This window comes from Helianthus annuus, chromosome 5, assembly GCF_002127325.2.
Source record: "Helianthus annuus cultivar XRQ/B chromosome 5, HanXRQr2.0-SUNRISE, whole genome shotgun sequence".
NCBI lineage: Eukaryota > Viridiplantae > Streptophyta > Magnoliopsida > Asterales > Asteraceae > Helianthus > Helianthus annuus.
The window spans coordinates 125,226,656-125,370,834 of NC_035437.2; the positions used below are offsets into that span (position 1 = coordinate 125,226,656).

Genomic DNA, 144,179 nt, shown 5'->3' on the forward strand with positions numbered 1-144,179 from the left:
AAACTAACCAAATATTTAGAGATAGTCAAAGAATTGGCACTCTCTTTTGTTTCTTTCAGCTTAACACAGGTACCAAGGGAGGATAACACGAAAGCTGATGCATTGGCCAACTTAGGATCATCCTTGAAAATTCCAGAAGACATAAGTATCCCTATCATCCACATCCTGGCTCCTGCTATTGAAAATCAAGTGGCCATGGAAATAGAAGAGGATACTGCAGTAATCCCTAGTGAAGAGGCTCAATCTTATGCAGGATCATGGGTCTCACCAATCATGAAATACTTGCAACACGGAGAGATTCCAATGGGAGAAAATCCTAGAGCTTTCAGGATCAAGGTATCTCAATTTACAATCTTAAATAATGTGCTATATAAACGATCCCTTGCAGGACCATATTTAAGATGTATTGAGGATCCTGAAATTGAAGAAGTATTGAGAGACTTCCATGAAGGAGATTGTGGAAACCACACTGGGGGCAGGGCATTATTCTCAAGGATCCTTAGAACAGGATACTACTGGCCAACCATGAAAAGGGATGCTGTAGAATATGCTAGGAAATGTGATCCTTGTCAAAGACACAACAATATCCTTCATCAACCAGCTGAATTGCTACACCCCATACCATCCTCTTGGCCATTCATGAGATGGGGGATGGATATAGTTGGCAAGCTCCCTAAAGCACCTGGTGGAAAAGTATTTATGCTTGCCATGACTGACTACTTCTCTAAATGGATAGAAGCTGAAGCTTTTGCTCAAGTCAGAGAAAAAGAAGTTATATCCTTTATCAAAAGAAACATTATAACTAGATTTGGCATTCCCTCTGAAATTGTATGTGATAATGGTTCCCAATTCATTGGAAGCAGAACTACTAACTTTTGTGACAGTTGGGGAATCAAGATGATAACATCAACACCAGTTCATCCACAAGCCAATGGCCAAGCAGAATCATCCAACAAGATCATCATCAACAATCTGAAGAAGAAGCTGGGATCCAAGAAAGGAAAATGGGCAGAGGAGTTACCTTATGTGCTATGGGCTGATAGAACAACTCCCAAGAATGCCACTGGTCAAACACCCTTTTCTTTAGTATTTGGGGCAGAAGCAGTGATCCCAACAGAAATGGTGATCCCAACTGCTAGAACAAGTGCACGTGATCCTGAAGAAAATACTACAATCCTGGCTCAGGATTTGGATACTATTGAGGAAATCAGGGATCTGGCTAGGATAAGGATGGCAAGCTACCAACAAAGAATGGCTGGTGCTTACAACAAAAATGTTAGGATAAGGAAGTTCCAAGTCGGAGATATGGTGTTGAGAAAAACATTCCAAAACACTATCAATCCTGCTGATGGGAAGTTAGTGATCCTCATCATATGAGACAAGTCTGATAGTGATCCTTCCAGGATCCTCTACCCTACCATGAGTGGCCCATTCCTTGGGCAGATCCTTCCCATCTGGGATAGTATCCCTTCTAACAAAGAAAAAGCGACGCTTCCAGTTTGTGTCATTCTTAGTAACCTTGAAGACAGGGTGATCCTCCCCAGCTTTCCGTTTCAGCAAGTATCGATGAGAACCAAATGTGGTGAGATCATAAAGCTCAGCCAACTCCGCCATCCCTAGGTCAATCCCTTCCTGCTCGATGATCCTCTCGAAGCTATAAAGAACTCTCCAGATCATCGGCATAGCTTGGATGAAAGAGATGCCGGTTAAAGAGAAGAATGATTGGGTAAAGGCTGGAAAAGGATACGAATATCCTATGGTGAACGGAGTTGCAGGGAAAGCCACCCAGGTGTCGGAGATAAAATCACTTAAAGCGGTAGAAGAAAAAGATTTAAAAACGGTATCCGCCGGAAAACAGTGACGGATCCTATCAATGAGAGCATCGGTATAACAGCATCTCTCGGTAGGAGAATCCTTGATGATCCCTTGGCTTTTCAACGGACTACTCTTTTTGGGATCCTTATGAGGAGAATTTCGGAGCAACATATTTGCGGCGAAATAAAAACAGAGCAAGAACAGAAAAAACAGAGCAGAAAAAGGAAGAAAGAAAGGAAGAGAATACCTGATCGATCTTCGGTAGCGATTATAAGGGGAAGATATCTCGAATTTAAATGCAGAGTGATCCTAACCCTATCTCCTATTTATAATCATGATTTGCAGGGATTGTCACATCTATGACGTAAGGGTTGCAACGGCTAGTTCGATATTAACGGCTAGTTATCCGAGTCATTCGTTGCAGATAAGATCAAAGCAAAATATAACTCATTTATTTACAATAAACTCCTTATATTTTGGGGGCAATTGTTAGGGCTGGATTTTTATCATACGTGATCCTTATACGTGATCCTAACCAGTGATCCTTGTTTCTTTGGCAGACAGTGATCCTCAGCAGGACTTCAGGATCAGGATCATGGACCATTGAAAGGATCCTCATGCTAACAGTTACCTTCGTGTAATACAACATTATTTTGCAGGAACATCTAGCAGGATACGCTCTTAGCATCATAATCAAGGGACGCGTCTTCACAATTATAGCACGAGCTTAATCAAAGATAGACGTTGCAAAGGATATGGAAACTTAGCTTGATTTAAGGGCGGCAATTTTGGCTAGATTGTCTTTTATTTCTAAAGGGGTAATGAGCTGATTATTAGTCTTTTTACCTAAAATAGGTCACCTACACTTGTATATATAACACTCTTCCTCATTCGGAAGAACACACAACACAACTCTCACACGCTTAGACACTCGAAACTATAGTGATCCTTGTACTCAGCTCATTATCATCCGAAGTTGTAACTATATTTTTCTTATATTGAAGTTGGTGATCGGTAGTTGCCATCACCCGAGGTTTTTTATGCCGGAGATCATACATTGATCAAGGGCTTTTTCCTCGTATAAATCATTGTGTCTTTGCATATTTCTCATAGAAGTGATCCTTTACTTTTATAATTAACCAAGCATCATACCCCGTTTACATAAAGTTTGGTTACATTATCCTTGTGTGATTTTTGACCAAAACAATAGGATATTTGATCATGGATCATATCCTAAATGTTTTCAATCTGACTTATTCAAAGTTGCTTATTTAATAAGTGTACATCAAGACAATTAAAAAATTAAAGGAACTTAAAGGATAACAACACAGGATAAGCGACAAAAGGTTAAGATTTTATTTATTAACAAAAAGACTAACCCTTCAAAGGTTGTCAAAATTACCTACCCCAAGCATCTACCAGCAATACGTGGCCTGTCCGCTGGGGTAGGTAAAGGGTGTCCATGATAATAGGTTTGAAGTTGTGCAGGAAAGTAAAGGCGGCATGATCACAATGGTTTCATCCCCCAAACAGAGGATCCCTCCACCAGTTGCAATCCTGCCTATTGTCTGAAGGATCCTAGATCCTTAAACCTAAAACTATTGTTCACAAGTACAGACCATCATTGTTCAACAAAACAACCACTAAACAAAAAAATTGGGCTCCGACTATGTCTAGAAGTTTCCTTCATCGCCCAATCCTGCAGCTTAGACCTTCGCTGCATCTTCACCACCAGCTCCACTTGCCTCACCACCCTGATCCTTGCCACTGCCTCCAGCCTCAAGTGCCAGGATCTCCTCAGCCTCTTCATCGTCCTCCAGTTCAGCCAGCCTTGCCTTCCAGCCCTCCACATCCCAGGTGCTCTTGTCAAAAGCAGGAAAACAGAGCAAGTAAAAAGAGAAGATGAAGAGTAGAATACCTGTTTGATCTTCTAAATGCGGTTATAAAGGGAGAAGTTCTTGATTTTAAATGCAAACTCCTATCTCTATCTCTATTTATAATCATGATTTGTGCAGGGTTGTCACTTCCGTGACGTCAGGATTGCAACGGATAGTTCGATTACAACGGCTATATATCCGTTAGTTAGTTACGGATAAGATCAGCAAAATATAACTCGTCAATGTTACATAATTACTCCTTATATTTTGGGGGCAATTGTTAGGGCAGGATTTTTAATGACCTGTGATCCTTACATGATATCCTAATAGTGATCCTTACTTCTGTGGCAGATAGTGATCCTCAGAAGAGCTACAGGATCAGGATCATGGATCATCCTAAGTGTAGGTCCAGGTTTCGGGATCCAATCCGTGATTTTCATGATAATGTTCAAAGATGGAAGAGATAAGAGAGATGATAAGAAACAAACTTTGTATTAATCCGGTAGTAAACATTACAAGTCGGCCCGGTTACATGACAACCGAACTAATACCAAAGAAGTATACATCCGGGGAGAAACCAAGTGGTGATTTCTCCCGGTGAGGTCTCAGACCTCCATTCTCTCTCTAGCACACACTTGTGCTCTCACTCTTGTGTTGCAAATGACAAAGTGTTGGTATTTATACCAAAACACAGGCTGCAGGTCGAAGGATCAGACTGACTGGTCGAAACATCATCCTTCGATCAGACAGTCTTCGAAAGATACACACATACCTCGAATGATATCCTTCGAGGTCCATCCTTCGATGGGTATCTTTCGAGCTCATCGAAGGATATTCATAATCCTTCGATGCCTTATCCTTCGACACCAATAACAACACAGCAACTTTGTCTAGCAACACACACACACAGTCAAACCAACAACCCTCTCGTTTGACCACTTCAAACGAGCGGGTCTATACACGTTCGTTTGACCGTTTCACTAACTATTACAATTTCAGCATAAAATAAAACTAATCTATTCGACAAGCATCGGACACAAAATCTGCATCAACAAATTCCCCCTTGTCCGTTGCTGTCGAATGCTGAAAATGCAATTGCAATCATCGATCTTCAGTCAAGTAATCATCTTCTGTGTAAACAAATTCCCCCTTGACCGATGATCCAGGTAAGTAGTATCCTGATGCTCATTGTATAAGATTTCCCCCTCAAAGTACGCGTATCCGTGTTGAGTGTTGTGCAATTTCCTCAAAAGGATCAATTGACCGATCTTCCGCTGATCTTCCAATACTCCAACCGGCATATGATAAAGGTTCCATTCTTAAACAACTGCATCAAGTCTTGATCTTCAAGTGTCTGTGCAAAACATTCCACGCTGAACCGTTTAAATCACCAGAAGATCATAAACTCTACCACCTGAGATTGCGTTTAGAGATTTACCGAAGAAATTCAACATTTGAAAATTTTTATCCCCCCGTTTCTTTGGTAAAATCTCTAAACCTTAACAGATTCTTTCCACTTCAAAGAAACTGTCGTCAAATATTCACCAATTCCCTCCACCAAGCGGAACTGTTGTGTTTGGCCCATAATAGTCACGTTACCATTTTTGCCATTGCATTGGTAACCGTGACTACCCCACAATTTTTCAAACATCAAGTTTTCATCATCTCTTGTGTTCATCATGCTGCATCACCCCGCGTGTTCCCAAAGCCCGTACGAATTTTGATGTTGAAACTTTGAAGCCCGGTTTGAATAATCCTTGCGAACACCCGACCCGACTCCAAGTGAATTAAATGATTAACCCCAACACACTGTCTGAGCTCATAAAATTCCACAACATCTGGATCCTTCGAAACATCTGCATCAAACGAAAGATAAACACCAAGACAGCTTCGAAAGATGATCTTTCGTAAGTCTTTCGAGCGCATGTCACATATCTTTCGAGCATCTTTCGAGCACATGTCACAGATCTTTCGAGCATCTTTCGAAGTTGGACATGGCTGATCCTTCGTACACTTCAGAGTTGATCCTTCGAAGTCTTTTTGATCCTTCGAAGAACTGATGATCTTTCGAGCACTCCTGTTCATCTTTCGAATCTCCTTGTTCGAAGGATGATCTTTCGAGATCGAAAGATATCTTTCGATGGTTCTGACACAAGGACAGAAAGTATGACAGGTTGGTGAAAAGTTGATGTGGTAGGTGACCAACTTTCGCAAATTTCGAAGCATGAAAATTTGAAATTTGAATTTTGTTTCATCCTTCGAAAAACTGTTCAATCTTTCGATGGACAAACAGCATCTTTCGAAATTTGAAGCTGTCAAGAACATCAAGAACACGGAGGACTGTTCATCTGCAGATCTGACGAAAACACTTTGTATACAGTTTTTGATGATGGAAACTTGAAGATTTAGGAGAAAAACATAAAACCCAACACCTGGTTTAGCACAGATCTGGATATCCGGGTCCAGATCTGGGTTTTTCTCATTTTCACCTTTTTACATCTTGAACAAAAACCCACAAAAATCACAGATCTAGAGCACATGTGACTTAGTAAACGGTTAGTTTTACTAAATCGGGCACCATGGCTCTGATACCAATTGTAGGTCCAGGTTTCGGGATCCAATCCGTGATTTTCATGATAATGTTCAAAGATGGAAGAGATAAGAGAGATGATAAGAAACAAACTTTGTATTAATCCGGTAGTAAACATTACAAGTCGGCCCGGTTACATGACAACCGAACTAATACCAAAGAAGTATACATCCGGGGAGAAACCAAGTGGTGATTTCTCCCGGTGAGGTCTCAGACCTCCATTCTCTCTCTAGCACACACTTGTGCTCTCACTCTTGTGTTGCAAATGACAAAGTGTTGGTATTTATACCAAAACACAGGCTGCAGGTCGAAGGATCAGACTGACTGGTCGAAACATCATCCTTCGATCAGACAGTCTTCGAAAGATACACACATACCTCGAATGATATCCTTCGAGGTCCATCCTTCGATGGGTATCTTTCGAGCTCATCGAAGGATATTCATAATCCTTCGATGCCTTATCCTTCGACACCAATAACAACACAGCAACTTTGTCTAGCAACACACACACACAGTCAAACCAACAACCCTCTCGTTTGACCACTTCAAACGAGCGGGTCTATACACGTTCGTTTGACCGTTTCACTAACTATTACAATTTCAGCATAAAATAAAACTAATCTATTCGACAAGCATCGGACACAAAATCTGCATCAACACTAAGGATCCTTATACTAACGATTGTTCTCTTTGAATTTCGTATTGTTTTGCAGGAGTTACAAGTTGGACCTGGTCTTGGCAACGTTACTAGGGAATATTCCACGCTTATTTCGCACACGTTTGACCGAAAATAGACGTTGTGGAGAACGTGGGAGCTTGGCACGAATTGCGGATAGTTTGTTAGGCTAGTTAACTTCTATTTTTAAAAGGGGTAACGAGCTAGTAGTTAGAACACTTGGCTAATTTCAGCTACACGCACTCGTACAACTGCACTCTTGAGCATTCGGCAAAACACTTCACATTTTTCACACATTCTTGCACATTACACCATAGTGATCCTTGTACCTAGCTCGTTACTATCCGAAGTTGTAAACATTGGTTGGTTAATTTGAACTTGGTGATCGGTAGTTTCCATCACCCGAGGTTTTTTATGCCGGAGATCATTCATTGATCAAGGGCTTTTTCCTCGTATAAATCTTTGTGTCACTTATGCAATTTACATTTAAGTGATCCTTATCATTGTTCATCATTTCAAGCTTCATCCCCATAACTAAGAGTTTGGTTGCATTATCCTCGTTAGATTTTTTACCAAAACAGTTACTATGGAATATTAGTGATCCTCATCATATGAGACAAGTCTGATAGTGATCCTTCCAGGATCCTCTACCCTACCATGAGTGGCCCATTCCTTGGGCAGATCCTTCCCATCTGGGATAGTATCCCTTCTAACAAAGAAAAAGCGACGCTTCCAGTTTGTGTCATTCTTAGTAACCTTGAAGACAGGGTGATCCTCCCCAGCTTTCCGTTTCAGCAAGTATCGATGAGAACCAAATGTGGTGAGATCATAAAGCTCAGCCAACTCCGCCATCCCTAGGTCAATCCCTTCCTGCTCGATGATCCTCTCGAAGCTATAAAGAACTCTCCAGATCATCGGCATAGCTTGGATGAAAGAGATGCCGGTTAAAGAGAAGAATGATTGGGTAAAGGCTGGAAAAGGATACGAATATCCTATGGTGAACGGAGTTGCAGGGAAAGCCACCCAGGTGTCGGAGATAAAATCACTTAAAGCGGTAGAAGAAAAAGATTTAAAAACGGTATCCGCCGGAAAACAGTGACGGATCCTATCAATGAGAGCATCGGTATAACAGCATCTCTCGGTAGGAGAATCCTTGATGATCCCTTGGCTTTTCAACGGACTACTCTTTTTGGGATCCTTATGAGGAGAATTTCGGAGGATATAAGTATCCCCATTATCCATATCTTGGCTCCTGCCATCGAGGATCATGTGGCCATGGAAATAGGGGAGGATTCTGCAATTATCCCTAGTGAGGATACTCAATCTTATTCAGGATCAGGATAATGGATCTTACCAATCATGAGATACTTACAACACGGAGAGATTCCTACGGGAGAAAATCCTAGGGCTTTCAAAATTAAGGTATCTCAATTCACAATCTTAAATAATATGTTGTATAAGCGATCTCTTGCAGGACCATATTTAAGATGCATTGAGGATCCTGAAGTCCAAGAAGTTTTAAAAGACTTCCATGAAGGAGATTGTGGAAACCACACTGGGGGCAGGGCATTGTTCTCAAGGATCCTAAGGACAGGATACTACTGGCCAACTATGAAAAGGGATGCTGTGGAATATGCTAAGAAGTGTGATCCTTGTCAGAGACTCAGCAATATCCTTCATCAGCCGGCTGAATTTCTATATCCTATATCCTCCTCTTGGCCATTTATGAGATGGGGCATGGACATAGTTGGTAAGCTCCCTAAGGCACCTGGTGGAAAAGTGTTCATGCTAGCCATGACGGATTACTTCTCCAAGTGGATAGAAGCTGAAGCTTTTGCCCAAGTCAGAGAAAAGGAAGATATATCCTTCATTAAAAGAAATATTATAACTAGATTTGGTATTCCTTCTGACGTTATATGTGATAATGGTTCCCAATTTATTGGGGGCAGAACTACTAACTTTTGTGACAGCTGGGGGATTAAGATGATAACATCAACACCAGTCCACCCACAAGCTAATGGTCAGGCAGAATCATCCAACAAGATCATCATCAACAATTTGAAGAAGAAGCTTGGATCCAAGAAAGGGAAATGGGCAGAAGAACTACCTTATGTGCTTTGGGCTGATAGGACAACCCCTAAGAATGCTACTGGTCAAACGCCATTCTCTTTGGTTTTTGGGGCAGAATCAGTGATCCCAACAGAAATGGTGGTTCCAACTGCTAGAACAAGTAGCCGTGATCCTGAGGAAAATGATAAGATCTTGGCTCAAGACCTGGATACTATTGAGGAAATCAGGGATCTGGCTAGGATAAGGATGGCCAGTTATCAACAAAGAATGGCTGGTGCTTACAACAAAAATGTCAGGATTAGGAAATTTCAGATTGGTGATATGGTATTAAGGAAAGCATTTCAGAATACCACCAATCCTGCTGATGGAAAATTGGCACCAAAATGGGAAGGCCCTTATTTGATTGAAGCTGAAGCAGGAAAGGGGGCATATAGATTGCTGACCATGGAAGGTGATTTGTTACCAAGAGCTTGGAATGCTGTCCATTTGAAGAAATATTTCATGTGAGCAGGATCCTCATGGCACAGATGATCCTTACATTAGGGGTATCCTAGAATGATCCTTAAAGCATCAATGATCCTTACTCTGGTAACGTCCTAATCTTGAACTATTTCATTTTCTTATTTTCTCATATAAGGATAAGGATCATGTGTCCTTTATCCTTATCTTACATGATTCTGAGTTTTGGAAGTTCAGGTATCCTTAGCAAAGCGTTTATTATCTACAGAAGCAATCCAGTTTCTTGGGTTTAACCCCAGTTATTTGGGCTTGACCCCAGTTCCGCCTGTAGCGCATGATGATCCTGGTATAGTTCAAGGCAGTGGGACCAGTACTCGCTTTAGGGGCTGATAATTCCATTGTACTGGCTACACCTAGGATCCTACGTATAATGGTAGACGTACCATACATCCGTTCCTAAGGTTTCTAACGTTTTCACGTTAGCTAAGGTTTTGGCATTGTCATGTCACTAAGTTTGGATAGTCGCCAGTTAGGGCCATACTCCAGTTTACAAACGATCCTTGGGCTTGTCCCCAGTTATCCTTGGGCTTGTCCCCAGTTATCCTTGGGCTTGTCCCCAGTTGCTAACTCTTGTCTTATGTTGGCTTAGTCCCAAGTTATGCTCTATTTCAGGTCCTTGAAGTTAAACAACTAGGGATCCTTGATCCTTAATTATATCTAAGGTTTATCTTGTAATTGTCCTGATTATGATACTAAGGGTTAGATCCTAACTTGGATCCTCAGGTATGATCCTTAACTATTTTTAATTCTATTCGTTGTTTATTTGAATAACCCTTGAAATTTGACAACTAAACTTATGATCCTTAAAACATATACTACTTTTTGGGATTTTTCAACTATAGGATATTTGATCATGGATCATATCCTAAATGTTTTCAATCTGACTTATTCAAAATTGCTTATTTAATAAGTGTACATCAAAACAATTGAGAATTAAAGGAACCAAAAGGATAATAACACAAGATAAGCGACAAAAGATTAAGATTTTATTAACAAAAAGACTAACCCTTCAAAGGTTGTCAAAATTACCTACCCCGAGCATCTACCAGCAATACGTGGCCCGTCCGCTGGGGTAGGTAAAGGGTGTCCATGATAATAGGTTCAAAGTAGTGCAGGAATATAAAGGCGGCAGGATCACAATGGCTTCATCCCCCAAACAGAGGATCCCTCCACCATTTGCAATCCTACCTATTGTCTGAAGGATCCTAGATCCTTAAACCTAAAACTATTGTTCGAAATACAAACCATTAAATTGTTCAACAAACTACCATCAAACAAAAAAAATTGGGCTCCGGCTATGTCTAGAAGTTTCCATCATCGCCCAATCATGCAGCCTAGACCTTCACTGCATCACCACCTCCGGCTCCACTTGCTTCACCACCTTGATCCTTGCCACTGCCTCCAGCCTCAATTGTCAGGATCTCTTCAACCTCCTCTTCATCATCCAGTTCAGCCAGCCTTACCTTCCAGCCCTCCACATCCCAGGTGCTCCTGTCAAAGTCAGGATCCTGAGCTTCCAAGGCCATTTGCAGCTTGGTTTTGTACATTGCTATGGCGGCGGAGACCTTGGCATCTTCGGTGATCTCATGCTTCTCATAGTCGACATTAATCAGCACCTTGGCCGTCTCGTGTTTAGCATCCTGGAGTTCCTTCTGAAGATCGGCAATTTTGAGATCCTTCAGCAATGCAACCTGCTGGAGATCGGCAATCTTCCTATCTTGATCCTCAACATAGCTAACGTAGTCCTCGATCTCGACAAATTTCTGCAAAGGGGATAAAGGATAAGGTCAGAACCAAGTGATCCTCATATCAGCAGGATATATCAGCAGGATATAGGGGCGGAGACAGTGATCCTTACCTCACTGAAGTAGTCAAGGAATTGTTGGCGGATCAAGGGAGACCTTGCAGGTCCTCAGCTTCAGAGGCTTTTCTCTTCTTGCCTCCCTTTCCTTTGAGGGGTGCCTTGGGGACCGAAGCTGTCGGGCTGGTAGGAGCTTTTCTCCTGGAGGATCTGACGGTGGTGAGATCAGTGACACTGAACTTTGAAGTAGACTTGGTGGATTTTCCAGCGCCTACACAACCAAAACAAGATAAGTATCTTTACCTTACTTATATTTTTCTGATTATTTGAATTTTTAAACAAAGATACTTGTTTTGGTCAAAAATTACACAAGGATAATGCAACCAAACTCTCTGTTAACGGGGAATGATGCTTGTAATGATGGATAAAGAAAAGGATCACTTAAATGTAAATTGCACAAGTGACACAAAGATTTATACGAGGAAAAAGCCCTTGATCAATGAATGATCTCCGGCATAAAAAACCTCGGGTGATGGAAACTACCGATCACCAAACTCCAATATAATAAACAATGTTTACAACTTCGGATGGTAACGAGCTAGGTACAAGGATCACTATGGTGTAGTATGCTAGAGTGTGTAAGAAATGTGTTGTGTCCTCCGAATGCTTGAGAGTGCCCTTTATATAAGTGTGTGTGGTTGAATTTAGGTAAGTCACCTAACTACTAGCTCGTTACCCCTTTAGAAACAGAAGTAAATTTAGCCTAACTAATTGCCCGTAATTTGTGCTAAGTTTCCATATTCTCCACAACGTCTATTTCTGGTTATGCATGTGCGAAATTAGCGTGAAAGATTCCTTAATAATGTTGCCAAGACCAGGTCCAACTCGTAATTCCTGCAAAACAACATTAAATTCAAAGAGAACAATCGTTAGTATGAGGATCCTTAGGATGATCCATTATCCTGATCCTGAAGTTCTTCTGAGGATCACTATCTGCCACAGAAACAAGGATCATTATTAGGATATTAGGTAAGGATCACAGGTCATTAAAATCCTGCCCTAACAATTGCCCCCAAAATATAAGGAGTAATTATATGATATAAACGAGTTATATTTTGCTGATCTTATCTGTAACTAACTCAACGGATATATAGCCGTTGTGAACGAACTATCCGTTGCAATCCTGACGTCACGGAGGTGACAGCCCTGCACAAATCATGATTATAAATAGAGATAGGGATAGGATCGTTTGCATTTAAAATCAAGAACTTCTCCCTTTATAACCGCAACCAGAGGATTGAACAGGTATTCCCCTTCATCTTTTCTCTTGCTTGCTCTGTTTTTCTTCTTGTATCTATTTCGTTCAAAATGTTGCTCCGGAATTCTCCTGCCAAGGATCTTCAGAAGGAAAGCCCCTTCAAGGGCCAAGGGATCATCACAGACTCTGCTAAAGAACGCTGCATCTTCACTAATCCCCAAATTGACAGGATTCGGTGCTGTTTTCCTGCAAATACTGTGTTCAAAGCCTATGATCCTTCTGCCCTGAGCGATCATACCTCCGATTCATGGGTTGCCTTTCCTGTGACCCCGTTTGCCATAGGTTACACGTATCCCTTTCCAGCCTTCACCCAGGCCTTCTTCTCTTTGACCAGCATATCCTATATCCAGGCTATGCCGATGATCTGGATGGTTTTGTATACCCTTGAGAGGATCATCGAGCAAGAGGGGATAGACTTAGGTATGGCCGAGTTAGGTGAGCTGTACGATCTGACCACCTTTGGTTCCCATCGTTATCTGTTCAAACGTAGACCTGGGGAGGAGCATCCGATCTTCAAGGCTACCAAGAATGACACCAACTGGAAGCGGCGGTTCTTTTTTGTAAGGAGAGATACCATCCCTGATGGGGAGGATTTGCCCAAGAAGTGGGCTACCCATTGTAGGATAGAGGATCCTGGGAAGGATCACCATAGAACTTATCCTTTAGTATAAGGATCACTGATGTTCTGTTGTTTTCTTGTTGTGCAGCTATCTCCGTTTCACATCTTGAGTTGACTCCTGCTGCAAAAGAGAGACTCTTGGCCTTTAAGAAGCTTGATCCTGAAATAAGAACTTTCAAGATCACCACCCAGGATTCTCACGAAGTATCCTCTGCTTCTGTCACAATGTCAAGTAAGTATCCTTATTTAAGGAGTATTTATATAATGAGAGTTAAATAAAATTAAGATACTTATCTTGTTTTGGTTGTGCAGGCGCTGGAAAATCCACCAAATCTTCCTCAAAGTTCGGCATCACTGATCTTACTAACGTCAAATCCTCTAAGAAGAAGACTCCTGCTGCTAGCCCAACTGCTTCGGCCCCTAAAGCACCTATCAGGGGAAAGGGAGGCAAGAAGAGAAAGGCCTCTGAAGCTGAGGATTTGCAAGGTCTGCCCCTGCTCCGCCAACAGTGTCTGGATTACATCAATGAGGTAAGGATCACTGTCCCTGCTTGTGTATCCTGCTAGTCTAAGGATCATTTGGCTTCTGACATCATTCCTTGTCTTCCTTGTAGAAATTTGCTGAGATAGAGACATATGTTGGCCATGTTGAGGATCAGGATCGCCAGATTGCTGACCTTCAACAGGTTGGGGTGTTGAAGGATCTCAAGATAGCCGATCTTCAGAAGGAGCTCCAGGCCACCAAGAATGATGCTGCCAAGATGCTGATCAACTTTGACTATGAGAAGCACGAGATCACCCATGATGCCAAGGTCTCTGCCGCAATAGCTATGTACAAGATCCAGCTGCAAATGGCCATGGAAGCTCAGAATCCTGCTTTTGACAAGAGCACCTGGGATGTCGAAGGCTGGAAGGCTAGGCTGGCTGAACTGGAGGATGATGAAGAGGATGAGGAGATCCTGATGCTTGAGGGTGGAGGCACTGGCAAGGACCAAGGTGGTGAGGCAAGCAGAGCTGGTGGTGATGGTGCAGCGAAGGATTGAGCTGCAGGATTGGGCGATGATGGAAATTTCGAGACTTAGCCGGAGCCCAATTTTTTTGTTTAGTGGTTGTTTGTTTGGACAATAGTTTTTTTTTAGGGTAAGGATCCATGATCCTTTGAACAATAGGTAGGATAATAGGTGGTGGAGGGATCCTCTGTTTGGGGGATGAAGCCACTTGTTATCCTGCCGACCTTTATTTCCTGCACTGCTATGACCGCATGAACAATGGACACCCTTTGCCAACCCATGTGGACGGGCCACGTTTTGCTGGTAGAAACGTGGGTTGGCAATTTTGACAACTTTAAAGGGTTAAATATTTTGTGAATGAATAAAACTTTTAACTTTTGACTTATCATGTGATGTTATCCTTGTATATCCTTTAAACTTTCAATTGTTTTGATTTATACTTGTCTGAGTAAGGAAAGTTAAGCAAATTATGTTTAAGGAATTTAGGATATGATCCAGGATCAAATATCCTATAGTCGAAAACTTCCAAAAAGTAGTTTATTTTAAGGATCATCGGTTCAGTTGTCAAAGTATAAGGGTTATTCAAATGAATAATGAATAAAATCAAAAATAGTTAAGGATCATACCTGAGAATCCAAGTTAGGATCCTTACCTTTAATACTGTAACCAGGGTAAACATAAGAAAAACCTTAGTAGATAACAAGGATTGAGGATCCTTAATTGTTTAACTTCGAAAACCTGAAAATAGAATATAACTTGGAACTGAGCCAATATAAAAGACAAGTTAGTAACTGGGGACAAGCCCAACAATTCAAAGGATAACTGGGGACAAGCCCAAAGGATAACTGGGGACAAGCCCAAGGATAACTGGGGACAAGCCCAAGGATCATAGGTGAACTGGAGTATGGCCCTTACTGGCGACTATCCAAACTTAGTGACATGATAATGCCAAAACCTTAGCTAACGTGAAAACGCTAGAAACCTTAGGAACGGATGTATGGTACGTCTACCATTATACGTAGGATCCTAGGTATAGCCAGTACGATGGAATTATCAGCCCCTAAAGCGAGTACTGGTCCCAAAGACTTGAACTATACCAGGATCATCGTGCGCTACAGGCGAAACTGGGGACAAGCCCAAGGATAACTGGGGACAAGCCCAAGGATAACTGGGGACAAGCCCAAGGATCTGAATTGCTTCTGAAGATTGTCGACAATATGCTAAGGATACCTGGACTATCAAAACTCGAAATCTTATGAGAGAAGGATTAAGGATACATGATCCTTATCCTTAAATAAGAAAATAAGAAAATAAAATAGTTCAAGATTAGGATATTACCAGAGTAAGGATCATTGACACCTCAAGGATCCTTCAAGGATACCTCTAATGTAAGGATCATATGTGTTAGGAGGATCCTGCTCACATGAAATATTTCTTCAAGTGGACAGCATTCCAGGCTCTTGGTAACAAATTACCTTCCATGGTTAGCAATCTATATGCCCCCTTTCTTGCTTCGGCTTCAATCAAATAAGGGCCTTCCCATTTTGGTGCCAATTTCCCATCAGCAGGATTGGTGGTATTCTGGAATGCTTTTCTCAATACCATATCCCCAACTTGGAATTTTCTTATCCTGACATTTTTGTTGTAAGCACCAGCCATTCTTTGTTGGTAGCTAGCCATCCTTATCCTAGCCAGATCCCTGATTTCCTCAATAGTATCCAAGTCTTGAGCCAGGTTTTCATCATTCTCCTCAGGATCACGGGTACTTGTTCTAGCAGTTGGAACCACCATTTCTGTTGGGATCACTGATTCTGCCCCAAATACCAAAGAGAATGGTGTTTGACCAGTAGCATTCTTGGGGGTTGTCCTATCAGCCCAAAGCACATAAGGTAATTCTTCTGCCCATTTCCCCTTCTTGGATCCAAGTTTCTTCTTCAGATTGTTGATGATGATCTTGTTGGATGATTCTGCTTGACCATTAGCTTGTGGGTGGACTGGTGTTGATGTTATCATCTTAATCCCCCAGCTGTCACAAAAGTTAGTAGTTCTGCTCCCAATAAATTGGGAACCATTATCACATATAATTTCAGAAGGAATGCCAAATCTAGTTATAATATTTCTTTTAATAAAGGATATAACTTCCTTTTCTCTGACTTGGGCAAAGGCTTCAGCCTCTATCCATTTGGAGAAGTAATCAGTCATAGCCAGCATGAACACTTTTCCACCAGGTGCCTTAGGGAGCTTGCCAACTATATCCATCCCCCAGCTCATAAATGGCCAAGAGGAGGGTATAGGATGTAGAAATTCAGCCGGTTGGTGAAGGATATTGTTGTGTCTTTGACAAGGATCACACTTCTTAGCATACTCCACAGCATCCCTTTTCATAGTCGGCCAGTAGTATCCTGTCCATAGGATCCTTGAGAACAATGCCCTGCCCCAGTGTGGTTTCCACAATCTCCTTCATGGAAGTCTTTTAAAACTTCTTGAACTTCAGGATCCTCGATACATCTTAAATATGGTCCTGCAAGAGATCGCTTATACAGCATATTATTTAAGATTGTGAATTGAGATACCTTAATTCTGAAAGCCCTAGGGTTTTCTCCCATAGGAATCTCTCCGTGTTGTAAGTATCTCATGATTGGTGAGATCCATGATCCTGAACAAGATTGAGTATCCTCACTAGGGATCATTGCAGAATCCTCTTCTATTTCCATGGCCACCTGATTTTCAATAGCAGGAGCCAGGATATGGATGATGGGGATACTTATATCCTCTGGGATTTTCAAAGATGATCCTGGATTAGCCAATGCATCAGCTTCTGTATTTTCTTCCCTTGGTACCTGTGTCAAACTAAAGAAAACAAAGGAGAGTGCCAATTCTTTGACTATCTCTAAATATCTGGTTAGTTTTTCACCTTTAACAGCATAGGATCCATTAAAGTGATTAGTGATTAACAATGAATCCACGTATACCTCAAGATACCTGATCCCCATATGCTTAGCAATTTGCAAACCAGCAATCAAGGCTTCATATTCAGCCTCATTGTTAGTGGCTTGGAACTCACAAGCTATGGAGTGGGGTATTATGTCCCCCTGTGGCGATTTTAGTAGTATACCAAGCCCCGTGCCTTTAACAACAATAACATGGGTTTCAAAATAATGTCTTAACTTAGTAGATGCCATAATTAACGCAAGAATAAGCTTTTCAAGGTGTGAATACCTGGATTCAGCATCAAGTAAACTCTTACTTACATAATAGACAGGATATTGTGTACCTTCATGATCCTTAACAAGGACTGCACTTACTGCTTTCGAGGATACCGCAAGATATAAGGATAACACGTCTCCTTTTTCTGGTTTCATCAACGCTGGAGCTGAGGATAGGTATTCTTTGAGGGCTTGTAAAGCACTCTCATGCTTTTCAGTCCACTCGAATTTCTTGTTCTTTCGTAGGATATCATAGAATTCTTTACACTTCTCTGAGGATTTGGATATAAATCTGTTTAAAACTGTTATCCTGCCTGTTAGCCTTTGCACATCCTTAGCGTTGGCAGGAGATTTAATATTTACTAACGCTTTGATTTGTTCCGGGCTTGCTTCAATGCCCCTTTTGGTTACCATATATCCTAAGAATTTACCTGCTTTAACACCAAAGTGACATTTTGAAGGATTAAGCTTCATGTTATATTTGTCAAGGATATCAAATGCTTCCTCCAAGTCTCTTAGGTGATCCTCAGCTTTTATGGATTTCACCACCATATCATCTATGTATACTTCCATAGTCTGTCCAATCTGATCTTTGAACATCATGTCACCAGTCTTTGATATGTTGCACCTGCATTCCTTAATCCAAACGGCATAGCAATATAACAATATAAACCGGTTGGGGTCATAAAAGCCGTATCCTCCTGGTCAGATGGTTCCATCTGAATTTTTTGGAATCCAGATGAAGCATCCATAAAGGTTAACAGTTCATGACCCGCCGTTGCATCTACCATGGAGTCAATGTGGGGTAATGGGAAAGGATCCTTGGGACATGCCTTATTTAAATCAGTGAAATCGACACATACCCTCCACTTTCCATTTTTCTTTTGAACAACAACCACATTGGCCAGCCATCTTGGATATTTTACTTCTCTAATCATACCTGCTCGTAGCAATCTCTCTACCTCTTCCTGGATAATGGCATTTCTTTCTGGTGCAAACTTCCTCCTTTTTTGATGGATTGGTTTGAATGACCTGTCAATGCCAAGTTTATGAGTGATAATATCCTTAGATATACCTGTCATATCCTCATGTTTCCATGCAAAGGTAGATTTTCTTCTTTTGAGGAAGGATATGAGGTCTTCTTTCATCTTGCCAAGGATCCCTGATCCGATATAGATTTTGGATTCAGGATCATCAGGATCCATGAGGATTTCGTCCACATCATGTTCTCTTGCCTCCAAGACATCCCTTGGAGGATACTTTAATTGCTATTGCTCCCTTGATTTCGAGGCTGGTTTCATTGATGAGGTGTAACAATCCTTAGCCTCCTGCTGATCACTATCGATCTTGATTATTCCCCAAGGGCTAGGGAGCTTCACACATTGATGGTAGGTGGATGGGACTGCCTTCATATCGTGTATCCAAGGCCTGCCAAGGATAACATTACAACAAGATAAACAGTCAATAACACAAAATTTTTGATAATTATGTAATCCTTCCACATAAATTGGGAGTTTGATGTCCCCCAGGGTTCTCTTAGTTTCTCCACCAAATCCTACAAGCACAGAGGATCTTGGTGTGATATCTGATTCAGGGATACCCATTTTCTTCAGAACATCAAGCTGGATAATGTTTACTGAGCTTCCTCCGTCAATAAGGATCCTGTGGACAAAATGGTTAGAAATAAAGAGAGTAATAACTAAACTATCATGATGAGGATCCTGGATGTCTACGCAATCATCCTCATCAAAGGTTATCACTTTTCCTTCCGAGACACTTGATGTTCGAATAGGTCTTTCTCCATTATCCATTTTAGCTTCCTTTGCATGCCTTTTAGCTGCTGAAAAGGATGTACCACAGATGTCTGATCCTCCAGAAATAAAGTTTATCACTTGTGCATCTGCCGGAGGAGCTGGAGCTTTTTCAGGGATCCTTTCAGGATCCTGAGTCCTTGGCTTTTTTCTTCCCAACAACTCTTTTAAATGTCCCTTGCTCAGTAGATATCCAATTTCCTTTCTCAATGCAATGCATTCCTCTGTTAAATGCCCAAAATCCTCATGGTATGCACACCACTTTGATTTGTCTTTAGTTGCAGCTAGTTTGTCATTTTTTCTGGGCCATCTGGCTTTTTCTCCTAGATTCTGCATCGCAAGGATTAGTTCATGGTTATCAACGGAAAAACAGTATTCAGAAATCGGAGGATAATCCTCATCATCCTCTTCTTGGTCAACAGCATGCACGTTCTGGTTGTCGGTTCTATTATAGGATTTGAATTAGTTGTTCTTGAAAGAGGATCCTTGCTTTTCTTGTTTTGAGGATCCTGCTTGTCTCTCCTGGATTCGCTTGTCATCCTCTAGCCGGATGAACCTGAGTGCCCGAGTCCTTACTTCATCTAGGTTCCTGCATGGTGTCATAACAAGATCATCATAGAATAATGAATCCCTAAGCAATCCCATCTTGAAGGCCTCAACAGCCGTGGCTATATCCAAGTGGGAATGTCCAAGGATTCTTTACTAAATTTGGTTATATAGTCCCTTAATCATTCATTATGACCCTGAGTTATCCTATATAAATCACTAGTCAATCGTTCAAATTTTCTGCTACAAGAAAATTGGTTGTTGAATAAGTTAACTAAATTAGCAAATGAAGTAATAGAGTAAGGGGGAAGACTTAGCAGCCATTTGAGAGCTGATCCAGTAAGAGTGGATCCAAATCCCTTGCATAGGCATGCTTCCTTTAACCTTTCTGGAATCGGATTGATCTCCATCCTTTCCCTGTATTGTGCTATGTGTTCCTCAGGATCCGTTGAACCATCATACAGCTTCATAGTTGGAATATGGAATCTTTTGGGTATCTCAGCATCACAAATTGGTGGTGCAAAACGAGATACCTTATGGCTTCCATCTGCAATCTCCGGGATAGGTTTGACCACCCCTGGAACACTTGATATCATATCCTTCAGTTTCTGCAGTTCTTTAGCCATAGCATGGTTGATACCTGCATCCTGCATGAATCCATGGTTAGTGGTAAGAGAATTATTAAAAGTGTTACCTCCCATTGGGTTCAAGTTAGGAATACTGGATGTGAATCCATATTGCTGGGACTCTGGGATGATGGAGGGACCGGTGGAAGCAATAGTCTGCATTGGAATAAAATCTCCTTGATGGACATCTGAACTTCATGTTTGCAAATTCTTCAAGGATCCTGGCATCTGGAGGGATCCCTGAAACTGGGATGATCCTAGAATGAAGGAGGATCCTTGAACCTGGGATGATCCTGGAACAAAGGAGGGTCCTTGAACCTGGGATGATCCTGGAACAAAGGAGGATCCTAGAACTTGCTGCGCTCCTGAGTAGGCTCCTGAATTCACGAAGGATCCCATATGCTGAGGATAGGATCCTACTGGCTGGAAATATGAACCTGATGCCTGAGTCACTATTGCTGAGCCGAAGTGCACTCCTCTTGGTCCACCCACATGTTGAATGTCTGGGACCTCTGATGGCTGAGAAGTAATCATCAGAGTATCAAAATTCAAGGATTTGGGCACCAGTGGGGAATGATCCTCTGACGTTTTCTTTTGTCTCTTGAGATCTCCGATTTCTTTGAGGATCCTGTCATTAGTTTCATCCTGCCGCTGAATACGATCCCTCATCTGCAAAATCAAAGTAAACATATTACTAGTACTGGGAGCAGAAGAAGATGGAGGTTTAGAGAAAATGGAAGTTGGTCTCTTCTCAGCATTTTTCTGAGATCCAGCAGGTGGTGGAGGCAAAGGTGGAATGTCCTGAGATGAATTGACTGCAGACATCGCTGTAGAGGTATTCTTCAACGATGAAGCCATGTATGCAACGATCCGGAATGATCACCAACGGGAAAGTTTGTTATGAATGAAGCACCAATTGCCCCACGGTGGGCGCCAAACTGTTTTGGTCAAAAATTACACAAGGATAATGCAACCAAACTCTCTGTTAACGGGGAATGATGCTTGTAATGATGGATAAAGAAAAGGATCACTTAAATGTAAATTACACAAGTGACACAAAGATTTATACGAGGAAAAAGCCCTTGATCAATGAATGATCTCCGGCATAAAAAACCTCGGGTGATGGAAACTACCGATCACCAAACTCCAATATAATAAACAATGTTTACAACTTCGGATGGTAACGAGCTAGGTACAAGGATCACTATGGTGTAGTATACTAGAGTGTGTAAGAAATGTGTTGTGTCCTCCGAATGCTTGAGAGTGCCCTTTATATAAGTGTGTGTGATTGAATTTAGGTAAGTCACCTAACTACTAGCTCGTTACCCCTTTAGAAACAGAAGTAAATTTAGCGTAACTAATTGCCCGTAATTTGTGCTAAGTTTCCATATTCTCCACAATGTCCATTTCTGGTTATGCATGTGCGAAATTAGCGTGAAAGATTCCTTAATAACGTTGCCAAGACCAGGTCCAACTCGTAATTCCTGCAAAACAACATTAAATTCAAAGAGAACAATCGTTAGTATGAGGATCCTTAGGATGATCCATTATCCTGATCCTGAAGTTCTTCTGAGGATCACTATCTGCCACAGAAACAAGGATCATTATTAGGATATTAGGTAAGGATCACAGGTCATTAAAAATCCTGCCCTAACAATACTTACTTGACATCGTGACAGAGCCTGAGGATACCTCCTGTGAGTCCTGGGTAGTTGTCTTGAATGATCTTATTTCAGGATCAAGTCTCTTGAAGGCGGTGAGCCTCTCTTTGGCAGCAGGAGTCAGTCTGAGGTGTGAGACGGTGATAGCTGCATAACAAGAAAGCAAAAGAATGTCAGTGATCCTTATATCTATAACAACCCTCGGTAAAACCGACATCCTCATAATATTTCTGACACTCTAATATAAATTGTAAATATATCAACTTGTCTTTATATGCACCCCGTATGTGAAAACCGAGCCCCAAGATATATTATACTATATAAAATAAATAAAAACAAAAATTATTAAGTTGAGGCGGGCCGCGTAGGGCCTCACCTCAAGTCCATGCGGGCCGCGCGAGTAGGAGAACCAGATATCGTCAAACCATAAGCCCAAGCGGGTCGCGTACCTATTCAGTTTAGTTGATGCGGGCCGCGAGCGACCCAATTTGTGGCGTGACCCGGTGCGGCCACGTGTCATCATCGTGGCGAGTCTAGTAGATGAGCCGGACAAGCTAGTCCGTTGACTAGCATTGACGCGGGCCGCGTAGACCCGGCCCAAACTTCACGCGGGCCGCGAGGAAGTCCAATTACAGCCCTATATAAGAAGGCAACGGGCTTTCGGTTTTCGTCGCTCACAACTTTCTTTCTTTCTAAATTTCTGAAGTAGTATACACTATACCCGGGCATTATACCCCCTAAAATAGCGAGGTTCTGCTACGATGTAAGTATTATAACCCCTGGAGACGTATTAGATACGCTGCCCGATTGATCTAGGGTTCCGTAACGGCTGTCGTGGTTCTGCCCGACGTAGTCGTTGGAATGCCGTCTCGGGGAGGGTATTACTAATGTTAAAATGGGTTATTATACTAACACACGTGCATTTGTGTAAATTATAGATATTCACCAGGAAACCCTAAAGAATCACCTAAGACAGCAATGTGAGTGATCCTTCTTTTTATATGCTCATTTTTGTGAGTAATCTCCTTTTTGTAAATTGTTTTTACAAAACCTTAAATACCTTTTCACGCGAATGACAGTTATTGAGTATTTGTGAAGAATACAATTATAGTGGGTATGTTGGGGTTTTGTATACAAAATTGGTTACTGGCGTGGTAACATCCCATATGTTGAGTATGACCGTACCACTGATGTTAATTGTGATGTCTTGGATACAAATGTAATTGCGGATGTGCCCTCAATACTGCAAATTGGTTTTTACTTAAACTTGATTAAACTGGGATTCACTCACCAGTATTTCCCACTGACAAAATGTTTTTAAAACGCGTTTCAGGTAACAAAGTGTGAAAGCCAAATAGAAGCCAGCTGGACAGCACTGAAGGCTTGGAAAAGTGGCAATAAAGTTACCTAAGAATAAAATGGATGTTTTTATTAAATAAATAGGATTTATTCCTATGAAACGTGTGTATTGAAAACTGGGGTTTTTACCCATATGTTTAATGTTATAAAACATGGTGGTTTACTCTGATTAAATATTTCCTAACTACGATCCTGATGAAAATTTCCGCTGCCAAATTGAATAAATAAAATGTGATACCACCGAAACTGGCTCGCGGCCGCCCGTTCCCGGGAGATAGGGATCGGGGGCTGTGACAGAAGGTGGTATCAGAGCTATGCCACTGATTCAGCCACAGAAGTGTTCTGCTGACATCAAAATTCAAAGTGTTAGGAAATAAATTATGGAAATACGTGTATAGTTGTATTTCTTGCTATGTGTTATCTGACTATTTGTTAGTTTACAGTATGAGTGACCAAGGACCTTCTGACGCCTATCGTCAACTGTCTGGTTCGCCTAGGAGCGAAGGCACCTCCTCTTCTCAGCCTGCCCTCTCAGGGTATTCTGCTGACACAGAAGAAGGGATCTTTGTGTTTAAGGCTCAGTCTAAAGAGCCATTTCCTCAGAAAAAGAGGGGATGGTTCAGTAGGGGAGCGCACGAGCGTAGGAAAAGAATGAAAAAGTTGCAGGAACAGCGAGTGTTAGCCGCAGCAAAAAGAGAAACTGATGCTTATAATCAGGATATGCTCAATAGGGGTATCGCTAATATCCATATTTTAGCAACCACTGCTGCCGACCCAAACCTGGAACAAATGCTAGCACCCCAACCACAAAATCCTGATCAACCCATGGAAATAGAAGACCAGATAGAAATGCCTGATTTCAACCCGGAGGAGATACCTAGGGTACCTGCACCTGATCCTCTAGACCCAAACAATTACGACCCCTGGTGGGACGATGTTAGGGACTACGTGCAACAAAACCCAATTCAGGAAAATGTGCCAATACCCAACTTAGGAGCTTATCCAGGGTTAGATCCTCAAGATCCCTACAACATTAGTGACGCATATGTTAGGGAAATTTTAGAAAATCCATACCCGTACCAAGCCCCTATGCCTCCATATCAGGAACCCGTACCTCAGTTTCCAAACCCAGTCCTAGAACCTGCACCCCCAATGAGTGCAGAAAATGTCCAGGAACTTAGGACTTTTGGGGAAGAAATTTTAGAAAGCAGTGATCGTATGCGACAGGTGGGAGAACGCCTCGTATGGAAATACGATGAGCGTAATATGGATTTTTGGATGAATCCATATCAGTGAAGGTGATGGTAGAAACAGTAATAATAATAATAATATAATAATATATGTGTGTATGTGTTAGGAAAAAAAAAACTACGGATGCATACTATTAGTATTGTAGCTTTACATTTCAGTCGGTACTGTAATTTTTATTTCCGTACTGGTGTGTACTGATGCATACTATATAAAAAGAGTAAAAGTCGCAATGCTCGACGCTTTTGGTTAAAAAGTGCGTGTCATGGGATTGGCTATATATAAATATTATTTGTGATATTAATATTTGGTAAATGTCTAAAATTCAGATGGCCGACGCGGGAAATCAAGAAAATCTGAATAACGATAACCAGAGTAACATTAACGTGGTTAATGAGAATTCGGACAATAATAACAACGGAAATCAAATGGATAATAGTGTCGTTCAGCATATTGTGGCACAGGGAATTATAGATGCGATGCCATTTATTATTCAAACAGTTCAGGAAGCGAATAATAAAAGTAAGCATAGCAGTAAGCGACCAACTGAACCAGAAAACAGCGTGAACAATGGACCCATACTTCAAGCGCCCGTTCCCAAAAGAAGAAGAACCATGCCACATGGTTGTTCTTACAAGGAATTCTGGTCCTGTAAACCAATAGAATTCTCGGGCAATGAAGGACCCATTGCAGCTTTACGCTGGATAGAGAAAACTGAGGCAGTTCTGAAAATAAGCAAGTGTGCTGAAGAAGATAAAATAATGTTTGCTTCAAATCTGTTTAAAAATGCAGCCTTAGAATGGTGGAACACTATCCTCCAATCCAGAGGAAGTGATAGGATTTATAATATGGAATGGGAAGAATTCAAGAACATGGTAGAAAGGAAATTCTGCCCTCCCAATGAAAAAGAACAGATAGCAAATAAGTTTCTGAATCTAAGAATGACCGGGGTAGATAGTAAGGGTTACACTACCACATTCTTTGAATATGCTAGAATAGTACCTACCCTTGCATCACCTGAACCAGTGTTAATCTCCCGTTACATCTGGGGATTAATTGGAGAAATTAGACATGTAGTCAAGGCAGCTAGACCCCAAACCATAGAGGAAGCTGTAGAACTAGCTAATACCTTGACAGATGAGTTAATCCATACTAGAGAAGAAGATCAGAGGAGAAACCTAACCCAAAGGCTTACTCAAGAATTCCGTTCTGGGAATTCCAATCGTAGGAATGTAGGTTCTACCTCTGCACCCTACTGCAAAGCCTGCAGAAAGAAGCATTTTGGAAGATGCTCTACTTACTGTAATTTTTGCAAGGCCCCAGGGCACAAGGAAGAGAATTGCAAGAAGAAATCCAGTAATGGAATGTGTTTCAATTGTGGGGAAAAAGGTCACATTAAGACAAACTGTCCGAAATTGGCTCCAGCTGCAACCAACAAAAATCCTAAAAATGCCAGAGCATTCGTGCTAACTACAGAGGAAGCCAGGATGATTCCAGACGTAATTGCTGGTACGTTTTTAGTTAATGATATTTTTGCTAAAGTATTATTTGACTCTGGTGCAAACCAAAGTTTTATTAATACTTCGTTTTGCAAACTCCTAAATCAATCATTAACTAAACTACCACAAGAATGTCTAGTGGAAACCGCAAATGGAGAAACTGTTAAGATTTCTGAAATCTTGCAGGGAGCAAGAATAGAAATTTTTAATCAAAAATTTATGGCAAACCTTTACCCAATGAATCTGGTTGGATTTGATGTAGTATTAGGAATGGATTGGTTAATAGCCAATAAAGCCAGTATTTTATGTGATCAAAAGACAATTCAATTAAAATCACCAAGAGGTGAAAAGATCTCAATTAAAGGAGATAAACCTTTTAGATCCACTAAATTCATCTCTGTGATGAAAACTGCAAGTTGTATAAGAAAAGGATCTATAGTGTATTTGATTTCAATAATCACTAACACTAAAGGAAAAGAAGTAAAAGATATCCCAGTAGTATCCCAATTTTCAGATATCTTTCCAGAAGAATTGCCAGGACTACCGCCAGACAGGGAAGTTGAATTCAGAATTCATATGTTACCCGGAACAACACCGATTGCCAAAGCACCTTACCGTTTGGCACCCGCTGAAATGCAAGAACTGAAGACACAACTAGACGAGTTGTTGGAAAAGGGATTCATACAGCCAAGCTCATCGCCATGGGGAGCGCCGATTTTATTTGTTAAAAAGAAGGACGGATCAATGCGTATGTGCATTGACTACCGTGAATTGAACAAAGTCACGATTAAGAATCGGTACCCATTACCGAGGATCGATGATTTGTTTGATCAACTTCAAGGAGCTCGATTTTTCTCTAAAATCGATTTAAGATCAGGATATCATCAATTAAAGGTACAGGAAGAGGATATTCCTAAAACCGCATTCAGAACAAGGTATGGTCATTATGAATTTACTGTCATGCCATTTGGTTTAACTAATGCCCCAGCCGCATTTATGGACATGATGAACCGAATATGTAAGCCATATTTGGATAAATTCATAATTGTCTTCATAGATGATATTCTAATTTACTCTAAAAGTAAAGATGAGCATGCAAAGCACTTGCACTTACTTTTAAGTTTATTAAGAAAGGAAAAGCTTTATGCTAAGTTTTCAAAGTGCGAGTTTTGGTTAGAACAGGTACAATTTCTCGGACATTTAGTTAACCATGAAGGAATTCATGTAGATCCAACGAAAATCGAGGCAATTACCAAATAGAAAACCCCAGAATCACCAACTGAAGTTAGAAGTTTCTTAGGATTGGCCGGTTATTATAGAAGATTTATTCGAGATTTTTCTAGAATAGCCATTCCTTTAACTAAGTTAACTTGTAAATCTGTTAAGTTTGAATGGGGACCAAAACAAGAAGAAGCCTTTAGAATCCTTAAGCAAAGATTAACCCATGCACCGATACTAGCATTACCAGAGGGAACTGAAGACTTTGTAGTCTTTTGTGACGCTTCTAAGTTAGGTTATGGATGCGTATTGATGCAACGCCAAAAGGTTATAGCTTATGCATCTAGACAGCTTAAGAGTCATGAAGGAAATTATTCGACCCATGATTTGGAATTAGGAGCCATAATTTTTGCCCTTAAGATTTGGAGACATTATCTTTATGGTAGTAAGTTCACCATATTCACAGATCATAAGAGTTTAAGATATGTCTTCGGGCAAAAAGAGTTGAATATGAGACAGAGACGCTGGATGGAATTGCTTAGTGATTATGATTGTGATATCCAGTATCATGCAGGAAAAGCCAATGTGGTGGCTGATGCTTTAAGTCGAAAATATCACGAAAAACCAAAAAGGGTACGTTCTCTTAAATTAAATCTACAAGTAGATTTAAACAATCAAATTAGAAAAGCACAAGAATCAGTAATCAAGGAAGATACTGAAAAGTTAAAGGGAATGATTAAGGAATTAGAACAAGGAACGGATGGAATTTGGAGATTCCATAAAAAGAGAATGTGGATACCTAAATTAGGAAATTTACGTCACCGTATATTATAAGAAGCCCATAAGTCTAAATATACGATGCATCCAGGAAGTGATAAAATGTACCAGGATTTAAGGAAAAATTTCTGGTGGATAGGAATGAAAAAGGACGTAGCAGCTTATGTTTCTAAATGTTTAACTTGCTCACAAGTTAAAGCTGAACATCAGAAACCCTCAGGATTGTTACAACAATTAGAAATACCAGTTTGGAAATGGGAATTGATAACAATGGATTTTGTTACCAAATTGCCTAAAACAAGGAAAGGTAATGATACAATCTGGGTGATTGTAGATAGATTAACCAAGTCAGCTCATTTCTTACCAATGAAGGAAACCTTTAGTATGGAACAATTAGCCAAATTATATGTAAATAAAATTGTTTCATTACATGGCATTCCTTTATCAATTGTTTCTGATAGAGATAGCCGTTTTACTTCTCATTTTTGGTCAAGTTTCCAAAAAGCAATGGGAACCAGGTTAAATCTAAGCACAGCTTATCATCCTCAAACGGACGGACAAAGCGAAAGGACAATTCAGACAATGGAGGACATGCTTAGAGCTTGTGTAATTGATTTTGGAGGTAACTGGGACGAACACTTACCTTTAATAGAATTTTCTTATAATAACAGTTATCACACAAGTATCAATGTTGCACCATTCGAAGCACTTTATGGACGAAAGTGCAGAACCCCAGTCTGTTGGGCAGAAATTGGGGAAAAACAATTATCTGGACCCGAGATAGTACAAGAAACAACTGATAAAATCATTCAAGTCAAGGAACGACTGAAAACAGCACGTGATCGCCAAAAGAGCTATGCTGATAACAGACGCAAACCATTAGAATTTCAAGTGGGAGATAAAGTGTTATTGAAAGTCTCTCCCTGGAAAGGAGTGGTAAGATTCATCAAAAGAGGAAAGCTTAGTCCCAGATATATTGGGCCTTTCAAAATTCTTAAAAGAATAGGACCTGTAGCCTATCAGCTACAACTGCCAGAAGAAATGGCAGGAATACATGATGTGTTTCATGTATCCAATCTTAAAAAGTGTTTAGCTGATGAATCACTCGTAGTACCTCTTAAGGATATAGAGGTTAATGAGCAACTCAAGTTTGTGGAGAAGCCTCTACAAATTGAAGATAGGAAAGTTAAAAATCTCAAGCATAAGAGATTGGTTCTGGTCGAAGTAAAGTGGGACTCCAAAAGAGGACCCGAGTACACGTGGGAGCTTGAATCCGAAATGCAAAAGAAATATCCACACTTGTTCCAGTAGATCTCGAGGACGAGCTCTAAAACAAGGTGGGGAGGATATAACAACCCTCGGTAAAACCGACATCCTCATAATATTTCTGACACTCTAATATAAATTGTAAATATATCAACTTGTCTTTATATGCACCCCGTATGTGAAAACCGAGCCCCAAGATATATTATACTATATAAAATAAATAAAAACAAAAATTATTAAGTTGAGGCGGGCCGCGTAGGGCCTCATCTCAAGTCCATGCGGGCCGCGCGAGTAGGAGAACCAGATATCGTCAAACCATAAGCCCAAGCGGGCCACGTACCTATTCAGTTTAGTTGATGCGGGCCGCGAGCGACCCAATTTGTGGCGTGACCCGGTGCGGCCACGTGTCATCATCGTGGCGAGTCTAGTAGATGAGCCGGACAAGCTAGTCCGTTGACTAGCATTGACGCGGGCCGCGTAGACCCGGCCCAAACTTCACGCGGGCCGCGAGGAAGTCCAATTACAGCCCTATATAAGAAGGCAACGGGCTTTCGGTTTTCGTCGCTCACAACTTTCTTTCTTTCTAAATTTCTGAAGTAGTATACACTATACCCGGGCATTATACCCCCTAAAATAGCGAGGTTCTGCTACGATGTAAGTATTATAACCCCTGGAGACGTATTAGATACGCTGCCCGATTGATCTAGGGTTCCGTAACGGCTGTCGTGGTTCTGCCCGACGTAGTCGTTGGAATGCCGTCTCGGGGAGGGTATTACTAATGTTAAAATGGGTTATTATACTAACACACGTGCATTTGTGTAAATTATAGATATTCACCAGGAAACCCTAAAGAATCACCTAAGACAGCAATGTGAGTGATCCTTCTTTTTATATGCTCATTTTTGTGAGTAATCTCCTTTTTGTAAATTGTTTTTACAAAACCTTAAATACCTTTTCACGCGAATGACAGTTATTGAGTATTTGTGAAGAATACAATTATAGTGGGTATGTTGGGGTTTTGTATACAAAATTGGTTACTGGCGTGGTAACATCCCATATGTTGAGTATGACCGTACCACTGATGTTAATTGTGATGTCTTGGATACAAATGTAATTGCGGATGTGCCCTCAATACTGCAAATTGGTTTTTACTTAAACTTGATTAAACTGGGATTCACTCACCAGTATTTCCCACTGACAAAATGTTTTTAAAACGCGTTTCAGGTAACAAAGTGTGAAAGCCAAATAGAAGCCAGCTGGACAGCACTGAAGGCTTGGAAAAGTGGCAATAAAGTTACCTAAGAATAAAATGGATGTTTTTATTAAATAAATAGGATTTATTCCTATGAAACGTGTGTATTGAAAACTGGGGTTTTTACCCATATGTTTAATGTTATAAAACATGGTGGTTTACTCTGATTAAATATTTCCTAACTACGATCCTGATGAAAATTTCCGCTGCCAAATTGAATAAATAAAATGTGATACCACCGAAACTGGCTCGCGGCCGCCCGTTCCCGGGAGATAGGGATCGGGGGCTGTGACAATATCAAAGGAAAAGTTCTCTGGTGATCCTCCTCCGGATCCTCCATCCTACCGTGGGTAGCCCATTTCTTGGGTAGATCCTTCCCGTCAGGGATAGAATCTCTCTTGACGAAAAAGAAACGTCGCTTCCAGTTGGTATCATTTTTGGTAGCTTTGAAGATCGGGTGTTCCTCACCAGGTTTACGTTTGAACAGATAACGATGGGAACCAAAGGTAGTGAGATCATACAATTCTCCCAGTTCTGCCATGCCTAAGTCTATCCCCTCCTGCTCGATGATCCTTTCAAGGGTGTACAAAACCCTCCAGATCATCGGCATGGCTTGGATATAAGATATGCCGGTTAGGGAAAAGAAAGATTGGGTGAAAGCTAGAAAGGGATATGTATAGCCTATGGTGAATGGAGTAACAGGAAACGAAACCCAGTTATCAGAAATATGATCACTGAGGGTGTTGGGATCAAAAGATTTGAACACAGTATTCGCCGGGAAACAGTAGCGGATCCTATCAATTTGCGGATCGGAGAAGAGACATCGTTCTTTTATGGAATCTTCGATGATTCCCTGGCTCTTTAGTGGGCTGTTCTTCGTGTGATCCTTATATGGGGAGTTCCGGAGCAACATTTTGACAGAATAATAGAAAGAGAAAGAAAACAGAGTAAGAAAAGGAAGAAGATGAACGGAGAATACCTGTTTGATCTTCGGATGCGGTTATAAAGGGAGTAACTCTGGAATTTAAATGCATACGATCCTATCTATATCTCCTATTTATAATCATGATTCTGCAGGGATGTCATTTCTGTGACGTCATGGTTACAACGGATAGTTCTACATCAACGGCTACATATTCGTTAGTTAGTTAGTTACGGATAAGATCAAGAAAACATAACTCGTTCATTTTACATATTACTCCTTATATTTTGGGGGCAATTGTTAGGGGAGGATTTTCTAACAATTAGTGATCCTTACTTGTTATCCTAATAGTGATCCTTACTTCTGTGACAGATAGTGATCCTCAGAAGACCTTCAGGATCAGGATCATGGATCACCCTAAGGATCCTCATACTAACGATTGTTTGTTTATGTTTCGTATTGTTTTGCAGGAGTAATAAGCTTGACTTGGTCTTGGCAACGTTACTATGGAATATTCCACGGGTATTTCGCACACGTTTGAATGGAAATGGACGTTGTGGAGAACGTGGGAGCATGGCACAAAAGTCGGACAGTTTGTTAGCTTAGTTAGCTTTTATTTTTAAAGGGGTGACGAGCTATTTTTAGAACACTTAGCCATTTTCAGCTACATACACTCTCGTACAACTACACTCTTGAAGCTCTCGGCAAACACTTAACAGTTTTCACACACACTTTTACACAATTAACCATAGTGATCCTTGTACCTAGCTCGTCACTATCCGAAGTTGTAAACATTTATTGATTTATTTGAGCTTGGTGATCGGTAGTTTCCATCACCCGAGGTTTTTTATGCCGGAGATCATTCATTGATCAAGGGCTTTTTCCTCGTATAAATCCTTGTGTTGTTTGTGCAATTTACATCGAAGTGATCCTTATTATTGTTCTTCATTTCAAGCATCATTCCCCGTAACTAAGAGTTTGGTTGCATTATCCTCATTAGATTTTTGACCAAAACATTGAATAACCCTTGTATTTTGACAACTAAACTTGTGATCCTTAAAATATACTACTTTTTGGGATTTTTCAACTATAGGATATTTGATCCTGGATCATATCCTAAATATTTTCAATCTAACTTATTCAAGATATCTTATTTAGACAAGTGCATATCAAAGCAATTGAAAATTAAAAAGATAAACAAGGATAACAACACAAGATAAGCCACAAAAGATTAAAGTTATTTTATTAACAAAGTTTAAACCACCAAAAGTTGTCAAGATTGCCAACCCACGTTTCTACCAGCAAAACGTGGCCCGTCCACATGGGTTGGCAACGGGTGTCCATTGTTTGTGCGGTCATAGCATGCAGGAAATTAAAGGGCGGCAGGATCACAATGGCTTCATCCCCCAAACAGAGGATCCCTCCACCATTTGCAATCCTGCCTATTGTCTGAAGGATCCTGGATCCTTAATCCTAAAACTATTGTTCAAAGTACAGACCATAGTTGTTTTCAAAACATCATAACCACAAAAAACTACCATCAAACCTAAAAAATTGGGCTCCGGCTGTGTCTAGAAATGTCCATCATTGTCCAATCATGCAGCCTACACCTTCACTGCATCGCCACCTCCAGCTCCACTAGCTTCACCACCATGATCCTTGCCACTGCCTCCAGCCTCTATCGTCAGGATCTTCTCAGCCTCTTCCTCATCGTCCAGCTCAGCCAACCTTGCTTTCCAGCCTTCCACATCCCAAGAGCTCTTGTCAAAGTCTGGATCCTGAGCGTCCGAAGCCAACTATATCTTGGTCTTATACATCGCTATGGCAGCAGAGACTTTAGCATCCTGGGTGATCTCATGCTTCTCATAATCAAAGTTGATCAGCACCTTGGCCATCTCATTCTTGACATCTTGGAGATCTTTCTAGAGGTCAGCAATTTTGAGATCCTTGAGCAAGGCGACCTGTTGGAGTTCAGCAATCTTTTTGTCCTGCTCTTCGACGTGCCCAACATAGTCCTCAATCTCGGCAAATTTCTGCAAAAAGGATAGAGAATAGTTCAAGACAGGGTGATCTTTAAGTAAGCTGGATACCTAAGCAGGGATAGTGATCCTTACCTCATTGAAGTACTCAAGGAATTGGTGGCGGATCAAGGGCAGGCCTTCCAGATCCTCAGCTTCGGAGGTTTTTCTTTTCTTGCCTCCTCTTCCTTTTGAGGGTGCCTTGGAGATTGAAACGGATGGGCTAGCAGGAAGCTTTTTCTTGGTGAATCGCACATTATCCAGATCGGTCACACTGAACTTGGAAGCAGATTTGGAAGCTTTTCCAGCACCTGTACAATCAAAGCAAGATAAGTATCCTTGTCCTATTTCTATTTAACTATTTATTTAAATTTTTAAACAGGATACTTACTTGACATGGTAACTGAGCCTGAGGATACCTCTTGTGAATCCTGGGTGACTGTCTTGAACGATCTTGTTTCAGGTCCGAGTCTTCTGAAAGCAGCGAGTCTTTCCTCAGTAACAAGAGATGCTATGAGATGTGAGACAGTAACAGCTGCACAACAAAAAAGCAAAAGGGTGTCAGTGATCCTTATACAAGTAGAAGACTGTCTGGTGATCCTTCTCAGGATCCTCTATCCTACCATGGGTGGCCCATTTTCTTGGTAGATCTTTTCCATTGGGGATGGAATCTCTTTTGACGAAGAAGAAACGCCGTTTCCAGTTGGTGTCGTTCTTAGTGGCTTTAAAAATTGGGTGTTCTTCATCGGGCTTACGTTTGAACAAGTATCGGTGGGATCCAAAGGTAGTAAGATCATACATCTCGGCCAACTCAGACATTCCTAAGTTAATCCCCTCCTGCTCAATGATCCTCTCAAGGGTATACAAAACCCTCCGGATCATTGGCATAGTTTGGATATAAGAAATGCCAGTAAGAGAAAAGAAAGATTGGGTAAAGGCTGGAAAAGGATAGGTATAGCCTATGGTAAACGGAGTAACAGGAAAGGCAACCCATGTTTCAGAAACGTGATCACTCAAAGCAGTAGGATCAAAGGATTTAAATACGGTGTTCGCTGGGAAGCAATAGCGGATCCTATCGATCTGTGGATCAGTGAAACAACAGCGTTCTTTTGCGGAATCTTTGATGATTCCTTGACTTTTCAGTGGGCTGTTTTCTGGTGATCCTCAGCGGGAGAGTTCCGGAGCATCATTTTGTACGAAGTGATGGTAAAAAAAATAAAACAGAGTAAGAGAAGGAAGAAGATGAAGAGAGAATACATGTTTGATCTTCGGATGAGATTATAAAGGGAGTTTGTCACACCCCCAAAATCCCACACGCGGAGTACCACCGCTTGGAGGCGTGACGTGACCAGGATCAAGCCATCAATCATATCAAACATAGCATTTAATAATATAAGTAGATAATGTAGTGTTCAAAACCAAACTTTGTTTAAGTAGCGGAAGCATGTAAATAAAAGCCCAAAACATAAGTTTTAATGTATGAAATGTCATAAGTGTTTAATAAGCGTTCATGATCCATTGCCCACAACGACCCGCTCCTCCTTGTGCAAGCTCCAATAGTACCTAAGGTCCTGCAAGGCATGCAGCAGAGAGTCAACAACTAGTTGAGCGAGTTCACAGAAAGTAAGTTCAGTAATAGTAGTTGTATGAGTCGTATTATGTTCGTTCATTGTTCATGTATAGTATTGGTTTCCATCGCAGCCCTCCAGGCATGTATGCGAAGATTAAGGAAAGTTCTCAAGTATTCTAGACTATGTATATTTGTATCGCTGGCCACCCTGGCATGTGTGCGAAGTTTAGTATGTATAGTTCGCAGCCTCCCTAAGGCATGTGTGCGAAGATCAGTCATAATATCGCAGCCAACCCTTGGCGTGTGTGCGAAGATCAGTTCAAGTAGGTATACTAGTCTAGCCGTATCTTATCATTTACCATCCTCGCCCTGAGGACCATATCATTAGGTTCCATTAACTATGTACGCACGAAATAATCATCCAATCCCATTCCCACCCTGGGAACCCCATGCCTTGGCTGTGTGAACTCACCTTGGGTTGCTCGGCAGATACACAAAGAGGTTTCTTGAACTGAAGTGGTCAACCACGTCCTAACAGGGTTACCATACAAGTCAGGTTTTGACTTAAATAATACACGTTTGTTTCATACAAGTTAACACGTTACTAACACGTATGGATCATGGCAAACCACGTAGCAATCATAACATAACATTCTCAACTTGTGCGTGTCGGATGGTTGGGCCATTGAGCTTGTGCGAGCCCAACCATCTTGTGCGATCTAAATGTCTAAGCCCAAACTATACCCGGCCCAATATATAAGAAGTCCAACATAAAGGTCTCGGCCCATGCAAGAGCCTTGTGCGATCCGAATTGGATTGTGCGATTGAAGGTTGGGCTGCCCGGCCCAGATTAGACAACACAAGTCTTGTGCGATCCAGGCAGACTTGTGCTGTCGGTTTGGGTTGTGCGATCGAGCTAGTCCAGCCCAACATATCATCCGGCACAACAGTTAAACGAAACATATGACTTGTGCGATCCGTCAGCCTTGTGCGACTGAGAACCCCTTGTGCGGTCAAATCATCTTGTGCGACCGGATGACTTGTGTGATCCGGAGTCTTGTGTGAATGGCCTCATGTGCGATCAAGAGGCCTTGTGCGGCTGTTTAAACATTCCGGATTTCTTGCCAATTCGGTTACAATCATTTAACAAGTTTCCTTATTCACACTTATCAATTAACAAGTTTCCAACTAATCATACAACACATAATAGATCAAACAGTGAAATCAAACATCTAATCCATATGAACCCTAGTCAATTCATGAACAAAAATCTTAACAATTCATATGAACATGTATCATATCAACATACAATCCTGATCATCTAGCTACACTATAGCAAACAAAATCACATCACAGCCGACATGCATTCGGTTTAAATCATCATCATCATCATCATACAATTATCAACCTATTCATATGAACATTAAATCAATCATACACATGTGGCCGATTAACAAGAACACTATTAACTAGCATCATAAGCAACCATGTTAACAAGACTCCTCGGTTATCAAGCAAGATCGCTAATATCATCAACATACAATCAATAACATTAATCACTAACCGGATTGAGAGGAGAAAGGGAAATCGGCCAAGTCAAGAGCTTCGAGAGGGATGGTTGCCGTCGAGTTCTAGAGAGAAGGAAGAGAAGCTAGGGTTTTGTGTGTGTAAGGTAAATTGTAACAAATGAAATCACAAGCCCCATAGGTGGGTGTTTACACGGTTGGAAGGAGTGGGCCGAGCCCAAGCATAGTGAGCCGAAACCCTCAATGGGCCGTCCTAAAGTCCGAATACAAGTGATACGGCCCAAAGGGCTTGTGCGATCGAGTAGGTAGTGTTGTGCGGTTCGGGTTTCATTCAAACATGTATAACACACATTCACATATTTCATTAATCATAAGTTCACAAAATCACATATCATTCACATACGTTACACAAAGTAGGTTCGAAACACGAGTTGTCACATTATCCCCAACTAAAAAGAAATTTCGTCCCGAAATTTGGTATGCACTCACTGAGGAAGCTAGGTAAGTTATATTGTTCACTGATTTTCCTGGGGTGTCACATCCTCCCCCCGTTGATCTGGAATTTCGTCCCGAAATTCCGCAGTAGTAGCTTCAGCCTCAGTAGTGGTTGCATTGGTTCCGAATAACTGGGGGTACTTTTCTGTCATCTGATCTTCACGTTCCCAGGTGTACTCTGGACCACGTTGGGAGTTCCAACGAACTCGAACAAGAGGGATTCTCTTGTGTTTGAGGACCTTCACATCCCGGTCCGTGATTTCTACAGGCTCCTCGACGAACTGAAACCGCTCGTCGATAGTGAGTTCCTTAAAAGGAATGATGAGGGTTTCATCTGATAGGCACTTCTTTAGGTTCGACACATGGAAAACATTATGAGCTGCCCCGAGTTCAGCTGGTAGGTTCAATCTGTAGGCTACTGGGCCTATTCTTTCTATAATCTCGAACGGTCCGACATACCGCGGATTGAGTTTGCCCCGTTTGCCAAAACGTACCACACCCTTCCAGGGTGAGACTTTAAGTAAAACCCGGTCCCCGACCTGAAATTCCAATGGTTTCCTACGCTTATTCGCGTATGCTTTCTGACGGTCGCGTGCTGCCGCCATGCGTTGTCGTATCTGTGCGATCTTTTCTGTGGCGTCCACTACAATCTCTGGACCCGTAATCTGACTATCCCCCACCTCCGCCCAACAGAGAGGTGACCGGCATTTACGTCCGTACAATGCCTCGAATGGAGCGGCTTGTATGCTGGTGTGATAACTGTTATTGTACGAGAACTCCACTAAAGGGAGGTGCTTTTCCCAGCCGTTGCCGAAGTCTATAACGCATGCCCGAAGCATGTCTTCGAGAGTTTGGATTGTTCGTTCAGACTGCCCATCCGTCTGAGGATGATATGCTGTGCTCATGTCTAATCGTGAGCCGAAAGATTTGTGCATCGCTTGCCATAGTTCTGACGTGAATCGTGCATCCCGATCCGAAATGATGGAGGTGGGCACCCCGTGCCTCGAAACAACTTCTTTAAGGTAAATGTCTGCGAGAGTGGAGAACTTATCCGTTTCCTTTATAGCTAGGAAGTGTGCAGACTTGGTGAGTCGATCCACGATCACCCATATGGTATCATTCCCACGCTGGGATCTAGGTAGGCCTGTAACGAAATCCATGGAAATTTTGTCCCATTTCCATTGCGGTATCGTGGGTTGCTGAAGTAGACCCGCTGGTTTCTGGTATTCGACCTTGACTCTCGCACAGGTCAAGCACTTGCTGACATAGGTAGCGATGTGAGCTTTCATACTAGGCCACCAATAAGTAGTCCTGATGTCGTGGTACATTTTATCCGACCCTGGATGTACCGAGTAGCGGGACTTGTGAGCTTCATCCATTACCAGCTCGCGTAGACCGCCATAAAGTGGGACCCAAATACGCCCCGTTACATAGTAGGCGTCGTCTTCCTTTTGTTCCATTCGTTGCCTTGAGCCGCGTAAAGCTTCAGCTTTGACGTTTTCTGGTTTCAATGCTTCTGCCTGAGCATCTCGTATCTGTGTAGGAAGGCTAGACTGAATCGTAAGTTGTAGCGCTCGCACGCGTTTAGGTAGAGTGTCTTTCCGACTGAGAGCGTCAGCCACAACATTGGCCTTGCCTGGATGGTACTTGATGGCGCATTCGTAATCGTTAAGTAGTTCAACCCATCTTCGTTGACGCATGTTCAAATCCTTTTGCTTAAGAATATGCTCGAGACTCCTGTGATCGGTGTAAATCGTGCACCTGGTACCGTACAGGTAGTGTCGCCATATCTTAAGCGCGAAAACAACAGCTCCCAGCTCTAAATCGTGCGTCGTGTAGTTCCGTTCGTGAATCTTAAGTTGGCGCGAGGCGTAAGCAATGACCTTGTCGCGCTGCATTAACACACATCCAAGACCCTGGATGGATGCATCACAGTAGACCACAAAGTCGTCCGTGCCCTCTGGCAATGAGAGGATAGGTGCACTGCAAAGTCTATCCTTTAAGTGCTGAAAAGCAGTTTCTTGTGTGTTGCCCCAACGGTAGGTGACACCCTTCTGTGACAGTAGTGTAAGCGGCTGAGCAATCTTCGAGAAATCCTTGATAAACCGTCTGTAGTACCCCGCCAAACCCAAAAAAATTGGCGTATTTCCGTTGGTGTACGTGGTGCAGGCCAGTTTCTGATCGAGTCTACCTTGGATGGATCAACATGGATCCCATCCTTGTTCACTACGTGGCCTAAGAAGTGGACTTCACGAAGCCAGAAGTCGCATTTCGAAAATTTAGCGTACAGCTGTTCCTTCCGAAGGAGTTCCAAAATAAGGCGTAGATGCTGCTCGTGTTCCTCCTGACTCTTGGAGTAGATCAGGATGTCGTCGATGAAGACAATGACGAACTTGTCAAGATAGGGTTAGCACACCCTGTTCATAAGGTCCATAAATATGGCAGGTGCGTTCGTTAACCCGAACGGCATGACAAGAAACTCGTAGTGACCGTAACGAGTTCTGAATGCGGTTTTGGAGACGTCCTCCTCTCGGACTCTCAGCTGATGGTAACTAGACCTCAAGTCTATCTTGGAGTAATAACACGACCCTTGCAACTGGTCGAATAAGTCGTCTATGCGTGGTAGAGGATAACGGTTCTTCACCGTTACCTTGTTCAGTTCCCGGTAGTCGATGCACATCCTGAAAGTGCCATCCTTCTTTTTCACGAAAAGTACTGGAGCTCCCCAAGGCGAAGAGCTTGGACGAATGAAGCCCTTTTCCAAGAGCTCTTGTAGTTGCTTTGACAATTCTTCCAATTCTGATGGAGCTAGACGATATGGTGCGCGAGCTATGGGTGCTGCTCCTGGAGCGAGCTCGATTTGAAATTCGACCTGACGGTGAGGCGGTAATCCAGGTAAATCTTCAGGAAACACCTGAGGGTAGTCGCGAACAATTGGAATATCCTCCAATTTCTTTTCCTTTGCTGATGCGTCTGTAACGAGTGCCAAGATTGCGGTGTGACCCTTCCGCAAACACTTCTGAGCCTTCAAGAAAGAGATGATGCCGACCACTGCACCACTCTTGTCACCTTGAACTTCGAGAGGTTCTTGACCAGAACGTGGGATACGAATAATCTTCTCACTGCATAAGATCTCTGCCTGATGTTGGGACAACCAATCCATCCTAATAACGATATCAAAACTTCCCAAGACTATGGGAATAAGGTCGATCGAGAATGTTTGACCGGCTAAGACGATACTACAACCCCTGACTATTTGTGTGGCTTCTAAACTCTTACCATTAGCTAGTTCTACGACGTGTTTGGTGGTTAGGGGTGTTGATGCACGTTTTAACAATTTACTAGCTTTCACAGAAATATAACTTGTATCCGCACCCGAATCAAATAAAACAGTAACATAAATATCGTCGAGGAGAAACTTACCCATGACCACATTGGGATCGTTCATTGCATCTCCCCGTCCTAGCACGAAAGCTCGACCCCTTGCCTCGTTGCCATTGTTGTTGTTGTTTCCACCGTTGTTGTGCCCGTTGCCCTGGTTATTGTTGTTGTTGCGGTTCTGATTCTGGTTCAACTGAGGACAATCGCGTTTGTAATGACCTTCTGCCCCACACTGGAAACATCCCCGGTTTCCACGCTATGGTTGCTGCTGATGTGGGTTTTGAGGAACCGGTGGCGGAAGTTGCTGATTCTGGTTCGCAGGTCGTGAGCTCCTGCAATCTTTGGCTTCGTGCCCTAGCTTGAGACATCTCTGACAACGTTCTTTACGACACCTTCCACTGTGGTGCCTGTTACACTTGTTACATAGTGGGTGAACTCCCCGGTATCCACCCTGCCCCTGACTGCCAGATGATTGCTGATTCGGACTCTGGTAGTCATTAGTCTTGCGCTGCTGTGCTTGAGACTGAACGGAAACTAATCCCCTGCTGGAATCCCCATCCCATTTCCGTTTGTTGTCGTTGGGTGTAGCAGAAATAGCAGCTGGAGTAGTAGTTGCACTGACGCGTTTGGGCAGCTTGTTCTGTTCTACTGCCTGATCTGTGAGTCGATGAGCAAGACGCTGGATGTCTTGGATGTTGTCGAGGTTTGCCGATGTAACATGGCTCTGGATCTCTGGCGCAAGTCCCTTGAGATACAACTCAATGCGCTTCACTGGAGGGTCCACCATAGTTGGACACAGAATGGCCAGTTCGTTTGATCGTTTCGTATAGGCTTCAATCTCTGACCCCGTCATTTTCAAGTGATAAAGCTCGTTCTCCAACTTGTGGATGTCATCACGCATGCAGTATTCCCTCTTAATGAGTTCCTTGAAGTCGTTCCAGGGTGTGGCGTTAGCAGCTGCCAACCCTAAAATCTGAACTTGGGCGTTCCACCAAGTTAGTGCTATTCCTTCTAGCGTGCCAGTGGCGTATTTCACCCTGCGAGCCTCAGGGCATTCACACATCTCGAACACAGACTCGAGCTTTTCAAACCAGTGGAGGAGTCCAACTGCCCCCTCTGTGCCGCTGAAAGTACTTGGACGACAGTCCATGAAGTTCTTGAAAGTGCAGACAGGTTGCTGCGCGTGCTAACCTATTGTGTACGAATAGGGCAAAATTTAAATACAAGGGCTAGTTTAGGAGTGTAGGATCTAAAGATCCTAGTGTGAGTTATGACTACAGGATATACTACCTGCTTGAGCAGCTGCAAGTGCCGCAGCAACTTGAGCTTGAACGAGAGCCTCTAGCTGGGCTTGAGTCATGTTAATTCGTCCAGACATGATCTTCATTATAAAAGTAGCGTAAGTGAGAATGGTTCGCGAGTAGGGCGATGACAGAAAAGCGTAAGCACGTAGGTATTCTCATGTAATAGTATCATGTGTATCTAAACGTAATGCGAGCAAAGTTCTATATAGTTCTAGCATGCAGGTAATAAACATAAACCTTATTACCTAGGATGTCGAGTCTTGCACGTGGAGCGAAGCGCCGTTGTGGATCGTTGAGAGCACTGTTCTGGTTATAGTCTGGTTTTAATAAAAACGTTTTCCCCATATTAAAACCAAGTTCTCTATAACCAATGGCTCTGATACCAATCTGTCACACCCCCAAAATCCCACTCGCGGAGTACCACCGCTTGGAGGCGTGACGTGACCAGGATCAAGCCATCAATCATATCAAACATAGCATTTAATAATATAAGTAGATAATGTAGTGTTCAAAACCAAACTTTGTTTAAGTAGCAGAAGCATGTAAATAAAAGCCCAAAACATAAGTTTTAATGTATGAAATGTCATAAGTGTTTAATAAGCGTTCATGATCCATTGCCCACAACGACCCGCTCCTCCTTGTGCAAGCTCCAATAGTACCTAAGGTCCTGCAAGGCATGCAGCAGAGAGTCAACAACTAGTTGAGCGAGTTCACAGAAAGTAAGTTCAGTAATAGTAGTTGTATGAGTCGTATTATGTTCGTTCATTGTTCATGTATAGTATTGGTTTCCATCGCAGCCCTCCAGGCATGTATGCGAAGATTAAGGAAAGTTCTCAAGTATTCTAGACTATGTATATTTGTATCGCTGGCCACCCTGGCATGTGTGCGAAGTTTAGTATGTATAGTTCGCAGCCTCCCTAAGGCATGTGTGCGAAGATCAGTCATAATATCGCAGCCAACCCTTGGCGTGTGTGCGAAGATCAGTTCAAGTAGGTATACTAGTCTAGCCGTATCTTATCATTTACCATCCTCGCCCTGAGGACCATATCATTAGGTTCCATTAACTATGTACGCACGAAATAATCATCCAATCCCATTCCCACCCTGGGAACCCCATGCCTTGGCTGTGTGAACTCACCTTGGGTTGCTCGGCAGATACACAAAGAGGTTTCTTGAACTGAAGTGGTCAACCACGTCCTAACAGGGTTACCATACAAGTCAGGTTTTGACTTAAATAATACACGTTTGTTTCATACAAGTTAACACGTTACTAACACGTATGGATCATGGCAAACCACGTAGCAATCATAACATAACATTCTCAACTTGTGCGTGTCGGATGGTTGGGCCATTGAGCTTGTGCGAGCCCAACCATCTTGTGCGATCTAAATGTCTAAGCCCAAACTATACCCGGCCCAATATATAAGAAGTCCAACATAAAGGTCTCGGCCCATGCAAGAGCCTTGTGCGATCCGAATTGGATTGTGCGATTGAAGGTTGGGTTGCCCGGCCCAGATTAGACAACACAAGTCTTGTGCGATCCAGGCAGACTTGTGCGGTCGGTTTGGGTTGTGCGATCGAGCTAGTCCAGCCCAACATATCATCCGGCCCAACAGTTAAACGAAACATATGACTTGTGCGATCCGTCAGCCTTGTGCGACTGAGAACCCCTTGTGCGGTCAAGTCATCTTGTGCGACCGGATGACTTGTGTGATCCGGAGTCTTGTGCGAATGGCCTCATGTGCGATCAAGAGGCCTTGTGCGGCTGTTTAAACATTCCGGATTTCTTGCCAATTCGGTTACAATCATTTAACAAGTTTCCTTATTCACATTTATCAATTAACAAGTTTCCAACTAATCATACAACACATAATAGATCAAACAGTGAAATCAAACATCTAATCCATATGAACCCTAGTCAATTCATGAACAACAATCTTAACAATTCATATGAACATGTATCATATCAACATACAATCCTGATCATCTAGCTACACTATAGCAAACAAAATCACATCACAGCCGACATGCATTCGGTTTAAATCATCATCATCATCATACAATTATCAACCTATTCATATAAACATTAAATCAATCATACACATGTGGCCGATTAACAAGAACACTATTAACTAGCATCATAAGCAACCATGTTAACAAGACTCCTCGGTTATCAAGCAAGATCGCTAATATCATCAACATACAATCAATAACATTAATCACTAACCGGATTGAGAGGAGAAAGGGAAATCGGCCAAGTCAAGAGCTTCGAGAGGGATGGTTGCCGTCGAGTTCTAGAGAGAAGGAAGAGAAGCTAGGGTTTTGTGTGTGTAAGGTAAATTGTAACAAATGAAATCACAAGCCCCATAGGTGGGTGTTTACACGTTTGGAAGGAGTGGGCCGAGCCCAAGCATAGTGAGCCGAAACCCTCAATGGGCCGTCCTAAAGTCCGAATACAAGTGATACGGCCCAAAGGGCTTGTGCGATCGAGTAGGTAGTGTTGTGCGGTTCGGGTTTCATTCAAACATGTATAACACACATTCACATATTTCATTAATCATAAGTTCACAAAATCACATATCATTCACATACGTTACACAAAGTAGGTTCGAAACACGAGTTGTCACAGAGTTTCTCTAAGATTTAAATGCAGATTGATCCTATCTCTATCTCTTATTTATAATCATGATCTTGTAGGGTAGTCACTTCTGTGACGTCAGGATTGCAACGGATAGTTCGATTTAAACGGCTATATATCCGATAGTTAGTTGCGAATAAGATCAACAAAATATAACTCATTTATTTTACATAATTACTCCTTATATTTTGGGGGCAATTGTTAGGGGAGGATTTTCTAGTAGTCTGTGATCCTCATGTGTTATCCTTTTAGTGATCCTTACTTCTGTGACAGATAGTGGTCCTCAGAAGTGCTTCAGGATCAGGATCATGGATCACCCTAAGGATCCTTATACTAACGATTGTTCACTTTGAATTTCGTATTGTTTTGCAGGAGTAACAAGTTAGACTTGGTCTTGGCAACGTTACTAAGGAATATTCCACGGTTATTTCGCACGTGTTTGACTGAAAATGGACGTTGTGGAGAACGTGGGAGCAAGGCACGAATTGCGGACAGTTAGTTAGGCTAGTTAACTTCTATTTTTAAAAGGGGTAGCGAGCTAGTTTTAGAAACACTTGGCTAATTTTGGCTACAAACACTCGTACAACAGCACTCTTGAGCATACAGCAAAACACTTAGCAATTTCTACACATTTCTGCACGATACACCATAGTGATCCTTGTACCTAGCTCGCTATTATCTGAAGTTGTAAAGAATTATTGTTCAATTTGAAGTTGGTGATCGGTAGTTTCCATCACCCGAGGTTTTTTATGCGGGAGATCATTCATTGATCAAGGGCTTTTTCCTCGTATAAATCTTTGTGTCACTTGTGAAATTCATATCTAAGTGATCCTTATTGTTGTTTACCAATTCAAGCATCATACCCCGTAACAAAGAGTTTGGTTGCATTATCCTCGTCTGATTTTTGACCAAAACAATCATCCAAGACTAAATACACTTATCCTACATTTATTATGATCTTTTAACATATTCAAAACTTAATCCTTGTTCAATCATTCATCAATCATTGAAATCATCAAATGCATGTAACTTCTTTAATATTTATGAACATGCAAACAAACCTACATTTTTCATATACATATATATACATATTCGGCCATATATACACACACACACACACACATATATATATATATATATAACTTCCAAAATTTCACTTTTTATTGTATTTAAACGGGGGGAATCGTAATTTTTAACAGGAGGCATATTCGTAATTCTAAAGTAGGGGTAAAATCGTATTTTATTCGGGCCAATAGAGGAATGTCATGTAGCAGCCTGACACTATTCCCCCTCATTTGAATTGTAGTGTAGATAAATATAAATAAAATATATATAGTAAATGTTATAAAAAAAAGTTTCACATATTTTTAGGGTGAAATTTTATTAACATAATATTAATTCAAAACATTCAATAATCATATGCAAAGTATAATATTATATATTCACTAAATTAATATTAATATTGGACGAATAAACTGGTATCATGCAATAATCATATATAGAAATAATATTATATTTATTCACTATATATGTGTAATATGTTAGTAACCTGGTGAAAAAACTTGAAATCTGAAACTAAAAACTGGAAGCAGAATAGAAACAGTAACAATAACAGTGAACCGGGCTTGTGTTTGACACAATTCCCTTAAACAGATTCGCGGTCTGTTCCCAGGGTACGCCGATTCGAAGCAGTCATAGCGCACTGCCGGACTTGAACACTTGCCTGAAAAGAAGAAGAACGATGTTGCAGAGATTGAGAGAGAAGAAGATGTGTTGGTGTGTCTAAACTGTTTAGTTTGATCTGGTTTTATAGTCATAGAACCATAACCGATTCTCTGGTCATTATTACAGCGAATTAATTCAGTTTTTAAAGCTCATTAAAAAGAATAACAATTATGATCTCGAGTGCAAAAATTGCCTCACGCGGGCCCGGGTTTTCGGAGCTGCATTCGTGTCCGTAGGACGTGCGGGCACGCACGAGTTCAACCAAATTCCAGTTCCGAAACTCAATTTTTTTTGCACCCACCCTGCGCACGAGCGGGTAGGACTTGTGGTAAAACATGTCATAAGACTACAATTGCTTGGTCAAGCTTTTGCCTTATAAATAGCCTTTTGTTTTGCTCCCACACGAATGTGGGACAAAGTGGTTTTACCACTTGAGAATTCATTCACACCAATACTTCCAACATAATATTGGACTAAATAATTTAGCATTGGGGTAAAGATTCAGTTTAGAAAATTTGTGTCTGATATCATACTATATACATGTAATGCACTAATGTTCAGGTTGGGTTAATTCACATATTTTTAAAATTTAATTTATAATGATAATGATTTTTTTAAACTAAACCTTATCAAAGAATTATTTGAAATTATTTATTAGAATTAAGATAAGGATTAATGATATATACTAAAATATAATTGAAAATTTTAAGATTCAAGGAGAAAATGACATGTGGCATTAGTAGAAGTCTTTTATTAGAATTTAGATTAGATGAAGATGAAGATGCTATTTTAATTTTTAAGGAAAAAATATGATATACAAAATACATAAAATAACAAATAACAGGGTCCGAACCGGTATCCATAATTAAAAGAATCTAACATAAGTAGGAAAAATCAGATTTCATTAAGACCGATGATAAATACAGTTCTCTTAAAACAGTATTTACATCTCTACGTGCATATCTCCTAGGTTAAAACAACCAACACAATAGTTGTCTTTTCTCTTGATGAACTCACTAGTCCGATATAGCATCAGTATTTTGTGTGTTTAATCGTTTGCGATAAAACTGAATTAGGTTGGTATTTTTCCAGTCATATTTTTATGTAACTAAAATGACTAAACAAGTAGGGCTGTAAACGAACCGAACGTTCAGTGAACAGTTCGTGAACCATTCGGTGGGAAGTTCGTTTATGTTCGTTCGTTTAGTTAATGAACGGACATGAACAAGAAAATTTTGTTCGATTAGCTAAATGAACGAACACGAACAGATGTTTCATTCGTTCAATTGTGTTCGTAAACGTTCGGTAATGTTAAGATTCATTTTCATTTTGAATCTTTGGCTTCGCGAATTTTGGGATTTTAAATCTCAAAACTCTTTGGTTGAAGTCTAGTGTTTTCTAAGAAAACACCTAGTTCACTAGCAACCATTGGCTCTGATACCAACTTCTGTCACACCCCAAAAACATCGCTGCGGAAATACAAATGTGGCGGTGACGGAGGTTGGTACCCATAAAAGTATTAGTGGTTGATGCAATAATTATGTTGGACATTTGGTTTATTTTAAAACATAGTTTTTAAAGTTATCACATTCATCACAACCAAGTCATAGTTGTTTGACCCTTAGGGGTCTTATTACACACGGTCTAAAAAGTAGTTAAAAGTGTCCAAACATTATTTAATTACATTAGCATCACATAACCACATGACAACATAAGCCAAAATTCCCGAAGCCGAACTCATGTACCTGAAGAACACGTAAAAATCAAGTGTCAACACAAAGGAGGGTGAGTTCACATATCAAATTCGTAACAATTTGTTTAAGGAAAAACTTTCTTACAATAAATTTTTAATGGGAACAAGCATCCATATAAAATTAAGAAAGTAAGTTTTGTATTTCCTTTTTAAAAATCCGAAGGTAAATCATCGTGAGTTGTTTATTTGAAAAGCCTCCGATGAGATTTTCTGCCCACGGTTTCAATATTAAATTCAGTCATACTTTCGGTTTCGTAATTTTGCAAGGCTTTACTAGCTATAAATAATACTAGACTATTAAAGAATATCAATTCGCCGCTATGTGGACCGGGGCTACCGGTCACGACGGGATAGTCAACCCGATAGATCTAACAACAATTCCACGCGTGCTTTACTTATACGATTAAACATTGTGGCAGGGATATTTCCTCCGTGCCTCCCCTATTCATTAACATATATAACCTACTAAATAACAATTTAATATCATATGTTGTACAAATTTCCGCTGTCCCCCACGCAGTGTAAGCCTCACTGCCGCTTACACTCTTGAGACCCGATAAATTTTTTCCAACCAAAATTCAATTTATTCCATGATCGTTTTATCCAAAACACCGTAATATTTTCCCGTTTCTTCCCGAAACATATTTATATCAATCAAACCCTGTTTTTCCTCGAAAACAGTTTAAGTCATACACCTTTCCAAATCCATGTTTAAAATAAAACACATGATAATATTCCAAAAATCATTCTTTCCATGAAAATATATTTTTATATAATTCAAAAGCATATTTTATACAAAAACGTATACTTATCATTCATAACGACGTGTTCTTTCCCCAAAACAATGTATAAAACAGTAAAAGGAGAGGCTTAGTGATACTCATTAAAACACATTTATTCAAAAGCACGTTTCACACTAAACATTTAATTACCCTTTTTAAAGGCGTGTTTTTCCCCCAAAACAATATATAAAGCAGTAAAAAGAGGGGTTTTGTGACGCTCACCTTTGGGTGCGTTTTTATTATCGCAATCCCTTAGATTGAATCTACATATCCTAATTTAAATAGGAATGGTTTAATAACTAATTGTTCTACAAACAATTAAGTTTCTCCAATACATAGAATTTTCACATATCTTTGAGGTTTTTACAAAAAGTCTTTGTTTTGATTATGTTTGCATTTATATATTCATATATATATATATATATATATATATATATATATATATAGATTGAGGTTCCTGTAAAAAAGACCAAAAGTGTGAGAAGGGTAAGAAAGAATCTCAGCCATTAGATCTTTTTATCTAATGGTTGAGATCAATAGGGACCAAATTGTAAAATATTTTTATTAGTTTGGACTGATTTGAAAATTCTATGGGCAATTCTGTCTTTTATAACCACTTGATTTTAGGAAACTGTAAATCAGTTCCCTAAAATTATGATTTCTCTTTCTTGTTCCAGAATTTGAATCCTCCTCCTCCAATTCGAATCATCTTCATCAACAACCATCGCACCACCGTCGCGCCACCTTGCCACCACCGCATTGTCGCACTTCCTTTCCATCGCCGCACCATCTTGCCACCATCGCAACGTCAATTGTGGACTTTCGAAAATTAACTGAATGGTTTCTGGTGGCACCATAATGGTATGTTTCATTCAATCAGATCATTTTCCTCATATAGAGGCGGCGCCGGCCACCTCCCAACGACGGCGGACGACAGTGGTGGTGCCGGTAGTGGAGAAGAAGATGATAGGGAGATGTAATGATTATCGAATGGTGTTATATATGTGCTGAATGGTGTTATATACTTTATTGTATGGTATTATATACTTTATTGAATGGTGTTATATATGTGCTAAATGTGCTGAATGGTGTTATATACTTTATTGTATGGTGTTATATACTTTATTGAATGGTGTTATATATGTACTGAATGGTGTTATATACTTACTGAATGGTGTTATATACTTACTGTATGGTGTTATATACTTGCTGAATGGTGTTATATACTTTATTGAATGGTGTTATATACTTACTGTATGGTGTTATATACTTACTGAATGGTGTTATATACTTACTGGATGGTGTTATATACTTTATTGTATGGTGTTATATATGTGCTGAATGGTGTTTATAGAGATCTTTTAAAAAACATCCAGTTCCTATAATTAAGGTGGCAGTTATGGGAAGTTTTTAATTAATTGAATTAATGATAAAATTACTTGTTTACCCTTTTGAATTAATTTAGATTTAGGACACATATCATCTCCACAATATTTCTCACCTTTCTCACACTTTTAACCTTTTTCACAATAATCTTACCCTATGTATATATATATATGTATATATATATATATAGACATATTAAGATTTTTGCAATTTGAATGATTTTATTGGTGACTTATTTGTTATTATGTCTACTTATTTACAATATATCTACGATTTGCGCTTCGTAGTATCTATACATAAGTATGGACATATTCGACATGTATCGTAATTCACATATTATGTCATTTCACACATATATTATTCTTAAACACTTAAATTACAAATAGCTCATCAAGTTAAGTTAAGCATTATTTTTCATGTTCATCACAATTTACACACATAACGTGATTTTTGATCTAGTTCATCGTTTTTATCGCACAAACGCCTAAACATAGCATCAATTCATATCATCATGTAATCACTTAACAAAGCACGTTACACATACTCATATTCACATATCATTTTATAACACATAAAGTTCACCCTTGAACATCCCGGTTTCGTGTACGTTGAAATATGCGTATTTTACCGTTTCGGTAGCGTTTTCGGGCATCGGATGTCACATATGACTAACCAAACACCAAAGATACGTAATATAAGTTAAAATACTTATATTTATTATAAATATATCAGTTTATAATCTGATTTAAAAGAATTTTGCAAAAATCATTTTAAAAGCCGATTTTTGCTGTTTTTTAACGCATAGTATTGTACTGAACTTTACCGTAACCATCCCAAATTCTCACATCTTGATATTTTAAAAAAACACATGTTATATACTGATTAAAATAGTAATTATACCCATGATAGTGCAGGTCTCATGTATGCCACATAAATCATGCAATTTCACCCATTTTACTACTTTTTAAGCTACATGTACAACATGCAAAGCTATCAAGTTTATGACATAATTTTTATAACATCAAAACACATCATATAACATCATTTTATAAGTTTATATTCTGATTTGTATGCATCTTTATCATACCATGACATTTTCATTCTCTTATGATCATTAAATCATCATGCAAGCTTATGTACAATCATCTAATGCACATTTACCTCATCACCATCATCATCATCATCATCCAAGACTAAATACACTTATCCTACATTTATTATGATCTTTTAACATATTCAAAACTTAATCCTTGTTCAATCATTCATCAATCATTGAAATCATCAAATGCATGTAACATCTTTAATATTTATGAACATGCAAACAAACCTACATTTTTCATATACATATACATACATATTCGGCCATATATACACACACACATATATATATATATATATAACTTCCAAAATTTCACTTTTTCTTGTATTTATTCCAAATCATAAGACTTTTATTATGACACCTTTATGACAACCCTTTTGATTTGAACATGCATACTTTCCAAGATCAAAATCAAATAATCAATCAAAACACAAACTTTAACATACGTGCACATATAAATCGACCATATATACATACATACTTTTAATGTTATTCAAATAAAATCCAAGACACCATCATCACTTCAATCATGCATACTTTAATACATATCATTTTGATAATTCAAACAATCACCTTTCAAGAATCTTTTTAATCAAAACTCAAAACACAAACTCTAATCCAAACACGCATATACCTACGGCTCATATACATATACACACATATATTCTCATTTTTATTTTTATAAAAATCATTTGTTGTTTTGTTTCCAAGAGTTGTGAGAATCCAAGTATTTGAGAATCATGCTAATCATCATCATCTTCATCAAGAAATAAGTTTAAAAGATATAAAAGTTTTATACCTTTCAAGAACAAAAGTGGATTTTATGATGAGATTTTTTATGAAAACAAGCTTGTTCTTCTTTGAAACCACCATGGAATCACTTTTAAATCTTCAAACCGACTTGAAACTAACTTGAAATGGCCATGATTTTCAAAGAAATGAGTTTGAAGTTTTTGAGTGTGTGTGTATATGTGTGTTCGGCCATGAGGTTCAAAGGAAGAAGAAGAAAATGAATGGATTTTAATCTTGTAAATTGTTATAAGTTAAGTGTTTAAGAAAAGTTGAAACGATTAGTTTTTCTAACATTCCAACACATGACACAACATAGATGTGGCGGGCACCTTGTGTGCCGCCACCTTGCCCCACGCTCTCTCTTTCTCTCTCTTGAAATATATATACATACACTTATATATGCAAGAAACAAGCATTTAACTGACTACCAGGTATTTTATTTCGCATTGTATCTGCGTTTTAGGGCGTTTAAAATTATATTTATCATTCTATAAAAATTAACTCACAATAATATTGCTAAACAATATTTCGTTCACCTAGACTGGTTGCGTTGTCTACATTTTGCAGTATACGCGCGGTATTGCGCAGTACGCGCTTAAATTCGCAAAATAAGAATTTTAAGCGTTTTAATTAATTTTTCTTCACGAACATGATTAAAAATAGGATTTTAATCATAACAGAAAATTTTTAAGATTTTAACATTATCCGAACAGTCACCGGCGTTCGTTTCGCATTTCGTTTGTTACGCGATAAGCGTTTATCTTATTGTTGCCAACGTAATTTTTAACAAAGTTTGGGTTTATCAATACTTCAAATACCTCATATTAACATTATATTTAATAATTTAGTGCCTTCATATAATCATAACACGTGTCACACTAGTACAATACAAGCTCAGAAAAGCCGGGTGTCACAGTTTGCACCTTAATCATCTTTTTATAAAACTCAATTTTACATCAAGGCCCTTTAAGATTATACAATTATAATCCTCTTAATAATAATCTAACTAATATTAAGTCCCTCGGATTTAAACAATTATTATTTCACAAATAATAATCGACTTACTCGTGAACATATACGATTCGTGTACGAACGTGTAACTCTTCGGATCGTACTGAGTTGGTTACGTTGACTTTAATTACGGTCAGACATACATATCTCCAACAATCTCCCACTTGGACGATTTTAATTAAATGAGTTAACGTGTGCAGAGTTGGACGCCTAGCTACATCGCACTACTCCTAACACGGTATGACATTTTATAGTCGTCAACTAGTTCTTTGAGTTCAGGTAACACTTTACTTAACCAAATATTGTAGCCCTGATAATTCTATCAACAAGTCATTTCTGTATAGAACATTCGTTGATCATAAGACATGGATGATAAATATTGTTAGTCTTAATGAACAAGTTAAAGTATATAAGAAGTGCCATTATTTTTAGAAGTGTTTGTAAAAATATATACATAAGCTCATGGGAAAATGAAGGTGAATATTGTGTATAATATACATGCAAAGTTGGTGATTGAACTTGGTTTGAGTTGATGATGATTTTTGGTACTTAAACATGGTTTAAGATACGTTTTAAAAACATGGAAAACGTCATAATTCAAGGGGAAACTATAGCGAAATTTTCTAAAATCCTAATCGTGATTAAGGTGTAATTAAAAGGTGATTAACATGACTAAACGTGATTAGTGACCTCATGATTAGGTAAGTCATAATGGAAAAGTTTAAGTCCTAAACTCCTAAGTATTTTTCTTAAACACTTATACATATTTTCATAAGTTAAAATGGAAATTATATATATATATATATATGTATATATATATATATATTTAGGGGTAGGATTTAGGGAAAACGCCTAAAAGTGTGAAAACGGTGAGAACGCCCCTCATCTGTTGGATCAAAACAATCTATGGTCTAGATTGGCGCGGTGGCGTTTTCATAAATAACTTCAATTTTGTTACGTGGACGCATTTCATTAAGAGTAAAAGGGTCTTTATACTTCTCTATGCAAAACTCCAAACTCATGAGTAAAACACCATTAAATTCCCGCCTTAACCTATAAAGCCATACACATCATCTTCCATCTAACGCCATTAATATAAAACGCCAAATTTTGTGTTTAATTGATAAAGCTAAACAAACAGTAACTGAAACGAGGGAAGCTTCATTACTAGCATTTATTATAATAAATTTCCGCCAAAAATACGCGCCAAAGAACATCTTATATAAACAACGTCTCAGACCTTCCATTGAACACACCAAAAACAAACGCCATATTTTACTAAATACCATTCAATTTATAAACATCAAAATATTCAAAAACCACAGATTGCAAAACGTCGTTTCTTGGGGATTCAGTTTTGTTCTCAATCTGTTGTATATGTGTTGCATGATTTGCTGGAATCCACGTTAGACGCCATAGATCTCGAAAGTTTGGAAAGGAGGTAACTGCTAACATGAAATTTTTGGAGTTTTATTTGAAACAGATTTATAACACGATTTATGGAGGGGAAAGTGCACAATGACAATTGTACCCCTGCATATCATTTAGCGCCCCTTGCCACGTGTTCGGCCAGGATCCGTTCTCACCGTTTTCACACTTCCAATCGTTTTCTCCTGATCCCGTCTCTCTCTCTCTCTATATATATATATACATATATATACATATATATACATTTTAATGGAAATATATATATATATATATATATATATATATTTAGAAAATTCATCTTGTGTGTATATGTATAAATGTGTTATGTGTAGGTATTAGAAGTTAGGAAAATACTAACTAAATACAAATACACAACATAAAGAAAACCCCCTAAAATACTTGAAGGTATAAACCTGGATATCAATCCTTATACATATATACACTTATCCTTCAAATACTCAAATACTTGGAAGGTTAATTACACGAAAATACATACACGAACATGCTTATGTTATATCTCTAAACACGATGCGGACAACGGATATCGGACAAACCGTTACATAAATATATACATTGACAAAATAATATATATCCGAAACCGATACAATATATAATATAAGTTCGGTAATAAATTAGATACGTAGTCATCGACAACGATCGCCATATCGTCACGACAAGGGGCGTGTACATATCATCAACGACACTTGGGCATTCTCGCTACGAAAATATATATTAACGACTCCTACGACGAACTCTAAAAATAATATATTTTTAGACCTTTGATAATATATATTTCAATACTCTTAAATTCCGGAAAGTATAAAATAAATAACTACTAAGTGTAAATACATAAGTATACAAGTATACTAATATGTATAAGAATAGTACAATGATATACTTGGTGAAATTGCAAGAATACGAGAAATGTACATGTACACAAATACGTATAAATACGACATAAATACCGACAATAAAATATACAAGTAAAGTATATACATGGTACACGTATACATATAAATACCCAAGTACATAGTAATGTACATAAATACACTTGTTGAAGTGTACACATACAAAGAATATCGTACACATACATCAACATAAATACGATGTTAAAAATAAATATTTTTAACTATTATATCTAGACAAGATATGCATATATATATTTGTGAAACAAATATATACATTCGAACCGAACATACTTAGACATGTGAACGAGGTTCACTACACTTAAAATATATATTGGAGTAATATATATATATATATATACACACACACACTATATAACAATATATAACACTATACATCTATCATAGACATGCTATCAGACAAAATATATTGTTATATAGTGTTATATGGTGTTACACAGTGTTATACGGTGTTTATATTGTGTTATATCGTGTTATATATAGTGTTATAATACACTTCTCACACTTCTGGATTAATGTACAGGATCCTCTACCTATATATATATATATATATAGGGATTGGTAAAATGAGAACCATATTGAGTTGTGAGAACTGTAGGAACCAATACTAACCATTGATCAAATGTGTTTGGATAGATGAGATTAAAAGACAATGAAGTAAACTAATGATTGTGTTTTAATAAATGAGATTTTGTTTTTTAGTGACATAAGGGCAATTAGGTCTTTTACTATATCTTTTAATGATTGGTGTTATTAATATGATTTGATTAATTTAATTTTTACAATAAAATTTAATAAATCAAAAAATTAATATAATTTAATTAATTTGATTTACAGTAAAATTTTTACAATAAACTAATCAAAATTTAAGCCCCGTTTTTATGCTCCGTTTTTGCGCGCCGTTTTTTACGCCCCGTTTTTACGCCCGTTTTTTGCGCCCCGTTTTTACACCCGTTTTTTACGCCACGTATTTTACGCCCCGTTTTTTCAGTTTGATAATCAACAACACATTTGAACTCAATTTTCAAAGTATGTCCAATAAATAAATTACAATAACATTGTCAGTAAATTACCAAAAAAATAAACAAAAAAATGTAAAAGAAACTAAAATAAATAAAGTGAAGTCGTCGGTTTTCGTTTCTTGTAAATGATAGTTTGCACCTCCATCATCTGAGATCTGCACGGACACCACACAAAAGTTGTAAAAATCACAAAATTTTTACGCCCCCCGTCGCAATTTTTTCTTGCGCCCCGGTTGCAACAAAAAATTTTACGCCCCTGTTAAAAAATTTAAACCTTTTTTACACCACGGTTGAAAACTTTTTTTAAACCGCTACACGTAAAACTATCACTAAAACCTATAAAGCTTTACACTACACGTAAAACTATACACTAAAACTTTTTTACATCCATGTAAAAAAGGTTTTTTTTTTTATGTAGAGTTTTTCGGAAACCTATGACCACCCATAAAAAAACTTTTTACACCCAAGGTAAAAAATTAAAAAAAATACAAGCATTTAAACAAACCCTCCAAAAAATAAGTTTATTAAAAATTTATGCTACACGTAAAAAACTATACGTTAACACTTTTTTACATCAATGTAAACTATTTTTTTTTAACATCAATTGTTTAAAAATAAAAATAAAAACCTTTTAACCCATGCGTAAAAGCTATATTAAAAGTCTACTATAACCGTAAATATATGTATTCTCAAAGTTAGAATTAATACTTTTTACACCAAAGTGTTAGAATTAAAAAAAAGATATACAAGCCTTTAAAACAACCCCGTAAAAAAAGTATTTCACAGCTTTACGCTACATGTAAACGGTATACGCTAAATCTTTTTTACAACCATTTAAAAATGTTTTTTTTTTAAACATCAATACTTTAACCTACGCGTAAAAATATATAAAAGTATACACTAACCGTAAATACCTAATCTTGAACTTTTTTTATGGGTGGTTTAAGATTTTACGAAAAAAAAAAACTCTAAGTACAAAAATCTACATAAAAAATCAACGTAAAAAACTAATTTATGCTAAAACCGCATGCGTAAATTTCTTCAGAAACCTATAAAACAACCGTAAAAAACTTTTTACACCAAATGTTAAAATTAAAAAAAAATACAAACCTAAATGAAACCTATAAACCACCCGTAAAAAACTATGTACACCAAATGTTAAAATTAAAAAAATACAAACATTTAAACAAACCCGTAATAAAAAAAAGTTTTTTAAAGCTTTACGCTACACGTAAAACTATACCCTAAATTTTTTTTACAACGATGTGAAAAGGTTTTTTTTATGTAGAGTTTTTTGGAAACCTATGAACACCCATAAAAAACTTTTTACACCCAAGGTAAAATTTAAAAAAAAATACAAGCATTTAAACAAACCCCCTAAAAAATAAGTTCATTAAACCTTTACGCTACACGTAAAAAAACTATACGCTAACACCAAAAGAACGTTTTATGAATTTGAAAATTTGACATAAATAGCCTTCTTTCAGTCAATCTTCAAGATGTTATCCGCACATGGTATAAATGGAAGATATCTATAAAATATCAAGATACAAGTGTGGACAAAAACCTGTGCAAGGTAACCACCCAACGCCGGGCCAATGATCAGTCCTATGCCCCATGATGTACTGATCTGAAACAAATGACACACTTATATAATATAAATTTCCATGTAAGTGAACTATATTACATATGACAGTGTTGCATTCAACTTGAATTTAATGTCATTTACGAAACAAAAAAAAGAAAGAAAAGTAAAGGAGACACTGCTTACGGCTGACAGTCCTAATGCTTGATATTCGTCCCGGAAAAGTTCCAATGCATATGCCTGTTTGTCAAACGTAAAGGTTCAAATCAGATACTACGAAATCTAAACATACTACAATATGTAAAATTACGAATACCTTTATAGGTCCAAGTAACCCATTTAAAAAGCCAAGAAGAAACTTTGTAATAATAGCCATCCAATAGTTAACACTAAACAGAAAAGTGTGTTGAAAATAACCTTGAAGAAGATAAAAATTACAAACATTAGGAGGACAAAAGAGGTGAGGTGTACAGAGTGGTTTCAAATAGTTATAAGTCGCGGTAGTTACGAACACTATCGACGTGCCCAAAAGAATAACTGGTTTTCAACCATATCGATCAGCCACTACTCCCCAGAATACGGATGTCAATGCCCTTCCAATCATATATGGAGACCCTTCAAAAGATTGAGAAACATATGATATATAGTTCAAGAGAAGGTAAAATATGATCATCAACGTTAACAATTTAATATCCCTTTAATGAAATACAACAGGTAAAAAATGGTTACCGACAAAGCCTACATAGTAACTAATGTCCTCCTCTTTCTCCGCAATGTTAAAATCTCTCACCTACAACAGAAATCAAGATAAAGAATTTCAAACGTCAAAATTTGGAAAAATCGAAAACAAAGCAAAGACATAAGTGAACACACTTACCATGAAGTAGAGAAACGGGAAGAGAGATAATATAGGGAGTGCTGTGGAGGAAAAACCGAAATAGATGTTAGACATGAACATCAACTTGAGGTTTAAGTTAAGATAGAAAAATTGTATATTGAATTATAACAAAAGTTGTAACAAAGATTCTGATGTTTAGGCTAACAAGTTACAAAGTCCTAGTGATTTAGGAGTTAATTCTATTGATTGTTTTCTTCCCTAATATATTTGTTTTATAAGACGAACGAACTGCTAATATGAATTAGAGTCACTTACCGGCACACAGTGAGAGAAACTGCACCAAGAGGCCCGCGTAACGGTTCTAAACTGCAACAGAAGCTGAAACTGGCAGCATTTGATGTCACACCCCAACCGATGGCGGAAACATCGGAGTGAGACGAAGAAAGATTACTCATTACACATAACGCTATTTGTGACAGTAGAATTAAAAAAAAATTGATTTCATTCATAACAAAATGTTACAATACATGGAACTTGAAATACAATATGTTTAATACAAGAAAACAATACAACAAACAAATACGAAAGTTATACAACGTATTAAAACCTAAAACGTCTATATGTGTATCTAGGCATCATCACTACTTCAGTTTCAAGCATCGTCATCCTCAACCTGTAACATGTTTAAAAATAAAGTTCAATGCAAAAGCAAAGGTGAGTATACAGTCTTTTCATACATAGCATAAAAAAGATAAGTTTTAAACAATTCCACATGGCAAGCTATTGAAACGAGATAAACAATAAAATCGGCATGTGGTTAACTAATCAACCCAATATGAAACGCAATAAGCTCAAGATATAACCCAAAGTTTATAAGCGGTGCGTTAATACTATAGCGCTATATATGTCAAGGATAGGCTCGTACGAAGTTAATGATAAGTCTAACACAAAACGTATAACCCCAAGTTTAAAGTATCAAGTAATCAAGTATGCATGCATGTATAAGGAGTGTTTGTACATTTAAGAATAAAGTTTAAGTGTAAGTTTTCATAGATAAACATGTTACACCCCAAAAAGGTGGTAAACGAAAAAGGGGGTTCAAGTATACTCACAAAATTGCTAATTCTTCTTTGGTAATCCCGTGAAGAGTTGAAGAGTTGGAGGATGGGACACTGAGGTCACCCTATATGGGCAAACGTAGGTGTATGAGTAATCGGAATTATGACGGAGGATTGAATTGGAATTTAGAGTATATCTAGTTGATATATATGTATATATATATTATATAGTTTAAGTAATAATTCTAAATTAAGTCTCTCAAGAGTATTATAGAAGTGTCGTCAAAATAGATATCCATTTATATTTATAAACTTTATTTGAGCCCCGATACGTCTTCATTAGTGTTTCGACTATAAAGTATAAATATATTTTAACGAAAATCGGACAGAGTTTCCTCTGTTTTTGGATGTTCCTGACAAAACAAGTTGTCGACAAAATTTCCAAAACTCGACAACAATATATGTATATCTTTTTGTAAGGTTATCAAATACAAAAAAAAAAATTATGATACGATGGTTTGAGTTCAGTTTTGCGCTAAATAATGAAAATTATATACAATAATATAAACAATATTCTCGTTGTTAATAATTTTACCAAATCTCGTATTTGATCCATATTGACCAGTTAATCGGTTTGACCGTGTGTTGACCGGGTTTAACCACGTTTGACTCGAACAGAAACTGAACCGAGACACGAGTCGAGACCCGAGCCATCTACACCACCGTCGCCGCCGACGCCGGTGTCTCCGGACCTGAAACGAACCCAAACAAGAAAAATGAACCCGAACCAGGTTTGAATCACGACCGAACCAAATAACCATAACTCGTACCTGAACCGAAACAAACCGAAACTCGAACCAAACCGAGCCAAACGTGAACCACGACACCCGGACCCGAAACTGAACCGCCCGAACCATTCACCACCACCACTGTCGTCAACACCACCATCACGTAACCACCATTGACGTCGTCGTTCTGGTCCCAAAACCACCGTTACCCAAACCCGAAACAAACCCAAGCTAAACCCGAGCTGTTGTCGCCGGCCACCGGAAAACGGTGACCCAAAAACACTGCCTGAAATGAAAGATCAACAGCTGGAATTTTGTGGATCTTCAAGGTTTAAGAAAGAAAGAGATGAAAAGGACGAGTTGTAGATGCTTACCGCGGTGGAGATCGAAAACACGGCTGCCGGAGTTCAACCCGGTCACCGTCGTTGCTCTGGTGAAGAAACTGAGGCCGGAATCATCATCAGGATGTTCGATTTAGGGGGTACACCCCAAGTTTGCCGTGAAAAACAGTCGGAATGTCGTCGCCGGCGGTGGCGTCGCTGTGCCGCTGCCGTGTTCGTCGCCCGTGGTCTCGCCGGACTGGCTGCCGGAATCAGAGAGGGAGAGAGAGTGACTGAGGGAGTGTATGTGTGTGTGTGTGTGTTGAGTGTGTAGGTTAGCTTTATATAGGTAGGGTTTTGGTATGTTGGGCCCAAGGCCCGTTAATCAGTTTCTAGCGTTTTTGAGCGGCCCGATCACGTTTTCAAGATCCGATTTCATACCTGAACTTCCTAGAATGTCGTATAGCATTAGTTTAGGGTTGAAAGTAGGAAAATTAATGTCGGTGGTTGATATTGGCGCGTTCGTTCATCGTTTCGTTAAAATTGCGTAAAAAGGCGTTGTTGTCGTTTCTAGTCAATTTTTTGATCCGATTTCGATTGTGATTCCAAAAATAGAAAAACGAACACATATTTTCTAAAACCATGGAAATACGGAAATAAGAGGCATTACAGTCTCTCCTCCGTTAGAAAATTTCGTCCCGAAATTTATTCAGAAGGAAGACTTGAAAGGGTTTTGGCCAACAGAAGAGGATTGTTCAAAATTGAGGCTTTGAAGTTTGAGACATTTTGAAAAGTATGAAATTTGAAGAACGAAAAGATAGGTTGTAAAAGGAGTTTATTTGGCTGAAAATGAATCGAGATATTAAGCATAAGTAAAAACTGTTGATCAGTTCTGTTTAGACATAATGGAAAACATATAAACATACCTGATTGCAGTAGTACAGGCCAGCAGAGAATCCAGATGGAGACGCAGCAATAAGGTTTGACATGATTGTCATCTTGGTCTAGTTCCTCCTTAGGGTGCAATCTAATGATGGTGATGAAGAAACCGAATAATGGAGTTTGGTTATGGAGAGAGGGGCGATTTCATGAGTGATGTTATTGTGATTAGAGTCTAACCCTCTAACCCTCTAATTATCTCCTTATATATGCACCCAAGAGGAAACCCTAATTAGTTAATAAGGGTAATTTGGCCCATCAACAATTACCAACTAATTATTTAATAGGTTGTTATATATTTTGATCCATATAATGTAAATGATTATAATGGCCACTAGATTAAATATGAAATAATATATATTTAATCTTACATTCTCCCACTTAACCGAGTAATCATTTACTATGAGTATTAGATAAGCCTGATCAGGAGTTAACACTCATTTTAGCCTTAAACAAGTACTACAGCAGAGAAATACAGCCGTTGAATCATTATGCGACTCAGGACCCCCATTAGTCATACTATAGCCTTAATTTAAAACCTAATCGTCATGATCAAAATACGCATAAGCCCTTTGTTTGATTTGTAACTTTATTTGTCTATATGCCATTATGTCGACTTGACATATTCTTAGAGACATACAAAATCAAACTGATGAGGAAAATTAACTAATACTTAGTCATTCATAGTACGATATGCAATTGCGCACGTCCATTAATTAATACCCGTCTATGAGCTCTCTTAATAAGACTTATGGATAATAGCCCTTCAGTCATAGGATCCTTAAGCATATCATGAATGTATTCGATACAAAACTTAGTTTCCTCAATTCGTTCATAAACGAATAATTAATTGGATATCGAAAATTTAATGCAGCACCTCTTCAACTGTTACTGTTCAAGGTGTCATGGTAGCTGACTTTATCACACTAACTCTTCAAAACATTAATTATATGGAGTTAATAAACTTATGAGTCCACTGATATATTTCCAACAACATTTAGTGACTATATTATATCGTTATAACTTAGGTTGTTGTTATCAGTTTATTATGACTCCCCATGAGATAGGTTTTTGTCTGCTGACATAAGGATATACCCGAAACTACATTTTGTCATCTTTGAATATCACAAAGTTAGAGTAATAAACCGGTTTTAATTCTCACTTCTTCTTTAAATTGTAGTCTCTCGTTTCTTTTAAAGATATTGTAATACTCCATTAGATGTTCCACATTAATCTAGACATATCTAATGTGTTGCAATGTGAGTAATATCTAAACGAGTATAGACTTAAACTTACATAAGGCTTCCAATTAATGAAGCATAAATAAATAATCTCATTTATCCTATTATCCTCTAAAAGAAGAGCACTATTGTTTGTTACATATGTAAGGCCCCATTTAATGTTAAACATATGGAACGGAACTAATATCCCATTGGATCTATCTCGGCTTGTTATGATATCTGTTACGTAAGAGATATCTCTGAGATCTATTATATCAAAGTTTGTGTTAACAATGCTTTGACTTATGTAACATATACTTGTCAAAAGAATATCATCTATATAGAAAAGTTTATCTTAGTTGCTCCCACTCATTTTAAGGTAGGTACATTAATCCACTTGGTTGTTGATGAAAATAATTACGTTAAATTTTTTCACATTATGATGTTTGCAATTACCCATACATGGATTTTATTGGCTTAGAAATAAAGTGTTCTTTAACCTTTAGTTTGGAACTTTCAGGTTGTTTTATGAACATGTAAATGTGTCAGCCAGTTTGTTAGGGAAAATTCTTTTTAATGTTCATCTAATGTAGCTTTAAACTATTATAAGCTACTAGAACAGTGATGATACTCAAAGAAATCTTTGATAATTTATCTCTTCCTAAGTATAACCTTTGATAATCAATCATGTTTCTTTGTGTCTAACGTTTATATCAGGATTTGGTTTAGTTATGAACACTCTTAGGTAATTCAATCAAATCCCAAACGTTATACGAACACATAAAATCAGTTTTACTAGAAAATAATTTTATTCCATTAAGAATATTGATTGACAGTAATGGCTTATTTTGAAGAGATGGGATCAGTAAACTTTCCAAAATCCATTTCAACTTCAGTTAGGGAGGTTATGTAATCATCAAAGTTAGTAGGCTTTTAAACCTAGATGACCCCCTGAGTTGATTATTGGGTTTGTTAGAAGTTTCAGTTTTATGGATTAGCTCTTGGTTAGGTTGCTATCATTTTCAGGATTCTAAGTTTGTAAGAGTTGGTGCAGTACGGTGTACCAGAGGTGTAATCGGAGTTAAATTTGAAGTGAAATTTAATGACACTCTTCCCCCCGCCTCTTGTATTCCTTGCAAGTCATAATAAGAACTTTGACTGCTCCCACTGACCTTGGAAATCTTTAGGAATTCAGCATGCTTAGGGTCAATATTTAACGACTGAAAAAATTCTAATAGAGAAAAACAAATTAATGACGTTAGTCGTTATGATTTCTCTTGTTGAGGATTATGTTAGTTTACCTAAGAAATCTAAGTGTGCCCACAATTAAGCAACAATGAAACTTTTGTAAGAGTAGCATTAGATTTTAAGGAGACAAGTTATGATAGAACAGTGTCAAAATGGAGCAGTGTCTTGTACAAGAGGTGTAAATTTAGGTAATGTAAAATTTTCACTCCCCCACCTCTTGCAACTCTTGCAAGTTATTATAAAGACACTTAATGCTCCCACTGATATTTAATATCTCTAGAATGCTACAAGAGAAGTTTCAATGAGCTACGTGACCGTGAGCCATATGCGACAAAATTTAGATACAAGTTGATAGTCTTTTAAATGATAAATGAATTATGTCTGAATATTCCATTTGGAATAAGTTCCACGAATGTCAATGAATGACTTATGATGGACCCATACTTATTCCTTAAGCCAAGTAATATTTAGGGCTATAACGTCATGATTTAAAATCACTTAGAATGAGATTAGATAAAAAATCATCCTCATTAACCATGTCATGATTTCTCATGAATTTCGGTTATAAAGGATGAACTTTATAAGTCTCATTTTTCCTTTTGTCAAATTCTCATTTGCATGATGACAAAAGTTGTGAAAGTGTAAGGCATCATCTAGTTTTATCTTAGTAATGTTTCAATCCAGATATTCAGAACAAATAAAATGAGAGTTTAAGGTAAGTGTGACTTTATGTTGACTATGCAAACCTCACATATAAACATACCTGATTGCAGTAGTACAGGCCAGCAGCGAATCCAGATGGAGACGCAGCAATAAGGTTTGGCATGATTGTCATCTTGGTCTGGTTCCTCCTTAGGGTGCAATCTAATGATGGTGATAAAGAAACCGAATAAGGGAGTTCGGTTATGGAGAGAGGAGCGATTTCATGAGTGATGTTATTGTGATTAGAGTCTAACCCTTTAACCCTCTAATTATCTCCTTATATATGCACCCAAGAGGAAACCCTAATTAGTTAATAAGGGTAATTTGGCCCATCAACAATTACCAACTAATTATTTAATAGGTTGTTATATATTTTGATCCATATAATGTAAATGATTATAATGGCTACTAGATTAAATATAAAATAATATATATTTAATCTTACAAAAACGTGGACGTGTGGGTATAGGCAAAGTGAGTTTTCACAGTTTTGAATAAAAAATTGGAGATGTATATATGAAATGTGTCGTGTTAAGAAGAAAATGTTGTACAAACGGTTTGTATTTTGATGAAAAGTATGGTAGTTTGTATGGAAAGTTTAAGAATAGTACTAAATCACATATTTGTAGAAAATTGTTTATTGCAAGGATCGAGAAGGTTTGGCGTCTTACATAAAATGATGATGGAGGTAACGGCCGACTACGTGTCTTTTCACATAAACAAGAATGGAAGATAGTGTTGAAAGGTACGGAAGTATTGCTAGGATTCCAACGTTTGAACGGTTTATTGTAAACGAGGTTTGTATAACAGACAAGGCTTGGAGAGTGATGGAGGTATAAGAGTGATTTGGTCACTCCAACCATGAACGGGAGTATAAGGATGATATGAGTATTGGACAGACGAAAGTAGTGTGTTAAGAATAAAGTCTCGTCGTGGATAATCGGATATCGCGCATTTAGCAATGCGTTTGTGAGTTGTTAAAGTTTGAATTGGGTCTAAAAGGTCTGCAAAACACCGAATTTCTCATGGCACGTTTTACGAAAGTTTGATAACATGGTGAAAACACTTATGTATAGGAAGTACCAGCGGTGTATCCACCATGTTTTGACCATGTTACGTCCTTTTTGTTATTCGCGTCATGTAACGTTTCGTGTCTTACCATACACAGTAGTACACTCTATGATTCTCATGCGCCTATCACTATAATCCCGTGTGCACCCGCGATTATACTGATCATCGCATGATCCGCATAGCTTGTACTAGTTGTGTATGAATCAGGGTATACATAATTTTTTGAAAATAAAAACATGTACATGTAAGAATGTAGTATATAAGCATGTTCAGGTGTAAGTATGTACGTGACCCACGCAAGCGAATCCCTCAGGTTACTCTCACGTATAGGTACGAATGTATGAATATGAGTATGAATGAAAGTATGAGCATAAGTATAAGTTTAAGTATGAATATGCATGTAAGTATAAGTATAAACATAAAACGTATGAGTAGTATGAGTATAAGTATAAGCATAAAACGTATTGTTATGAATATGAATACGAGTATGAGTGTGAGTACGAATAATAATGATTACGTATATACTATTAATTGAAACATAATGAATTTAAGCATATAAAACGATCAAGAAGTTTGAGTATGTAAAAACGAATGATATAAGTGAAATTGTCGTGAGATATTGACTAAAACATATACGATGATATGCATGTATAGTTGTTTGAGCAAAACGTTGAGTTTATCGAATCAAAATGGATTGAGTTTGACTTGCAATGTAGAATCTAGTTTGTGAATGTTAAAAGTATGTAAAGCATTTATTGGTTATGCGAGATGTACTTTGTAAAAGAACGGAAATGTTACTCTTGTTTTAAAAGAATTTACGTAAGTCGAGAAATGGTCGGTCCTATGAAGTTTTCTTGTCTGTGTGTTTTGAAGTTGAAAGGAAGTATTGAGTGGTGTATGTATAAAAGGCTTTTAAAAATAATAGGTTTGTATCATTTTAAAGGATCTTGCATTAAAATAAGAAATTTGAAATTTGGAGGTTCTCGTGAAAAAGTTGATTCTTAAAAAGGAAATTTAGTAATGAACTTAGTGATCGTTGAAAAGGTGTTTTTAGTAAAAGGATTTATTGATTTTGAAAGGAGTTTTTTTGTAAAATGATCTTATAATATCTATGAGATCTTATAGGTGTGTGAGGAAGATTAGTTTGATTTTCGATTGTGAATAAAAGCAGTGGCGAAGCTTGAGATTTCCGACTGGGGGGTCGAAAACGTATATACCCAAATGTTTCTATAAAACAGGGGGGTCGAAAACGTATATACCCAAAAATTTCTATACGAAAACTACATACTCTCCACTACTGAGCGAAAAGTTCGGGGGGTCGGCCGCCCCCTCCCGCCCCTACTATGCTACACCCTTGAATAAAAGTCCTTAGTACAATGATATAATGTGAGCGTGTTTTAGTGATTAGGTTAAGCATGAAATTTGTGGGCAAGATATTCAGTAGACCGATTAAGTTGATGGGTAGCATTTCGTCAAATTTTTGAAAATCGAAAAACAAAACATTTATGGTATGACTAAGTATTTCGTGTATGCGGTTTAGGTGAAATAGATTATGGGGTAAGATATACGTTTAATAAAACAATGAATTTTGAAATTTGCATAAGTAGGGATTTTGACAAATGAAAAGCGACTTAGATATAAAACTTGATCGTGTTGTATAATGAAGTCTCTTTTGAAAGAAAATTTTGGTAACGATCACCTAGGTAAGGGAATCACCCCTAACTCGTCGATGATGTCGTTTTAAGAAAAGGAGGAGTGGAGTTAATCGTCAAGCTAAGGAAATCACTCATATCTCGATGATATGTCTCCATTTTGTGGATATAAGAAATGTAAATCTAATTGAGTGACGTTTTTGAAATCATGCATGTAAATTATGTATAGAACTAAGAAAGATTTAGTATGATGTGTATATAAGTAAACAATCCCAAAAGAAATTTGAATTTGAAAAGGGAGAATTGCATCATATGAGGTTGGTACTAGTAAAACATAGGTTTGATTAAAACTTGGATTGTTCCAAAACGGAACTTTGACTAAACCGAAGGGGTCGAAAATTCTTTTGAATTTGAGAAACATGATTTGGCCTAATAGGTGGAATACTCTCGCCGATATTTAGGTTAACGGTATTCACCCTTCCAGTTACTTCATGTTCCAAATCAATCGAAAATTCGAGACTTGGCGTGATTTTTGAAAATCAGGGAGCGGGACTAGTCGACAAGGTGCGGGTTTCACCCCTAACTTGACGATTTCGTACCCTAAGTGTGGTTGGTACTCTTCGAGTCAAAATTTAATTTCGACACTATGACGAGGGTCCACTAGAATTTGAAATGGAAATTCTCCATCAAGGTGAGGATTTCACTCCTAACTTGGTAGTGAATTTCGTGCAAAAAGAATAGATGGATTGAGAGTCGTTCACCAAATTGTGGGTTTCATGCCTATTTTGGAAGTCGTCTCGTTTGTGTATTACGAGTGGTTTCAAGTTTAGTATAAACGAGTAAAATGCCTTGGGAAAGCGTATATTTGAAATATTAAAACAAGTATAAGCACATAAAGCATTTCAAGATATTAACTCATAAGAGGCATTTCAAGAGATTAGCATATGAATCAAGTATGGTCGAATTTGGTACTTAACTATAGACTAGGTCAAAATCATGTTAATTTTCCTAATTCCCTATAGTTATGGCTCTGATACCAATCTGTCACACCCCAACCGATGGCGGAAACATCAGAGTGAGACGAAGAAAGATTGCTCATTACACATAACGTTATTTGTGACAATAGAATTAAAAATAAATTGATTTCCTTCATCACAAAATGTTACAATACATGGAACTTGAAATACAATATGTTTAATACAAGAAAACAATACAACAAACAAATACGAAAGTTATACAACGTATTAAAATCTAAAACATCTATATGTGTATCTAGGAATCATCACTACTTCAGTTTCAAGCATCGTCATCCTCAACCTATAACATGCTTAAAAATAAAGTTCAATGCAAAAGCAAAGGCGAGTATACAGCTTTTTCATACATAGCATAAAAAGATAAGTTTTAAACAATTCCACATGGCAAGCTATTGAAACAAGATAAACAATAAAATCGGCATGTGTTTAACTAATCAACCCAATGATGAAACGCAATAAGCTCAAGACATAACCCAAAGTTTACAGGCGGTGCGTTAATCCTATAGCTATATATGTCAAGGATAGGCTCGTACAAAGTTAATGATAAGTGTAACACAAAACGTATAACCCCAAGTTTAAAGTATCATGTAATCAAGTATGCATGCATGTATAAGGAACGTTTGTGCATTTAAGAATAAAGTTTAAGTGTAAGTTTTCATAGATAAACATGTTACACCCCAAAAAGGTGGTAAACGAAAAAGGGGTTTCAAGTATACTCATAAAATTGCTAATTCTTCTTTGGTAATCCCGTGAAGAGTTGAAGAGTTGGAGGATGAGACACCGAGGTCACCCTATATGGGCAAACGTATGTGTATGAGTAATCGGAATTATGACGGAGGATTGAATTGGAATTTAGAGTATATCTAGTTGATATATATGTATATATATATATATATATATATATATATATATATATATATATATTATATAGTTTATGTAATAATTCTAAATTAAGTCTACCAAGAGTATTATACAAGTGTCGTCAAAATAGATATTCGTTTATATTTATAAACTTCATTTGAGTCTCGATACGTCTTCATTAGTGTTTCGACTATAGAGTATAAATATATTTTAACGAAAATCGGACAGAGTTTCCTCTGTTTTTGGACGTTCTCGACAACACAAGTTGTCGACAAAATTTCCAAAACTCAACAACAATATATGTATATCTTTTTGTAAGGTTATCAAATACAAACAAAATACATAAATTATGATACGCTGGTTTGAGTTCAGTTTTATGCTAAATAATGAAAATCATATACAACAATATAAACAATTTTCTCGTTGTTAATAATTTTACCAAATCTCGTGTTTAACCTGTATTGACCAATTAATCGGTTTGACCGTGTGTTGACCGGGTTTGACCAAGTTTGGCCCGAACAAAAACTGAACCGAGAAACGAGTCGAGACCCAAGCTATCTACACCACTGTCCCCGCCGACGCCGGTGTCTCCGAACCTGAAACGAACCCAAACAAGAAAAATGAACCCGAACCTGGTTTGAATCACGACTGAACCGAATAACCATAACTCGTACCTGAACCGAAACAAACCGAAACTCGAACCAAACCAAACCGAGCCAAACGTGAACCACGACACCCGGACGCGAAACTGAACCGCCCAAACCGTTCACCACCACCACTATCACGTAACCACCATTGTCGTCGTCGTTCCGGTCCCAAAACCACCGTTACCCAAACCCGGAACAAACCAAGCCAAACCCGAGTTGTTGTCGCCGGCCACCGGAAAACGGTGACCCGAAACCACTACCTGAAACGAAAGACCAACAGCCGGAATTTTGTGGATCTTCAAGTTTTAAGAAAGAAAAAGATGAAAAGGACGAGTTGTAGATGCTTACCGCGGTGGAGATCGAAAACACGGTTGTCGGAGTTCAACCCAGTCACCGTCGTTGCTCTGGTGAAGAAACTGAGGCCGGAATCGTCACAGGATCTTCGATTTAGGGGGTACACCCCATGTTTGCCGTGAAAAACGGCCGGAATGTCGTCGCCGGTGTAACATCCGTCAAAATCGGACCTTCGAAATTCGACCCGGATTGTAAAACCTGACACTTATCAATAAAATAAAAATAAGAATTTTTATTATGTAATTAATCCTCACTTTTTGCATTGGATTAAAATCGGAATAAAAGTGGAGGTTTGTAAGCGAGACTCAATTAACTCGGTTAATAGTTATAAGAGAAATGATTAACTATGTTAAAATTGTTAGTTAAAACAAGTTTTTGACTTAAAGGGATTAAAACCGTAAAAATATTAAAGTTACAAGTTGAGGGGTTGTTTTTGTAATTTATGGAAACTATATATTTAAAACGGGTTAGCTAACTAGGTTAGTTATGATTTGGTTTTAAAGGAAGCATAATAACCAAGTTAAATGTTTGTAGGTTAGTTAACAATGTATTAAATGGAGGGGCTTATTTGTATATAAAGGAAACTGTTTTAGAATAAGATAAAAGGGAAAAAAATTAAAGAATGCTCAAGGATGGACTCGAACCAGTGACCTCAACTATAACATACTGCGTATAACCCACTAGACCACCACCCAGTTTGTGTGATGAAACTCAACACTTATTTACTTATCTACAACCTGGAAACATTGATAAGAAAAAAAAAATATATATATATATATATAAAGGTGCATGGGGTGGGAATCGAACCCACGCCATTCAACTCAAAAAGCAACAATCAAACCACCAGACCACGAGCAGTTTCGTGGTAGAGATACGACTGTTTAAGCTAAAACCGTTACCCAGAAACGTCCAACAGCCCTTCTTCTTCGCTGCACACTCAATCGCGACCCGAGAAAAAACCCAGGTCCGACCCGGTTCGTTCCTGTCTGTTTTACGATGATACGAATGGTTCTTAGGCTCATATGAATCGTTTTTTTTTAGATTTAAGGTCTGAAACAGTTAATCGTTCAATGTAATCCTATAATTAATTCATTTATTTTCGCATTTATTCACCCATAAAACTTCTTTGATTAACAATGGAATTTCATTCATTTCGTAAAACTGACCAACCATTTCCATACCATTAACATCCTCTGCAAAAACCTAACAAAACCCCACTGAAATTTCTCCATTTCATCACCTCTACATCGCGAATTTAATCGAAGAACATTCTAGGGCTTGTAACTTGTGCGGACGATATCTCCTTCAATTCTCAACGTTTTCAGGTGATTCCAAAGCCCAACTTGCTTAGTTTTTCATTCTATACAAAAGCCCTCTATCAATTTCAGTGATAGAAGGCTGAATTATCTGAATTTAATTTTAGTTGAAATTAGGGTTCTTCGTCATCCAATTTGGGGCTTTTAGGTCTAGACGTGTATTTTTATAAAATTGTGGGCATAATACTGTTATATATCATTTTAGAATAATTTGGGTAATGTTGAGGAATTTTTAGACATCATTGGGATTTATTATGAATTATATGTTTATATCATTTATTAAATCAATAAAAAAATACAAAACTATTAGAAATCAAAATTCCATAAATATTACTACTGATTTTTATAAATTACACATATTTTATGGAACCTTTATAAAGCTTTTCTAAAATTTTTGAGAATATATAAGTTTAAATTGGATTTATTATGGTTTATATATATTCTAATCACTTAAAAATACTAGGTTATCACAAATAGATTTTATAAATATTTTATTAATTCCTACTGATTATATAATTGTTATTGAACTTTTATATATTATTTCTATATTTTTTGGTAACTATTATGCGATTAAAGAATTTGTGAAATTGTTATGCAAATAATTTCAATTATAAAATTATTACTTTTAAAATAAAATATGTAATAATTATTAAATCTATTATATATGATAAGTAGATGAGTTTCATAAACTTATTTAATTATTGGCTTTGTCAAATATTTGAAAACCAATAAAATGGTAATTTTATAATTTTGCCGTTTAATAAATTCTAAAACATATATAACTATTGCTTTGGCTATTTCTTTATTGAACGAATATGATTTTATATATTTCCAAGTCCCCAAATAGGAGAACCCAATTTCCTAAAATCATTAGGTTATACTTTCTTTTAGTATGTCTGTCATTTACAATACGGTTATTATCTTAGAATTCCACATATTCCAGTTCGTGTGTTAATTCTCGTGGAACGTTTCTTCGCAACCTGTGAGTAATTTCTTCTATTTTCCCCTTTTTAACTTTACAAATTTTGGGGTGCATCATGTTACACTTTTCGATTTACTTAACATGCTATGATCAAGTGTTATTATGTGGATGTCTTATGTGTATTCTATTATTCTATATGCTATCTGATGTCAAGTCTATTGCATGCTATTGTGTCTAGTGGATCCACACGGCTGACTAGGTTCCCCACGACCATGGGTTGTAGCCTAGTATCGCCAACAGTATTAGACTCGCTCCTCGGGGCTTGAGCCTAATGCACGCTATTATCAAGAGTCTATTTATTTTGGATGTTTGTGGTATTTGATTGTTTATTCTTGTTTGGTAAATGTGGATTTATGGATATGTTGACTATGTTGATGATATGAGACCATTTACACACTAACCTTGAGGTGCATGTTAAAAATATTTTTTTAAAGAAATAAATACTAAACTGTTTTCTATAAAAAGGAGTAAGTCATTCACCTACATTTTGTTGACCCAAAAATATATTTTTCTAACGTGGTGCAGGTTTTCAAAGTTGATTTTTTTTTTTGAAACAAAACTTTCATTAACAAGGTCGGACCTCAAGCTGAGGCCCGCCACAACAAAAACTTACAACATATACAAATCGAAACGAAACCAATCCTTCCACTCCAAGTCACGAAACTTGGAGCGATTTTTAAGCCAAAAGAACGACATAGACTTCATAAGAGCGACAATCTCTATGACTCTAGTCGAGTACCCATTAAAAGCCTTTTTATTTCTTGTAATCCATAAGGCCCAACACACCACCATCAAAATCCCTTTCACAATCCTTTTATACCATTTGTTTTGCTTCCCACTAACACTCGGCAACTTCAAAATATCTTCAAAGGTTGACACCGGGGCCACGTTAAGCTTACACCAACCCCAAATAGCTTTCCAAACACCCTCCGATACACCACAATCAACTAATAAGTATGCAGTCGTTTGCGGAGCAACTTCACACAACGGGTAGGAGTGATATGGGAGGCTCAAACCTCTCCTGGCCAGGGCCACCCGAGTAGGGACCTTATCCATCTCAATGCGCCATACAAGAATATTGACTTTAATCGGCACCCAGTGAATCCATCTCATAAGTTGGTTTCTAGTCTAACCCGAATTCAACATACTTTTAACGCTTGAAACAGAAAAACAACCATTGGTATCCGCCACCCAAGCCCACTTATCCTCTCCCCCCTGAAAACGGACCCTCGTGAGCATGTCATCTACATCTTGGTTTTCGGAAATTAGTGCCACAGTGGAAGCTTCGACCTTCCAGTCCATAGTTCTCTCCATGTGATTTCCAGCCACCTTTATTCTATCCTTAACAACACAATTTTTTTAACCTCCTTATTGTATAAACAAGGCCATCTGCTCATAAGGGGAACATCACCAAACCAAGTGTCCTTCCAAAACTTTATCTTCTCGCCATTTCACACAATTCCTTTAAACCAAAACTCCGTCTTCTTCCCCTCTAAAATCAGCTTTTCTAAAAACCGGACTATGTTTTTCCAGCATCCGGATAACCCATTCTTAACAGGGAGAATACTCCACCTATTTCGACCACTATGAATGTTGCAAATAGTCTTTCTCCACAACCCGTCCTCCTCATGTTTAAAACGCCAAGCCCATTTAACCAATATGTCACACCCCGATTTCCACGTGTATCACCAGTGGGCCCGGTGAGGGATTACCGTGATGTAGTTGGCAACAATATAGTCAAACCACACAATATATAAATGCACAGCGGAAGCATAAAGATAAATATATTTCAACTATTGAATGTAATATCCAAGTATCACAATCGTCGAAATATAATCCACAGGGGATCAAATTAAAATGTAAACATTGTTCAACAGACGTAGGCATCTTAGGCTTGCGAGACTCTTTATTGATGCTAAGGAGAAATATCCAGCCTATTACGCTTAGTACCTGCATTTAATCTTTTTGGGAAAATACGTCAGTTTACACTGGTAAATACATTCAACCGACACTTTTGTAAAATGTTTAATAAAATTGATTTGAATGCACATGGCACAAACTCTTTATAACTTGGGTTAATTTATAATTAAATCTTGTAAAAGAATTACATGTTTACTATGCGTTCGGTCGCCCGGGTCGTGCCGGGTTAAAGGTTAATAGACACGCCACAAAGCATAAAGCCGTGGCGGGAAAACCAACGGTTATACCTTTAATAATATAGACACATTACGGGTGTACGCCTACACCCGTGTGTCGGGGTCGTGGCCATTTCGTAAACTGATGCCAAGGATATCCGGGACATGGTCATTAAGCTCCCAAAGGCGTAAAGCCAACAAAACAAGTTTTTAAACGGGTCACATTGATAATACCCAACTACTAATGAGTTGGGGTCACTTGCCCGACCAAGCGGTATTTTAAATACCGTAACCCAAGCCCGTATAACGGAAAATAAGTTAAAAGTATTTACCTTTGCAAGTAATATCCTCAATCAAATAAGTGCAATTATCTTTTACTGGTCTCCTATTCTGGAACGAAGGTTTATAACAACCTATTAGAATCCTAACGGGTCTTTAATGTAGCCTTAGCTAGACCGGTTGGTTTCAAAGGATAATTACGGCTTAATCGCGTGAAAGGCGAAAACCGGGAATGGAATGTGATTCGGACCCAACAAGGTTGAAGACTTGTTTTATATGGGTAATATAATCACATTCTGGATTTTGAGGTCAAAACAATAAGGTTTGACCCGTTTCGGCTAGTTTATGTAAACTAGTTACATAGACCGAACCGTGCGCGCAAAGGCGTAACGGGTAACCGTAAAAGTCCTACACAAGTTTTCTAAGTCAATATGCTTTAAAGAGGTTGTGGTATCAGTAGGATACCTTCCATAATGCCCGTAACGAGTTTAAATCCATTATATGCCCCGTAGGGGTATTTCGGTCCTTTTTAAAGATTATAAAAGAGGTTTCTGAGTTCTACAGGAAATCTGAGTTCTCCGAACAGTTTATAAAGTCCAAAACACTTTATTTATTATTTAAAATCAGTAGCAACTGGAATCGGGTCAAAAGACCATGTAGAACTCAAGTTATGATCGAAAAGGGTATATTCGATATTTACCGAACCGATGCCATAACCGCAGGTTATGAGCAGGTTAAAAATAATTAAAAATCTTTAAAAATTACAAAATATTATTCTACATCAGTGTGTAAAAGGTTTGGTGCCGAAATTTGGGTTTAGATAGGCTTTATGCTAAATGCGCCGTTTAATTACTAAAATTTCCGTAATTGCGCTATTTAGCATAACTCCTATTCTAGACCTCGGATTGACGTGAAATTTTAGGAACACGCTTAGAAATCAGTGACTAAGGTTATTGTCCTTTCACATTTTCAAAATTCTTGTTTTAAAGTAAAAAGGGCGTTACGGTCAACTTTTAAGCATTTAACGGAAATGTGCTAAAGACTCGGACAAACAACGAACTGGTCACAGAGGGTTATACCATCAAGTAATCTGGTCCTAAGAGAGTCCAAAGGCATATCTAAATCATACCATAACGGGTCAGAACTGAAGTCAAAGCAAAATTCAAAGTCTTGCGACTTTCGGTTCCGAACCAGGTCAAAACAGTAAACGGTCGGATCAAACAAGCTTAGACTAGTTAATATACTTATTATCATGTTATATGAGTGTTAAAACAGGTTACACGCCATCTACATTACTGATTATGCATAAAATCGCAAAATAGCATTCTGTTGACTTTTTCTAAGCAAGTTTGACTCGACATTCGGACTAGTTAGAGTGGGAATCAGAGGGTGCCTTTTTAGGGGTTTGAAGCCTACATGATTACCAACATATTACAAACCTTTGATTCGACAAACCACTGGACCATTTGTGATTTATCGTAAAGTCAATCGTTAATTACGACGGATTGACTTTTAAGCTAAAACTATGTAAAAACTATACCACAAAGGGTTAGGCAAACTTACAGAAGCTTGGTGCACGACCAGAGATGTTAGGAGAATGCTCTTGAGCTCCAGAAGTGATCAAGAAAGCAGGTTTGAGGTGTGTTTCAAATGTGTGCACTACATGGCCTTTTATAGTGAAAATTTGAGCACAAGATCATCACAACTAAGTCTATAATTGCTCATGGATGATCAGCAGTTGTCCCTGAGTGCTAGGGGACGTGTAGGGGGCGCCCATGCTGCCATAATTGCACCCAAGGTCGGTTAAAACAGCAAACAGTGAACCTGTGCATGTTTTCTGCATCTGGCGGTCTGACGCGGCCCACATTAAGGATCAGGCTACCCTTACGCGGGCCGCCTGGATCCTCTTGTCAGGCAACGAATCTGCATATGGCTCGCGGCCCGCGTGAGCTTCCTTGTTTCTCTAATGCGGGTCGCCTGAGACCTGATTTTCAAGATTTTCAAATCTTTTGTCATAAATGCCCTGGCCTTTCGGTTTCGAAGGGGTAACTTCTCGTTTTGGGCCTCGTTTATTTACTAATAAGGGCCTCGTGACCTTTGCCCGCGCCGTTAAGTCCCCGGTTAGTTTAATTACTATCCGAAAAGCCTTAGCTTTCATTGTTGACGCTTCTAACCCCTCGCATACGAAATTGATCATAACTTTCTCGTTTTAAAACGGAACTTCGCGAAATTTATATCGTACATTTTAGTGAGCGTAATTTACTGTTACAAAGCCTCGGGTATGTTAAAGGGTCACTCAGAGGTATAACTTAAACATGTTGACACAATTAACCCCTGTAGTTTGTAATCTCTCACTTTCTTCCGCAATTCGTTCCGTACGATCCATGATTTATCCGTTTGAAGGTACGAGCATTATTTAGGGTTACTGTACAGTATATTTATCCCTTGTTGACATTTTTAACCCTCGAATTTACATGCTTTCAATGTTTGTCAATTTTAGTCCTTTATTTAGTATTTAACACCACGTGTAAACTCAAGACACGTGTCAATACATTATTGGATGCAAAAATTTCGAGGTGTTACACAATAACGCCGCATTGACATCCCCAATCTTTGTAATACCCAGCCCACCGTCTTTTTTAGTCTTAGTCACCACCTCCCAAGACACCCAATGCATACCGCGACCCTCCTTAGAACCACACCAAAGGAAGTGCCTCATCATTTTTTCAATCGAATTAATCACCGCCATTGGCGCTTTGTACAAGGATAAATAATACACCGGGAGGCTCGAAAGCACAGACTTTATCAAGATAAGCCTACCCCCTATAGACAAAAGGTTAGCCTTCCACGATTGAAGTCTATCTTTTACGGTCTCCATAACGCCACACCAGTTCGAAACCCGGTTCATGTTTGCCCCTACCTTGATACCTAACTAATCAAATGGGAGTTTCCCAACCTTACAACCAAGGAGAGTCGCCATACTATCCACCTCACCATCTTGCACTCCCAACCCAAATAAATGAGACTTGTGAATATTAATTTTTAGCCCGGAACACATATAAAACACCCGAAGTAATCTGTCCACACTAATAATATTCTCCTTACTCCACTTACCAAGAATGAGAGCATCATCCGCATACAACACATTTGACAAAGTCGGCCCATCCTTGTCAATATCAATCCCTTCATATAACCCCATCGAGCACGCGTTCTCCACCATTTTACTCAAGACCTCCATAACAATAAGAAATAGAAATGGTGATAAGGGATCCCCTTGTCTAAGGCCTTTTTGACATTGGAACTCAAACGTGGGGGACCCATTGTGGACACGTAGCATGGGCCTTAGGAAATTAAATTGAAATCTTGATATGTTTATTTTGAACAATGTATGAACAATTTTGATTATTATATGTTATGTGACTATTGAAGTGGATATGCTTTAACCATTGAAACAATAATTAGTTGTCATGAGCTATGGGCAATCATCATGCCCCGCACCTTTCCGCTGCGGGTCAGGGTGTGACAGCCGGCGGTGGTGCCACCGCCGTGTTAGTCGTCGCTGGTCTTGCCGGACCGACTATCAGAATCGGAGAGGGAGAGAGAGTGACCGAGGGAGTGTGTGTGTGTGTGTGACGCGGTGTGTGTGTGTGTGTGTTGAGTGTGTAGGTTAGCTTTATATAGGTAGGGTTTTGGTATGTTGGGCCCAAGGCCCGTTAATCAGTTTCTAGCATTTTTGAGCGGCCCGATCACGTTTTCAAGATCCGTTTTCATACCCGAACTTCCTAGAATGTCGTATAGCATTAGTTTAGGGTTGAAAGTAGGAAAATTAGTGTCGGTGGTTGATATTGGCGCGTTCGTTCGTCGTTTCGTTAAAATTGCGTAAAAAGGCGTCGTTGTCGTTTCTAGTCAGTTTTTGAATCCTATTTCGACTGTGATTCCAGAAATAGAAAAGCGAACACGTATTTTCTAAAAACATGGAAATACAAAAATACGAGGCGTTACACGTGACCCTCCCCATACTGACGATAAAATTCCAACATACCCATTTCAAATTACAAGGCAATGGAAACAGCACCTGATATGTCTGCACAGGGCAATGGAAACAACCCAAACTATCATCAAATTCCAACATACCCATTTCAAATTACAATCAAATCCATCAAAATTGAACCAAAATTCAAAAAAAAATCAAGAATTTCAAGAAAATCAAGAAAATTAAGAAAATCAAGAAACTAGACTTACTTATGCACTTCTTCAGTCCAAGGAACACCCTTTTTCCTTTCTTGTTCAACAGGGCGGCCAGCGGCCACCACAGCCACCGGAGACAGGGTCCCACCGCCACCATACGGCAGAGATGTGTACATCATCCGCCACCTCCGTTACCGGAACCAGTACAACCACTGACCATCACCACTGTTACGCCGGAAAGAACACCAGTCAACCAAAGTCATGGTTCAAGGAATCATCACAAATCTTCTCTGTCAATAAAAATCACTGTCACCTGATGCGGCGGAACCCTAACCGTCGCACCTTTCTCCAGCCACCGCTGCTCCGGTGAGTTGATTCCGGTTGAGTAACTCATCGATAGTTTTTAGAGATCTACCGGATGGGAGGTAAGACGGCGTTTGAGAGGTACAGCGGCGTTTGAAACGGAAGAAAGTGACGGTGGCAGAGATATTAGGGAGATGTTGATGGTGGTAGTGGTGGTGGGGGAGAAGAGGGTTAGGGTTTTGGATCGAAGAAAGGGAGAAGAGAGTACTGAGATTTGGATTTTGAAATGGTTATGAAGAGAGAGAATACATCAGGGCTTTAAAAGAGAAACGACATGTGACAGTGGAGAGAGAAATGCTATGTAAAAAGTCTAATATACCCCTCCAGTTTAAAAGGTTGGATTGATTAGGTGTCAAAAAACTATTGGCTTTGAGTGGTTCCTGCGGTTCTCGCAAGTCGGCTTAGTTCTCGATTGATCCGGATCCTATATATATATATATATATATATATATATATATATATATATATATATATATATATATATATATATATATATATATATATATATATATATATATATATATATATATATATATATATATAACGTATAACGAACTTATACCGTGCGTGGCACGGAGACGCTTATGGGCTAGGCCCACTCACACCGTGTGGAACACAGAGACTCAAATGGGCTAGGCCCATTCTCACTTGTGCGAGGCAAAAAGACTCTCGTGGGCTAGGCCCACTTATGCTCGTGCTAGGCATGAAGACTCACGAAGGACGAGGCCCGTTCGTACACATTACGAATGCAAAATATATATATAAGAAGTATATATATATATATATATAGAGCCAGGATCATTTCAGAACCATAAATATTTACAGAACTCGCAGAACTCCTAATAAACAATCTTTTTATTTATATATTTTTATGTTTAGGATAATTTTATCATTTATTATATGTATTTTTACGATTACATACATGTTAAGAGTAATTTTATCATTTTTTATATATAATTTTATAATTACACATATGTAAACTAGTTTTTTTACATATATGTAATTAGTTATGACACTTATATATAATTTTGGCAATTAAACATATGTAAACTAATTTTAACATGTATGTAATCAAAGAAATACATATAATAGATAATAAAAAGATCCTAAATACAAAAACTTATATATAAAATGATTGTTTATTAGGAGTTCTGAAAGTTCTCTGAACTCACCCTATATATATATATATATATAAGGGAATGCTAGACAGAAAACCCTTAAATTCTTAGGAAACTCTGGAAACTCAAATCTCCCCCTATTTTTACCCAACCTCCCGACATTTTTTTTTTTTTGAAAAAAATAACACATGTAATATACATGTTTTAAAGTGTTTTGGGCCAAAAAAAACAAAAAAGCGCCGAAGGGATTTTTAAAAAAAAAATAAACAAATTTCAGCAATGTCCGGTTGCCTAACATGTGTTAGACAAAAATGCTGAAAGCTGCTGAAATTTGTTTTTTTTTTTTTTTTAAAAAAAACCCTTCGGCGCTTTTTTGATTTTTTTGGCCCAAAACTCTTAAAAACATGTATATTACATGTGTTATTTTTTTCAAAAAAAAAAGTCGGGAGCTTTGAGTTTTCCGGGTTTCTTAAATATTTAGGGTTTTCTATATAGCTCAACCCTATATATATATATTACAAACAGACGTACGAAACAAATGCCAATATATTAAAAATACACAAGGGTTCCAAATACATATCAAATATAAATCTAACAACGTTCAAGATGAGCAATGCGTACACGGTCTAGTAGAGGCCTAAGTGTAACGAGTTAGAACACGTGTAGGTTGCACCGCGTGTTTGGAATACCCCTTTGCTAGCACACTCATTCGGACGCAAAACTGTGAGTTCATGTCCCTCTTTTATTTTAGAAGTTTTCGGTTTTACAACTCTCGGGGGGGGGGGGATACATGTTACAATTACAATGGTATGGTTAAGCTATCGAATGAAACAACTAGACCATGTACGAATAGGGTGAAACTTAAGCGCCATTGATTTTTTATAAGACCAAGGAACAAAAAGGATAAATCTATCAGGTACAGGCGAGCCCCACTCATGGATCCTTGTGTAGCCGCATGTAATGATTTTATTGTCCTAGCCAAATGGATCAGTACTAAATCGTCAAGGGTTGGGTGCTTCCTATGTCGTCACACATATTAATGCCTTTGCAAAATATTAATATGGTTGTCAAGTTGGCGATGTCATCCGCTTTCGAAGGGTTTGATTCATATATCTCATCTTCGAGTGAGTTATTTCGCAATTGTTTTTTTTTTTTTTTTAGGGACTAGTTTCCTTTTGGCCCCTTACATTAAATTTTAATAGTTGCTACGCTCGCGTCTCCATGGAAATATCATCTATAAATGTATCGGTTTAATTCCGGCGTTCATTTGTGACAGGTAGATGTCGACACCTAAATTTTGGTAACCATAGGTGTATCGTCCACTTTTAGATGGTGAATTAGTTATATATTTCTTAAGGTTTTTTTACTGTTATACATTAGGGGACTAGGGGTGGAATCACTAGTGATGGATTCCATCACTCCCACTATCCAATCAACTAATGCCATGTCATCAATCCAATTTCCATCACTAGTGATAGAAATGGACTAGGGGTGGAATCACTAGTGATGGAATTCCATCACTCCCTCCCAATTTTTTTAATTTTCATTTTAAAATTAGAAAATAAAAATAAAACACTAAATTAAAAATTTCATTAATTTTAAAACATACTACTTCAATTTCACATACTAGAAACATACAATTTGTAAAAAAAAAAAAAAAAAAAAAAAACCTACTAATCGAATTTAACATACTAGAAACATACAATTTAAAAAAAAAAAACCTACTCCTCGTCCGAATCCGGAAACTCCAAACCTAGAGAACCTACTAGTTCGATTAAATCGTATCTCAACCGAAAGTGAGTTTCTTCGTTACGCAATTGTAAATTGATATCTTGTGGAACTTGAACTTGTGTAGGAGGATCCGGTACCCAATCCGGGGATATTGCACGTCCGTCGTGTTTGATCAACATATTGTGCAATATGATACACGCATACACTATGCTATGTATTGCTTTCTTGGTCATCGAACGAACCGGTCGGTGTAGTATACCCCATCTACCCTTTAAAACACCAAACGCCCTCTCAACATCTTTTCTTGCCGATTCTTGCAATTTTTTGAACGCCTTTTCTTTAGCCTCGACGGGAAATGAGGGAGCTTTCACAAAAACAGACCAAGACGGGTAGATACCATCCACAAGATAAAAGCCTCGTATGTAATGTCGACCGTTAACATAGAAAGGAGAGGAAGGTGCGGTACCATCCGTTACGGTTTGGAACAACGGCGACGTGTGCAACACATTGATGTCGTTGTTTGAACCTGGAACACCGAAGTACGAATGCCAAATCCATAAATCATTCGACGCCACCGCTTCTAGTATGATGGTTGGTCTTTTGATGTCTCCCCTCACATACGCCCCTCGCAACTCTCTTGGACAATTTTTCCACTCGATATGTGTACAATCGATGCTGCCGAGCATCCCGGGAAAATGCCATCTAGCCTCGTGTGCGGCATAAATACGAGAGATGTCGTGGCTCGTCGGTTTTCGTAAAAACTCGCTAGAATACAACTTAATAACCGCATTGCAAAAAAATTGCAAACACTCACGTGAAGTTCTTTCAGACATAGCTAGGTATTCATCATATTGATCGGGTGGGTTACCCGTCGCTAGTTGGCGAATGGCGGACGTGCATTTTTGAATCGGCGTGAAACTTGGTTTGCCCCTCGCATCGTAACCTTCTTGAAACCATCCCTCGCTTGCCTCGATGTCTCCAACAATCTTTAAAAATAATTCTTTGGGTAAACGAAAACGATCTCTAAACGTTTCGGAATTGTATAGCGGGTTTTCCACAAAATAATCGTTCATCAAAACTTCGTTGGCACGTATACGATCACGGCCGACCATCTTCTTCTTTGGGCGGGACGACTCGGCATCAAGCTCGTTATACACCGACACAAAATAGTTTAGCGTGTCGTTGTCGGAAGACGACTCGGAATCGCTAGACATCGGAAACGTCGAATCGGTAGGGAATTCCATTTGAGAAAGATATAAAAAATTGGGTGAAATGGGTTTAAAATGGTTAAAAGATAGAGTTTGATGTATAAAAAAATGGTTAAAATGTGAGTATATATATAGATAAAATGGATTTTTTTTTTTTTTATTAAAGTTACCGTTGCTTTCAACGGTCATCATTGAAACGGTCGGATTTTTGATTTTCAACGCGTGATACATATGACGCGTTAATAATATAACGCGTTAAAAAATTGGTGGCGGCGGTGTACATATAGCCCATCACGCGTGATGGGTGGCCGAACACGGACCACCCCGGGTCCTCTTAGTGTAGCAAGTTGCTGATTCACTGAACACTACATTCAGAAGTGGTGTGTGCTTTAAAGCAAAACATGTATAACAGGTTATCTCACTAGTGTTCGAACAAACCTTCCCAAGTTGATTACTACTAAAAACGTTCCTAGTAGAAACTTGATGTTGTACAATAAAAACAAACATAAAACCATGATACAAACATAAAACCATCATTGTATACATCCGTCACAAAATTCAATCCACATTGTTAACATACAACAAACATAACAACATTCTAACTTCCATTCTTTATATGCCTTAAAGCTCTTCGTTTTGACCTAGTATCACATTTTCCTTGAAGTCCTTGGCTTTCTGCCTATGCGGCTCCGCGGCCTCGTCGTACTTTTTCCCCAACGCCTCTTTCGCAGATTCTAAACCGCGTTTCGCCTTCTCCTTCGCCCATTCTGCCCACTCCATGCTTTCCTCACCACTTTCCGCTGCCACCTCCTTCGCCTTCTCCGCTGCTTGCCACGCCTTATCCTTGGCCTGCCCCGCCATTGATTCCGCACCTTCCTTCGCACTTCTAGTCGTCTCGTAGGTCTCGTCTTTCACAGACCCCGCTGTGTCCTTCGCGCTACTAGCCTTGTCATAGGTGGCATCTTTAATGGACTCCGAAGCAGACCCCACCGCGTCCTTCGCGCTACGAGCTTTGTCATAGGTCGTGTCTTTAACGGAATCGGCAGTAGACGCTGCGGCGTCCTTAGCGCTACGAGCCTTCTCATAGGTTGCGTCTTTAACGTACTCAGCAGCAGACGTTGCAGCGTCCTTCGCACTACGAGCTTTATCGTAGGTTGCGTCCTTAACAGACCCCGCAGCAGACCCTGCGGCATCCTTTGCACTACGGGCCTTTTCGTAGGCCGCGTCTTTCACGGACCCTGCAGCATCCTTTGTGTCCGGGGCCTTGTCTTTCCCCATTTGCGCCTTATCGTAGGCGGCATCCTTAATCGATTCTACACCCTCTTTAGCCCGTTGCGCCTTCTCGTACGCGGTCTCCTTTGCAGATTCCGCTGACTGGGAAGCTTTTTCCTTCAGTTCTCCTGCTTTCTCACCAGCATAGCTCTTCATTTCTTCAGCTTTATCCGCAGTGTATTCTCCAGTTCCTGCCCATTTAACATCATCATTTCGTTATTAACTGCTCACGTACCGGTTTTAAACCACATTTTTTATGAATGAAAAATTTAGATTAGAGAGAGAGAAACTACCGGTGATCTTGTCTTTGGTGGACTTGGCTGAATCAACAGTGGCATCAGATGCCCGACGCCCTGCATCCTTGGCCTCCTCAGTACTGAGGCCAAGGCCTTCAGATATTTTATCTTTGGCCCACCCGGCCCAAGATTCGGTTGACTCTTTCGCTTCTTTCCCCGCCTCAACCGCATCGTCTCTAACACGCGCCGCCTTCGTTTTCGCATCCTCGTACTTAATTTCATCAGTCGTGGCCTTGCCGCTACAGATAACGGCCAGCAACAACACCGTAATAACCACGGTCACGACAGTGGTTTTAAACTTAAAAGACATGATAACACGAATGTGTTACGTGTGTCGTAGTACCACAAGCAATATTATTGTTCTGAGTGTGTATACGTATTGTGTGAGTGATTAGATCGGAAGTTATGGAATATAGGGTGTAGAAGATGATTTATATAGGCATTGGGGGCGGCAAAAGGATTGAGGAAGATGAACGTGAAGAGTGGCGGTGGAGATACACGTGGCAGAGAGAAGATTTAAGGTGGCGACACGTTTTAGCAGATGAAGTGCCACGTGTGTTCATTAATCCTTACTTCCTTGTACCTTGGACCAGCCAACGAGGAGTGGTGGTGACTTGATGCGTACGGCGCTAGTGATTGGTTTGAATCCAGTTTACTAATTTTAGTGTGAGCAAAGTTTAGATTGTGTAAAAATTTCTATTTTTAGAATTTGTGAATCACATATAAAAATTAAAGCATTCTAGTCCTAACGTGACATTCAAAAATGTTAAAAGTATTATAATCATACTAACATGTTATAAATAACTATAATTAATTGTGTTCTGAATTTACATTAAGATAATATGAAGGTATAATCTTTGGTACATTTAAAAATTAAAGCATTCTAGTGGTAACGTGACGTTGAAAAATGTTAAAATATTATAATCATACTAACATGTTATAGATAACTTTAATTAATGGTGTTCTGAATTTACATCAAAATAATACGAAGGTATAATCCTTTTTGGTGAGTTTACTTTTTTGTTAAGCGTATAGAATAACTGTAACTCTTTTAAACGGTGGTTATATGTTTATCAACCAAAACATTTTCAATCAACTCTACGCTTAAGATTGTGGAAGTTGAAGATTTTAGACTTAATGAATTTATTAAATGACTAATTACATATATAATATTTAGACTTCTGTAGTTTCTTAAAAATACTCTTATAGAATTCCTGTAAAATTTAGAATTCTATTATAACTTTCATTTTAATTACATATGTAAAAATCCATGAACATGTCCCAAAATGGTGGAGAAAATATTTTATTACATTAATATAAATGAAAGTTATACACGAGTTAAAGTAGAGAACCAAGAACTATAAACAGAAAGTTAGATTATCTGATCAAGGTTACCTTCAAACAGACTTATGATCAAGACTATATATCCAACCATCAAGACAAGTTTCATCCGTCTTATGACTACCTAAACTAAGATTTCGGTTCTTGCATCAACTCGATGTCAATAATATCTTTCCGATTATTTATATGCAACAACCTTCAGACTTCGTGTATCGTGGCCGATGAGTCATCTATGTGTGTCTTCATCCATCTGAATTGGCAACACTTCAGGCGTTGACGATGCTTCATGCGTCTCTACCCCCTCTCGATTCAACACTTCCGGATTTGACGATGTGTCATGTATCTCTACCCCCTCCCTGTTTAACACGACACCTCATTCAGATAAAATGCAAATTAAAAACAATATATATATTTAATATAAAATAAAGGCGTACTTGCAAGTCTTTTTGTTGTGACCTAAACCTCTGCATTTGCTACACTGCATTTGTCGTCTAATGAGCTCCAGCGACCCAGCCTGCTTCAACTTAGCTCGCCTACCTGGCTTCCCTGGGGCCCGTTTAGCAGGAGGCGGTGTAACAATTACCAAAATGTCCTCACCATCTAATGGACCCTCCACATCAGGTATCGGATAAATCGACTCTGCATATGTTTTCCTATAACTCTCAGCCATAAAATATCTAGAACAATAATCGTACACGTTTCTACCCATGCCCTCAAAAACCGCAATCGCATGACAGCATGGCAGTCCAGTCAGCTGCCACCCTTTGCAGCTACAATCCCATTGACTAATGTCAACCATCTCGACAGAATCACCATGAACCTCAAATATGTTATTCTGCGACGGAAACACTTGGAATGATTGCGCTTTTGAAGCTTCGGTTTTAAGCTTTTCTTCCATTGATGGCGTCAAAGTTGTAGTCCATCTGTTAGAATCGACCCGTCTTGTATAAATTAACTCCATTAATTTACCTCGTAACACGTCAATCATGTGAGTTATCGGTAACTCAACTGCATCCGATACCCAATCGTAAAACAACTGTCCGAAATTAGACGTCATGTGATTATACCGTGTTCCATCAAAGAACACATTTGCCCAGTGTTGTGGCTCGCTATTCACTACCCAATCATACGCTTCGGGTGAAATAGCTTTAATATCTTGAGCGTATTGTTCAAAACCTTCAAGCTTTGGTGCGTACGCAGCTGCGTAAAGATCTTGAACCATGAGACGTCTGGCTTCGTGTGAAAACCGACCTTTCAAATCATCGTTAAGTTTTTCAGCGATATATCTTAAACAATAAGCGTGAAAACACTCTCCACCAAACACGTTAGCAATCGAGTCTTTTAACCCTTTTGTGAAGTTCGCAACAAGGGTGATCGGTTGAGACATCGGGGCGGCTGATTTCAATTTTGATAAGAACCAAAACCAGTTGTCATCATCGGTTTCATCATCAACTACCGCAAAAGCCAATGGAAAAACACCGTCATCACCATCAGCAGCAGTGGCTATTAACAAAGTCCCTTGGTACTTTGCGTCTAGAGGTATATCATCTAAAAAGATTAAAGGACGACAGCCGTGTTGGAACCCGGAAATCGAAGCATGAAACGAGACAAAGAACCGATGAAAACTCGAATCCTCTTTTGTATCAAACGTAGCTAAACTCCCGGGATTCGTTTCCGTTATTTTCTGACAAAAGAACGGTAACTGAGAATAAGCTTCTTTGTATGAACCTTGAAGTTGTTCTTTCGCAATTCCTTTTGCACGCCATGCTTGTGAGTAATTTAACTGGACACCGTATTCCCGTTTAATGTCGGCAACGATATCTTTCGGTTTGTAATTCGGGGTAGCCTTTAACTTCTCCTTTATAATATTCCCGACCCAACCCTTTGTGGCCCGATAACCCGCTTTTGCCGCAACTCCGTTACATGTATGTTCCGGATTCATTTTCTTAATGCGGATTAAATGAGTCGTCGGTAATCTTGACACATATATTCTCCACGGACAACCTTCAGCTTTGCATTTGACACTAACACGGTGACTATCACTTTTTTTATATTTGTAACGGAAACCGTGGGCAATAGAGAATTTATGTAGAGCTTCACGAAACTCAGCAAAACTAGAAAATCTTTGTTCCACACCCGTGATTGTGTTTTCCCACTGTATTGCAGCTTTATTATGTTGTTTTTCGTTTTCCCAATTTGAACCGTAAGCAAATGACACTGGTGCGGCTTCATTTTGTATAACGATATCAAGTGGATTAGTTTCGTTTGTATCCGGGTCGTTATCCGTCTGGCTTGTTCCAACAGGGCTTGATACAAGAACAACTGCTTCAGATACTGTTGTCCTGCTCGACCTGCAATTAAGGTTTTATTATAATACAAGAAGCATCCAAATTGAGGTGGCGTTTGGATGTGAGCTTTTAAGCTGATTATGCAATATTACATGAACACGATATATGATATTGGGAAAATAAACAACTGCCATGATTTCCCAAAAAGGAAAGAACGGTTGAAATACCTACTAGCAGGCGTGTTGGAGACATTTGGAGCCGCAGTGCCACCGTCAAGTGGCATGACAAAGACATCCACTTGATCAGCATTAGAAAAGAAGTTAATCATGCGTTTAAGGTCTTTGTCTTTGGATATCGTGATAAGAGTTTTCTTGTTTCCAGGGAGGAAGTATTTGATCAACATGTTATCAACATTATATCCAAACGTCTCGGCTAAATCTTGTTTAAAATCGATCACCTTTGTCTCCGTATCTAGATCAACAGCATAAGCCTCCCCACCACTATATGTCATGGAACCATCTTTTTCAGTCTGGAACACGCCACCCGACTGGCATATAGCTATAATTTTCTTTTCTGACATCTTGAGAATACAAATATACCAAATTACAAATATTCAGCTTGTGCTGCAAGAAATCAATTCATAATTAGGTCAAAGCCAGTTCATTTTATCTTCTAAAGCATAAACAAAAGTGTACAACATCTAACTCAAGCTTTACATAAATCCTAGAATGATGAGTTTGGAACCGACAAACCGTCAAGAAGATAATGAGGGTGCTATCCTAATTTAAGATACCGATTTCGGATTATGTTAGTTATCCCCTGTATTTCCTACTATACGGAGTATACAGGTTTTGTACAAGAGTATCATTTTATTAAGAGTAAATTGCCAATATCGTCCCTGGGGTTTGGGTATGTTTGTCATTTTCATCCAAAACAACTTTTTTGGACCATATAGTCCTTCACTTTTGGGATTTTTTGCCATTTTCATCCAAACGTCTGACTTTTTTGCCAAAATTGTCCCTGAGATTTGGGATTTTTTTCCATTTTCATCCAAATGTTTGATAGAAAAAATAAAGCAAATTAGATGTTTGGATGAAAATGACAAAAAAATCCCAAAAGTGAAGGAATATATTGTACAAAAAAGTTGTTTTAGATGAAAATGGCAAACATGCCCAAACCTCAGGGACGATTTTGGCAATTTACTCTTTTATTAATGTTGTGCTAAACATGCCCACCATGGTTATTAAAGCGAGCGCCTAGGCGCAGATAAAGCCCCGGGCCCAACAAATCGCCCTGAGTGGGCCTCGCGCCTTTAATAACTATGGTTGATGTCATAGTTATTAAAGCGAGCGCCCAGGCGCGCCTAGACGTAAATAAAGACCCAGGCCCAAAAAATCGCCCTGAGTGCGCCTCGTGCCTTTAATAACTATGATGCCCACCCCTCCATTTTAACATATTATACCCTGTTTAAGTTGTCAAATCACTAACATGCCCGCTTTTCGTGCTAAAAGACATAAAAGATCCAATGATTTAACGTTTTCAGATAGGGAGTACGATGAAAAATTTAGGGGCGAGGTACGTTTACGGTTTAGCAAACCCCTATAATGAAAGTGACTTGTGAGTTCACTTATTTCAGAACTTATTAAGTGACTTATGAGTCTTAGGGGGTACGGGGCACCATGCGGGGAGGCAAGCAGTGACCCCATTCCCCGAGCGGGAACACCGCCGCCATCCCCGCGGTGAGTGAATTTGGTGACCAAGATCGGGGCGTAGTTACCGCATGAGAGAGAGGAGAGAGAGAGGGGGTGATTGGTTGTTAATGTGGGTCCACTCTTTTTCCACCAATCATATTTTTTTTCTTCTTTTTTTATAAAAAAATAATTGTGTGAGGGGAGTGCCGCCATCAAATTGAGGGTGTGAGGGGAGTTTAAGAGGGGAGTTGACGTGGCATAACCTGATTGGGTGTGTGTAAGAGAGGACCTAAGAGGGGAGTGCCCCTCTCACCCTTATGACTCAATCCCCCCCCCCCCTCATATGTCTGCTCTCAAATCAAACTCTGCACTGTGCACACAAACTATGTAGTTCATACAATCAAGATTATTATGCAATTCAAACATCAACCCGCCAAAAAGGGCTTAAACAAGACCAAGTTTGGAACTTTATAACTTCCAGAGGCCAAACCAAAAGCGGGGAAAATCAATAACCCATATCCCAAAGTTTTTAAATATCTACTCAATTCAACCCAACTCAGAGGACCATAAAAGAAACGATATAATCAATCAATTAACGAAAAAAGAAGAAAAGGTAGTGAGATTACCTATTAGGGTTCTTGAAGAATTCTTCAAAGGGGAAGTCAAGATTACGTTACAGTCGTTCAACTAGAAGAACCTGCTGCTGTTACTGCTGCTGCTGCTTGCCCCCTTTTGTGGATTTTGCATCTTGACAACCTACTTTTGTGTTTTTCAATTATGACCCACAAATCTTTCGTTTCTTTTTATCATGTAATTTTAGGGTTTTTCAACTATCACCCACCAATCTTTCGGTTTTTTCTTCCTCGTTAAGGCTGGGTCTTGTATGTTTTGGGTTGGGTTGGGGCAAAAGCCCAAACCCATTAATAAATATGTGAAAATTCCAATTATTGTTATTGTTTAAGATAAAATAAATAAATGGCTAGACTTAATATTTGAATTTATATATATAGGTAGAGGTTCAACTAAGAATTTAATCTTCCCTAAGTTTCCTAAGAAGCAATCTTGAGCTTACATGTGGCAATCTCATTAATTTAGATGAAAGGGTAATATTGGAAAATGCAAATTTCAAACAGATATGTACTTAGTTTTAATCACACGATTTTCATTCCTTCTTTCATATTTTTCATTCATTCATTCATTGAGCTTACCAATTTCATCGAGATCGTTTTCATCTAAATCAATCGCAAATCTCAATCTCAATCCTGCTGAATCGTTGATCGTTTTCATCGATTTGCCGGTACCTGCGAGATTGAGATCAATCCTGCTGAATCGTTCATCGTTTTCATCGATTTGCTAAAACCCTAGCTCCTCTGTTCATTCATTGATTTGCTTATTTATCCTCCTCTATTTTAATGATGTCTACTACTGTCGATGGTAAAATACATTGTAGTTTTAATTTCATCTACTTTTTAGGTTTTTAGTTTTGATCTAAGTTGTGCTGGTTTTTATTTAAAAGTGTAGTTCTGAAGTTGTGCTGGTTTTTTGAAGTTGTGCTGGTTTTTTTATATTACATCATATTTTAAAGTGTAGGTTGTAAAGTTGTGCTGATATCTTTATTTTGTGCTAGTTTGTCTAGTAAAGTTGTGCTTGTTTTTTGTGCTGATTTATTGTAAAGTTTGTGCTGATATCTTTTATTTGTTCTGGTTTTTTGATTTGTTCAGGAGTTCGTATCTGTCCAACTACTGGTAATCAGTATTATACTCCTATTGTTCCAGATTCTTCCAAACCTGTAGTTGGTATGCATTTCCAGTCAATTGATTCTGCCTTTAATTTCTATAAGAAGTATGCTAAGTTATCTGGGTTTGAGGGTCGAAAGCATACTCAATCTTCAAAAAATGGTGTTGTGATTAGAAAGTACTTTGTTTGTGCGAAAGAGGGTTCAGCGACACTTTAATTTCTATAAGAAGTATGCTAAGTTATCTGGGTTTGAGGGTCGAAAGCATACTCAATCTTCAAAAAATGGTGTTGTGATTAGAAAGTACTTTGTTTGTGCGAAAGAGGGTTCAGCGACATCCTGTGCTGTTGACACGGTAAATGATAGTGTTGGTTGTGACAACCCAAACCTTCAAGATTAGTGTCGTCTAATACCATAACTCTTATCTGGTGTTAGTCCTGTTACACCACGCTTTATCACACGTCGCAGTGAATGCTGTCATTCGCTATTTGTTAAACCCTAACGTAAACGAGTATCACTATTAGTATTGTGGGCCTTAGATATATGTAGGTCAAGTTAAATGAGCCGAGGCCCAAACCAAGCCAGATTGCACACTGAATTTATGTTGGGCCGGACAAAGCCCATGTGGGTTAACGGTTAGTTTCACGAGCCGCTCCCCCTCTTTTTGTTACTTTACCTTTTGCAGCTCGAACAATAAGAAGCCCAAAACACACCCAATTAGATTAAAAGCCCAACCGGTCCTTTAGTGTGCTATTTATTGGCCTGCAGCCTATCATAAATTAGGTATCACTCAAGCAAGAACCCTAAGTTTCCCTGAATCGCACGACTGCAGAGACATACACCCCCCCCCCTGAAGCATCTGTTCATTCGATAGGACTTCTGGTTAGTGCAATTGCTTTTAGTGTTTTTGTTGAATTTGTGATGATTAATACACAAGTTGTTATGATCATGCACGTGATGATATATATATATATAATTATCGGACACTGCGTTTTTAATAGCATGAGATGGATACATGTGGACTTTCGGCCACTATATTCTAAATGGCATATGATTTAATTTATGTTTGTCGGCCAATCGCATGTAATATAATTTATGTTCTTAATGGCAAGAGGTTAGTAAATTCATCTTGTACTGTTCGGTCCAATCATGTGCATGGAAGCAACAGTTAGCGGCCCTATTAGATTTAGAGATGTCATGAGTATGTGAGTGAACATTTAATACCATGTTAGGGTGATCAAATCAATTATATTCGGTCCAATTATCTTTCAAGGATGTTGTGTGCATATAACAATTGTCGACCACTCTTGTGTTATTTGTTTCTCAATTGTCATAACCTTGATGTTATCAAACAAAGTGGGGGTAATAATCAAAAGATGGCAGCCAATGATGACAAACAAGAAACCACCCACTTTATTATTGTTCAAACCCATTAAGTATGTTTGGTCCTATCACATTAGTCCACTAAATTCACATAATCAATGGTGATATATTGGTAGTTTTGTTGGTCCAATAAATGGGAAGTTAAGTGATATGAGAATATGGATAACTTTTATTAAAAGATGGTGGCCACATGGTTGTAGTATTGATTTAATTGAATGATGGGTATGATAAATCAACATGAAGATTTGTTTTGTCTGACATATATCTCGAGAATTAAGGTGAAAGGCACAATTAAATCATTTGTTTTATTAGTCTCATTCTAGTAATATGTTGTATGTATCAGATTTCGTTGCCCAAGTGTTTTCTTCACAAAGTAGATTTCGGCCCAAGTGTTTATGTCTGTTTATGTAACTATGTTTAGCCTATTAATTAAGTTAAGTTTGTTAACTCAGTTAACTTTATTAATTTGGTTAGTTTCATGTATGACACTATGTTAAGTGAGTAACTTTTGTTAACCCTGTTAGTTAATTCTGTGAGTTGATTAACAGTGTTAGTTTATGATTCCTGTTAAATTGCTAACTTCGTTAAGACTGTTAACCCTCTCAAGTATGATGATGAATAGCTCTGTTAGTACGAACTGAGATGGACATTTATATGAAACATGAATTACATGAGATTGATTAATTTCTTACGTGATACATGATGTTAACTGTCAAGCACTATGTGATGTTAGATTTGCATGCGAGTTATTATGAATTAAACTGATTGTACATGCGTGCCTACTATATAGGTCGTGATTGATTAACTGTGAGCATATACTTAGCATACCGAGCAAACCAAGGTGAGTTCACTGCACTTTTCTCAAGCATGCGTCCCGGTGGTTTGGGACAACTGGTAAACATCTGGAAGGGAAACATTGGGTAAATAACTTAATCGGTTTTGGTTATTGCCTGGAGGGCAATGGGGGTGATTAGTTGATAGCGCTATTAGGTGGGAAACCTCACACCGGGCCGTGAGGACGGGCGTGAACTAATTATCTGGGTATGGCTATGGTTGTTAGAGGCACACTCCTCGGATACATATGGGCACTCTCCCTAGGGTATCTAACGAAGGCAACATAGCAATCGGTCGTTAAGGGGTACCCATTCCCCGGATACTTATGGGCACACTTCCTAGGGTATCTAACATGAGCAACATCGTGACGCAACATTAAATCGCATTAACATACATATGGTAACATAACTTGTTAACAAAACCTTGAACTCACCAGCGTAGTCTGACACACTTGTTTACATGCTTGTAGGTGATTATTGAAGGACTTGGGAGCTTGCCGTCTGATGCTGCTGGAGTGGTTGTGGTCATGATAAACAATTATATGGATTTGGTTTTCATTCATTTTCACACTTATACATTCATGCTTCCGCTCAATACTTTGGTTTTGGTTTAACTTTTCAAGCGATACTTTTCTTTCAATTGGGTACTTTTATTACATTACAACTTGTGTTTGATATGATTAGTGGCTCTCTGTTGAATCGTTGCACCTCCAATAGGGACATGCCCTAGGTGGTTGTTTGGGGGTGTGACAGTTTGGTATCAGAGCCACTGGTTATAGAGAACTCGGTTTTAAAAATGTTTTCATAAAACCAGACTATAACCGAATTGATCCAAACGATGACCATGACACTCAGCTTCAGACTGCAAGGTTCGTTCCTCCTTAGTTTATGCTTTATATGCCTAGTAAACGTAACTATATATATAGCATGCACGATACGACATGGTAGGCATCATGACACATTGTTAGTGTAACATAACACTTGCATCTAGTCAATTCTAATCTTGTTGATAGTGCTTATTTTGTATTGATTGGAGTGGGAGAAACTTCAAACATAAGTTAAGAAGCATCGAGAGGAGCATGCAAACCGCCTTATTATCATGGGTGCACACATAATAACAACGCGTGGTGCATGCAAATCCCAATGAGGCTTAACGAGTGTAAGAGGGATTCTTCCCTGTTTGTGTATGAACATGGTAGTTAATCGCCCTTAACGTGATAAACCTGAATACTTTTCTCGTTCTCGACCTCTAAATTTGTTCCCTTCCCCTATTATAGAACCATGAGTGGACGAGGAAACGGACGTGGCAACATCAACATGACTCAGGCTGAGTTGACAGACTTAATCAACACCCGTGTGGCTGAGGCTCTGGCAGCCTACCAAGCGGGTATGAACTGTACCAAATACTTTTAATCCTATATCGTGAACCCAACTCTTACTCTTGTGTCGTATCTTCTTTCACTCAGCGCACCCGAACAACCAGCCTGCCTGTACATTCAAGATGTTTATGGACTGTAAGCCACAGACCTTCAGCGGAACGGAAGGGGCTGTGGGACTATTAAGGTGGTTCGAGAAAGCTGAGTCAGTGTTCGCTATGTGCAACTGTCCCGTGGGGGACCGCGTGAAGTACGCAACAGGCACGCTTGAGGATGGTGCCTTAACCTGGTGGAATGCCCAGGTTCAGCTGCTGGGTATTGATGCAGCAAACGCTACTACTTGGGACGACTTCAAGGAATTAATGAGGGAGGAATACTGTCCTCGAGACGAAATACAGAAGTTAGAGAATGAGTACTATAATCTGAAAATGGTGGGGTCTGAAATTGAGGCGTATGTGAAGCGGTCGTATGAGTTAGCTGATTTGTGTCCGAACTTGTCCCGACCCATGTCCCGAAGAATCGAGTTGTTTATTAAGGGGTTACCTCCACGGGTGAAGGGTTTAGTTACAGCAGCGAACCTCAATAACCTAACCCAGATCGTTAGATTGGCACATAAAATCGTTGACCAGGAGGTGGAGAGCGACTCCTTGCCACCACGTATTTCTAAAGCTACTACTGCCGCCACCACCGCCACTACTCCTGTCACTGATAGTAAACGCAAGTGGGGTGATATGGACAAAGCGTCCAACTCGGTTCAGCCCCAAAAGAAGACAGACACTGGCAGTACTCGCAGCTTTAGCCAGTCATCCTCAGTGAATCAAAGTCAGAGGTCTTATGCAGGAAAGAAGCCTCAGTGTGGCAAGTGCGGCTATCATCACTTCGGGCAGTGTGGACGAACATGTAACAGGTGTGGTAAAGCAGGCCACGAAGCCAAAGATTGTAGAGCCCCACAGCCCGGACATCAGCAACAACAGAACCAGCAGCAGCAGCAAGAGCGAGGCAACAGGGGATGCTTTCAGTGTGGTGCGGAAGACCATTTCAAAAGAGACTGCCCCCAGCTGAATCAGAATCAGAACAACAACAACCAAGGAAATGGGAACAACAATGGGGGTAACAACGACGACAATGGTGCTAGGGGACGTGTCTTCGTGATCGGTCAGGGTGAGTTTCTACTTGACGACTTTTAGGTTACTGTTTTAATTTATTAGAGTGCCGATACTAGTTTCGAGTCTTTAAAAATAAGTCAAATGCTTAATCGTACCCCAACACTTTTGAACACCAAGCACATAATAGAACTAGCAAGCGGTAAAAGTCGAGAGGCCACAAACATAGTTTAGGGTTGCAATCTTGTTCTTGCTAATCAGACCTTTTCTATCGACCTCATTCTTATCATTCTGCGGAATTTCGGGACGAAATTCCAAACCAACAGGGGGATGATGTGACACCCCAGGAAACCACACAACATAACTAGCTTCCTTAGCGACTACGTACTAAATTTCGGGACGAAATTTCTTTCAAGTTGGGGATGATGTGACAACCCAAACCTTCAAGATTAGTGTCGTCTAATACCATAACTCTTATCTGGTGTTAGTCCTGTTACACCACGCTTTATCACACGTCGCAGTGAATGCTGTCATTCGCTATTTGTTAAACCCTAACGTAAACGAGTATCACTATTAGTATTGTGGGCCTTAGATATATGTAGGTCAAGTTAAATGAGCCGAGGCCCAAACCAAGCCAGATTGCACACTGAATTTATGTTGGGCCGGACAAAGCCCATGTGGGTTAACGGTTAGTTTCACGAGCCGCTCCCCCTCTTTTTGTTACTTTACCTTTTGCAGCTCGAACAATAAGAAGCCCAAAACACACCCAATTAGATTAAAAGCCCAACCGGTCCTTTAGTGTGCTATTTATTGGCCTGCAGCCTATCATAAATTAGGTATCACTCAAGCAAGAACCCTAAGTTTCCCTGAATCGCACGACTGCAGAGACATACACCCCCCCCCCTGAAGCATCTGTTCATTCGATAGGACTTCTGGTTAGTGCAATTGCTTTTAGTGTTTTTGTTGAATTTGTGATGATTAATACACAAGTTGTTATGATCATGCACGTGATGATATATATATATATATAATTATCGGACACTGCGTTTTTAATAGCATGAGATGGATACATGTGGACTTTCGGCCACTATATTCTAAATGGCATATGATTTAATTTATGTTTGTCGGCCAATCGCATGTAATATAATTTATGTTCTTAATGGCAAGAGGTTAGTAAATTCATCTTGTACTGTTCGGTCCAATCATGTGCATGGAAGCAACAGTTAGCGGCCCTATTAGATTTAGAGATGTCATGAGTATGTGAGTGAACATTTAATACCATGTTAGGGTGATCAAATCAATTATATTCGGTCCAATTATCTTTCAAGGATGTTGTGTGCATATAACAATTGTCGACCACTCTTGTGTTATTTGTTTCTCAATTGTCATAACCTTGATGTTATCAAACAAAGTGGGGGTAATAATCAAAAGATGGCAGCCAATGATGACAAACAAGAAACCACCCACTTTATTATTGTTCAAACCCATTAAGTATGTTTGGTCCTATCACATTAGTCCACTAAATTCACATAATCAATGGTGATATATTGGTAGTTTTGTTGGTCCAATAAATGGGAAGTTAAGTGATATGAGAATATGGATAACTTTTATTAAAAGATGGTGGCCACATGGTTGTAGTATTGATTTAATTGAATGATGGGTATGATAAATCAACATGAAGATTTGTTTTGTCTGACATATATCTCGAGAATTAAGGTGAAAGGCACAATTAAATCATTTGTTTTATTAGTCTCATTCTAGTAATATGTTGTATGTATCAGATTTCGTTGCCCAAGTGTTTTCTTCACAAAGTAGATTTCGGCCCAAGTGTTTATGTCTGTTTATGTAACTATGTTTAGCCTATTAATTAAGTTAAGTTTGTTAACTCAGTTAACTTTATTAATTTGGTTAGTTTCATGTATGACACTATGTTAAGTGAGTAACTTTTGTTAACCCTGTTAGTTAATTCTGTGAGTTGATTAACAGTGTTAGTTTATGATTCCTGTTAAATTGCTAACTTCGTTAAGACTGTTAACCCTCTCAAGTATGATGATGAATAGCTCTGTTAGTACGAACTGAGATGGACATTTATATGAAACATGAATTACATGAGATTGATTAATTTCTTACGTGATACATGATGTTAACTGTCAAGCACTATGTGATGTTAGATTTGCATGCGAGTTATTATGAATTAAACTGATTGTACATGCGTGCCTACTATATAGGTCGTGATTGATTAACTGTGAGCATATACTTAGCATACCGAGCAAACCAAGGTGAGTTCACTGCACTTTTCTCAAGCATGCGTCCCGGTGGTTTGGGACAACTGGTAAACATCTGGAAGGGAAACATTGGGTAAATAACTTAATCGGTTTTGGTTATTGCCTGGAGGGCAATGGGGGTGATTAGTTGATAGCGCTATTAGGTGGGAAACCTCACACCGGGCCGTGAGGACGGGCGTGAACTAATTATCTGGGTATGGCTATGGTTGTTAGAGGCACACTCCTCGGATACATATGGGCACTCTCCCTAGGGTATCTAACGAAGGCAACATAGCAATCGGTCGTTAAGGGGTACCCATTCCCCGGATACTTATGGGCACACTTCCTAGGGTATCTAACATGAGCAACATCGTGACGCAACATTAAATCGCATTAACATACATATGGTAACATAACTTGTTAACAAAACCTTGAACTCACCAGCGTAGTCTGACACACTTGTTTACATGCTTGTAGGTGATTATTGAAGGACTTGGGAGCTTGCCGTCTGATGCTGCTGGAGTGGTTGTGGTCATGATAAACAATTATATGGATTTGGTTTTCATTCATTTTCACACTTATACATTCATGCTTCCGCTCAATACTTTGGTTTTGGTTTAACTTTTCAAGCGATACTTTTCTTTCAATTGGGTACTTTTATTACATTACAACTTGTGTTTGATATGATTAGTGGCTCTCTGTTGAATCGTTGCACCTCCAATAGGGACATGCCCTAGGTGGTTGTTTGGGGGTGTGACATTGGTGCTGATAAAAAGTTAAATGACCGAAGGAGGAGACCTTCTAAACGTACCGGATGTAAGGCACACATCCGTTTGTCTTTAACTCCAAAAAATACTTATAGAATTTCTCATGTATTTGAGGAGCATAATCATTCTTTTGTTGATGAAGAGGATTATCATCTTTTAGCTTCGTCTAGAAAGTTGACATTCACTGAAGAGCAACTGCTTTCTGATTTTTCTGAGATGAATATTGGTCCAGTTAGGGCATTCAACCTTATGAGAAAGATTCGTGGTGGATTTGATAAGGTTGGAGTGACGTCTACTGATTGTAAAAATTTTAAAAGAGATATTAATTTGTTCATTGGAGAGTTTGATGTGGATATGGCTGTCCAACGTCTTATGAAGAAGAAGCTGTATTTGCCGAATTTTTCTTGTGAATTTTATTGTGATGAAAAAGGTGCTCTTGCTGGATTATTTTGGGCTGATGAAGAAATGAAACTGAATTATGAGGTCTTTGGGGATGTTATGTCGTTTGATGCTACGTTCCGTACGAACAGGTATTTTATTCACTTTTTGTAGATCATTTATTCATATTTTTATTAAACTAGCACAATTCAGCAAGCAGTTGTAATATAATCAATTCAATTTTTAGGTATGACTTGGTATTTGTTCCGTTCACTGGAATCGATAATCATCATCACAATGTCACGTTTGCTGGTTCTTTGTTAGCATCTGAAACTGCTGAATCATATAAATGGCTTCTTCAAAGTTTTTTGAAGGCTTTTGGTGTTGCACCTAAGGTGGTTGTGACTGATCAGGACGCTGCAATGAAAATTGCCATCCGAGATGTTTTCCCAGATACCAGACATCGTTTGTGTATGTGGCATATAATGATCAAAGTTTCTGAAAAGGTAACTTTCTTAAACCAGCATACTTTTAGCATATAAACCAGCACACTTTAAACAATCCATTTAAACCAGCACACTTTAGCATATAAACCAACACACTTTTAAACCAGCACACTTTTGCATATAACTCAGCACACTTTTAAACCAGCACACTTTCTTTAAACCATCACAGTTTAAGCATCATAGTTTAAGTTTATACATCAACTAGCACACTTTAACATATAAACCAGCACATTTTAGGATTTGTTTGCTGTTTTAATATACTAATTATTTTTTTTTTTTTTGTTATAGGTTGGTACTGAGCTATCACAAGATGAGGTTTTTAAAGAAGATATATGTGATGTTGTATGGACTGATGCTCTTGAACCAGCACAGTTTGAGACACAATGGTGTGATTTAATGATTAAGTACAACCTTACTAGTAACAGCTGGCTGTCTGATATGTACAACCTCAGATCAGATTGGATTCCTGCATACTATCGTTATGAACATATGTCCGGTCTTATGCGTACAACATCTAGGTCTGAGAGTGAAAATCATTTTTTTGGTCAATTAACCAACACAAAATTGTCATTAGTTGAGTTTTTGAGCCATTTTGATACTGCAATGGAATCTCAGAGGTTTAAGCGCAGCAAACGTGATCATGATACCAGATACACACAACCTCGCATGAAAACCAATTATGAATTGGAACTGGAAGCTGCAAAGATTTATACTCGGGGGATATTTTTTGATGTTCAAGAAGAAATTCGACTTGCTTGCAAGAATTGTATGTGCAGGCGTGAAGAAGAAGTTGGTGATTCAATTAAGTTTTATATTCTACAGGTCAATCTTCCTGGCCTTCATGAGGTATTTATTTATACCTTTAGTAGCACAAACATGTTCTGCTTTTTACAATACATTTTAAGTAGCACAGTGATTTATATTTACAATTAGAATTTTACATATATAAACCAGCACACTTTTGTTATAAACTAGCACAATATAAGCATTTGTTATTTGTGTAGGTTCTTTTTACTCCTAAGGATATGGTAATTAAATGCAGCTGCAACCGATATGAGCAGTATGGTTTGCTATGTAGGCATGCCTTTTGTGTTCTTCGTCTTTGTGGTATAAAGGAGTTCCCTAAAAAATATGTTATGGGGCGTTGGACAAGAGATGTTGTTCCAAAAAAGACAAAAGTTTCGAGTTTTGATCAAAATGCTGCTGGTAATCAAGTTGAACGTGCTTCCAGCATTGTGCGTGAGATAATGACTGCAACTGAACATATTGTTAACCGTCTTGTTACAAATATTGACCTGTTATCGTTGTATAGAGACCAAGTGATCGAGTCGAAGTTGAAGGTTGATTCTGCTGACCTTCCTGCAGAATCACTTGACAAGAATGCAAGATTAGCTAATATTCTTCATGCTGATCAGCCATGTTCATCGTCTTCTGCTACCATTCTTCCACCTAGTGGTATTAGAAACAAGGGGTGTGGTTCAAACAAACGCTTAAAGTCTTTTCGTGAGGTATCATCTTCAAGAATATCAAAGAAAACTAAAACTAGATGTTGTTTGATATGTGGAGGTCATGGACATAATAGTCGGACTTGTAAGATGAAGACTACTGTTGCTGATTCCCAGAAGAGCAGTTAGTCGTGTGTCTTGGTAATCATGATATTTGGATTTGTTATTTCAGTTTGGATTTCTTGTATTCTTATTATGTTTACAACATTCAACCAGCACATTATTAGTTTTTGTTGATTTTGTAAATGCAATTGTCAAGAATTTGATTTTTCAACATTCAATATACTGTTTAAAACCAGCACAATTTTAAACTTTGTTCTTTAAAACCAGCACAATTTTAAACTTTGTTCTTTAAAACCAGCACAATTATAAAACCAGCACAATTTTAAACTTCTTCTATGAAACCATCACATATTGTCATAGTGAAACCAGCACAATATTAATTGTAAAACCAGCATAAAATTAACTTTCCTAATATAACTGTTAAAGCAGTACAATGTAATTGTTAAACCAGCACCATATTAATTGTTAAACCAGCACAAAATATTACAGACAACTACCAAACTAATGTTATATTGTTCAACCAACACAATCAATATCTCTGGTTCAATCTGTCATTGATTTTCGTTTCCGCATTTTTCTTGCATTCCTCTTTCTTTTCAGGCTCCATCTTCTCATACTTCTCTAACAGTTCCATCATTTCAACTTTCGCTAAGTTGATGTCGGATAAAAGTATTTTGCTTAAATACTTGTATCTCAGTTCAACCAACTCTTTGTCTTGTTCCGGTGACTCTTTCGACAGCCCACTATCCCATTCCTTCTTGCTCACATGATTCCCTGTGTATGTCTCCATGTGTCTCATTGCAAAGACACCACAATCTACAAAGTTCTTTTCTGTTTGCCACGACATTTTCATTATTTCTGGTTCCAAGGGCGACATCTTTGTGTGCATTGTTGGGTATTCAACTTCAAGGTAGTCACATACAATTTCTTTCTGTAATTTGAAAATTTTCAAAATCAAAATCCCTAAGCATCACAAATATAATTAAAATAAACAACACAGAATTAATGGGCATCAATATATTACCACTCTTTTAGCACGTGCCATTTTTTGTGCTTTTGCTTTCCCTTTCATGTTGTCTATAATCTTGATGGCTTCTCCCTTGAAATCAAAACATACAATGTAGTAGTGCTTGTGTTGTAGTATTGGAATGAACAACATGTCCACTTTCCTAATAGTTCCAAACTCGGTAGTCATCAATGTCGCGGCAATGTTTTCTCTGAAATTTTGTGTGCAGGTCTTTTTGTTCAGTTTTGGTTTGAAGTTGTTTTCTCCCTGCACAGAAACCAGCACAATGTGTTATAAACCAGCACCAGCACAATGTGTTATGAACCAGTACAATAATAGCATTTCATATATTAGACTAACCAGCTATTAATAAAACATTAATATTTCAAAACCAGCACAATGTGTAATAATCCAGCACATTTTGTTAAATGTGCTTTTTCTAATCTGTTATTAAAACCAGCACATATTAGAAAACATACCAGCATGTTGCATGGGCAGAAAACTCTTGCCGGCGAACCTTTGCTTCTGTAGACCTCTTCACTGTTTAGTACCAATGACCAAGCTGTTAGGACTTGGACATGTATGTATAAGTTCGGGTGAAGCGACTCCAGACATACCCTTGAAAGGTTTGTGTTAAATGCTGTCTCAAATATAAACACCCTGCATTGTTGTAATACACATTAGTTTAAATACTTATTTTTATCCAATTAAGATTTTGTTGGTTTTTATACTTACCAGGGGTCGTCAACTGTCGAGAACATCCATTCGGCTATCCTTACTTCAATTTTTTCAGTTTTTGTTTTTATTTGTACAACTCGCTGCATATATGGTGAACATAAAGGTTCGGCAGGGTGAGTTGTACGTTTGCTTTTCTTCTGGTCTCCGGCGTTTAGGTCTTCACCTATGAATTCTTGTTTTTCACTGTCTTTTTTGGGTTCCTTTTCTGGTGTTTTAAAAACCTCTCCTTGCTGTGCTGGTTGACCAGCAGCCTCATTTCCTTCTTTCTTTGCTGGTTGGCCAGCAGTGTCACTTTCTCCCTTTGGTGGTTCATTAGCATCTTCACCTCCTTTCTTTGTTGTTTCCCCATCAGGTTTACCATCTTTAACCTTTTCTCCACCTGCATCCTTTTCTTCTTCACCTATGAATTCTTGTTTTTCACTGTCTTTTTTGGTTTCATTTTCTGGTGTTTTAAAAACCTCTCCTTGCTGTGCTGGTTGACCAGCAGCCTCATTTCCTTCTTTCTTTGCTGGTTGACCAGCAGTGTCACTTTCTCCCTTTGGTGGTTCATTAGCATCTTCACCTCCTTTCTTTGTTGTTTCCCCATCAGGTTTACCATCTTTAACCTTTTCTCCACCTGCATCCTTTTCTTCTTCACCACCAACTCCATGATCAGCACCATCTTTTTTGCTGCTTGCTACCTGTTCTGCCTTTTCTATTTCTTTTATAATCTCTGGCCACATTGAACTGGTGATTCTGAAAGGAGTTGAATCAAATTGTGAGACCACCATTTTTTTTTGTGATTGGGTAAGTTTAACTTCATTCCCTTCTTCCTTTTCATTCCCTCCTTCTGTCTTCTCTCCACTTCCTCCTTTTTTCTTTTCTTCATTCCCTGCTTCTGATTCTTGCTTCTCGAAATTGTACTTTTCACCATATACTACCAATCTTTTTCTCCACTCATCTTAGAAAACGCCAAAACACTCAAACATCAAAGATTCCAAAAAATCGACGGTTCTTTCAGATACGCTATTTCCTCAGTAAAACGCCAAAAATGGCAAATATCGTCTCTTGTATATTCAAATATTGTTCTACGCCAAAGTTTCGGAGAATGCATTCTTCCCTGAGTTGCTGTGACTCAAATAACATTTTGCTGCATGAGATGGACAAATCATAAACAAAAAGATGCTGGTGTCAGACTTATGTCATTTTTTGTGTTTTGTTATTGATGAATATTATAATGGCATGAAAAGACGAATGACACTTATGAGTTGTTTGAAGATACATATTCAAACAAAAAACTCATGTCATTTTGTCTTTCCAAACGGCCACAAAAACACAAACCAAACCGCCAGCGAACATGATTCAAAGAAGAAAGAGACTGATGACAGTGAAGATTTGGAAGATGAATTGTTTCTATTTTTATTTTTTTTTTTAATTTTTTTCTGTTGTTTGTTATGTATTTTTCAACTTAGAATAAAAAAATGCATTATATTAATAAAACGCCAAACAATCATAATGCATGTGAAACGCCATAATACAGTAAAAACGCCAAAAACTCTCAAACTAAAAATGGTTTGCAGAAGTATTAATAAAAGCTAAAAATGGAAAAAACGCCAAAACCTACTTAAAGCCATTAAAAACGCCAAACTTGGGAGATGGAAAGTCTATGACCCTAAAAACTCATAAAAAGCTGAACAAAAAAAGTAAAAATACATAGTTACTGAAAAGACGGCTACTTTATTAATATCATTTATTATAAATAAAATTCCGCCTAAACTACGCGCCAAAAACATCCTATAAGAGAGACGTCTCTGCACAATAAACTGATCACAAAACTAAAAAAAAACGTCATATTTCCTAGAAGCCATTCACTTTAAAACGCCAAAAATAATAGTTAAAAAAGCTACAGATGCAGAACCTCGATTCTTCTATATTGAGTATTAATCTGAATGAAGTTTAACTGAATGGATTCTTCTCTGAGTTGGGTATCTCTATAATCTTTTGCTGAATGAGATGGACAAATATTCAAGAAAAAGAGACTGATGACACTGATATGACATCATGTCACTTTGTTCTTGATGGATATATTGATGGCATGAAGGGATCAATACATTAGAGCAGGCGTTGGTCTTCAACATGTCATCAAACAAGTATATATCCACCCACAATAAAGGATGCCACAAAAAATAAGCATATTCTAAAGACGAGCGTTATGTAGGAAAATAAGGATCTACATAAGGTATTCAAAAACAGGTTCAAAACGCCAAAAAAATTAAAGTAGAAGAGGCTGATGAGAGTGAAAATTTGGATGAGAAATTAGATTATAATTTTTATTTTTATTTTTTCATTTTCTATTGTTTGTTATCTAATTCTCTGTTGTTTATTATCTAATTCTCTACTAATTTAAAAAAATTGAGTATAAAACGTCAAAAACTACACACACCAAAACGCCTGATAGTGTGTAAAACTGTGAGAACGAATGCTAGCAAAGCACGATGTTGCTATATAAAAACGCCAAAAAACGCAAACAAAGTATTACTGGAAAAATCAACACTAATTGACAGATAAAAATTGAAAGAAACAGTAATTGCTAAAACAGTAAAATGAAGAGACGGTATCATTATTGCCAAACATTTATTATATTAAAAGTCAATACATGAAAAATTGAATTTATTTATCTTTTCAAAACGCCATAATTGTCTGTCACATTATAGGCTTGTATCCTACATGGTACAACACTTGATATAATAAAATCAAGAAAATTACTGATGTTTTTTTTACATTAAAGGCCTGCATCCTGATCTAAAAAACAATAGAAACGCCAAAACAATACTTAAAACGCCAAAACATTTACTATGATCCTGATCTAAAAACAATAAAAACGCCGCATATTTATTAAACACCAAAAAATGGAAAGATGAAGTGACACACGTTTAAAAAAAGAAATATGAAAGAACAAAAAAGCTCCTCCGCCCTTCTCTAAGCGACATGACACGTGTTGGGCCAGGAATCGTTCTAACCGTTCTCACACTTTTGAGTGCTTTCTCCTGATCCCGTTTCTTATTTTGCATATAGTATTGTTAGTTTTAGACAAAGAAAATAAATAAATTACCAATAGATTTTAGATGGACTTTTTTGGTGGAAACGTATTGTTTGGACAGAGAAAACTTAGTAAACAGTTTTTTTGGTGCAAACAGTTATGTAGAAGTTTATAACATATCGATTTTAGAAGAAAGGTATAATAAGACAAAACTGTTAGTAGTTAAGATTGTATGAATAGGAAAAAAAAAAAAGAAATAGTAAAAAAAAAAGAGAGAGAATGGGGTATGGGTTTTTTTTTAAATGAGAGATATTTAGAGAATGCAATTGCTTACTTAAATTATAGGGTTGATTATAATTTTAAAATAAGTAACATGTGGTATGAATGGCTTAATAAAAGATAATCATATACGACATACAGGTCCCTCCACATTCCTCCACGCTCAAGTAAAATTTTTTACCCATAAAGTACACTGGTTTTATTTTTTATTTTAGTTTATGGATAATAAATTTCATTATCATGGTTTGACTCCAAATCTTCCTTGGAGCAATTTTCAATTTTTCATGGTATGTCTCCAAATCTTCCTTAGAGCAGTCGTATTCATAAGAGTATGAAATGAACACAAGGCGCTTTGTTTGAAGAAAGAAATTGTGTGTGGTGTAAGAACAAAGGTTTAAGTCATTGATAACATATTATTAAATATATAGCTACAGAAATATTTAACCTTTCTTGAAAAAGCCACCAAAGTTTTAGTATTTAAAATTTTACATAATAAGTAATAAATAGATGATGTGAGAAGAAGCAATCTTCAAGACCGTCAAGCTCATTATGCCACTTTTTTGAAGTAAAAAGTCAAAAAAAAATTTATTATATATTACAAATACACCGTTGTGACATGTTTATTTTTCTCTAAGATTCGATTAATGTTTTATTCGAATGACTCAAATGTAGTTAATTTTTTCTTCATTTTGAGGAACCCAACCAATACCGTTTGAACAATATTGGTATCTGTATTCATTTTTATGGTTTTCCTGACTTGGTAATATAAAATTCACTGAAAACGAAGTTATATTCGCACTAAAGTATATTATTAGTATCGTAAGTTATAGCGAGTGACAGAATGGTAACAGTATTGTGACGAACCGATACCAATACCAGTCAGACAAAATCAGTACCAATATTTTTTTTTTTCGTTTTCGGTCGATGTACATGTGTCGATATCCTCTTGAGTGTATTTTTTGATTGCCATACCACGTACTGGTACCATACCGGACCGAACCGATATCGATCGAAAGCCCGTTGCGAAGCACGGATAATCCCACTAGTTAATAAAAAAGGATAAAATGGTCATTTCTTATAAATTTAACGTCGAATTCTAACATCAGTTATTGTTAGCGATCAAACAAGTCACAACTAAACTGTATGTTCTGACGCATTCCAAAACAACATGCCACAATAACAGTTTACAAACCAAATGCCGTTAAAGCACTTTTTACAAGCAAATATTAACACAAGTATCTTCATAAATGTCTTTTCCTATGAAGACTACTTGCAGCCCAAATTTACAAGTGCAAAGTTATCATACAAAGAAGAATACCTTACAAGTTACAACAGCCACTAATGGATTTCAAACTACTCACTAGAAGATGCATTTGTCTATTGCTACCAAAATATAGTACAACCTCGATTTTAAAAAGCGTGAGCGCTTAGGGTCCTGGAAGCAGAGCATTTAGAGTTTATGGTTCGACCATACCGACATAGGGATTCAACATGAACTAACAGCATCTTGATGGTAAAGGGGAGACCAAAAGTAGCTTTAACAACACTGCCACGTTTATTGACTCATGGATCGATTTGAGATTCGTAAAATGAATATGAGTCGTGCGCCAGAGTCTGCAACGTAAAGAGAATGTTTATGTTAAGAGTAAAATCCAATACTGACAACTCTAATTTTATTAATTTAGTTTAAGAAGGCTTGGTGGAAAGCCATATGATCAGTACCTGCTCCTGTGAGCGGAAATACATGAACGGTGTATAATGAAGGAAATTTGACACTCGTGACGTATAAATATCAGCATACCTGCGGTTTGGAGGATTAACAAGTGAATATTATCACAAGAAATGAAAAACCATTAACTTTAAGAACTTAAGTTGAGAGAAAAAAACTGAAATACATACTTCTCTATTTGTCGCATCAGGTGACTCTTGTCCCACAAACCTGCACGTGACAGATATCCCCACCTAACAGCAGATGATCCATCAGTTAGGTTATAAAGCTCACATAATAATGAATACAATATGTTGGCGGTTTTGACAATGGCTAACCTTTTACTGAAGTGTTCCCCGTCCTGTTCCAACATTGGTGCAATTTTTTCATCCAGCCGTTGCATTACAATAAGTAGCTTTTGCACACTCTCGGTGAGCTCTTTATCATCCATATGAGTAGCAGCCATGGTCTAGAAAATGAATGGTAAATTCTATAGAACCATAATAATCTGATAAAAAGAATTTAATCATTGATGACATAAGCCCATAAATAGTAGAATATTCCTTGTCTCGTGTAATTTAATGATGGTATCCATAAAAAAAATTGGGAATAAAATAACAAAATAATTACTTGAGCAGGACGACCCATGTTTCTCCTCTGCAGAGCCAGACGAAGTTGATTAAAGAGATCACCGACAACCTCCTTCTGCTTTATCAGTTCTACAAGCAAAGCCCGGTGCTCTCGACTATGAATTAGAGCATTATACTGCACCACCATAAACAAATTAGCAAACAATAAAACATATCTTTAGTGATTATTAATTCATATAGCTCACCTCTTCTTCCAACTCTCGACAAATTAATGCTGTCCGCCAACGAAGATGCACTTTAGAGACGCTTACATCTGTATAGATATGATCGCCAACATACAATATCTCATCTCCATGAATGCCTAAAGAATTTTCAACCATTTGAGCGCTTCCTCCAGAATACAAGCCCCCTAAAAAACACGAAATGAATAAAGTGATATATATTCTCTATAACTAACAAACTGATGCTGATTTGAATTTAAATCATTGCCAGTTAAAATAGAAAATACAGAAATACAGAACTTCCAGAACATATCTCAATATGATTGCTTTAAATGAATTAAACTACCGGTGATGGGAGTAGAAATTGATGGAATGACAAGGGACTATTTCGTAATTTACTCACCTGGACGAGCTTTGAAACATGGTCGCATCAGGCCTTCACTTGTAACAACTTCATATAAAGGATGTGACATTTGAAAGAATTCAGGCTTCCTAGCAGAGACAATAACCTACATTGAACAAACACGTCTCACAAAAAACATTTTGTACAGTTTTATGTCGAATAAACACTTAGAAAGTCAAAAACTGGATTGCAGGAGGTTTGACTAACCATTTCAAACAAATCTCGCCAGTTCATATCATTTGGAAGAAACCTATTAAAAGAATGCCGCATCATCTTGTCTGTATAGATGTAATCCGAGTTCGTAATAAGCAATAACTTTTTACCAGCCTGATGAAACGAAAACATAACACATTTAAGAACATATATTGTAAATTGGTTAAAAGCATTTCACCTTTGAAAATAGGGATCAACAGAAAATACCTCCTTTTGGTCCAGAAGCGCTAAAGGGAGCTCTGGATCAGGCTCTACAAACAGTTCTGGCTTCGACATGATCTCACTCTGCACATAACCATAACAAAGTTGATTTTGGGTCCCGTATCAACACATAAACTAATTATACATTTACCTTTAGTTGACCTTCCACGTGAGCCCTAAAGAGAGCCTTACCAACAGCCTGAAACAAAAGAAAAATTCATAGATTGGTAAAAGTTAACACAAATAAAGCTGAAATGTAAACACGTATCGTTTCTTGCCTTGTAAAGACCTTTGTAATCAAGTGCGCCGAGATCTGGTGAAATCATCCCTTCATCCAATCTGTCAACCATCTGAAATACAACCATGGATTACCAAAATACTACATTTTTATGTCTTCGCCACTTAGAAATACTGAAATTTATATACATATATATAAAGACTAGGATAAAGGGGACAGGCTACCTGCATATACGCCACTGCTTCTGAAACAGAGAATAATGTATTGAGAAACTCCCATCTACTTTCTTTTCTCAGGTCAACCAGTTCTCTCCCATAAATCTCACTTTCCATGCACACAAAATTAACAAGTAGAACAAATAAACTTAATCCATCTAACATAGACATAGAAAATACAATTATGACAACTGCATATGAAATATATTCTACATGATCGTAATAATCTTTTCAGCTGTATAATAAACTAGATAATAATAAGGTTTAAGGCCGCACCTGACAGCTCGGGTAGATAGCAGTTTTGTGCCATGCATAGCCCTTTTCACATAGCCAAATCGGTCAGCCTTAACCAAGTTGCCTTTCTCTTTATCTATGACAAGTCCTCTAATAACCTATTAGAACAACAGACCAAGAAAATTTATTAAAAAAAAGAAAAAGATAATTACTAGTATAGCTCAAAAATGTTTATCGGGAACTACCAATTCAGGGTCAAAAGCAAGTCCATCAACAGGAAAGCCGACTTTTTTTAGATTCTCCATACAGTAGTCATACGCTCGCCCTTCCCAAGCCTTCAAGCACATAAAATGAAATTACATATGGAACAAAATGCACTACTTGGTAATAAGACAGTTGACTTCTTTGATAATCATTTGAACATTAAAGCTACGTTAATATGGTCTCAATATAAATTACCAAATAAGAAAATTACCATGACGTTATAATGCATTAAAGTGTAATCCATGTCATATCCAATCGCACTAATTGACCGGAGATTCAACGTGCGGGTACAAAATATGCCACGCGGAGAATGCCTCGAGGTAGACGGATCCTGCAATAGTAACATAATATAACACTCATCAAGAAACAGTAAAAACCTTCTAAAGTATCCCAGAGTGCTCATATCACAACAAAGAGCAAAGGAAAACACGTCAAAAAAATAGAGCATCGAGTATGTTGTAGCAACACGTAGCATGCCACAAAGCCTTATTCAAACATTCAAGCATTGTGCAAGACTTCTTGTTACTTCAAATTGTCCATAATTATGATCACTGAGGATAACTAAGCACTTAAATAGTTAAACTTAGCATAAGAAAACATTTGAATATTAAAAATGTCACACGGCAGTCGGCACAAAACAACATAACAGAATAGACTTAAAAAATGGTGTTGAAATCATATTCAATACTTCAATTACACATAGTCACATACGCAAACAAGTAATAAAATCAGCAACAAAAACCTGTATCCCTAGGCCATTAAGCAATCCTTCGGCTTCTAATGCTTGAAGCTTAGCAACCTCCTCAATCGGACCTTTACGCGCAACATCTACCTCACCATTAATCTCTGCTTCAACAATCAACAAACCATAATTCAACCTTCTAACCACATAGTATACTCAAATCAAACACAAGTACTGTTTAGAAACAATAATAATATCTCTAAAGCAGCATCAAAGTTAAACCTAAATAAACATTGAATAACAAAATATGTAAAAACTGATAGCTACCGTATTTGAGGTTCAGGTCGCCTTTGGTGCTCTGACCGAGATAATCGAAGCCGCAGTCGTGAGAATTAGTGTTGACGGAGAACATATCGTCACCGGTGGTGGTGGTGACGGCGTTAGCGACGGAATTGGCGTCAACGGTGCATTGACAGAAATGTTGTTGTTGACGTCTTCTTTTGGAGAAGGTAACGGTAGAAGTGAAGGTGTTGGAAGAGACGGAAACGGTGACCGGAAGAGGAGGAGTTCTGACGACGGCGTAGGTGAATGTGATTCCGGCCATCGTCACCGGCGGTTGGTGGTAGCGATGGTTTACGATTAGGGAGTACGGTTTGTTATTGTGGATTTTGGATCGGATAAGCAGGTCAACAGTCAACTTGCAGATCAGATGGATTGGATCTGTACGGATGGAATAGAAGTTGGGCCCATGTTTAGGCCCATATGAACATTTGGGCTTCTTTTTTGGAAATATAATTATAACTTCAAAGAATATTACTATTACTATATACTAGATTAGAACCCCGTGTATTACACGGGTTGAATAAATGTAATTTCATATATTAAATAATAAAAAGTTATATCTTTATTAACACCGTATATCATACGGGTTAAATAAATATAATTTTATATATCAAATAATAAAAATTAGTTATATCTTTAAAAACCATGTATATTGCACAGATTAAATAGATGTAATTTTGTATACTAAATACGAAAAACATCGTATCTTTAAAAAACCTGTGTATATTCGAGTTGAATAAATCTACCAAATCATAAAAATATTACATCTTTAAAAACCGCGTATGTTACACGTGTTGAATAGATCTAAAAAGAGTTATATCTTTAAAAACCATGTGTATTACACATATTAAATAAATGTAATTTTGTATATTAAATACTAAAAACGTCGTATCTTTAAAAAACTCGTGTATAGTCGGGTTGAAAAATCTACCAAGTAATAAAAAGATTGTATCCTTAAAAACCTCATGTATTACACGTGTTAAATAAATCTAATTTTACATAGCAAATGATAAAAAGTTATATCTTTAAAAACTTTGTGTATTACACGTGTTATATAAATGTAATTTTGTATAGTAAATAATAAAAAAATATATTTTTAAAAACCTCGCGTTTTACACGAGTTGAATAAATATAATTTTGTATACCAATTAATAAAAAAAAGTTATGTTTTTAATAAATTAGGATAACATTTAATATTAATTTATTATTTATATATTTAATATAAGATAAGTTGGAAAGAGAGGTAGATTAAATAAATGTAATTTTGTATACTAAATACTAAAAACGTCGTATCTTTAAAAAAACCGTGTATAATCGGGTTTAATAAATCTACCAAATCATAAAAATATTAAATCCTTAAAAACCCCGTATGTTACATGTGTTGAGTAGATCTAAAAAAAGTTATATCTATAAAAACCATGTGTATTACACATATTAAATAAATGTAATTTCGTATATTAAATACTAAAAACGTCGTATCTTTAAAAAACCCGTGTATAGTCGGGTTGAAAAATCTACCAAGTAATAAAAAAATTGTATCCTTAAAAACCCCGTGTATTACACGTGTTAAATAAATCTAATTTTACATAGCAAATGATAAAAAGTTATATCTTTAAAAACTTTGTGTATTACACGTGTTATATAAATGTAATTTTGTATAGTAAATAATAAAAAATATATTTTTAAAAACCCCGCGTTTTACACGAGTTGAATAAATATAATTTTGTATACCAATTAATAAAAAAAGTTATGTTTTTAATAAATTAGGATAACATTTAATATTAATTTATTATTTATATATTTAATATAAGATAAGTTGGAAAGAGAGGTAGATTAAATAAATGTAATTTTGTATACTAAATACTAAAAACGTCGTATCTTTAAAAAAACCGTGTATAATCGGGTTTAATAAATCTACCAAATCATAAAAATATTACATCCTTAAAAACCCCATATGTTACATGTGTTGAGTAGATCTAAAAAAAGTTATATCTATAAAAACCATGTGTATTACACATATTAAATAAATGTAATTTTGTATATTAAATACTAAAAACGTCGTATCTTTAAAAAACCCGTGTATAGTCGGGTTGAAAAATCTAACAAGTAATAAAAAAATTGTATTCTTAAAAACCCCGTGTATTACACGTGTTGAATAAATCTAATTTTACATAACAAATGATAAAAAAATTATATCTTTAAAAACTTCGTGTATTACACGTGTTATATAAATGTAACTTTGTATAGTAAATAATAAAAAAAAAGTTATATTTTTAAAAACCCCGCGTTTTACACGAGTTGAATAAATATAATTTTGTATACCAATTAATAAAAAAAGTTATATTTTTAAAAAATTAGGATAACATTTAATATTAACTTATTATTTATATATCTAATATAAGATAAGTAGGAAAGAGAGGTATTTGTTTTAAAAAATATTAAATTAACAATTTAGATTTGAGGATAATATTTTATTAAAGTATGATAAGATTTAATATTAATTTATTATTTATTTATTTAGTTAATATAAGATAAATATAGATTTGAGGATAGGTTCTATGAATGACACGTGTCCAAAACTTGGTTTCTTTTATTATAATAGATAGATAGATTACTATATATTAATAAAGAAAATGAAATAAATAGTGATTTTAATATTATAATAATATATAGTTTTTTAAATACTTTTATTATTTTAATATTATAATAATAATTATTTTCTTTATCTTTTAACTTTAATCTTCTTTTTCATATAAGGGGTTGGGATAAGCTTGGTGTCAACCGGTATCGAACCAGTATTGGTATCAAAAATACCAGGACGGTCCTGTTCAGTATGAGTACATAAAGGTAAAATCCGACATTAATACAGAAAACGTCAGCCGAATTGATATTGGAAATCTTTTGGTTCGGGAAATTCAGTGCTGATACCCTGTACCATTTGCTCATCCCTGATCACGGTTACCGTACGAACAATTATATATAATAATAATACATATTTATTTTGACCTTTTTTTGATGATGTGCCAGCTGATGTGACATTGATTTGGTGATTCGAAAGCTGATATAGTAAACTGGGTTAGTCTTGGATTAATTTGGTAGTGATATCGAAAAATAAGTTAAAAGTTGGGAGTGGTTTTATACAAATCGAAAGTCAAAATGTTATCGGCCCATTGATAAATGTTATGGTTATTTAAATCCAATATCATTTTTTAAAAATCAAATTATTTATTTTCTTTAACAAACAAGTGGAAGTAGTGTTCCTTAAATTTGAATAATTTATTGACAAATGCAAAGAAAAAGAAATATCAAGGGACTCAACTACGTATTTAATATTAATATTCGTCACATCATAATGGTCCATATCTCCACCTACGTGTATATTTTAAAACTCAGATTTGCAAATTTGAATTCTGTGGATATACTTATCCCGTATTAAATTGAAAGAACTTATATTAAACAATAATATTTTTCAGTTACAACTACAAGAACAATAGAACTTCTAAACACCGACATTCTGTGTATAAGATGATATATAAAACCGTATAAATAAGTAACATATCCTAATCTCATATTCAACATACTACTTCATTCGAAACTCACTACACTATAGTCTATACGCTATGGAGAAATATGAAAGAATCATGGAAATTGGACGTGGGTCGTATGGGGTTGTGTGGAAAGCCATGAATAAGCAGACCGGAGAGGTTGTTGCGATCAAGAAACTCCTCGAAGAATATCACACAGCGGAAGAATGCATGAACTTGATAGAAGTCAAATCACTCATCAAGATGGCCAATCATCCGAATATCGTAAAACTTAAGGAGGTCATACGAGAAAACAACACACTATTCTTGATATTTGAATGCATGGAATGCGATCTCTACAAGCTTATGGTTGCAAGAATGAAGTCGTTCTCAGAAACCGAAATAAGAAACTTGTGCTTCCAAATCTTTCAAGGTCTTGCACACATGCACAAGAAAGGCTACTTTCACCGTGACCTCAAACCTGGGAACCTTCTTGTATCCAAGAATACGGTAAAGATCGGCGATCTTGGTATGGCCCGCGAGACGAATGGTAAACCGCCATACACTCAAAATGTTACAACGTTATGGTATCGTGCTCCGGAGGTGTTTCTACGTTCGTCATTTTACAATTCTTCGGTTGATATGTGGGCTGCTGGTGCAATCATGGCTGAGTTATTTACCAACCAACCATTGTTTCAAGGTTCTTCTGAAGCAGATGTAATGCATAAAATCTGTAGAGCGTTAGGCACCCCAACTGAAAGTACGTGGTTCTCGGGACTTGATCTTGCTGAAAACATAAGCTATCAGTTTCCTGATTTTCCTGGTGTGCGGTTTACTGAACTATTGCCGAATGCAAGCTCTGATGCGGTTAATCTTATTGCATCACTTCTTTCATGGTGTCCTTGTGAAAGGCCCACAGCCATTCAAGCTCTTCAGCATCCTTTCTTTCACGGCTGTTACCGCGTGCCTCCAACCGTCCGCCTTGAAGACACATGTTGTAACATTCTTAATTCCGTACCACTCGTGTTCCGAATCGCAAGGCAACGAGAGCTGTTGAAGGGGACAAGAAGCTTAAGAAGTTGTGCGAGTGGGTCAGAAAGAGTGGATCCATGTGAAGACCCGATTTGCAAGCTCCGGTTAAATCCATTTGTATTTTTGAAGTAAAAGAAGTATGAAGCTAGAATACAATCAAAATACCATGAACTTATGTGAAATTGAGGTTAACTTTGTTTAGGGTTTTTGTTTTTATTGGATATTTGGATTTGATCTGGTTAATCAATATTAAAGATGTTCAGTTGACATTAAGCTTTAGGATCAAATTTCTTGTATGCTTAGGGTGTGTTTTGTTATAAAAATTGATTGCACGTAAATGTAATGTTTTGGCAATTTTAATTTGTTTTCAGGTACGTGAAAATTTCTATGTGTTTATTTACGACTATAATTATAGTTCTAATTATGCCCATCAATGTTTACTAAAAAAACTCGAACTCTCAATCTTTTAGAGAAGGATATCGTGTTACACGCCTTAATACCAACTAGCTAGAACCCCTTTAGCGTGTATGTCTCTTTAGGCACATAAGGGAATCAAACAAATTAGAGAGAGATAGTGAGAGAGAGAGAGAGGAAGTATATCGCTTTACACGCCTTGTACGTTTAAGCCACTACTCGACCTACAACCATCAAGTTTAGTATGCTATCTTGATATGTTGATAGACTAGCCTAAGATCCCGCGAGCTTCGCGGGTGGCTTAACACAAACATATAATATTAACTGACATCGAAGCCCATGTAGATCATCATTTTTGTTCTATGCCTTTCCAAACTTAGGCTTCACGTCTTAACGGCGATTAATCACATAAATGACCATCTTAACGACTCTATATTGAGTTTCTTCCTTCATACCAGTACCCTTGATTATAACTTTTCTGCTGCTGGAATTAGAGGTAGATAATGATCATCTGATGAAAATATAATAGCCAACACGAATTTCTTCCCCTCTTAACTCATCTCTAATGCTAATTTAAAGAACAATTTAAGTACAACTTAAATAAATATATAAAGCCATTTTAAAGGAACTAAAACCTTCATTTGTAACTACTAACCCGGCCTGCCCGTTTCTACAAAAAAGTGTTTGTGAGTTAACACAACCTGGCCCGTTTCACCTTGAACCTGTTTTGACCCGTTACCTAATTAGCTAAAACAACCCATCTTGTCGCCTCTTAAAATTTTGCAACAAAAACTTGAATGATTGGTGATCTTGTAAGAAAACATAATTAATTCAATTTAAGCAACTTTTAGGCCTTATACTTCCCAAAAAAATAGCAACATAGACTGAAAAAAACATACTTTCAACCATTTAAGTGATTTCACAAAATCCTATGCTCTTCAATTCTTTATGACATCAATTAGGGACGGCAAAAAAACCCGAGTCCGGCTGGTATACTCGAAATATTTGGGACAGGTATGCCCTAAGCCTGACGGGTATGGGATTAGTTTTTTAAAAAAAATGTGGGTATGGGATTAGGTGATACCTGACCCGATTACCCGAAATCGCATACCCGTTTACCTGAACCATATCCCCGATTTATATACCCGAGAATATTTTATTTTCTATTTTTATTTTCTCTTAGTCGTTGTTTATTGGTACTTTATTTTAATAGTTTCTATCATATTTTAATACCCCAACATCATGCAACTCTAGTTTATGCCATTTTCTATGTTTTATCCTCACTAATTTTGTTAGCATTAGTTAAGTCTGGCATTTTAGTACCCCTGATCACATATATTTGTGTCTGCAAAATTTGAGAAAACAACTCAGCACCTTTTTTATAACTTGAATGGCCATTTGTTATTGGGTACACACTAATAAGACCTTAAATTAATGATGAAACATCTATGACAAACTCATGTTATTGTTTACAGACCCACTTAAACATAGTTGAGTTAGCATTAAAAAAAATAACGAATCAGGTTTAGAACTACGTCTTACGCAGAGACAGTTGCGCCCGTTTAAGCATCAACACCTGGGAGAACTTTGCCTTTCAATAACTCCAAACTCGCATCCGCCACTCCAACTTTCTCTACTGTGGCCACAGAATCACCACCTCCAATGATTGTAGTCACTCCCTTTCCACTGAGTTCAGCTAGCTTCTTTGCAGTTGCCTGCCATTCGCAATCAAATGTATGGTTTCATCATTTGTAATTTTACATGTGATTGACAGATAGAAAGTTGAATGATATAGATGTTACACACCTCAGTTCCAACTGTGAATTTGTCAAACTCGAAACACTCCCATTGGTACGTTCCAAATGAACATTTTAAAAAATTCTTAACAAAACCTGGTTTAATAACTTTGCATCTACCATGGTAAGCGAAAAATTTGGTAAACATATAGCATATAGGAATATAACAATGGTCATACCATATTTTAAATAGTAAAAATGTGCTTGCTCTAACCCATATTATCAATATAAGAATTAGACATCAGAAATCACGAGCCACCGCAACATCATGTTTGGCTACAAGTGTAGGTGCATTCATATATCATGTTTTGACCTGGCACATAGAAAGTAGCATATGTCTCATATTGTAACTATATCTTTAAAGAAATTACCAAAATACCGCTAGTGTATTAAAATCATTTTGTCTATGGTGTAGTTATGTGTGTGTTTTAAAACGACATACCTCAAGAAGAAATGACTTCTCATGTAAGCATGCTTTGAACACTTTCCCATTTCTTGTTTTCCATATACTCGACATCGTTAAAGCATAGACTGCATGAATCAATCTTCTTCGAGCCGCTGAAAAATCCAAGTCGTTTATACTCATTTTTTTCACAAATTGTATTACTATTTTGGCCCAAGGGTATATTCAACAAACTTTTTTATGTGATGCCATACTCCTTCCGCAAACCTGCTGGTAATTAATAGATAACCCGCCGTTGCAAAAGACGCATTATACATTTTGCATATGTCCTCTGTTCGACAACATCCCCACTGTTGGAATCCTTCCCTCCACTGCTAAAATATAAACTAAATCAGTTAAAGGCATTAGAACAGGCTAATACGAATCGAAACACGAAAATAAATTACCAAAACAATGCCAAAATCAAGCAGACGTCTATATCTACTATTATTGAAGATTTAATGAAAAATGGTTACATGAAAACGATTAAAACCCGTGTGGTACACGGGGTTGTGTAACATGAAAAACTAAAATAGAAAGTTATAAAAACTAAATACATAACGTAATTGCAAATTCTTTATTTATAATTACATATCATATTTACTATCACAACTAAGAAATCTATAGATACAAATACAAATTACAAATCTCTAAAAACTTCTTTATATACAACATTTTGTGAAGTACGCCAATTCCAGATCCTATCTATATAAAGGTGAAGTTAAACAATGATCCCTAAAATCTTGGTTTTTTTTAAATTCAAACTGTTTACATATTTCCTGGAAATCAGTTAGTTTATCCCTATAGTTTGAATTTTTAAATAACCCATGTACGTACAATTTATAAATAACCCATGTACGTAGAATTTATATATCTTTACCATAATATGGTAAAATTGTGTTTACTGAATTTTGGTTTTAGAAAACATATAAATTTAGTGCCACGCATGACGTGATAAGAAAATCACAATTTTGTAGCTACTTGACTATTAAATATAGTAAAATATAACCTCGACACTACAGCCTCATTTACCACAGGATTCATAGAGCATGTTGAGTAAACCATTCTTCCACCACTTCTAAGCAATGTCAAACCTGTAATAAAAATAAGTTAATTGTTGTAACTTTATAATGGTGCGCCTGCAATAGGTGTGACAACAAAAGAACCCATCATTAAAACTTATTTGAGAGGTATAGTTTTTCAAAGCATGACTGTAGAACGTTAAGGAAAATGGAACAACGTTGGACAGTTGCAATCAAATTAAACAATGGTTAACCATTAGTGAAATTCATGAGAGAAAAATTATTGAAAGTTAGCACAAAATGGCACTCACCTTCATCTATTTTGAACCTAAATGACACCTCATCATACCCTTTCTTCAAAAATGTAGTTCCATCTTGGAGTTTCGCGATCAATTTAACTAAACAAAACAAAGAAAGCATCCATACGTTAATTAGTTTTTTGTAAAATACAATAATACCAAAAATCCATACCCTCTTTAAAACAAACGGTCAGATGTGTATACTACCTCTCTTAAAATAGATCCTAACCCTCGATAGCCGATAACTCTAGGATGTCTGGGTCCACTAATGCCGCGTTTGGATACACAGGATGTCTGGGTCCGCTAATGCCGCGTTTGGGTCCGCTAATGCCGCTAACCCGCGTTTTGATCCCAACACACACCTAATGGTTAACAATTAGTGAAACTCATGAGAGAGTTTTTTTGATGAATAAGAAGATTGCATCGTTATACATCAACATCGTTTGTTACAACCTACAAAACAGAATTATTACGTATTACATAAACTAAATGTACTAAAGATCAATCATCAGAGAGAAAACATAACCATTCCACATAAACATAATTTTTTGTCGCTTTCCCCATTTAAATAAAGGGTATAATCGTCATTTTGTACCATAAGATATTTTAATTAAAGGAAGAAAACGACAAAAAGGGTGAAGTTAACAGAAAATTCTAACCCGGTTTGACAATGGGATAAAAATGGCAACAAAAATGAAACCTCAGTGACCCAGATACAAAAAAAAATTCATTTTTTGAACTGAAGTGGAAAAAGTTACCTAAACTCATGAACCATTTTGCCATTTTACTCAAAGTGTGTGTGTGTGTGTCAGGGGGGGGGGGGTGTAAAACCATGTTACCAACGTGTTGCAGGGAGGGTGTAAAACCATACTAAGTAGCAACCAAGTGACGATTAAAACTGGGATAAAGTGAAAAAGAAAACACGAATTTCTAACATCAATTGGCTCACATGACATAACACGTAGACGAAGTTAAATTTATACCGACTCGTATCAGAAAGTCGAGGGGAAAAAAAGAAACTTCAGGGACCACGTGTGAGCACCAAACACCATGCTAAATAACAACCGGACGATGACCAAATTTGAAAAAAAAAGAGCATAAAACAAAACTAAAAACAAAAAAATAAACTCATTTAACTTTTTTGACGGTATAATAAAAACCATAATTTAATTACAAAACAAAAAACCTTCAAGTTTATTACGAAGAAAAACACACAAAAGACAAAACTACAAAAATAAAAAATAAAAAAACAAAAATCACTATTCATCATATAGATAATTTGAATCTAATCGATACGATCTTGTTAAATGCATAAAGATGTGGAAATGGATGGAAGAAAAAAAAAAGCCTTTTGGATTGACCATGTAGCAAAATGACTAATTTTGACTCATTACCCAACCCACCCAACCGAGCCATCTTTCCATCTCTATAGAAGTTTGAAAGTATAGGACCCGGAGACAACCATTTTCGCCATAACATTGACTTTTCTTCCCTGCATTCCAAGTGATAGATTCAAGTGAAACTATAATTAATTAAATATACTTTAAAGACTGAACATTGAGAATGGTTATATTACCAGGTGGCCCGTGCATGCATAATGTATATAGTAGGGACGTAGGCTAGAACAACAGAGGTGTATCCCATAAAAAGCAAATCTTGATCCATGAGAGAATATGAGGTAGTGCATGTTGTTCAAAGATATGACCTGCCAAAGAAACAACAGAATATATCATGATCTAATTTTTTGAATTAAAACAATACAATAATATATTTATATAAAATAAAATAATATATTCATCTTAAAATATCAATACTATGAACTTCATTATGTATGAAGTGCATAAGTTATAATTATGAACTTCATTTTAATCTTAACATTCATTTTTACCATGCCAAAAAATCTATTATAGGATAATAGTTGCAATTAATATGCAATCTGACCCGTTACAGCTGACCAAAACTCCTGAACTTGTACAGATGACCAGAACCCCATGTGGTGATCTGACTCATGAAATGCCAGCTGCAAGCTAACCAAGAATCCAAGCGGTAGTATAACTTGTTAACAACAATGCAACATCCAGTATGACCTATTACTCGCCTTTTCAAAAAAAAAAAAAAAATTGTTATAGGATGCCAATTGCAATCGACAAATAGCTTCATTAGAGGTGACTCTATTAGAAGAATATAATTGAGATAGAGCTCCACTAATGGGTAAAATAATGTTGTTGATTTAAGTACAAAAATATTGACTAAAAAAGATTTATGTACATAAGTACAATTTACCTTTTCAGTCAAAAGAAGCCAAAGAGGACCCTCAGGTAATGGCTCTTCACCAACCTTCAGTTAGACCACATGTGACCTTAATGAACAATTATTTTCTACACTATGTTGTATATGACGTTAATTGCATTCATAAACCTCCATAATAACCGCAATAAGTAAATTGACAAACAATACATGACATTTATCATGAGATGACGTAAATAACGTGATTGTCAGATTATAAATACCAGTTCACATCATCAATCTTCTAACCTTTTTCCTTTGTACATTAAAATCATGAAAAAAAAAATTTTAACCAGCCTTGAAAATTAACCTCTAATTCAAAGATAATATAACTTCGGCCAAAGGAGAGTATAAAGAAAACTCCAAATTCATTGTATGTCCTCGGTCCATCATTCACAATCCTATGTCTTGCTATCTAAATCCATTTAGATATTATCTCTCTAAAATCTATTATTAGCTGTTTGAGGGAGTTAGACGTGATGTTTTACCATATAATTCGATTTAAAAATGTCTTAAATGCAATGAAAACAATTCGATATTGAGGACCTTATTAGCTGTTTGAGGGAGTTAGACGTGATGTTTTACCATATAATTCGATTTAAAAATGTCTTAAATGCAATGAAAACAATTCGATATTGAGGACCTTACCTTGATAGAAACGGTTTCTTATGCGGAGGAGACAATATTGTTGTTGATAGATCCCGAAAGACGGGAAATGATGAGTCTGGTGCAGATTTTGTTCATTTTGCACCTGATGCAACTCTGGCAGTTTTATTCAAAATAACACTGCAACCTCATAGAGCGTTTCATATATCTTTCTCTCTAAACACTAACAACCTGCTCTATACTTTGTCCTTGTTGCTAACTGAACCCATCACCAGCGCACTTAATATCAGAAATTGTGTATGAATGGCGCCCTACAAAATGACCCAGTGTTAATAAAAAAATCAAGCTTTTGTTTAGCAACAGACCTATATTGTAATTAGCTTATCGCGAACAGAATAAAGTTTTTTATGTGCGATTATTTACAATCTCCCTATGAAATCATAGAATTATGAGGCAATTCAGCTACATTGGTAGTAAAAAAGAAAATCCTTTATTTATTTAACGTTATACAACTGATTATGAAGTGCTACAGAGGCAATAATATTGGGAATTCTTATAAAAAGAAAAAATATAGGAAGAAACATAAAGTAAATTTATAAAAATAAGACATGGTTATATTCATCATAAGTTTCTAGTTGCTACATCAGTTTGTTTAAATTATCCACATAAAAGCGCTAAAAGAAGGTTCTTCATGTCGATTGAAGTTAATAGTAAATATAAACTAAAATTTGAAAATTATAATTTATTATAAAAATATACATCTTTTGCGATAGGTTCTAAATTTGAGGAAGAATAACCTTAGGTCCTGATCAAACTAAAATGTCAAGATCCGCCTCACCAGAAAAGCATAACACCAACTACCTCACCAAAATAAAAATTATAGTGGACTATGGAACTCTATACTTTTTAATGCACGTGGGTATTTAGATTTGCGACCAACCACATAAAGTAGCAACATAACCTGCCATTATATCATATCATGACAAATAAATAGTCAAAACCACTCTCCATGTAGTCTGGAGGACTAAAGATGTTTTAAGCATATTACTTATTAAGGATTGGTATGGGAGTTCATGTTACCATTATACATCAAGCAATGACTTTTATGCATAAATGCACTTAATCAGGCAATAGGCAATACCCATATGAGCTTATGTAATATAACTTTCACTTTATTACATCAATCAGGTTAGAAAACAAAAGCATAATCCAACCAAACCACTTTTATCCCCACATATCAATGTTTCCTCACCCCAGTATCTCTGCTCAAGCATTTGTATTATACTAAACATGTCTTTCATGGGAATATCCCATACGAATTCCACCAAGTAACTGCATATACACATGGTATCTCATCTTTTAAATATTCGTAAACATATAGGGGTGATCAAAAGTTTTGGATAGTCAAAAACTTCGGCTTGGTTCCTAAGTGGGTGTGGCAGTTCTGAACTCATACGATTATGGTCTTATGTGTCTTTGTAATACATATATGTATATGCCGTACGTAAGAATTACTTTCAAATTTAAAAAAAATATTCAAACCCGAAAATTTTATTATTTTTTTTTTTTGGTTTTTTAGTGCGAACATATGATCTAAGGTGGCTCAAACGGGGCCTCAACCGATACCACACCAACAACTTATACGTGTAAAATCAGTTAAAATAAACTTTGCTGCTCAAATGGGAATGAAAGAAAAGTTATCTTTAAAAGAGTCAAAAGCATCAAATGTGTTAGAAACTTACAATATAACACCAACCTTGAGAAGGGTATGTGGTTTTTTGGGTCTTTTTTCGTTCGACTGTTACATTTAAAGAAGGGAGGTCTTTCTTGAGTTTGCTTGGCGTCTCAACAACACATAACTATAAAGAAAAAAGAATTGTGATCAGAAGTGTGAAAGTAAGAATATCCATCGTCAATTTGACAATTTTACATAAAGAATAATACCTGACTGGGAAGGCTTTCAATATGTTCATCTTTTGAGGACACATCTTCGGCAGGATCATGATGAGTATTCGCACTATTTTGTAAACAAAATAGAATACAGTTGGCCGGAATCTCCTTTTCTTTCTTTCACAGTCGCAACCCAGTACGTAACCCTGTTTCCATACTGAAACGCCGGCGAGATCATATTGAAACCCTCTAAGACACTAAAACGTAGAATTGAAATATGGCTAGAAGAACAAAGACTAAAAAAAACACTAATTTTGCGATATATGGGTACCTTGATGTTCCTTCATTCGAACAATTGTCACAACGCCAACAATCGGTAGCCAGAACTGCATCAAACAATTAAACAGGTAAAGAGCTCTGATGTAACACCCTTAATAATTTGACATAATTTAACTAAATATTTCATGAAACTTTATAAAAATCAGAGTTTACAAAAACCTTTCGAGTTTAATTCCATACACACTTGTGATGATACCAACCACATCCAAGATAGTGCATAACTAGATAAAAGTAGTCCCCTGCTAGTAAACTAATCACCGTTCGAGGGATTTAAAACATGATCAACAAAAGAAAATACAACATGTTTAAAGTTTAGACAAAATTAAGTTTAGTGCGGAAGCTTCGAGTTATGTGTTCGGTTCTTGACATGTACTTGATCGCCATCCGGGAGGACCTCATTCATACCTGAAGTCAAACACTAAAAACATTAGTTTGGACTATAAAAAGTTACTTATAACAATTCCCGACATCCAAAAATTAACGAACAAAACATAATTTTTCTGGGTTCCACCGTAACTTACGGTGTCACCGTAAGTTACGGTGAAGCTGGAATGTCTTTGGTTCTGCCGTAACTCAGGAAGATCTCACCGTAACAGTTTGAGCTCCACCGTAAATTACGGTGGAACCGTACTTTACGGTGGGCTCTGCACATTTACCCTTTAGCTATTTTTCAAGTTTACAGGTTCATAACTTTTTACTCGCTTGTCCGTTTTAGCCGATTCTTTTCACTATGAATCCGTAATAAAATTACGGATTCAACCATGTAAATTTTATATCGTGGAAACCAAGATACCGGCAATCGGTTCACAATTTCCTTGTCTCAATTATCCAACCCATTAGTGAAGATGCATAGCACCTCATCCCCATTCTTAAAACCTTTTTGACGTAATTACCCAAATTCCCGGGCTCATATATTTGATGTATTTGTGCCATTCCATGGCTTTGCGTTCCCTTAGGACTATTTACTTGTTTCTTCGGAATTCAAGCATTCCGTTTCAAACGACACTTCCATAGAGCTTCAATTGTTTGACCCGATATCCCGGGTTCTTAGTCTTAAAATTTATATAACCAATTTAATAACGTGGTACAATCCACCACTTAACGAAATATGAGACTTTCAAGTCCCTATTCTCGTGATTCTTTTGTAAAAGCATCTTTTGACCCGTTTGGCTAATTAGTGAAAATTATCACTTTGTTGACATGCCAAACTAAATTCCAAGTCCTTATTTTGACCCGTTTGATGGTCGAGTGTACTCCGTCACTTAAACGACGCATCAAACGCATCCTTTACACTACAACATCAATTACATATCAAACCAAAGCATTTAAGCATAAGTTAACGGGACTCAGTCACGTACCTTTAAAGCACACCTTTTCCGCGGGTATCGCTTCCGGCGTGTCCACTTGACGTTCCGAATTCCTTGCCTAAAGAGTCCAATTCATAACAAGATTAGAACTCTTTTTCATAAGCTTTAACGCATTCATTCATTACATATGTAAATCTGCGTTTTTAGCAATCTTTAACATTTTAATCCTCATTTAGGCGTTTTATCAAACACCTTGCGGGTCAGATTTTTACATAATCTAAACCAAGTTCATAACTTGAATTTATCACTCAAATCAACTTCAATTAGACAATATACACATATTTTAACATCAAAAATTTCAGAGATTATCTCACAATTTCAGTTTTCACTAGAACAAGAGTCTTAATCCTAGTGTTTATCAAGTTCTACTAACTTACTAATCACCCACTATAGTGATTTTGATTCTTACAACTAACATGCAAGATTTTAACAAGAAATCATCTAGGGTTTGTCCCTAGACTTCACATTACTTCCAATTTCATGTTTTACAACACATAATCAAGCTCAACCTTCGATTTCAATCTCATGCAAGAATTTAAGTTGTATCAAAACAACCTAATTTGACATACCTTATGACCTTCTTGACGAGGAGATCACGATTCTATGTTTAGATTCCGATTTCAACTGAATTTTGGCCTTCAATTTGAGAGTTTAGTAGATTTTTAGGTTTTGGAAGTGTGGGTGTCGCCCCCTTCCTTCTGTTGATCGACCAGGCCTCATTTGAGGTGTTTGGTTTGTTTTATTTTACTAATATTAGTCTTTTAAGTTTCTATTTTAACAACTTTAGTCCCTCCACTCTTATTTAGTTTATATTCTTGGCCTTTTAACTCATTCAAGTGTTACTACAAGACTCTTAACTAACTAGGTTATTTATCCTAGTTAATTTATTCTTGTTTATTATACACTTTATAATTCTAGTATAAAGTTTTGAAATTTCGGGATGTTACAAGTCCACCCCCCTTAAAGAGGGTTTCGTCCCCGAAACCGAATTACGTACCGAATAACGTAGGGTAGAGCCGTTGCATTTCTTCTTCGGACTCCCACGTAGTATCCGCACCCTTACGGTGTTCCCATTTAACCTTCACTTGGTTGATCTTTTTGTTTCTCAAACTCTTCACTTTACGATCTAGAATTGCAATTGGCCTTACCGCGTAGTTAAGGCTGTTATCCACCTCGATATCGTTGTAGTGGACACGAGCAGTTTCGTCCGCTAAACATTTACGAAGATGTGACACGTGGAAGGTGCTGTGTACTCCACTCAACTCCTCAGGTAGCTCGAGACGGTATGCTACCTTTCCAACCCGTTCCACGATTTCGAATGGCCCGATAAATCTTGGGCTCAACTTTCCTCTTTTTCTAAATCGGATTATCCCCTTCCACGGCGATACTTTCAACATTACCTTATCGCCCACTTGAAATTCTATTGGCCTCATTCGTTTATCCGCGTACGATTTTTGTCGATCCTGAGCTGCTTTTAAGTGAGTGCGGATCAAGTTGATCTTACAATTTGTAGCTCGGATTATATCAGTCTGAGCTAAACCCCGCGGACCAACTTCTCCCCAACAAACTGGGGTTCGGCACTTTCTACCATATAACATCTCATATGGAGCCATTTTAATACTTGCGTGATAGCTGTTGTTATATGAGAATTCGACTAAAGGTAAATGGACATCCCAACTGCTCCCAAAGTCGATAATGCAAGCACGCAACATATCTTCCAACGTTTGTATCGTTCTCTCACTTTGCCCATCCGTTTGAGGATGGTAAGCGGTGCTAATGAACAGCTTGGTTCCCATTTGCTCTTGGAAACCACGCCAAAAATCCGAAGTAAACCGGGTATCCCTGTCGGACACTATGGATATCGGTACTCCGTGACGCGCCACAATCTCATTGGTATACACTTCTGACATCTTCTCTGATGTATAAGTCTCACGAATTGGAATAAAATGTGCACTTTTTGTCAATTGATCTACGACTACCCATATGGCGTCAAAACCACGGCTAGTTTTGGGCAGTTTAGTCAGCAGGTCCATCGTAATTTGTTCCCACTTCCAAACTGGAATGTCTAATGGTTGCAGCTTACCGTATGGTTTTTGATGCTCTGCTTTGACTTGTAAACAAGTCAAACACTTCTCCACGTATTTCACGATATCTCTTTTCATTCCGGGCCACCAATAATTTTGTTTAAATCATTATACATCTTAGTCGCCCCCCGGATGTATCGAATAACGAGATTTATGGGCCTCGTCAAGTAAAAGTGCTTTGGCTCCACATGTATTGGGAACCCAAATTCTCCCAAATCGAGTTTTTAATCCTTGGTTGCCGTCCTCCAAGTCTTTTAACTGCCCTACTATTCTTTCCTTTTTCACATTCTCTTCTTTTATTGCTTCACTTTGAGATTTCTGAATTTGGTCGAGCAATACCGATGTCACTATTAGTTGCATCGATCGGACTCGAATAGGCGCATAATCTGTCTTTCGGCTTAACGCGTCCGCTACTACATTAGCCTTCCCGGGATGGTAATGTATATCACAATCAAAGTCTTTGACCGTCTCCAACCACCGCCTTTGCCTCATATTTAATTCCTTCTGGTCGAAGAAATACTTTAAGCTTTTGTGGTCGGTAAAAATAGTGAACTTTACCCCGTATAGATAATGCCTCCATATTTTCAAGGCGAACACCACCGCCGCTAGCTCGAGGTCATGAGTAGGATATCTCTTTTCATGAGTTTTCAGCTGCCTTGAGGCATAGGCTATAACTTTGCCTCGTTGCATCAGAACGCAACCAAGCCCCGAATGCGAGGCATCCGAGTAAACTATCATATCATCCGTCCCATCCGGTAATGACAATACCGGTGCTTGTGTTAATTTTTCCTTAAGCGTTTGAAACGCCTTTTCTTGGTCCTCGCCCCACATAAACTTCTCCTCCTTGCGGGTTAGTTTGGTCAGTGGCATGGCAATTTTGGAGAAATCTTGTATGAACCTCCGATAATAACCCGCAAGCCCCAAAAAGCTTCTGATTTCCGAAGGATTCTTCGGTGGATTCCATTTCGCCACGGCTTCTATTTTTTACGGGTCTACTAACACCCCTTTTGCATTAATGACGTGCCCAAGAAATTGCACCTCTCGCAACCAGAAGGCGCATTTTGAAAATTTTGCATACAACTTTTCCTTTCTGAGCGTCTCCAAGACTTCGTACAAATGTCTTGCGTGTTCCGCTTCGTCCTTTGAGTATATTAAAATGTCGTCAATAAACACTATTACCGACTTATCTAACATGGACTTGCAGACCCGGTTCATGAGGTCCATGAAGGCCGCGGGCGCATTTGTTAACCCAAAGGACATCACCAAGAATTCGTAATGTGCGTACCGCGTACGGAAAGCCGTCTTCGGTATGTCTTCCTCCTTGACTCTCAACTGGTGGTACCCCGATCTAAGGTCGATCTTGGAGAACCATTTAGCACCTTGCAATTGATCGAATAAGTCATCAATTCTTGGAAGTGGATATCGATTTTTCACCGTGAGTTTGTTCAACTCGCGGTAATCGTTGCACATACGCATACTCCCATCCTTTTTCTTAACAAACAACACCGGTGCACCCCACGGTGACACACTTGGGCGAATAAAGCCTTTGTCGAGGAGATCTTGAATTTGAGACATTAACTCTTGCAATTCTGAGGGTGCAAGCCGATACGGCGCCTTGGCCACGGGTTTCACGCCCGGAATCAATTTGATCCCGAACTCTATCTCCCGTTCCGGCGGTATTCCCGGTAGGTCTTCCGGGAACACATCGGCGTATTCGCGCACTACCGGCACGTCTTCAATCTTTAGCGATCCTTTGTTTGGTTCATTTGCGTATATCATGAATGCTCTACATCCGTGCTTCATGAGCTTATAAGCTTTTATCATTGAGCACATAACAGGTTTTCCTTCCTTCTCGCCACGTATGATAATCGATTTCCCACTTGGAGATGTTAGTTTTATCTCCTTGCGGAAACACATGACTTTCGCATTATGTCGGGATAGCCAATCCATTCCGACCACTACTTGGAACTCTCCCATGGACATAGGAATTAAATCTATCGGGTATTCCTCATCATCTATGCTTATCTTACAATCTCGACATATATCACATACAAGGAAGTTTTTGTTGTCACCTATTTCTACCTCTAATGGCATAGGTAATTTTGTTAGTACAAAGGAAGGATGTCGAATAAGTCCATGTGAAATAAAGGACTTATTCGCACCCGTATCAAATAACACATGAGCAGGAATTGAATTTATGGCAAATATACCTGAGACCACATCGGGCTCCGTTTTCGCCTCCACTGCCGTTAACTGGAAAGATCTAGCTTTTGCCTTTGGTGCTTCGGTGTGCACACTCTTGTCTTCCCTCTTTCCGGACAATTCCGGGCACTCGGATTTCTTGTGACCCGGCTGATAACATTTGTAGCATACCGAAACTTTCCCCGGGCACAATGCAGCCGTGTGCCCTGTCTTCCCGCATATAGGACACGACTTGTCCTTAAACTGGCACTCACCCTTGTGCCCTTTCCCACATACTTTACAGCTTGGCGAGCTACTTTTTCCTTCTTGCTTCTTTGATGAGTCATTTACGCGTGCCTTTTTCGTAGGACTAGGATTAACCACTTGCGTCCTTCTTTCACCCCTCTCTATTTGTTTCTTCAACTCTATCTCTCTTTCCCGAGCGACATTGATGATTTCGGTGAGGGTTTCGTATTTTGAGGGAGTCATAAACTCCCGATACTCTGCGCTTAGCATATTATAATAATACACCTTCTGTTCTTCGATCGTCACCAACTCATCACAAAACCTTAATTTGTCAAGAAAGGTTCCCGTGATCTTATCAATGGATTCGCCCTTCTGCCTAAGCTGGATAAATTCTTCTTTGATTCGATTGATGACCGCTTTGGGACTGTGATGTTTAAGGAAGGGTACCTTAAACTCGTCCCATGTCATCGCCTTCGCTTCTTCGCTACCCATTTCCTTTTTCTTATTATCCCACCAGTCTTTTGCTTGGCCCCTCAGTTGACCCGTGCCATAGGCTACGAAGTCACTTGTATCACAATGGGTTCTCTCGAACACCCCTTCAAGATCACTCAACCATCTTTGGCACACTATTGGATCCACTTCTCCGTGATAGAGTGGTGGTTTACATGCCATAAACTCCTTGTACGAGCAACCCTTACGCTCTCCCAACTTCTCCTTAGCTAAATTTGCATTATCCTCCAATTTCTTTATTCTTTCATCCACCATAGATAACACCGTGTTTTGGATTTTATCGATGAAACCCGACAAGCTGTTCTCGATTGCTTTTCCTACCTCTTCAGCAATCACTTCTCTCATTTGTTCGGTGACTCTTGGCACCGCTTCGTCATTTCCCTTATCCGTCATCTTGAAACTGAAATGTTTACATTTAAACGTTAAACATTTCGTTTATAACATTGCTTCTTTTGTTTTGGTTTAGTCAAGTTCTCAACTTGCTTTAACCGTTTAAATTTGGTGCACTTCCCGGGTTTAAGTGTGTTAACACACTCTTCCCATGCACTTTAATCTCCTTCTCATTCATATATAAGACATGATTTGTTAACATAATAAGTTAATTCTTACCGGACGATCGATCAAGCTTGAACCGAACACTTTGTTGACAACCTTAAGCTCTGATTACCAACTTGTAACACCCTTAATAATTTGACATAACTTAACTAAATATTTCATGAAACTTTATAAAAATCAGAGTTTACAAAAACCTTTCGAGTTTAATTCCATACACACTTGTGATGATACCAACCACATCCAAGATAGTGCATAACTAGATAAAAGTAGTCCCCTGCTAGTAAACTAATCACTAGTTCGAGGGATTTAAAACATGATCAACAAAAGAAAATACAACATGTTTAAAGTTTAGACAAAATTAAGTTTAGTGCGGAAGCTTCGAGTTATGTGTTCGGTTCTTGACATGTACTTGATCGCCATCCGGGAGGACCTCATTCATGCCTGAAGTCAAACACTAAAAACATTAGTTTGGACTTTAACAAGTTACTTATAACAATTCCCGACATCCAAAAATTAACGAACAAAACATAATTTTTCTGGGTTCCACCGTAACTTACGGTGTCACCGTAAGTTACGGTGAAGTTGGAATGTCTTTGGTTCTGCCGTAACTCAGGAAGATCTCACCGTAACAGTTTGAGCTCCACCGTAAATTACGGTGGAACCGTAGTTTACGGTGGGCTCTGCACATTTACCCTTTAGCTATTTTTCAACTTTACAGGTTCATAACTTTTTACTCGCTTGTCCGTTTTAGCCGATTCTTTTCACTATGAATCCGTAATAAAATTACGGATTCAACCATGTAAATTTTATATCGCGGAAACCAAGATACCGGCAGTCAGTTCACAATTTCCTTGTCTCAATTATCCAACCCATTAGTGAAGATGCATAGCACCTCATCCCCATTCTTAAAACCTTTTTGACGTAATTACCCAAATTCCCGGGCTCATATATTTGATGTATTTGTGCCATTCCATGGCTTTGCGTTCCCTTAGGACTATTTACTTGTTTCTTCGGAATTCAAGCATTCCGTTTCAAACGACACTTCCATAGAGCTTCAATTGTTTGACCCGATATCCCGGGTTCTTAGTCTTAAAATTTATATAACCAATTTAATAACGTGGTACAATCCACCACTTAACGAAATATGAGACTTTCAAGTCCCTATTCTCATGATTCTTTTATAAAAGCATCTTTTGACCCGTTTGGCTAATTAGTGAAAATTATCACTTTGTTGACATGCCAAACTAAATTCCAAGTCCTTATTTTGACCCGTTTGATGGTCGAGTGTACTCCGTCACTTAAACGACGCATCAAACGCATCCTTTACACTACAACATCAATTACATATCAAACCAAAGCATTTAAGCATAAGTTAACGGGACTCAGTCACGTACCTTTAAAGCACACCTTTTCCGCGGGTATCGCTTCCGGCGTGTCCACTTGACGTTCCGGATTCCTTGCCTAAAGAGTCCAATTCATAACAAGATTAGAACTCTTTTTCATAAGCTTTAACGCATTCATTCATTACATATGTAAATCTGCGTTTTTAGCAATCTTTAACATTTTAATCCTCATTTAGGCGTTTTATCAAACACCTTGCGGGTCAGATTTTTACATAATCTAAACCAAGTTCATAACTTGAATTTATCACTCAAATCAACTTCAATTAGACAATATACACATATTTTAACATCAAAAATTTCAGAGATTATATCACAATTTCAGTTTTCACTAGAACAAGAGTCTTAATCCTAGTGTTTATCAAGTTCTACTAACTTACTAATCACCCACTATAGTGATTTTGATTCTTACAACTAACATGCAAGATTTTAACAAGAAATCATCTAGGGTTTGTCCCTAGACTTCACATTACTTCCAATTTCATGTTTTACAACACATAATCAAGCTCAACCTTCGATTTCAATCTCATGCAAGAATTTAAGTTGTATCAAAACAACCTAATTTGACATACCTTATGACCTTCTTGACGAGGAGATCATGATTCTATGTTTAGATTCCGATTTCAACTGAATTTTGGCCTTCAATTTGAGAGTTTAGTAGATTTTTAGGTTTTGGAAGTGTGGGTGTCGCCCCCTTCCTTCTGTTGATCGACCAGGCCTCATTTAAGGTGTTTGGTTTGTTTTATTTTACTAATATTAGTATTTTAAGTTTCTATTTTAACAACTTTAGTCCCTCCACTCTTATTTAGTTTATATTCTTGGCCTTTTAACTCATTCAAGTGTTACTACAAGACTCTTAACTAACTAGGTTATTTATCCTAGTTAATTTATTCTTGTTTATTATACACTTTATAATTCTAGTATAAAGTTTTGAAATTTCGGGATGTTACATCTGAATGGTGTAATGAAGATAGTAAAAGTGAGGAGAAAATAAAGCTGCTATAATAGAAGCACTCTCACAAACCCATTTTACTAAATAGCATATGGTTAATTGCCCAGTTCATTCTCCTTGAATAATAAACATTATTATAGGGTTTATAAAAATTAAAAACTGAACCTCTGTGCCTCTCGCATACTTAATTCCAAGTCAGCCATTATTAAAACCCTACAAATTTTTCATACAACTTTTTCATAGAAACCGACAACTTCTGGCTTAAAACCCTAAATCAAAAAGGTATTACAATCAAAAAAAGAAAAGTAGCATAATCAACCATCATATTTAGTATAGGTAAAAGGAGTCGTACCTACAATCGGGACAAATCCAGACAAAAATACGGCGAAGGTAGCGATGACTTGATGAACGACAGAGAGATACCAAAGATTAGTTACTAAATAAAAGTAAATCAACAATGATTTTGAGATATAAAAATGATAAATCAAACCTTTTTGATGAAGAAGGTTGGATTGAATGAGTGAAGAAGTAGAGCAAAGAGATGAAGAGAAACCATAGTTCGTCTGATTATAACATCAAGATTCATCAATAAGTATTGCAAAATTTAATATATAAATTTACAAAAAACAAATTTGATTTACCATATCAGTCGATTTAAATCAAGAGATCATCGTCATAATCCCAATCGGAACCCTAAATCGAATACCTTGAAGATGAAGATGAGAATCCATGGTCTGCGGCTAGGTTTTCTCCAAACAGAATGCGAATGAGGGATTATCTGATGAAGAGAAGAGGAACAATGGAAACAAAAAAAACCCTAATCCACAAAGAGTATGAGAGAAGACGTCTTGCTTTATATAGGTTAAACAAACATTGAGGAAAAGAAGAGATGTGTGAGGAGCGATTGGAATTGGCGGTCAATTGTGAAAAAGAGGTATTCATCATATAACACGTGGCAAGTAATGGCTTAAACAAATGCCATGTGGCTTAAGATTATTTTGTTTTATTAGAAGTAGTAGATGAATAGTTTTGTTTGTGTGTGTTCACTATTACACCATTGATCATTTGTCTTTGAGACGATTAAACCATCCTAGATTGATAAGTGAATAGTTTTGTTCAACTCATCCATCTCTTCAAAATCAAATCTACTTTAATGATAAATCAATATTAAACTTATTTTAATTTCATCATGAATTCATATTTCTAATTTTGTTTTAGTACTTGTCAACTTTTAATCTATATACATTAACATCAGATTAACACCTCATAATTACCATTAATCATGTATCGGTTAGGATTTAATGTTTGTTATAAAAGAAACGTCCAATTTGATTTGCCAAACTCAAATAAGTGTTACTTCTTTAAATTTATAAATTCTCATCGATCATACATATACATTTATAGAAAAAATATATCGTAAAATATGCCTTAACGTACGTTGTGTACGTGATGACAAAATCGCACGATCTGTTACCAAAAAGTGAAAATCGCATGCTGCAAACCAAATATCACATGTTATAAAAAAAAAGTTCGCATGTTTAAAAAAAATTAAATTCGCATGTTAAAGAAAATAAAAAAAATATCGCATGTTAAAAAAAATCAAATGTTGATACTGCATCTCGTACTTAGCGTACGTTAAGACAATTTGTACAATAACCGGCATCTACATTTATAATACATGCTATATAAAAAATGTTCTTTAAATTTCATTTCATACTATCTTAAAACCAAAAGTCCGTGGAAATTCCACCGACCACCTCCAAAAACATGATAAAAAGCACTTTTAGTCCCTTGTCTTTTATAACCCCATAACTTTTGATAATAGTAATTATGACCCTTTATACTATTAGTTCATTTTGCAACCTCTCAATTTGTGGCATTTATAAAAATGGTCCATCTTTTTTCCAACCTACAATACAACCTCTCAACTTTTGAAAATTACAGTTTTAAGTGTACACTATTACTTCATTTTACAATCCCTTCAACTTTTGAAAATTGCAATTTTTACTTAAATCAACTCTACACTATTACTTCATTTTACAATCCCTTCAACTTTTGAAAATTGCAATTTTTATTTAAATTAAACTAATCCTACATATTTAACTAATTTTTCTTTCGCTAATTTCCTTTTCGAACAACTAAATTGCTGTTGTGTTTAAGAACTTTGTAAAATATTATTTTCACCAACTCGAGTTTTCTAAAGTTTCGAATTTACCTATTTCATTCCTTTACCCGAAAAAGTATTTTCATGTGCGTATTCTTATTTATATGTCAGTATAAATTCGAGTTAGTTTATGTTTCGATGTAAACTTTTTTTAAGCAAGTCAAGTCAGATGTAATACGTTTTCGATTGGTCTACCTTTCGCCGTAAATATAGTTCTGAACTGATTGGGGTCAAATATATGATGTTCTCATTTGATGGTATAAATTCGAGCTCACCCCAACGCGCTAGGGGTAAAATTTCCACCCTTAACGTGAATATGTCATTTGCTTACACGTGTCAGTTTTCCCTTCATATACTTTTATGTTTTTTTGTACATTTCCTATGTATGAGTTAGGTCACATATAAATACGTTATGATTGTATAGTATAAATTTGATTACTTTACATTTTGACCCAACCGCGATGCTATTGAGTTAAATCGGATATGTCAAAACACGCATTTTCATATGGTATACGCATCACATAACGCTTGGACTAATCCGTTCGATGTTTGCAATATACCCACGCCGCAACGCACGTGGGTCTAATAACTAGTTTTTGATAATGGTGAGCATAAGGCCATAAGTACACAACTATTGGTGATAGGAAATGGTATCAGTAGCGGTGTAAACGAGTCGGGTCGATCCTGAGCCCGACTAGGTTTAAGCTCGGCTTATCATGTTTTTATGAAACTCGAGCTCGAGTTCAGCTCGGTTCAAGTCTACTTATTGAAGCTCAAGCTCAGCTCGTGAGTAAAACCCAAAGTGTAACGCTTCGCATTTCCTGTACATTTTTATTTAGAAAGTATATTCGTAACTCTATTTTCGGAATCTTATAATCATATCTCATTCGTACTCTCTTCCCAATCTTGTAATTCAAGGCTTTGATCATAATGGAATTCATTTTTATACTTATGCATGTTACATACTTGTGTTATACGCTACAAACTCGAATACAAGTTTATACGCAAAAACCGACACTTGAAATACTTGAAATTATCAATTATACGTGCATTATACTTATATGTTACTTTGATACACTTGGAATACCTAAAAACATGCTTAATTATGAGTTTCTAGCATAAAATAATGGAATTATCAAACTCTAGGGGACAAACTGCAATTCTAGAAAGTTTACTAAATTCTGTAGGTAGTGCACGACCATGCAACTGAGGCGCACGGCCATGCACACTGCGATCCGCATGACCGCGCACCTGAAGTGCACCACCCTGCGATCCGCGATCCGCATGACCGTGCACTTGATCCAAACGGCCGTGCAAATGACCATATCTGGCATAATCTTTTAAAATACGCGAATTTTGGCTCTATTTCCATTTTTCCAACTCCCAACCACCACCAACTCCATTAATTACCTAAACCCTAATCCCCCAGTTATAAATAGGAGCCTCCTACACCTCATTTTCACTTTCCAAACACTTAATCACTCTCAAAACACTTCAAAATCATCCATACATTTTGGTTTTTGGGCAGAATATCTTTGAAGTTCAAAGTGAGTTCTAACTCACTTCTACTACTTATTCTTTGAGTTTTCTTGCTTCAAAACACTTGGACAACATCAAGGTTTATTACCCAATGTTCACCAAGGTGTAACAAGGTGGTACAACTCCGATTTTGGTGTCCAAAGTGGGTTTAATTTTCTGCTTTCGCTAAACCTTATATATGTTCATCTTTTAGTTCATTCCTTGTGAAGAATGATGTGTGCTAAACAGACTATAAAAAAATAACTAAATAAGACTCTCTATTCTAGAGACTACAAAGCTTTAATTCTAGACTCGACCTAAAACCACACAATCGGCAAGTGTACCGATCAATGTAGTATAACCCTAGGAAGTCCGGATATCGAACCACGAGACTCTATGTATCACGCAAACTAGACTCTAATAGACACTAACAGACACGACTTAAAGTGTTTAATTGTTTTAGGGGGGGGGGGGTTACGGAAAATATAAGGAAATCTATTTAAACTAAATAATTAATTAAAAACTAGACTAATACGAAAGAAAGCAAAGACGATTCTTATATGATAAACGAGACCACCAAGACTATAATCCTGGATTGATTTTAAAGAATTACCAATTAAGTTAAATGCATGATTTATGGAACCGGGATCTTAAAGTACTAAACCTATTAAACACCAACTAAGCCCCTCAACCCTTCTCGAGGTGAAACTTATGGCGCTACCTAGGCCGATAATCCTACCGATTATTAGACGTCTTTCCAGTTGTCTAATGTAGGATCGGGAATTCAATCAAATGAGTTGATTAGAAGAGTTCTAGACCAAATCAGATGCGGAATTCATTGATTTGATCTTCATTGCAGCTTGATTTACGCTTAGAAGTAGATTATATGTCGATTGTATTGATTTGACACAGTTACACGAGCTGGCGACACTTCGGCAGAGCTTCGCTACCGGAATCAGAAAGTTACAAATGAAGACACAAGGCCCACTATTTATAGGAAACCCAGGTCGCACGAACCAGCTTCACACGATCTGGTCCAGGTCGCACGAACTGGTCACCTCGTGCGAGATGGCTGGTTCAGACCTGCTTCCTGTTTTTCTCGAACAACGTGTCCTGGTCTATCTATTCTATTACATGACTCGATACAAGACGAAGTCAACAGACATATGCACTAACAAACTCCCCCTTGGATGATGACGAGTCTTCAGTGTATTGAGTCTGCAGTCTTGATCGGTCTTCTCGCTCTTTCCAAAGTATCTTTCTCTGTAAGCATCCTCATCAATCTCTCTCTTCTTTTGTCTTCAGACTCCCCCTTTCGATAAGCTGGGATCGCAGTCTGGAATTCACTATCTACAAGCTTTGAATCGGAAACCTGGCTCTAATCTGCATACGCTTATGCGGAAAATCCTCAGGAGTCGAAACCTAGCTTTTTCAAAGCATTTTACCTGCACATACTCTACCCAAAACATAAGGTTTTTGTTTATAACAATTTTAGAAATTACTTGAAACATTCTCAAAACAACATGATCTCTCGATTTATGATCTTTGCTTAACCACCCGTATTCGTAACACACAAAATTTGGTTTCAAATTAATGAACCATTTAATCATTTCAAAATCATTTCTCATTTCAAACAAATTCTCCCAACCCTGTTGTCATTCATCATGTTTAGCACTTAGAATTTTGAAAATCAGCTTTTCAAACATCAGTTGCCGAAAATAAGATGAAATAAAATCTTTTTGAATTTTCAAAACTTTTATGCTAAAACATACTTTTTTTGGATTTTGGGAAATAAACTATATACAGACATCTTTTTATGAGTTTGTGTAAGAGGATCATATCAGTTTTTGAGACAAATCACTAACACCGTTGACCTTTTTAGACTTTAAGTCTTAAACAAATTCATTTCTGATTATCAGTATTGTTGTCCACTTAAACTTCTACACAAGTTTCAACTGATTCGAGATACGAATTAGTGTTCTAAGGACTTAAACTTATTCGTGTGTCCCACCTCAGAATATACTCCCGTATCAAAATTCCCTAGATTCAGTCTTACAGGTGAGTATACCAATCTGATATCTGTATTCTGGGTTAGTGCGAGACCTTGAGAGCTCAGGTATGAACTTCTGTTCAGTCAAAGAGATGAAGGCTCGACTTTAGGTGTGTTCCCTTTAGGAAATCTTTTCTTCAACTGCAATTGATTCATATCTTTCGATATTTTTCAATTTTTATGCAGAGGGTAAGCTTTTAAAGCGCATAAAGTATTATACAAAGTCTAGGCCATTGCTTCCGTAATATCAGAAGACCAGGTATAATACCCCATATATCAAAAAGTATATAAAGACTTAGTATCTCAGAATCAGGCAATCTCTCAAACAAGATTTCGGGGGTTACCCATATATCCGAGAGATGTTCCCCACGAGATAAGCAAGTATTGATGATGCGTGTAAAATGCAACATATAAATTACATCAAATAAGGCATAAAACTAACCCTTTTTAAGTACTAATGTTGGAAAAAGAGTGTTTTTGTCTTCCTTTTGTATTTTCAGGATGAAATGAGCTCAAAGTCACAAAAGAAGCAAAAAGACAGCCAATTCTAACACAAATACAAGAAAAGGAATAAAAGTAGACTGCCCGAACCCTCAACGGCATCTTCCCAAGCAAAGAAGAGAAAACAGAAGCCTGAACACGCCCCGTGCTCAGACAGCACGGGGCCGTGCCCAAGAAGCAGCAGAAAAGACAAACCTGTAGAAGCTTCTATTGCCCACCACGGGGCCGTGTCCAGTGAGCACGGGGGCGTGGCGAAAGTACAGCAGGCGCATTAATTGTAATTGCGAATTACAATTAATGAGGAGAGAGAGTGTCAGACGGGCACGGGGGCGTGTCCAGCGGACACGGGGCCGTGCCCAGCCTTCTGTTCAACCTATAAATAGGAGTGCTTGGCTTCATTCCAATCCATCCCTTGGCACACCACATCTCTCACACTTCATCCACCACCCACCACCACCATAACACCATCATCCACCACCATCATCCATTGTCTATCATAGAGTGTGTGAGTCGTCTCGGGATCCAAGATTGATAGTAAGAGTTCTTGACAATCAAGGCCATGTTTGCCTAAGTCTCTTACATCACTTGGTGAAGACAAGTGTTTAGTATAATACTTTTTATTTTTAATCTTTTGCACTTTTTATTTGGTTTTGTATTAATGACTTTAATAACTAGTTACTTATGTTGAAGGTGATCTTTCCTTATCGTTTGTCCGTGGTGTCTTGGCATTATTTTACTGTCTATATAAAATAAAAGATTTTCACCATTCATATCTCCACGGTCTATATGGAGGTATGTTGGCTACCTGATCGGGGGTTAAGGGAACGGTTTGGTAAGGGTCTTGCCCTTGTTCAGCGTTTAGAGGTCCTGCAAGGGACCTGGGTCAAATTTAGTAGGATCTCCTTCAATGCCCATAGGTATTGGATGGCGGGGATCCAAACTCTTTGACCCCCTCATAAGTTAACTACTATTAATACTATAACCCGGCTATTTAGGACTGTATCCCTGCTGACTCAGACTACTTAGTCGAGGGTAACGTCACCGCCAAAAGCGGGGCCTACCATAATTTACATTAATAACTTAATTCATTATCTTCCAATAATCCAACCTTTTAGGATTGTATCCTTGCTGACTCAAACTACTGGGTTGAGGGTAACGTCGCCTTCAAAAGAGGGGCCTACTACAATAACTAAGATAATCTCTTAAACAAGTGCAAAAGTGCGAAAATAATCAAAGGTTATACTAATACACGAGTCGGATTCAAGTGATTCATCTTGTCTATCTGTTTTTATTTTATTTTTATTTTTTCAGTATTTAGTTAGTTTTTATTTTCTTAGTTTAAAATCATTTTTCTAACTTTTTGATTTGATTAGACGTTGAGGACAAACCGGTATTAAAAGCTCTTGTGTCCTTGGACGATCTCGGTATCTTACCAACACTATACTACGTCCACGATGGGTGCACTTGCCCATATGTGTGTTTAGTGTTAGTAAATATCGTGTTTTATAAATTTAAAACTTGGCTAAAGGTGTAAAAAAGGACTTAATTATATTATAAAAATATATTACACTACACACGCATCAAGTTTTTGGCGCCGCTGCCGGGGACACAAGGATTTTAAGAAAGCTTAAAATCGACGGCCTAATCAGTTTTTCAAAACCTTTTTTAA

The 144,179-nt window shown here is 37.7% G+C and overlaps 8 protein-coding genes, 4 long non-coding RNA genes and 1 pseudogene across 19 annotated transcripts; 3 read left to right on the top strand and 10 right to left on the bottom strand.

Annotated features, from left to right (window-relative positions):
- Window positions 1-33,607: 33,607 nt before the first annotated feature.
- Window positions 33,608-59,279, bottom strand: LOC110943568 (annotated as a pseudogene).
- A 14,486-nt stretch (window positions 59,280-73,765) lies between these two features.
- LOC110943567 lies at window positions 73,766-74,458 on the bottom strand. The gene is made up of 2 exons (XM_022185310.1): window positions 74,384-74,458; window positions 73,766-74,284 (listed from the first exon to the last, which is right to left on the bottom strand). The coding sequence occupies exons 1-2, from the start codon at window positions 74,456-74,458 to the stop codon at window positions 73,766-73,768; spliced, it is 594 nt and encodes a 197-aa protein (XP_022041002.1).
- A 10,147-nt stretch (window positions 74,459-84,605) lies between these two features.
- On the bottom strand, window positions 84,606-86,163 carry LOC110941231 (embryonic protein DC-8-like). Its single transcript, XM_022182856.2, has 2 exons — window positions 85,744-86,163; window positions 84,606-85,641 (listed from the first exon to the last, which is right to left on the bottom strand). Exons 1-2 carry the CDS (start codon window positions 86,054-86,056, stop codon window positions 84,800-84,802), a joined length of 1,155 nt encoding a protein of 384 aa, XP_022038548.1. The 5' UTR covers window positions 86,057-86,163; the 3' UTR covers window positions 84,606-84,799.
- An 873-nt stretch (window positions 86,164-87,036) lies between these two features.
- Window positions 87,037-91,911, bottom strand: LOC110941230. Its single transcript, XM_022182855.2, has 4 exons — window positions 91,693-91,911; window positions 89,603-89,998; window positions 87,522-89,438; window positions 87,037-87,443 (listed from the first exon to the last, which is right to left on the bottom strand). The coding sequence occupies exons 2-4, from the start codon at window positions 89,953-89,955 to the stop codon at window positions 87,314-87,316; spliced, it is 2,400 nt and encodes a 799-aa protein (XP_022038547.1). The 5' UTR covers window positions 89,956-89,998; window positions 91,693-91,911; the 3' UTR covers window positions 87,037-87,313.
- Window positions 91,912-92,276: 365 nt separating this feature from the next.
- LOC110941228 lies at window positions 92,277-92,929 on the top strand. Its single transcript, XR_002593929.1, has 2 exons — window positions 92,277-92,500; window positions 92,788-92,929. It is a non-coding gene; the product is annotated as an uncharacterized LOC110941228 (long non-coding RNA).
- Window positions 92,930-93,015: 86 nt separating this feature from the next.
- LOC110941227 (protein FAR1-RELATED SEQUENCE 5) lies at window positions 93,016-103,076 on the top strand. Its single transcript, XM_022182854.2, has 5 exons — window positions 93,016-93,172; window positions 100,523-101,057; window positions 101,153-101,411; window positions 101,700-102,257; window positions 102,416-103,076. Exons 2-5 carry the CDS (start codon window positions 100,744-100,746, stop codon window positions 103,043-103,045), a joined length of 1,761 nt encoding a protein of 586 aa, XP_022038546.1. The 5' UTR covers window positions 93,016-93,172; window positions 100,523-100,743; the 3' UTR covers window positions 103,046-103,076.
- A 6,114-nt stretch (window positions 103,077-109,190) lies between these two features.
- On the bottom strand, window positions 109,191-113,667 carry LOC110941226 (5'-nucleotidase domain-containing protein 4). 4 transcript variants are annotated; one of them, XR_004892900.1, is made up of 17 exons: window positions 113,318-113,666; window positions 113,051-113,154; window positions 112,520-112,639; window positions 112,290-112,379; window positions 112,087-112,202; window positions 111,820-111,919; window positions 111,636-111,707; window positions 111,509-111,556; window positions 111,364-111,441; window positions 111,151-111,270; window positions 110,944-111,049; window positions 110,565-110,728; window positions 110,360-110,494; window positions 110,068-110,237; window positions 109,921-109,983; window positions 109,744-109,822; window positions 109,191-109,635 (listed from the first exon to the last, which is right to left on the bottom strand). XR_004892900.1 is itself a non-coding variant. In XM_022182851.2 (17 exons), the coding sequence occupies exons 1-17, from the start codon at window positions 113,592-113,594 to the stop codon at window positions 109,585-109,587; spliced, it is 1,857 nt and encodes a 618-aa protein (XP_022038543.1). In that variant the 5' UTR covers window positions 113,595-113,666; the 3' UTR covers window positions 109,191-109,584. The 4 variants fall into 4 exon arrangements, 3 of the variants coding, with proteins under 3 accessions (XP_022038543.1, XP_022038544.1, XP_022038545.1); XM_022182851.2 differs by having other exon boundaries at window positions 110,068-110,198; window positions 113,051-113,157; XM_022182852.2 differs by having other exon boundaries at window positions 110,068-110,198; window positions 113,318-113,665.
- Window positions 113,668-116,952: 3,285 nt separating this feature from the next.
- LOC110943566 (cyclin-dependent kinase F-4) lies at window positions 116,953-118,020 on the top strand. The gene has a single exon (XM_022185308.1). It carries the CDS (start codon window positions 116,953-116,955, stop codon window positions 118,018-118,020), a length of 1,068 nt encoding a protein of 355 aa, XP_022041000.1.
- A 1,713-nt stretch (window positions 118,021-119,733) lies between these two features.
- LOC110939130 lies at window positions 119,734-122,033 on the bottom strand. Of its 5 annotated transcripts, none has more exons than XR_004892902.1 (5): window positions 121,874-121,985; window positions 121,573-121,634; window positions 120,541-120,872; window positions 120,109-120,411; window positions 119,734-120,017 (listed from the first exon to the last, which is right to left on the bottom strand). XR_004892902.1 is itself a non-coding variant. In XM_035990182.1 (5 exons), exons 1-4 carry the CDS (start codon window positions 121,980-121,982, stop codon window positions 120,560-120,562), a joined length of 408 nt encoding a protein of 135 aa, XP_035846075.1. In that variant the 5' UTR covers window positions 121,983-122,033; the 3' UTR covers window positions 119,734-120,017; window positions 120,541-120,559. The 5 variants fall into 5 exon arrangements, 1 of the variants encoding a protein (XP_035846075.1); XR_004892901.1 differs by having other exon boundaries at window positions 121,550-121,634; XR_002591994.2 differs by having other exon boundaries at window positions 120,278-120,411; window positions 121,550-121,634; window positions 121,874-121,984.
- A 1,219-nt stretch (window positions 122,034-123,252) lies between these two features.
- On the bottom strand, window positions 123,253-124,426 carry LOC110939127. Its single transcript, XR_004892903.1, has 4 exons — window positions 124,145-124,426; window positions 123,803-123,959; window positions 123,438-123,566; window positions 123,253-123,353 (listed from the first exon to the last, which is right to left on the bottom strand). It is a non-coding gene; the product is annotated as an uncharacterized LOC110939127 (long non-coding RNA).
- A 133-nt stretch (window positions 124,427-124,559) lies between these two features.
- LOC110939128 lies at window positions 124,560-126,869 on the bottom strand. Its single transcript, XR_004892904.1, has 4 exons — window positions 126,698-126,869; window positions 126,510-126,612; window positions 124,791-125,064; window positions 124,560-124,693 (listed from the first exon to the last, which is right to left on the bottom strand). It is a non-coding gene; the product is annotated as an uncharacterized LOC110939128 (long non-coding RNA).
- A 379-nt stretch (window positions 126,870-127,248) lies between these two features.
- On the bottom strand, window positions 127,249-129,061 carry LOC118492263. Its single transcript, XR_004892905.1, has 3 exons — window positions 128,919-129,061; window positions 128,341-128,407; window positions 127,249-127,387 (listed from the first exon to the last, which is right to left on the bottom strand). It is a non-coding gene; the product is annotated as an uncharacterized LOC118492263 (long non-coding RNA).
- Window positions 129,062-129,338: 277 nt separating this feature from the next.
- Window positions 129,339-129,962, bottom strand: LOC110943565. Its single transcript, XM_022185307.1, has one exon. The coding sequence runs from the start codon at window positions 129,960-129,962 to the stop codon at window positions 129,339-129,341; it is 624 nt and encodes a 207-aa protein (XP_022040999.1).
- Between the last annotated feature and the right edge of the window lie 14,217 nt (window positions 129,963-144,179).

What these genes read in the sequence shown, in the direction of transcription:
- LOC110941226 (XM_022182851.2), bottom strand. Translation starts at nt 113,594, where the DNA reads ATGGCCGGAATCACATTCACCTACGCCGTCGTCAGAACTCCTCCTCTT. An exon ending in CGACCTGAACCTCAAATACG is followed by an intron (nt 113,158 to 113,317) that starts GTAGCTATCAGT and finishes TGATTGTTGAAG; the next exon opens with CAGAGATTAATGGTGAGGTA. An exon ending in GGGGAACACTTCAGTAAAAG is followed by an intron (nt 109,984 to 110,067) that starts GTTAGCCATTGT and finishes ATCTGCTGTTAG; the next exon opens with GTGGGGATATCTGTCACGTG.
- LOC110943565 (XM_022185307.1), bottom strand. Translation starts at nt 129,962, where the DNA reads ATGGCTCCATATGAGATGTTATATGGTAGAAAGTGCCGAACCCCAGTT.
- LOC110941227 (XM_022182854.2), top strand. Translation starts at nt 100,744, where the DNA reads ATGAATATTGGTCCAGTTAGGGCATTCAACCTTATGAGAAAGATTCGT. An exon ending in GCTACGTTCCGTACGAACAG is followed by an intron (nt 101,058 to 101,152) that starts GTATTTTATTCA and finishes TTCAATTTTTAG; the next exon opens with GTATGACTTGGTATTTGTTC. An exon ending in TGATCAAAGTTTCTGAAAAG is followed by an intron (nt 101,412 to 101,699) that starts GTAACTTTCTTA and finishes TTTTTGTTATAG; the next exon opens with GTTGGTACTGAGCTATCACA.
- LOC110943566 (XM_022185308.1), top strand. Translation starts at nt 116,953, where the DNA reads ATGGAGAAATATGAAAGAATCATGGAAATTGGACGTGGGTCGTATGGG.
- LOC110941230 (XM_022182855.2), bottom strand. Translation starts at nt 89,955, where the DNA reads ATGTCAGAAAAGAAAATTATAGCTATATGCCAGTCGGGTGGCGTGTTC. An exon ending in TCCAACACGCCTGCTAGTAG is followed by an intron (nt 89,439 to 89,602) that starts GTATTTCAACCG and finishes CCTTAATTGCAG; the next exon opens with GTCGAGCAGGACAACAGTAT. An exon ending in CACAACAAAAAGACTTGCAA is followed by an intron (nt 87,444 to 87,521) that starts GTACGCCTTTAT and finishes CGTGTTAAACAG; the next exon opens with GGAGGGGGTAGAGATACATG.
- LOC110939130 (XM_035990182.1), bottom strand. Translation starts at nt 121,982, where the DNA reads ATGCTTTCTTTGTTTTGTTTAGTTAAATTGATCGCGAAACTCCAAGAT. An exon ending in TAGGTTCAAAATAGATGAAG is followed by an intron (nt 121,635 to 121,873) that starts GTGAGTGCCATT and finishes TTTTTATTACAG; the next exon opens with GTTTGACATTGCTTAGAAGT. An exon ending in CATGCTCTATGAATCCTGTG is followed by an intron (nt 120,876 to 121,572) that starts GTAAATGAGGCT and finishes TTTATATTTTAG; the next exon opens with CAGTGGAGGGAAGGATTCCA.
- LOC110943567 (XM_022185310.1), bottom strand. Translation starts at nt 74,458, where the DNA reads ATGGACTGGAAGGTCGAAGCTTCCACTGTGGCACTAATTTCCGAAAAC. An exon ending in TAGATGACATGCTCACGAGG is followed by an intron (nt 74,285 to 74,383) that starts GTCCGTTTTCAG and finishes AATTCGGGTTAG; the next exon opens with ACTAGAAACCAACTTATGAG.
- LOC110941231 (XM_022182856.2), bottom strand. Translation starts at nt 86,056, where the DNA reads ATGTCTTTTAAGTTTAAAACCACTGTCGTGACCGTGGTTATTACGGTG. An exon ending in CACCAAAGACAAGATCACCG is followed by an intron (nt 85,642 to 85,743) that starts GTAGTTTCTCTC and finishes TTAAATGGGCAG; the next exon opens with GAACTGGAGAATACACTGCG.